Source organism: Sturnira hondurensis, unplaced genomic scaffold (assembly GCF_014824575.4).
Source record: "Sturnira hondurensis isolate 20B ecotype Veracruz unplaced genomic scaffold, ASM1482457v3 Scaffold0005563, whole genome shotgun sequence".
Taxonomy (NCBI): Eukaryota; Metazoa; Chordata; class Mammalia; order Chiroptera; family Phyllostomidae; genus Sturnira; species Sturnira hondurensis.
Genome location: NW_028078194.1, coordinates 3,984,328 through 4,106,926, shown reverse-complemented (window position 1 = coordinate 4,106,926; position 122,599 = coordinate 3,984,328). Strand labels below are relative to the sequence as shown.

The 122,599-nt window shown below is 40.3% G+C and overlaps 1 protein-coding gene and 1 non-coding gene across 5 annotated transcripts; both read left to right on the top strand.

Annotated features, from left to right (window-relative positions):
* Positions 1 to 13,070: 13,070 nt before the first annotated feature.
* Positions 13,071 to 109,286, top strand: IDE (insulin degrading enzyme). Of its 4 annotated transcripts, none has more exons than XM_037047358.1 (25): positions 13,071 to 13,157; positions 46,805 to 46,989; positions 48,012 to 48,219; positions 52,067 to 52,236; positions 65,334 to 65,456; positions 69,827 to 69,939; positions 71,001 to 71,163; positions 72,078 to 72,170; positions 72,595 to 72,686; positions 73,718 to 73,798; positions 75,285 to 75,388; positions 79,813 to 79,915; positions 82,506 to 82,628; positions 84,398 to 84,480; positions 89,821 to 89,965; positions 91,777 to 91,887; positions 92,002 to 92,122; positions 94,862 to 94,953; positions 95,893 to 96,004; positions 97,871 to 98,038; positions 99,426 to 99,698; positions 101,194 to 101,255; positions 105,467 to 105,539; positions 106,236 to 106,303; positions 106,975 to 109,286. In XM_037047358.1, the coding sequence occupies exons 1-25, from the start codon at positions 13,111 to 13,113 to the stop codon at positions 107,068 to 107,070; spliced, it is 3,009 nt and encodes a 1,002-aa protein (XP_036903253.1). In that variant the 5' UTR covers positions 13,071 to 13,110; the 3' UTR covers positions 107,071 to 109,286. The 4 variants fall into 4 exon arrangements, with proteins under 4 accessions (XP_036903253.1, XP_036903252.1, XP_036903256.1 ...); XM_037047357.1 differs by lacking the exon at positions 89,821 to 89,965 and adding an exon at positions 89,184 to 89,328 and having other exon boundaries at positions 13,072 to 13,157; XM_037047361.1 differs by lacking the exon at positions 13,071 to 13,157 and adding an exon at positions 13,404 to 13,585.
* On the top strand, positions 66,008 to 66,135 carry LOC118988042 (small nucleolar RNA SNORA51). The gene has a single exon (XR_005066704.1). It is a non-coding gene; the product is annotated as a small nucleolar RNA SNORA51 (small nucleolar RNA).
* Positions 109,287 to 122,599: the final 13,313 nt, after the last annotated feature.

The following is a 122,599-nucleotide window of genomic DNA, read 5'->3' as shown; positions in this document are numbered from 1 at the left end:
CATCTCTTAGAAGGCTCATCGGCATCTCAAAAATGGAACTATCCAAAGCGAAATTTTTTATCCCCCTTGCCTCTGTCCTCATCTTTCTCATCTAGACAAATGGCGCTAACTAGACTTTGTCCTCCTTGTCCAGTGTAATCCTGTTGGTTTTATCACATCTGCTGACCCCTCTAGTTAAAGTCCTCTTTATCTCTTCCCTAAACAACAATTAACTTCCTTAATATTGTAGATCTCCCTACTTGCTCTTTTCTTCTCTGCCCACTGCATTCACTCAGCAAAGGGAAAGGATATTTTAAAAAACAACAACAAAAGCGATCATGCCCTTCATCCACTTTTTAACCTTGCAGTTAGCTTCTCATTGTACTTAGAATAAAATCCAAACTCCTTACCATGTCATGTAAGGCCCTCATTTGCCTTTGCCTGTATCAACATCAACTCCAACTACTGTGCACATAGCTTACTACCATGCTCTGGAGTTTTTAACCTCTTTCCTGCAGGCAGACCTTTGTATTCGCTGTGCCCTCTGCCTACAAGTCTCCGGTTTGCCTCTGCATGGATTACCCACCTATCCTTATACTTCAGATGTCAGCTCAAATTTGTCTTTAAAAAGGTCCTTTCTATCCCTGGCTGCTGTGGCTCCAGTGGATTGAGCACGGCCTGTGAACCAAAGGGTCATTGGTTTGATTCCCCATCAGAGCACATGCCTTGGTTGTAGGCCAGGTCCTCAGTAGGGAACGCATGAGAGGCAACCGCACATTGATTGATGATTGTCTCCCTCTCTTTCTCTCTCCCTTCCCCTCTCTAAAAATAAATAAATAAATAAATAAATTTTCAAAAGGTCTTTTTAACCATCCTACCTAAATCGTATTTCTCCTATGATTTTGTTTCATAACTCTGTTTATGTTCTTCTTCATAACACTACAATCTGTAATTACACTGTGTATTGTCTATCTACCTTGTTAGAATGCAAGTTTTTGGAGGTGTTGACAGGGGATACCTGGTTCTTCTTACCAATGCATGTAAAGAATTACAGATCAGCAAATCTGTTAGTGATTTATTAGTGATTCATTTCCATGGAAGAGAACAGGCCTGGCTAAGGTGGGGCGGGAGGTGGAGGGTGAAAGGCATAGGTTCCAGGTAAAGAAGGGTGGCAAAAGTAAGGGTGGCTGAAGGCTGGGGTAGCAAGCCCCCAGGTGTCCAGAGAGCCAAGAGAGCAAGTGCTTTGTTCTGAGGTCTTATATAGCTGGCGGGACAGGAGTCAAAAATTACATATTGATTGCCTGGTAAATGTGGTGCCAGCTTTCCCAGGGGGGGACGTGACTACCCAAACTTAGGTATGTGTGGGGGTCTGTTAGTCCAAATCTTTATCTTGCTCCAGACCCCATTTGTTCATCTTGTTGTAAAACAGCTATGTGACAGGAGGCAGTTAATTAAAGTTGGGGCAGTTACCCAAAGTTATTTATGGGCTCTTTCTGCAAGCATTAGGGACTCCCTCATAAAACAGACAGTGACCAGAGGTAGACAGTTAACCAAAGTTGTTTAATGGGCTTTTTCTTTGGGCTGGACCCTCTCCCTGCATTTCAGACCTTGGAACGAAAGCAGTTTCAAGGCCTTCTTTCCCAGATAGTGGAAACGCTACATAGAATTTCAAGGACTTTCCCCCTTCCTTGCTAACATTGTGTTTCTTGTGATGTTGGAACACCTGGCAATATTATTGGACCAGGCTCAGGACTGCCGAATTAGTGGTTGAGAGATGTTTTCCTCCTCCTACCTGCCTTGGTTTGCTATTCATTCTACCTAAGCAATAAAAGACATTTCTGGCAACCAGGATGCTAGACACTGGTCAGTAACCACAGTGCAGTCTCAGAGTTCTTCCTATGCTGTCTCCTGCTTCAGGGGGACCTGATTATCTGGTTCAGTGTTGTTTTCCTGGTATCTTGAACAACTCTCTGAAGTAGGAACTATTATTTCCCACTATCTTATTAAAATACAGGCCAAGTAAGTATATTGTCTGTAGTGATACCGCTAATAAGTGGCAGGAAAGGAACTCAGAATTTCCTCTGATTTCGAATTCCAGGCTATTAACTGCTATCTCCCTCACCTAATTTTTTCAAGTTCTCAGTGCACCTGTACCCACTTCATCATACACTTATTGAGTGCTTACTATGCGTGGGACAGTGAAGAGAGGCCAAATTATAGTTTCTGCCCTCAGGACTAAATTTCATGGAGATGGCCAGGGTGTTATGGACATTTGTAAAAATTCTGTTACACTGTATGCAGGTGGCTATCTCTGATATGTTATTTTATACTGCCCCATTAGAGCCCAAACTAGTCAACACTTCTCTCTTAAAAGTCTGCCACGGTTAGAAATTATTTTTAGTAATCTAAGAATAGTAATCTGGATTCTACCAATACAGCATCACTGACTGTGTATGTTTAATCTGGCATTTCTCTTTCGAGAGTGTATTATTTCTTGTATGAATTTTTTAAATTGTTTTTTATTTCCCTTAAAGTAAAACAAAAACATAGTTTTAAAAGCTAGATAGTTTTAAAGGGTTTATGATGCCCCAAATGAGGTATTTCCCTGCCTTATTCTGTCCCAATCCCTCCAGACCTGCACTCCAAAACAACTTTCACCTCATTTCACCTGTTTTTTTTTCCAGCATTTACAGATTTCCATTTTTGTAAGGAATTTGTATGTACTGTTACCTTTTGATTAAACAATTTCAGAACTTTTTTATGATTATGGGAGATGCGGATTTAGTTTTCAAACTTTACCATTCCCTCTGCTTTCCCTTACCATACAACCAGTAGTATAATTTTTGTTAAATCAAAAATTTGTATTTAGGTTATTATACCTATTCATAGCTGAGTATTTCAGTCCAGTGAGATTGTTTCCTTTTTTACTTTTTGTCTACCCTGAAATTAATAACTGCTCATTTTAATTTTATTAGTTTTCCCTGTACTTTTCCCAATTTTCCCTATAGCTTCCAGTAGCCTCTTGGTCAATCTCCTCTTGGAGAAAGGGGTTACTTCTGATGGGGTTTCTTTCGTGGTGATTAAAATGTTCTGAAATTTAAAATGGCAAAGTTTATAGCATGCGGATTATTTCTCGTTAAAATACTTCAGTGTGATTTATGATACATTTTTTAAAAACACAAGTACTTTGCAATGATTAATTTTAAATACAAAAGTGCTTGTAACCCTGTCGGGGTACTAAGTTGGTTAGAGCATCAGTCCAAGGTGAGTCTGATTCCTGGTCAGGGCACATACAAGAATCAACCAACAAATGCATAATTAAGTGCAATGACAAAGTGTCTCTCTCCCCTCCCCGCCACCTATAAAATTAATAAATAAAAATTTTAGAGAAAACAGAAAAGAAACAATTTAAAAAGTGTTTCGGTAAAAAATTAAGTCTAGTCACAACCTTAACATACTTTACAAAAACTAACTTGAAATGTATCACAGATGTAAATGCAAAATGCAACACTATAAAACTCTTAAAAGATAACATAGGTGGAAATCAAGGTGATTTTGGATTTGGTGATGACTTTTTAGATCCAACACCAAATACAAAATGATCCAAAAATAAGTAATTGATAAGCTAGATTTTATTAAAGTTGGAATTTTCTGCTCTGTGAAAGACACGGTCAAGAGAATGAAAAGACAAACTATGAACTCAGAGAAAGTATTTACAAAAGATGTATCTGATAAAGGGCTATTATCCAAAATATACAAAGAACATTTAAAACTCAGCAATAAGAAAACAAATAACCCAATTAAAAATAGGTCAAGGACCTTAACAGACCTCACCAAAAAAGATATGCAGATGGCAAGTAAGCATATGAAAAAATGCTCCACATCATATATCATCAGGGAACTGCAAATTAAAACAATGAGATTCCACTACGCACCTATTAAAATGTCCCAAATCTGGAACACGGACAACACCAAATGTTGACAGGGTGTGGAGCAATAGGAACTCTCATTCATTGCTGATGGAAATGCAAAATGGTACAACCACTTTGCAAGAGAGTTTAGCAGTTTCTTACAAAACTAAACATACTCTTACAATGTGCTTTAGTAATTACACTCCTTGGTATATACCCAAAGGAGATGAAAACGCATACCCGCACAAAAAACTATGCCTAGATGTTTATAGCAGGTTTAGTCATAATTTTCCAAACTTCAAAGCTATTAAGGTGTCCTGTCTGTAGGTGAATGGGTAAATAAACTGTGGTACATCCAGAAAATTGAATATTACTCAGCACCAATAAAAAAATGAGTCATTGAGCCATAAAAAGACATGGAGAAAATTTAAATATATACTACTAAATAAAAGAAGCAAATCTGAGAAGGCTACATAGTATATTTTACAACTACACAACATTCTGAAAAGGCAAAACTATAGAGAAAGTAAAAAGATCAGTGGTTGCCAGGGTTTAGAGAGAAAGGAGGGATGAATAAGCAGAGCACAGAGGACTTTTAGGGCAGTGAAAACACTCTGTATTATACTATGCAATGGTGAATACATGTAATTATACATTTGTCCATACTCACAGAATGTACATCAGAAAGAGTGAACCCTAATGTGTACTTTGGACTTTGAGTAGTAGTGATGTTTTGATATAGGTTCATTGATTACAATAAACGTACCACGTCTGTTGTGGGGCATGATGGTGGGGGAGGCTGTGAAAGTGTGGGTGCAGAGAGTATACGGGGTATCTCTGTACCTATCTAAAACTGCTGTTACAGAATAAGCTCTTTAAAACCTTGGGGTTGGGGGGAAGTGATTCCGATCATTTCACAGAGATTTATTTTTACCTTGACAACCAAGAAAAGCATTTTAACAGGCATCCTACTACCCTAGTGCAGAATTACATTTTATTGAAATACAAATTTGTGCTTCATTCTCCCTGTACTTCCATCCAAGCAGGTAGCTAGGCATTTTGATGATTAGTTGAAAGATGGCAAATGCTTGCTACTATATTGGACTTTCTATATGAACCCTTTGGAAATTGTTACTAATATAAAAAACTTAGCACTTACTCTGCCAGCTCACCAGCACTTGATTTTTATGTCATTGAAACTTACCCTGACTAATCAGCTTTACAGCAGATATGATTTTGCAACTGTAATCTTGTGTGGTGTAAGAAATATCACATTATTTTATTTAAATAATATTAAATGTGGCCCCAAGTTCCCCTTCCACCTGGAAACTTCAACTTTGATTGCTATTACAGATCCCCCACACCACATACTCACACTCTGGGATGTGCAAAGGTCCGGAGGTTTCACAGAGAGAACAATATGTGGGGAGAGCCTGTGATGCTGCAAGTAGCCCTCGGAAGCCTCCTGCTTCTATGTCACATTAAGGCAGAGCATCTTTGTGCCACAATTTTGGAGAGTGTTTTTTAGGTTCTACTGCTGCTGAAATGTCCAAAGCCACTCTATTTCTGAGTATTTGTATATGGTCTCTTTTTTTCCTCTCTGGAACTTTAACCAATCTACTCTTTGCCTTCAGTGTGCTGAATTTCTGCAATAATATACCTTGGTGTACATGTATTTTTATGCACTAGGCTAAGCATTTGGTGAAATCTTCCATTGGCAACTCATTTCCTTCAGTTCTGAAAAATATTTTTGAATTATTCAGTGTATGCTTCATTTTTTTTCTGTTCTTTCTGGAGTCCTTATATGTAAATAATAGATTTCTACTATCTAGTCACTACTATTAATATTTTGATGTACTTCTTTCTAATTATTTACATTATATTTTTTTAACTTTATTTATTTATCTTTAGAGAGCGAGGGAAGGAGAGAAGGAGAGAAATATCAATGTATGGTTGCCTCTTGTGAGTCCCCTACTGGGAACTGGCCTGCAGCCCAGGCATGTGCCCTGACTGGGAATCGAACTGCCATCGTTTGGTTCTCAGGCCTGCGCTCAATTCATTGAACTACACCAGCCAGGGCTATATTATATTTTTAACAATTGAAATGATACTTAAATATGTAGTTTTACACCCTGAAATTTTATTTAACATAATTTAAACATTCTTTGAAGTCCTAAAAAGTCTTCATAAACACTTTTATTTGTATAATCTTTTAAGGCTCTTGAACATCTATGCAATTCTTTACTCGATAGTTGAGGAGTATTCAACTTTAGCTATCTATTTTTTTAAAATATATTTTAGTGCCCTGGCTGGTGTGGCTCAGTGGGTTAAGCATAGGCCTGTGAACCAGAAGATGGCAGTTTAGTTCGCGGTCAGGGCACATGCCTGGGTTGCAGGCCAGTTCCCAGCAGGGGACCCTCGAGAGGCAACCATACATTGATATTTCTCTCCTTCTCTTCTTCCCTTCCCCTCTAAAGATAAATAAATTTTAAAAATATTTTTAAAAATGTCCTACATTAATAAAATATTATATATACATATATTATTGATTATGACATTACGGTTGTCCCATACCCCCCTTTATTCCCCTCCGCCCTGCACACCCCTTCCCGCCTAACCCCCCCCTTTAAGTCTTGTCCATGGGTCCTACGTATAAGTTCTTTGCCTTCTACATTTCCTATATTATTCTTAAACTCCCCCTGCCTATTTTCTACCCACCATTTATGCTACTTCTCTGTACGTTTCCCTGCTCTCTCTCCCTCCCACTCCCCCGCTGCTAACCCTCCATGTGATCTCCATTTCTGTGATTCTGTTCCTGTTCTAGTTGTTTGCTTTTGTTTTTGGTTTAGGTGTGGTTGTTAATAGCTATGAGTTTGCTATCATTTTACTGTTAATATTTTTGATGTTCTTTTTCTTAGATAAGTCCCTTTAACATTTCATATAACAAGAGCTGGGTGATGATGAACTCTTTCAACTTGACCCTATCTGGGAAGCACTTTATCTGCTCTTCCATTCTACATGATACCTTTGATGGATAGAGTAATCTTGGATGTAGGTCCTTGTCTTTCATGACTTGGAATACTTCTTTCCAGCCCCTTCTTGCCTGCAAGGTTTCTTTTGAGAAATCAGCTGATAGTCTTATGGGCACTTCTTTGTAAGTAACTGTCTCCTTTTCTCTTGCTGCTTTTAAGATTCTCTCCTTATCTTTAGTCTTGTGTAATGTAATACTAATGTGCCTTGGTGTGTGCTTCTTTGGGTCTAACTTCTTTGGGACTCTGAGCTTCCCGGCCTTCCTGAAAGTCTATTTCCTTCACCAGATTAGGGAAGTTCTCATTCATTATTTTTGCAAATAAGTTTTCAATTTCTTGCTCTTCCTCTACTCCTTCTTGCATCCCTATGATTTGGATGTTGGAACATTTAAAGTTGTCCCAGAGGTTCCAAAGCCTCTCCTCATTTTTATGAATTCTTGTTTCTTCATCCTATTGTGGTTGAACATTTATTTCTCCCTTCTGGTCCAAATCATTGATTTGAGTCCCGGTTTCCTTCCCATACTATGGGATACCTGTACATTTTCTTTTATTTCACTTTCCATAGCCTTAATTTCCTCCTCTATTTTGTGACCATACTCACCATTTCTGTGAGCATCCCAATTACCAGTGTTTTGAACTTTGCATCAATAGGTTGTCTTTCTCCTCATAGCTGAGCTTGTTTTCTGGAGCTTTGATCTGTTCTTTCATTTGGGCCATATTTCTTTGTCTCATTGCACCTGTTACATAGTACCGGGAGGGGCCTTAGGTGTTCCCCGGAGTGGGGCAACTGCATCACTAGTTGTGCTGCTGTATGTGGGGAAGGGGTCACAAAGGGAACAGTGTCGCTTACTTCACTCTCTGCCGGCTTTCAGTCACTTCCCCTGATACCCACAATCAAACTGGGCCCTTCTGGTGCTGATTCCCAGGTGGGTGTGTATGTTCCAGGACCCTGTGGGTCTCTCCAATGAACTCTCCTGTGAGGCTGGGAGTTTTTCCCGCCATCTCAACCCTCACAGGTTTTTTCAATGAGAGGTTTTGAGGCTTTATTTCCCCACACTGGAACCCTGGACTTCTCAGTCTGTCTTGCTCCCCATTTGCTCCTCCTGGTTTATCTGCACGCGAATGTGGAACTTCTCCAAGGTCTGCCAGCTGCCACCTTGACGTGAGTCCTTGCCACGAGGCTGCCTACTGGTCTGGATGAATTTCTTCTTTAACTCCTTGTTTGTCAGACTTCCATACAGTTTGATTTTCTATTAGTTCAGGTTTTTTTTTTGTTTTTAAATTTGTTATTGTCCTTCTTTTGGTCGTGCAAGGAGGCACAATGTGTTTACCCATGCCTCCATCTTAGCCGGAAGTCCCTAGCTATCTATTTTCATAATTGCCAGAATCATGTTAGGCTCTGTTTCTGTATGTCTCTGGCTATGAATGCCAAAGAAAACAAACAGTAAGTATGTCTGCATGTACTTATAAACTGAGGAAAAACATAGTTCATGAACAGTTCATAAACTTGTAAAAAAAAACCCCACCAAAATGCTTAAGGATAATTTCCCCAAATCCAAATTTTGGTTACTATTTTTACTGTACTAATGGAGTCTCTGTATGAAAGGTTACATGGGAGAGAAAGCGAAAGAAGATGTTCTCTGGCCTTGTCAGATCCCAGAATACGCCAGGATCTCTCTGTCCCAGCCCTTGGTGATGGATGTTTCCACTGTCCGGAGTCTTTCCCTCACCAGTCTCCTTTCAAGTCACAACTCAAACGTCCCTTTCTCAGAGTGAGTTTCCCCACCTCTCTCTGAAGTAGCCCCCAAATGCTCTCATAAATCCCATTTATTTATTTTTCCACGTGGCAAAAGATGTTGCAATTTTACTCTTCATGTTTTTCCTTCTTTGCCATGCTTTAAGGCCTCTCCTAGATACTAAAGGTATCCAGGAAAATCAGGGTTCTTACAGCTGGAATGCGAAGAGAAAAATACTTATCATTTGTAACCTTCAAACCAGTTTCTTAAAGGAAGGTCCTAAGAAAAGTCCAAGACAAGACAGTGACAGAAGAAGCAGATGACCTCCCTCCACAACTTTCAAACTCTAGTTGAAAAACTCCTGTCTGGGACATTGGATGGAGAGGAAGGGATGTGGGAGGAAGAAGCTGATGAAAATCAGGGGCCATTGCCAACAAAAATTTTAAAAGATGGAGGGAAGGGAAACCCAGGAGAGGATCTGGCGGAGAGTTAGCCCGTGGGAAGGGCCAAAGAGGCTGGCTCTCCATTGCTAACTGCCTATGCAGCTCCAACATTCACCCCAATGCTCTGAGCTTCCCCCTAAATTGTCCAATGTACACACTCCTGTTGTCAACAGCCCAGGACATGCATGAGTCCCCTTAATACAACTGGCGAGATCTTCGCCATCTTCCCCGACTAGAGGACCAGTACTGACAATGGACAGAAAGTCCCTGGGGTGAAGCTGGACAGCAGAAAAACCCACCCTGGTTACCCTAGTATTATTTTCATTACATTATGTAATCGCTTAAGTATAAGTATTAATTTACTTGTTTCTCTCTTTCTGTGTGGTGTAAACCCCACAAGAACACAAAGCTGGTTGCTCTTTTCTCTGGTGTAGCCTCAACATCTAAAGCAAGGCCTGGGCCCATATTCTTTGAATGAACAAATCAAGAGTAAACTTAACCGTGGAAAATGTTAATTATAGATTTTTACATTAATAGTCCAAGTACTATCCATAAAGTACCTCAAACTTAAAGGACTAGCAGGTATGAGTCATTTAACAATTTATAATTAATTAATCACATAAACATTCTGAAAAATTCATGTTGTTTTTAGGTATTATATTTTATTCCCTAGTGCTATACTTAAAACTAGCAAACATTATAAAACTTTTTATTATGGAAAATTTCAAACATATACAAAAACAGAGAGACTAGAATCATAAACCCCCCAGGCATCCATTATCCAATTTTAATAATTATCAGTTCATGGCCAATATTGTTTTCTCTATACTTTCCCTCTTCTCTCATCTTCCATTGAATTACTCTGAACCAAATCCTAGGAATCATATTATTTCAGCACATATTGAAAGGACTCTTAAAAAAAAAACCCAAAACACAGCCACTAACATACCCCCAAAGTTAACATAAAATATCATCAAATATCTAGTCATTGCTCTTTTCTGATTGACTCATGTTTCTTTTTATTTTTCTAAATATTTGTTTATTTTTAAAGAGGGAAAGGGAAGGAGAAAGAGAAGGAGAGAAGCATCATTGTGAGAGAGAAATGCCTATCGGTTGCTTCTCTCATGGGGCCCAACCAGGGACTGAACCTGCAACCCAGGTCTGTGTCCTGCCTGGGAATCAAACAGGCAAACTTTCACTTCATGAGAAGATGGCCAATCAACTGAGCCACACTCATCAGGGATCTCAACTTTCTTTTTAAAAAAAAAAAATTTTATCTTATTTATTTATTTATTTTAGAGAGAGGGGAAGGGAAGGAGAAAGAGAAACAGCAATGTGTGGTTGCCTCTCACATGGCCCCCACTGGGGACTGGGCCCACAATCCAGGCATATGCCCTGACTGGGAATCGAACCAGGACCCTTTGGTTCATAGCGTGCACTCAATCCACTGGGCTACATCAGCCAGGGCTCAAGTTTCTTTTTCACAATGGGTTTGTTCAAAACAGGTTTCAGACAGGAACTGAACATTTATTTCATTTGGTTAATATGTGTCTATCTTTTGTTGTTTTGCATTTTTGAAGTTTATCTTTATTTGGAAGATTTCATTGAAGTATTACAAATATAGAAATAAGTAAACCATAAGTGTGTAGCTCAATTAATTTTCAAAAACTGAACATGTACACATAAAACATCCTACAAGCTCCCCACTTATCCTCCTTTACAGTCACTGCCACCCCCAGGGTAACCCACTAACCTGACTTCTAATACTATAGATTCATTTTGCCTGGTTTTCAAATATATACAAATGCACTCATACTGTACACATTCCTTAGGGTCTGGCTTTTTCCACCATATTTGTGAGATTAATCCACATTGTGCGTATAATTTTTGTTTGTTCATTTTCATTGTTGTGCAGTATTCTATTGTATGAATGTTCCCCAGATTATTTTTCCTGTGTGTTTTGCTTCTGATAGGCATTTGGATTATTTCCAGTTTGGGACTGTTACTAATTTTGCTGCTGTTAACATCCTAGTTCTGTTGAGTACATAGCTAGAAGTGGGATTGCTGGGTCATAGTGTATGCTTATATGCAACTTTAACAGATACTACCGAACAGTTTAGCATGACCCATTTGTCTGCCCTCAGGCCACGAGGTCCAGGTTCTTCTTCCAGATTGGCTTGGGTCTTGCTGGCCCTCTTCATAAATATAAAATTTTATAAACACCTTGTCAATTCCAAGTCCCCTTTAATCCATAGGCTTCTGATTTCTTTTTTATTTTGCAATTTATTTGTCAAAGAAATAGGGTCATTTGTCCTATAATGTTCCAAACATTCTAGTTTTTACCAATTATATCCTTAAAATATAATTTAACTATTGTTCCCTGTATTTCCTATAAATGGTAGTTACATCTACAGGCTTAATCAGATTTAGTAAACATGTATTTGACAAGCATTAACTAAGCACTCTGCTTGCTTCCAGGTGAGATACAAAAATGACTAAGACATCATTCCTAGTCTACTGCTTCTTACAAGTGTGGAAAGTTAAGACCCAAATAAGCACCTTTTGAGTGACAAACTACTCTTGGCAGTTAAGATCAGAGAGTGGTCACTTCCAATGGGTAATGTGAGGAATGTATGAAATACGGAAAAGTTTTGTAAAGGCACAGCCATTTCAATAGAGCTTTAAAGTTGCAAGAACACTGACAAGTCGCAATTGTTGTAATCATTAATTAACTGTGACAGCTAGTGGACTGGAGTTAGTAGCAGGTTGGGGTAGAGGCTGGAAAGGTGGGGGTAGTTAGTGGGTTGAATGGTGGCTCCCCCCAAATATGTCCAAATTCTAATCCCAAAAGCCTGTGTTACATTATTTGGAAAAAGGGTCTTTGCAGACATAATAAAGAGGGAAATGAGATCATCCTGGATTACCTAGTAGTGCCCTACATCCAATGACAAATATCCTTATAAAAGACAGAAGATATGCAGAAGAGAAGACAATGTGAAGACAGAGACAGAGATTAGTGTGATATGGCCACAAGTCAAGGAAGTTGGCATCTATCAGAAGCAGGAAGAGGTAAAGAAGGGATTCTCCCCAAGACCCTGTGGGGAGTACAGCCCTGTCAACATCTTGGTTTCAGGCTTGTGGCTTCCAAACGGTGAGACAATAAATTTCTGTTGTTTTAAGCCACTATGTTTGTGGTAATTTGTTATGGCAGCCACAAGAAACTAACACAGGGGCTAGAATATAATATGGTGGAATTTTATCTTGTGCTTCATTTCCAGTACCTCACTTTTCCTCCAAGGTTTGACTTTAATTGAAACCCTATTGTGAAAAAGACCCCATCTACCTCTTTGATGAAGCATCCACTTGATTAAGAAATCCTCTCCCTAATTCCCATTTGTAGCAATAATAGGATTCAAAGCACTGTTTTTGGCTCCAGTCTTCTGTCTACAACATCAGAAACCTAAAAGCACTTAAGCCAGGGAATCACCATCCCTAATCGCACTCTTCCATAAAGACCCCCATAAAATAATGTAATAATACAAAGTCAGATCCATAAGTTATTAATTAGGTTGTTCCCGCGTGCAAAATACCATCAGGGGGAAAAGTCTGGTCTTACAAATAATGACTGAAGCACACTGATCATAGTTGTAGTACTACATGCATATGTGGTTTGTTTTCTAATAGGAGTTAAGAGTAGTTTCTACTCTGAATTTAAAGTCCACAAGAGCCTTGTTTTGCCATGGCCTGTCCCTTATCCATCTTGCTCTTTGAAGGGCAGCTAGCTTCCCTAGGAAAGAATCTTCACACAGGGTCCAGGCCTCCCACTGGTGGACCCAGGTGGTTTAGCTCCCCTGCAACCCTCCAACACTGACTCCTCGCCAGCGCTCCACGTTTCCACCGTGCTCTAGAGGGAGCCCACGGGCCTTTTAGAGATGCGATTCCTAGTTCAGAGAGGCAGTCTGGTCTGTGCACTTCGTTCCAACACCTGCACAGCCAGCATCGGTGACAGCCAATGGGGGTGCCTCCACTAACAGGGCCCCTCGTGCCCTCGCAGTACGGGTAAGCCCCCTAGCCCCCACATACACCCAGTCAGATACAAGTCGCTGCCCTCCCGTGCGCTGGTGTAGGTTAAGCCTCCCCACTTGGAAAAGCCTAGTTGCTGGGTTCCCGCACCCGGCCAGACTTTATCCAACCCGCCTGCCAGGCCTGGGACGCTGGCCGTCCCCGCCCAGTCCGGCGCCTGGCAAAACCCGGAGCTGCGGCCACTCGGTAGCTCCCCGGAGGCGGCGCGGCGCGACACCGCGGACTGAGCATGCGCAGTGGGCCAGGCCGGTTCTCGGAGCTAGAAGGAAGCGGTCGTTCGCTGTGATCTGGCGGCTGCGCTGGGGTGTGCGGTACCTGCTAGCGTGGCTGCTGCATCCCGCTTTGCCCAGCACCTTCCGCTCGGTCCTTGGCGCCCGTCCGTCGCCGCTGGAGCGCCTCTGTGGGTAAGCGGAGCACGGCGCCCGGGCCCTTGGGGCCCGCGGGTCACGGTGGATGGGAGCTCGGGTTGCAAAGTGGTGATTCAGCACTTAAAGCCTCCGCCGACGCCCCTCTCGCTGCCAGTCCCGCCGGCCTGTGGCCCAGACGGCCACGTTGAGGTGGCTCCAGGGCTCAGAAGGGCGGCTCGCAACGTGGGGCCTTGCCGGGAGAGGACAGCGTCCGTCGGGCCGGTGAGAGCTGATCGGGGCCGTGACCCTGGAACATGCGGCGTATGGGGGCTCGGGGTGCCGGCATGGGCGCACCCCGGCTGGCTCCTGGGATGCGCGCCACTCTCTGGGGAGCCGGGAACCTCAGTGGACTGCCCCTTACTTTGGGGTCCAGGGACACGACTTTCCTTTAAACCCTGCTTTTTCCAATGGGGACTTAGTTTTCACTACTAAATGGAAATGTCTGCTTTGGGAACCGTAAAAGTTTGCGTGCGTCTGCATTAGCGGGTGGACGGGTGTTGGATTACCTGTCCAGGGGAATTTGGGAAAGGATACCTTGGGATCCGTCACAGCAGCTCCCTTGTTCTGCACCAGCCGATGCCCAGAAAGATTGTGTGATTTCCCCACAGTTGCAGAGATTGTGGCAAAAACCAAGATTGGGACGCGGGTTTTTTGTCATCTGGTGGCGTGCTTGCTGCGCTTTGCTACTCTGTGTATACTAAAAAATTTCAGTCTTGTAGCGAACTCTGAATACTCTTTATTGTGAATAAAGAGTAATTGGCAAAGATGGGCTGTATCGTCTTGGGCTACATCTTTTGAACCCTTCTGGTTTTAACACTATCTAGGACCTACCAGGTGCAGGTGATATAGACCCTCTGTGTATGTGGTCTGCCTCCGAGGAATTTGGTCTTGGGTTGAACAGATTGAGCTGCCAGGAGTGTATAGCTAGGTAAAAAGGATGCTTGAAGAGTCAAAAAGTGGACCGTATGGGCAGTGTGTGCTTTAGGAGCACCGTGCAGGGCAGAGTTAGCGAGGCGGTCTGGGCTGACCTTTGAAGGAAAGGCAGGAGCGGGTGGAGGATGGTCAGGGGTGGTTGTAATCCAGCCCAGGTGTGCAGATTAGACTGTTTGTTGGGGGGACAGTGAACAGATTAATGTAGTTGGAGCCTTAGAGAATTTCTGTGGGGGGATTAAAAGGAAACAATCCTATATTATAAAAATAGGATAATGCACAAGCCTGGGCTTTGGATTTTACTTGGGCTTTCTCCAGTGAATAGAAGGTAGAGTCATTAAGTGTTTTTGAGGTGGGGAGTGATGTAATGAAATGGGTAGTTAAGGAAATTAGCCTGGTGGCTGTGTGCAGGGTGCAAGGGAGTGGAGAGACCTGAGGCGGAGAAAGGGTTGGGATTTAGTCTTTATTGCCTGGATGGGGATGGCAGTAATTGTACTAAGAAGGCTTAATGCAAATGAAGGATCCGTGGGACTTATATTTCCTCCTATATTTCCATGCTACATCTGCTACAACATGCAAAAACATCCATGAGCTTAAAAAATTGGTGGTAAGCCTAGGCAGAGTATGTATGTCCCTGGGCCTCCTTTAGGTCAGAACAATTATTTTGTTCTTAATTTGTTGCTAATAGGCTGTGTTTAGCTTCATATTGACTCCAGTGTACAGAATTTGTGATTTCAAAAAAGCGTCAATTTTAAATTTTACACAACTAAAAAGGTCTGCGTGTTCTACCTACAATTCGATTTTTCTCTATGGTTCTCTCCCACTGCTCTTCACTTTCATTGCTGAGGTCCAGGGCATGGATTGAGCAACCAGAGCTTCAAGACAACGTTGTTCTCAAAGAGAGACGTTCAGGAGATTCAAAGCATAATGAATGATATTAACCATTTAGAATGTTCCACACTAAAAACTAATGGCTGAGGCTATTAAGGAAAGTACAGGTCCAATCAAAAGGATCAGGGTGTAGGGTTTGGGTTTTTTTTTCAATAATTTAGTTATTTATTTTTAGAGAAAGGGGAAGGGAGGGAGAGAAACATCCATGTGTAAGAGAATCATTGATTGTCTCTTTCTCGCCCCCAACAGGGGTCCTGGCCCCCAAGCCAGGCTTGTGCCCTGACAGGGAATCGAACTGTTTCAGTTTTGGGGATGACACCCAATCCACTGAGCCACACCAGTCAGGGCCAGGGTGTAATATTAGGAAAGAAAGTATCTGAAGCTGCCACATATTTATATCTTAAGGAAGGTAATCAACCCTACATGGTCGGAAGAATGTATTGAGGGAGATGAGTGCATAGCTGTTTATGGGAAGAGGTGGGATTTAACCTGCGTCTGTCTGGTGCCAGAGCCCTGAGCTTTTAAACTACCTTTACCAGTGTTACAGCATTCATTTCATCTTACCTTTTGAGAAAGAGATGGTCTTAAAAGCATTTGTATATGATCAATTCACTCACTCGAGAAGCAGCATGATTGTCCTCTGTTCAACCAAATTGGATAAATTTGGGCTGTGTGGGATTAATCCGAATTATTGGAGAATCTGGAGGTAATAGCCCATACTCTGACAATCACTTGAAACTCCTGGGTATCAGTCAGCTCACTTTGCATTCAGCTCTACTATGCATTTCTCTATTCTCCAGGCTTAGGTAACATTGGTGTGAAAAAAAATCAACTAGCTATTAAGATTCAGGCTTTTAAAGTACTTTTAACCAGAAAAATTAATATTTTTAATTAGCATTATTAGCCCAGTCTACACACTGTAAAAAGTTATGTTCTGTCTGTCTGCCTTGAATGGTTGAGGAGCATCTCCCCAGGGAGTAGTGTGGGGATCGGAAAGTCAGTGTATGTTTTCATAAGAATTGATTTTCTTTCTGTGTTTCTGTTGGTACTTTAGATCTCCTAAAATCCTCCTCCCAGAGGATCAGCCTTCTTGTTAGCCAGGATGAGGAGACTAAAGCACTCTCCTTCCGTAGGGATAGATCCTCCAGGTATTTTTGGTTCTGAAGGCTAGGGCTGGGTATTCCTAATTGGCTTATCTTCAGTCTCTCCAGCTCACTCTTATTTGCATATCTATTCTGTAGTGAGCACTCCCTGTGCTCAGCATGGTGGTGGTGCAAAGACAGTCAGTGATAGATTTTGTCCTTAAAGAGCTTTCAGTCCAAAAATGAGTAATTTGCCCTCCTTTACCTCTGATCTTTTACCAAACATCTCTACTTTGTATCCTGTTCCTTCTTTCAATTTATTTTGAAAAGCAACTTAGTATTTTTATCACTACACTTTCTTCTTTTGAAAGTGGAACTTAAAATTCTTACAGAGTCAAAAACTATAAAAGCTTTTATTCCTCCCACTCCTAAAGAACTGTATAAGGGAATTTCAGGGGAAATAAGGGAGGGATTTAGAGGAACCTATATAAAGGATACATGGACAACAACTGAGAAGGGTAGAAATGGGAGGGAGGGGGGAGCATGGGGGGTGGGATGGGATGGGAGTAACAGACAGAAAACTGTACTTGAAAAATAATTAAATAAAAGAATTGGAGGAAAAAAAAGAACTGTATAGTTTCTCTTTGCCAATTAAAACTACATAACTGTTTAAAAAACAAAAGTGGGACTCACAAGTTGCTCCCTGAGGGGAAGATGTTACAGTCTTCCTGACAGATATATGTTGAATGAATGTCTTCCTTCAAAATCAGCCATTTATTGGTTTCCCTAACTTTGCATATGTTATGTTATCATTTTCTTAGTTTAGCTCAAAAATTGATATAATCTTTTAATCTCTCTCTTTTTCTCTCTTTGCCTGTCCCAGGACCAGACTCTCGGAGTCTTTCATCCTAAAGTTTCTTGGGGTAAACTTGATCTTTTATCACTGTCCTAGTTTAGGCCATGATCATTTTCTCTGATATCTCACATCTGTAAGTTTTATAACTGATTTTTCCAGCTTTCTGTCTTCCTACTGTTTAATCCAATTATCAGATTACTCCTACTAATATACCACTTTCCCCATGCCATTTTGTTGCTTAGATATCACCAGTGGTTCGTACTGTTTCTAGATCAAGTCCAAACATCTTGACCCAGTATTTAAGCAACTTGGGGGCTGACCCTCACCTGACTTCTCAACCTAACTTTCTTCTTTTCCAGTCAGGCTCACTAATTTACTGTCTCTTATACGTGACCTGTTTATTCCCAATTCTGGAATGTCCTTCCCTCCTTTCTTAATATGGCAAGATCTGTCTTTTTAGACCTTATACAAGCCATACAGTTATCTTTCCCTTTTTGACATAATGATTTGAAGAGATTTTGAAACATCCATTTGAAATTTAACCATGTACTGCCTTGTATATATATTTTTCTATCTTAGTTATTTAATATTATACATGCCAGAGTCTGTAGGACAAAGGGGAATAACAAAGTGGATACCTGTATACCCACCATCTAGTTTAGAAATTAGAACATTTCCGGTAACTTTGAAGCCCTCTGTGCTCACCTCCTAATTGCAACCTCCCTCCTCTGGAGAGGTGATATTATCCTGTATTTGGATAATAATTCCCTTGATTTTTTATAGCTTTATCAATTTGAATATATCCTTAAACATTATATTGCTTAGTTTTGTCTGCTTTTGATAGTTATGATTTTCTTCACTAAGTTACTTTTTTCATTTAGCGCTATTTTTGAGATTCATTCACAGAGGTGAATGAATAGGTGAATGCATTCAAAACTGACTGACTGTCTTATGTGAATGTGCCACATAAGACATTGTGGCTGTTGTTGATGGAGTTGCTGTTGTTTTGGTGTTGTTGGTGGAATTTTGGGTTGTTTATTTTTTGTTTCCCTATCACAAATAACCTATGTTGTTGGTGTGCCCCAATGCCCAATCTTTGGACATCTTCTCTGCCTACATTCACTCGTTTAGGGTTCTCATCCACTCACATTGCTTTAAGTACTATCTGTGTATGCTTTGCTCAATATGTAGCCATGAGCCACATGCGCTTATTTAAATGTAAGTTAACTAGTATTAACAATTCAGTTTCTCAGTAAGCCTAGTCACAGTTTAGTCTCATGTAGCTGGTGGCTACCATATAGGGCAGTGCCCATATAGAACATAGCCACTATCACAGAAGTTTTATGAAACCAGTCTGATCTATGTTATGACAATTCCCAAATGTATATCTCTAGCCAGAACCTCTTCCCTGAATTTCAGACTTAGGTAATAAACTTCCTCCTCAACATTTTCTCTTGAGTGTCCAGTGTATGCCTTGAACTCATCATGTCCAAAACCTGTATCCAGATTACTTCCCTCAAAACCTCCTCCCACAGCCTTCTTCCTATCTCCGATAATGACATCTGTTCTTCTACTTGTTTAGGCTAATAACCTGGACTCATCCTTAGCTCCTGTCATGTTCTCATGTCCCTCTTCCAGTCAGCATATGCCTCCTGGTCCAGACCACTTCTCACTGCCCCCACCCTGGTTCTAATTGCACCCTTTACTATAAGAAACTTAACCAGTTTCCTTGCTTCTGCACTTGCCTCTCTACACATGGCCTGTTCTTGTCCTTACAGGCAGCATGCTCTTTTTGAAATCCAAGTCATAGATCTTTGCTAGAGAATGCTTAAAACCTTGCAGTTTACCCCCAATTTGTTCAGATTTAAAGACAAAGTCCTTATAATGACCAAGCATGTTTTAGCAGGGGTGTCCAACCTTTTGGTGTCTCTGGGCCACACTGGAAGAAGAAGAGTTGTCTTGGGGCACACATTAAATACATTGTAAGATGTAATCACACAAAAAAACCCTCATAATGTTTTAAGCAAATTTCCAACTTTGTGTTGGGCCACATTCATAGACAGGGCTCGTGGGCCACAGATTGGACACCGCTGCGTAGGGTCTGGCCTCACACTACCTCTCTGATCTCGTTTCCAAAATAATCACTCTCACCCCACTCCCACCACACTGATCTCCTTGACTGGCTCACTCTAGCTCAGATTGTTTGTACTGTTTTTCCTTGGCTCAAAATGCTCTTCTACCAGGGGATCAGTGAAAGTTTCACAGAGAACATAGGATTGGAGCAAATGTCTTTGAAAGAATTTTTTTTTAAAAAAAGGATGAACAGAGAAGGGGAAGAGAGAGACTATTTGGATGGAAGGAGGACAGTTTGGTCACATGCAGTAGTGGGGCACAGTGGTGCTATCTTGTAGGTACCTCAGAGCTGGCTGTTAACCATCAGGAAGTTGGATGTCTTGGGGCCCCTCTGGGCAGCGGACAAGACTGAGCAGTCCTTAAATACTCAGAAAGCAAAACAAAATGATCCAGTTTGTGGACTGGTAGCTCAGGGGAGACTTCAATTAAAAGATTAGAACCGGGTTGGTGGGTCCCAAACTACTTACGGGATTTCTTAAATTTCTTCTGCTTCAAGATAGGAAATGGGTCCAGAGCCTAGGCCAAGACTGAGCAGCGGTGGAGGCTAAGTAGACTCAGCTGTGAGGCTCTCGCTACTGCTGATATTAACCGTAAAAAGTTTAGTAGCTAGTATTTATTGAATGCCTGTTGTGTTTTTTGCATTGTATTAGCTTTCCGTATGGTGTCTTGATTAATGGCCACAAAAATTCTGTGAGAGTGGTACTGTGGTTATTTCCTTTTTTTTTTTTCAGATAAGGAGATTGAGGCTCAAAGATGTTAACTTGTTCCAAGATACACAGCTAGTAAATGGCTTTGCCAGGTAAATTCAGGTGGGCTCACTCAAGAACCCCAGGGGTTGGCCATCATATTACCTCCCTTGCTAGAGGCAGCTTGGTGTCTATAGTAGAGAAGAAGAACGAAGAGATAGTTCTGGAAGGGAAAAATGTAGTAGATGGTTGTGGGGGAGCTCCATCCCGCAGAGCCCTCCCGGCTGCCACGGATGAGAATAAATCTCATCCAAGACATGACCAAGACCCGATCTACTTGGGGAGAAAAGGCTGACCAATCTCTCAAAGGAGAAGAACCTTGAGCACCTTTCCCCCTGGGCTTTTATTGGGTTTAGTCTGCATAGGAATATAGGGTATATACGTAAAGTGCATCAATCATTGTCAGGGAGTAGATAACATTCAAAGAACTATAAGGGCTTATTCTGAGCCTGGGTCAGATAGATAGAGTGATGCCAAAGGGCCATAAGGGCTGCACCTACCTTTGACATTGTTTCAGGCCTGAATCAGGTTGGGGATGTGGGCAGCCAAGAGATCAGGAGACTTGTTACAGATAGAATGAGGACTCAGGCTGTGACAAAGCGGAGGAGTGAGGGTCTTTTGTCCCTCCTCCACAATCCCCTAAATCCTTCCCTGATAGCCCCTTCAAGACTATGCCTGTCTTAGGTTGCTCCTTCCTTGAGGAATTTTACCCATCATTGACTATTCAGCCATCTTCCAGGGGCCAAGCAGGGTGAAGTAAAGGCTGAGGCTGCACCCCTCTGGAAGGATAAGTTTTTTTGTTTTTTTTTTAAATTTTTTTATATTTTATTTATTTATCTTTTAGAGGGGAAGGGAAGGAGAGAGGAAGAGAAACATCAATGTATGGTTGCTTCTCGTGCATCCCCTGCTGGGAACTGGCCCCTGCCGGGAACTGGCCTGCAACCCAGGAATGTGCCCTGACTGGGAATCGAACCGCGATCGTCTGGTTCCCAGGCCCAAGCTCAATCCACTGAGCTACACCAGCCAGGGTGGAAGGATAAGTTTTGTCTCCTTAGTGGCTTACGGTCCCAAGGTCTTTTTACTCAGCCTTAGCCATGGAAGGTTACAGCTTCTGAAATCAGCAGGGCAGTTTCCAACAGATGGTGATGGTGGTATTGAGCCTGAAGGGACTGCTGGATTGTCAAGGGGAGATTTGCAGGTTGCATTTAAAATATGAGTGGAATTTGATAAAAAGATTGGAACTGATCTCCTACATCTGAAAACTTAGTGTAGAGATGAGGGTTGAAGACATAGATGTGTATGTGGGCAATATCTTTGTGGACATGCAGAGGGCCCGAGTTGAACCTTAAGGAGTGCTGACATTAGGGATAAAAATAAGACAGAGTTGGAGAGCTTTGGGGTGTAAAGAGGCAAAAGATGATGTCAGAAACAGGAAAGGTCAGAAGTATCCAGCCAAAGAGGTTTTGAGGAGGGTGGTGCCTTGGGAAAAGGTCAAAGACTATTTTATTGGTGACCTGCCAATAAAGGGGAGGGGACAGAAGCTAAATTTCATGGGTGACTACAGAGTGATTTTGAAAAAACGAGATATTGAATTTGGAGCAGTTAGACAGAGCTGGGGAAGAGCAGGCCTGAGCAAAAGCGTGGTGGGGGAAATAGGAAAGCTGGCAGTGGTGGCTGAAAGGCAGAAACTGGTGAAAGAGAACAAAGCCTAAGAGAGGACCTGGAAACAGTGGATGTGAAGGTGCAGGTGAAGAGGGCAGTGATGGAAAAATAAATATTTGTTCAAGATAGGGCTTGATTTAGGAGAGCAGTTTCTTATAAATCTTTTAAAAATTCAAAAAAACAAACTGAGGCCCTTACAAATCTTGGCCTTAGTTCTTCATTTGAAGAAAGGATCCTTCTAGTTCTGAGTTCTGCCAGTTCTCGCTGTGTAGAGGAGGGTCCAGTAGCGAGGATGGGTTCCACTTCAGTTAGTGTGATGATCCTTTGTCCAGCTTTGCAGGCTACTTTACTTTAGGGTGTGTAGAGTTAGGTTGGGGCCAGGAGCTCTGAAGGAGCAAGGGCCCCTATTACAGTATTCCTGGTACCTAGCACCATGTCTGGCACATATAGGAGTCAGTATCTTTTGGATAAATTTGTCCAGGGACATGGGTTCCTGAAAGCATGAACCCTAGTCATAAACACAATTCAATTTCTGCTCACAATTTGCCATTTTTATATTCTAAATGTCAATGTAATCAGTAACTAGTATTTATGTGTGTACTCCTTAATATAAAGAAATTAGCCCTGGCTGGTGTGGCTCAGTGGATTGAGTGCCAGCCTGTGAACTGAAAGGTTGCCGGTCAGGACATGTGCCTGGCATTGGTTGCCTTCAATTCCTGGTCAGGACATGTGCCTGGCTTGCTGACTGGGTCCCCAGCTGGGGGCAGATAGCAGGCAACCAATTAATGTATCTTTCACACACTGCTGTATCTCCCACATATTGATATTTCTCTCTCCTTCTCCCTTTCCCTCTCTCTGAAAATCTTTAAAATAAATAAAATCTAAATAAAACAAATTAGAGGTTGGAGTATATTTCCAAGATTTCTTGCAGTTCTGAGTTACTCATAGGAACCGAGTTGGTTTGAGAGGGGATGGAATGTAAGGAATAGGACAGGGTGGTGGAAAAGAGCTCCATGTAAAAGGCTCCATTGCACTGGATTCTCGCCTTGGTTTCACCATTAGCTTGGCTGTGTGGTTGTGAGTACTGGGCCAGATCAACTTTAAAGTTGAATAGAAGTGGCCAGAGTGGACATCCTTGTCTTGTTCTTGATCTGGGGGTAAAAACATTCAGTCTGTCACTATTAATTATGATGCTAGCTGCGGCTTTTTCATAGATGCCTGTTATCAGGTTGAAGAAGTTCCCTTATATTCCTAGTTTGTTGAGTGTCTTTCTTTCTTTCTTTCTTTCTTTCTTTCTTTCTTTCTTTCTTTCTTTCTTTTATGAATGGGTATGGAGGGATGTATTTTTGAAATAGTCTGTCTCATATTGAAAAGTTGCTAGTACAAATAATTTTTTCTTCAACTATTTGACAGTAAGTTGCCAATTTGATGCCCTGTCACCCCTATTTCTTCTATAAATGAGGACATTCTCCTATATAACCATAATACAACTATCAACATCAGGAAATCAACATTGTGACATTACTACCATTTAAACCTCAGATCCCATTTAAATTTCACCAGCTGTCCAGCTATGGTATATCCTTTACTGAAGGATACTTTAATGAAAGGGTTCATTTTGGAATTAGTGTTGTCTTTAGTCGCTGTGTCTCTTTATTCCCCTCATATTAGAGCAGTTCCATCATTAAAGCCTTTCAAGACATTTACAGACCAGTCACTTTGCAGAATGTCCCTAATTTGGGTTTTTCTTATTATTCCGCATGATTAAATATTCAGCTTTGGCAGGAATATCACAAAAGTGATGCTGTCTGTCTTCATTGCATCTCCTTGAGGCAGTCCGTGCACTCCATGTTGATTTGTCCTTTATTGATTACACTTTGGTTTCTGTGAGATAGGTCCTGCCAGCCTCCTCCATTATTAAGTTAATCTTTCCCCTTTGTTACAAGTATCTTCAGGGGAGATATGTTACAACTATGTGTATTTAATGTTTCTTATCATACTTTCAGTTTACTTATGTGTTTGTATCAGTGTGGACTTAGGATGCCCTGTTTTATTTAAAGGTATTTAATCTATTGCTATCATCATTTAATCCCATGCTTAAATGGTTCCAGATATGGTCAATGAGGGGCCCTTTTAAGGTGGCTCCCGTATCCATTCGATATCCATCATTCTTTGAGTACTTTCTTATTTTTTTGGCACAACAAGGTGTTCCTAGATTCTTTTTGTATGTCCCCTGTCCCAGTACTGGAGTCAAGCATTTCTCTAAGGAGCCTTGGTTCCTTTTAGTGGTGAGTAAAATTTAGAAACCAAGGTCTTAGTGCTCCATGTACTCGTCACTCTTTGGGGGGAGGAGGAAAATCGCTGTTCCCAGGCCCTCTTAGTAGACAGCTGGAAGTGTATGTATACAAATAAGTAGACATTCTCTGTATGTATATATGTGTGAATATTCTGTGCACGGAGACACGTTTACATCTCTGTATATTTATCTGTCTTATATATTGGAAGCAATGAATCACACAGATAACTTCCAGTTCCAATCTAAAAACGCAAGGTTCATTTTAGCTTTTTCTTTTTTTTTAAAATTTATTTATTTACCTTTAGAGGGGAAGGGGAGAGGGAGAGAAACATCAATGTATGGTTGCCTTTTGTGTGTCCCCTGCTGGGAGCTGGCCTGCAGGGAACCGGCCTGCAACCCAGGCATGTGCCATGACTGGGAATCGAACCGCGATCCTTTGGTTCGCAGGCCTGTGCTCAATCCACTGAGCTACACCAGCCAGGGCTCTTTTCCCTATTTCTAATTCCTAGCCTGGATAGTGAAGACCCTGGTTCTCATTATCCTTAATAAATACACTTATTTCATCCATCACTATTTGTAACTAGTATCTCATCACAGCTGCGGCCCCCTTCCCTTTGAGGTGCTTCATGAGCATTGTCACTCTGTGTCAGGCTGCCCCCTAAGAGGTTACTCTTTTTAGTCTGTTTAAGCTTTGACACCTCCTCGGGGCTGTTCCCTCAGAAATATGCCTCCTTATCCTGCTTGGGCTTCAACTGCCATGCTGGGCCAGAGGGGCAAGACTGTTCTCACCCCACTCAGGAATCAGGGATATTTTAAAACTTGCATTAGCTTTTGTTTTAAATGCCCTGAAGTTTGTAAATAAAGCCAAGTACAAGGCCTGACTTCATTTGTTGGCTACAGAAAGTGGTGGAAAAGTGGATGGTTAACTGTATACTGCAAAACATCACTGTCTTGCCTTTTTCCTCGAGAGTCTGGTTGGTAGCTATAAAATTGTTGTGATGAATAAGGAGTTTTAAGTACAGAGTGGGTTGTTGGGCTTAAATTTGTAACTGTTTATATGGGAAAAGTATGTAAGGACATTTTCTTGAAGAAGATACCTTAAGAACATGTATATCTTTAGATGGTGGAATTTAGGTCATTTATAATTCCTTATACTTAAAAAACAGTTTACAACTAGCATACATAATTTTTTCTTTATTATAGGAATAACTGTAAAATAAAAATAAAGCAAGTGCTTTAAGTGCCCACGACTGAGAACTTTTGCTTGATGGTCTTAGGAAAAAGGAAAACTAAAAAATTACGTGCTTGTATTCTTAGGAAAACCCTTGATAAACATTTAGCTCTTTTCTACCTTTTCTAGGAGCACAGATTTCTGGCTCCGGCATTTTTTCAAATTTATTGTAGAAATCCCTCTGCATTAACTTCTTTTTTTGTGGGTGCAGAGGGTACAGGTATATTTTTAATTTTGAAAATTCCTTTTTTTGACTAATTTTAGGCTTACAGAAAAGTTACAAAAATAATATACTTCCTCTATGCATAATCACAATATAATGTTTATTGATTTTAGAAAGAGATAGAAAGGGAGAGGCAGAAGGAGAGGGAGGGCAGGATGGAGAGGGAGGAAGGAAAACGTCAGTGAGTTGCCTCCTGTACATGTTCTGACTGGGAACTGAACCCTCAACCTAGGTCTTAGCCAGGGATCAAACCTGCAACATTTTGGTCTATGGGATGACGCTCCAATCAATTTAGCCACCCTATCAGGGCTCTTTTTTAAAAAAGAAACTTTTTATTGTATTTCCCCATTATCATTTAACCTCTTTATACCCCCTTACTCCTGCAATCACCACACTGTAGTCCATGAATCCTTTTTCCTTTTTGTTCAATCCCTCCACTCTCTAACCTCCCTCCCACCCTGCCAATAGCTGTCATCCTGCCCTCTACTTATGAGTCTGTCTTTATTTTGCTTGTTAGTTCAGTTTGTTTGTTAGATTCCACCTATAAGTGAAATCATATGGTATTTGCCTTTCTCAGATGACCTTGTTTCACTTAGCACAATGTTCTCCAGGTCCATCCATGCTCTCACAAAGGGTAGTATTTTCTTCTTTTATGTGGCTGAGCAGTATTCCATTGTGTAAATGTCCCACAGTCCACTCATCTACTGATGGCCCCTTGGGCTGCTTCCATATCTTGGCAATACTAAATAATGCTGCAGTGAACACAGGGGTGCTTATGTTCTGTTAAATTAGTGTTTTGCTTTTCTTCAGATATATTCCCAGAAGTGGGGTCACTGGGTCAGAAGGCAGATCTGTTTTTAATTTTTTGAGGTATCTCCACATTGCTTTCCACAGTGGTTGCACCAGTCTGCATTCCCACCAATAGTGCAAAAGAGTTCCCTTTCTTCCACATCCTCTCCAGCACTTGTTTGTTGAGTTACTGATGATAGCCATTCTGACAGGTGTGAGATGATATCTCATTGTGATTTTAATTTGCATTTCTTTGATGATTAGCGACATTGAACATCTTTTCATATGTCTATCAGCCATCTGTATATCCTCTTTGGTGAAGTGTCCATTCAGGTCCTTTACCTAATTTTTAATTGGATTGTTTGTTTTTTTGGTATTGATTTTTATAAGTTTATAAATTTTGGGTACTAATCCCTTATCAGATGTATTGGTGAATATGTTCTTCCAATCAGTAGGTTGTCTTTTTGTTTTGTTGATTGTCTCCTTTGCTCTGCAAAAATTTTTTAGTTTGGTATAATCCTATTTGTTTATTTTTTCTTTTGTTTCCCTTCCCTGGGGACACATATAAGATAAAATATTGCTATGAGAGGGTTCGGGGGGTGAAGGGAGAGATAGAGAAAAACATTAGTCCGTTGCCCTTTGTCCCCAGTGGAAATCCAGCCCAAAACTGGGGATCTGTTGCCCTTTGTCCCCAACTGGGGATCCAGCCCACAACCCAGGCATGTAGCCTGACTGGGAATTGAACCTGTGACCTTTAGGTTTGCAGAGCAGCACTCCACCCACTGAGCCACACCAGCAGGGCACTTTTTTTTTCCTTTTGGTACTTGCGCTTTTGGTGTCGTATGTAAAAAAAATTACTGCCAAATTTAATGTTATGAAGCTTTTTTTTCTATGTTGTCTTATAAGAGTTTTATAGTTCTAACTCTGAGATCTTTAGTTTAGATCTCTAATCCATAGCCCTGGATTTTTTGAGCCAAAGTTAAAAAGTCTTTCCCTCTACAAGGTTAAAGAGTAAGTCCACAATCTTTTCTCCTGGTACTTGTATAGTTTCTTTTTTTTTTTTTTTTTTTTTTTTACATTTACAGTCATGTGGCACTTATCAACTGGGTTATGTTCTGAAAAATGCATCATAAGGTGATTTCATCATTGTATGAATATCATAGTATGCACTCACACAAACTTATAAGGTATGGCCTACTACACACCTTCACTGTGTGGTAGGGACTATATCATTGCTCTTAGGCTACAAGTTCGTACAGCATGTTACTACTGTACAAAACAACATGAGATTAAATCAAGCACGAGAGAAAACAATGCAGTCAGGGACTGGTAAACATGAGGTGTATGAAGCTGCTGCTGGTATAGCAAATTTTTTATATAAAAATAAGTCCAAGCCCTGGCTGGTGTTGCTCAGTGGATTGAGCACGGGCCTGCGAACCAGAGGATCGCGGTTCGATTCCCAGTCAGGGCACATGCCTGGGTTGCAAGCCAGTTCCCGGCAGGGGACACATGATACATTGTGTGTCCTCGGCAGAGGCAACCATACATTGATATTTCTCTCCCTCTCTCCTTCCCTTCCCCTCTAAAGATAAATAAATAAAATATTAAAAAAATAATAAGTCCAAAGACTACACTCCAAAATCATGATATAAAGTATAATATAGTAAATGCATAAAGCAGTAACAGTTGTTTATTATCATTATCATATATTATATACTGCATATAAATGTGTGTGCTATATTTTTATATGGCCAGCTGTGCAGTAAGTTTGTTTACACCAGTTGTTTTCTGATGTTATAATGGTTGTGTCATCACTAGGTGATAGAAATGTTTCATCTCCATTGTAATCTTATGATACCACCGTCATTTAAGCAAGCCCATTGTTGATCAAAATGTCCTTGTGTGATGAATGATTATAGTGACAATATCCATTGGGAGTTTAATTTTATGAATGGTATTACATATGGATTTAATTTTATCTTTTCCCCAAAGACTACTTAGTTGTCCAAAGACCATTTATTTAAGTTTGTCTTTTACCCAGTGAGTTTAAATGCCATTTTTGTCAAATACTAATCCATAAGTATTTGGGCCTAATTCCGATCTTTCTAGTCCTTTTTTTTTTTTTGGTAAGTACTGATCTGTTTTTGTTTTTTTTTTTTAATGTGGCAATGTCATACTCTTTTTATTACAGAGACTTTATAGTGTGTTTAATGTCTGGTAAGACTAGTCACCATGTAAAGTTTTTATCACTCAGTATTTTTCTTGTTAGGTATTTTCTATATAAATTTTAATATCAGTTTGTCTAATTTCATAATACATCATTTTGGTGTTGGGATTCTATATTATTTTTATTTTAAATTATGTTTTATTGATTATGCTATTACAGTTGTCCTGATTTTTCTCTATTTTCCCCCCTCCACCCATCACCCCTCACCCCTCACTCCCTCAGGCAATCCCCACACCATTGTTCATGTCCATGGGTCATGTGTATAAGTTCTTTGGCCAATCCATTTCCTATATTGTACTTTGTATCTCCATGGCTATTCTGTAACTACCTATTTGTGCTTCTCAATCCCTTCACCTCTTCACCTGTTCCCCTTCCCTCCTGGCAACCATCAGAACTCTCTCCATAGCTGTGATTCTGTCTCTGTTCTTCTTGCTCTTCCTCTGTTCTTCTTCTTCTTCTTGGTTTGTATTTTAGATTCAATTGTTGATAGATAATATTTTTGCCAATTTATTGTTCATAGGTTTGATTGTCTTCTTTTTCTTAAGTCCCTTTAACATTTCATATAATGATAGTTTGGTGATGATGAACTCCTTTAGTTTCTTCTTGTCTGGGAAGCTCTGTATCTGTACTTCGATTCTAAATGACATCTTTGCGGAGTAGAGATCTTGGCTGTAGGTCCCTGCTTTTCATCACTGTGAATATTTCTTGCTGGTCTCTTCTAGCCCACAAAATGTCTTTTGAGAAATCAGCTGACAGTCTAATGGGAACTCTCCTATCGGTAATTATCTGCTTTTCTCTTGCTGCTTTTAAGATTCTCTCTTTATCTTTAACCTTTGGAATTTTAATTATGATGTGCCTTAGAGTGGGCCTCTTTGCATTCATCTTGTTTGGGACTCTGTATGCTTCCTGGACTTGCATGTCTATTTTCTTTACTAAATTAGGGAAGTTTTCTTTCATTATATTTTCAAATACATTTCCAATTTATTGCTCTTTTTCTTCTCCTCTGGCTCCCCTATGGTGCAAGTGTTGGAGCTCTTGAAGTTTTCCCAGAGGCTGCTTATAATATCGTCATTTTTTTGGATTCTTGTTTTCTTCTTGTTGTTCTCATTGGTTGTTTTTTTTGTGTGTGTTCCAAACCATTGATTTGATTCTCAGCTTTACCCTCCCTACTGTTGTTTCCATGTAAATTTTTCTTTATTTCAATTAGTGTATCCTTCATTTCTGTTAGGATCTTTTTTATGCTGCTGAGGTCCTCACTAAGGAGGTTGGTGGTAACTGGTCACAGCCAAACCTTGCAGCTGACTGGCCTGGGTAGATTCCTCTCATTGATCTGCCAACAGCAACCAAGGCTCAGCTACAAGAGGAGGGTATAGTCAGCCCACATGAAGTGCACACCTCGAGTATTCAGCTTGGGTGGTAGAGGAGACTGTACCACTGGTCCCTACAGAATGCCTCCTACATTAGGCCACACAGAGTCATAGCTACTCTACCTAATACATAGAAACAAATGCAGGGATGCTGCCAAAATGAGGAGATAAAGAAACGTGGCCCAAATGAAAGAATAGATCAGACAAGATTGGGCATGTTCAAGGTGGTATGGCCATAGTGAAAGAATAGATCAAAACTCCAGAGAAAGAACTAAATGAAATGGAGATAAGCGGTCTATCAGATGCACAGCTCAAAACACTGGTTATAATGATGCTCAAGGAACTTAGGGATTCTATGTTAGTTTTTAAACTATTATTGCAAGAGACTAGGGTGTTCTTGACAATACACTGCCACCTAGGAGCTCTTAGATGGTGGAGTCAGGTATCTGACTTGTCCTGCTCTCGAAACAGAGTAGTTTAGTTTTTTGCTTCTGTAAGAATTCAGTGCAAGAAAGCATATATATCTTCCTTTTCAATCCTCACCTAAAGATACATTTATTGATTTTAGAGAGAGAGGGAGAGAAACATCAATTCGAGAGAGAAACATTGATAAGCTGCTTCTTGTTTGCACCCTGACTGGGGATTGAACCCACAACCTCCCCATGTGCTCTGACCAGGAATCCTTTTCTTGACCTTTTGGTTTTTATGGGATGGTGCTCCAGCCAACTGAACCACACTGGCCAGGGCAAAAGCATATGTTCTTTAAAAAATAGTTTGAAAACCACGTCATGAATAGTATTCAAGCCTCTGCTTGACTACTCAGTGTAACTCTATAGTGTTTCTGATACTAACCAGTGATGATTGTTCTAGTTGTTTGTTCATTGGCTACATAAGCATCAGTTACTTTGCTTGTACCTCCCACCATTAAATTTAGTTTTTGCCTGCTGAAGGCAAAAGTTCACAAAGTAGGTTCACTCTTTTACCTAATAGTCTTGAATATTTAAACATTGTTTTTATGGATTGGTTATAGTATTGTGTGGAATAGTCCGTTCTGATACAGATCCTTTCGGGGTTGGATGAGAATGCTGATAATTACTATTCTTTGGCTTGTATTGCTATAGGGATTCCTGAGCCACAGTGCCTGGACTCTGCCATTTCCTTCTGTGTGATCTGATACTCACTCATTACTTCCCTCTTCAAGCATGTTTCCTCAACAGCAAAATGGGGACAAAAATAGTATCTACCTCACAGGTTTGTAGTGAGAGTTAAATGAGGAAATGCATGTAATGTGTATGTCTCCATCATATAGTTAAGTATTTAGTAAATGTGAACTAATAACAATAACAATGCTACCATTGCTATGAAGAAAAGAAGAAAGTGTTATGTATTTTTTTCTGGACACAAGAGCGCAAATATAATTTCATAGTTGTAGGCAGCCTGCTAATTGGGGGATGGGGGTAAATCAAAGTGTATATCTAAATAGAGAAATGGAATAGCATCTGTGGTTTAAGAAAAGTCAGTCTAGCCTGTTAACTTTCTAAACTACCTGAAGTTCTCATCCTGTGTGTAGAAAGAAATGAAATGGAGCCTAAAATTGACAGCAACATTGAACCCAACCACACTAAGTCAGCACTTAAATGGGGAAGTAGGTTCTGGAATTAGGCTGTGGATTTTCTTTCACTGTCTGTGTAAAGCTTTCACCTCACATCACAAACTGTTTTAAAAACTCTTTTGGAGCCCTGGCTGGTGTGGCTCAGTGGATTGAGTGCTAGCCTGCAAACCAAAGGGTCACTGGTTTGATTCCCAGTCAAGGCACATGCCTGGGTTGCTGGCAAGGTCCCCAGTAGGGGGCGTGCAAGAGGCAACCACATGTTGGTGTTTCTCTTCTGTTTCTCCCTCCTTTTCCTTCTCTCTAAAAATAAATAAGTAAAATTCTTAAAGAAAATAAAAATAAAAATTCTTTTGGAAATTGTCACAGTCATGAGCCAACAAACTACTTGCTTAAGGGAACCAAGTGGTCAGCAATAACAGTAAATGGAAATGAAGCCCAGATTTTTATTAATTAGCCCTGTTATATTGTGATGTAGCTGATCCAAGTTATATGAAAACAAAGTAAAAGTTCACTTTGGGCTTTACAAACTTAGTAAGCAAAACCTAGTGAATTTAAGTCCATTAAGTTTTATCTTTTTGAAGATTCTTTCTGCACTTTTCTGAAAAATACAAAGAATAAAGATCACCTAATATCAGTTACCTATAGGTGACCATACTCAAAATTTCTGTGAAGTTGCTTCCAAAGATTTAGTCTCTGTACATAAAATAAACTTTTTAACTTGGTGGAGTGGTTAAGAGCATGGTGCTTTGGTGTCTAAAGATTTATATTTGAGTGCTAGTTCTTTTATTTAATGCCTGTGTGGTCCTAAACAAATACTTTTATTAGGTTTAATTTCCCCATGTAGGAGAAATGGGAATACTGCAGGAGAAATGGGAATCTATCAAAGGAGTACATTGAAGGTATAGTTCCTATAAAGAGTTTGTGCTATGCAAGATACTGACTGTGCATTCAGGAATGGCCTGTCCCTGTGCCCTGGCAGTTCCCTTTGCTAGTGCACTGGGTTGCTCACTCAAGGACAAGGTTTCTGCAAATCTCTCTTTCTCCTTCATTATCAGTTTTACTCCTCTTTTCATTTAAGCCTTTTTTGGTTTAGACCCTTATAAATACATGCATACATACATAAATGGAAGTTTAATGCAGATAGCTTTGCGTGTTTTGATTAAGCTACCTCATGGCTTTATTTTAAGTGTATTGAATTGGTTGTAGTGATTCTCATACATTATTGTTGGATAATAAAGTCAGAACTATAAACTAGAGTCTTTCATCCTTGGCACTGCTGACCTTTTGGCCGAATAATTCTTCATGGTAGAGGGTATTGGGTGCAATGCAGGGTGCTTAGCAGCATTTCTGTTCTCTGCTCATAAGTTGCCAGTTACACGCTTCAGTTTTGACAGTTCAGTTGTGACACATTGCCACATGTCCCTTTGATGAGCAAAATTGTCACCTATTGAGAACAGTAAACTATGAACAGTGGCTTATCTATAGCAGTTATTAAAGGGATAGTTATTTACCTGTTTTTCTGATTGTCTTATGAAGTACCATCCTATTACTAGTCTGTCCACTGAGTGTTTTTGACTTTTGGAGATGACAATATGCAAGTGGAATTTGCATGAGTGTATGTTCAGAATGCTAGTAATAGTATGGTGGTTCCTGAGGTTATCTATTTGCATCTCACCTCTCCCCTCCACGACCATAATTATGAGGATGACTATAGTATAAGGTTACCATTTATGGGATCCTACTATGTGCCAGACACAATGCCTTGGGTTGGGGCAGGCAGGGAGAATCATATTAAGGCAGTGCACAGGTCAAGCTTCCTGAACCAGCATTAGCTGAAGAGGACAGGATTCTCTTTCTACCAGAAGTAGAGGGTGCATATGGTTGGAACTCAGCCCTCAAGAGGAGATACACAAGAATATAGAATATGGGTATTTATGGTTTGCTTTCCTTGGAGGGCTGTCTTCAAAGAATTAGTTATAGGTTGATAATGCTTCCTACCTGTGATTGAAATGAATTTTTAGACACTGTGACAGGGATCTTTGAGCTGTCCTTGCTAGTCTTGGATCATGGAGTATCTATGAGGAAGATAACCCATATATAAAATTAATTCTGATTTTGAAGAAATACTTTATATATTATTTGTTTTGTTTAAGATTAAAAAACCTATCTAATTCAAATCATGAATCATTGTTTGATATACATGTTGAAAATTGCTGAGGGGGAGAGTCTTCTGATCAAGATGGCAAAATAGGTGAACACAGCTTGCCTCCTTGCACAACCACGTTAAAAATTACAACTGCAGCCCTGGCTGGTGTAGCTCAGTGGATTGAGCACAGGCCTGCGAACCAGAGGATCACGGTTCGATTACCAGTCAGGGCACATGCATGGGTTGCAGGCAGGTTCCCTGCAGGCCAGTTCCCAGCAGGGGACTCACGAAAGGCAACCGTACATTGATGTTTCCCTCCCTCTCTCCTTCCCTTCTAAAGATAAATAAATAAAATCTTAAAAAAATTACAACTGCATTATAGACCAACCATCACTCGGAGCTGTCAGAAATCAAGCTGAATGGAAATCTGACAACTATGGAATTAAAGAAACCACATCCATCCAGACTAGTAGGAGGGGTTGAGAATGGAATGAATGAGCTGGTTCCACATTCATGTGTGGTGGTGGTTGATAAAAATTCAGGAGGAGTATCTCAGGATGAGGAGTCTCAGCCCTACACCAAGCCCACCAGCCCAGGGTTCCAGTGCCAGAAAGATAAGTCTCCACAACTTCTGGCTGCAAAAACAAGTGAGGATTGACTCAGCAGAAGAAACTGCTGGAGCCCCAGTCAGTTTCACTGAGCCACAATCAGTTAAAGAACCCTTGCATGGACTCACCTATTTAGACTCACTCCCTCTGAGCTCAGCACTGGGATAGCAGCTTGAAAGGCACCAGTGGCATACAGGAGAAACAGAAATGTCTGGCATCAAGGTGAGCAGAGGCCATTGTCCTTTTTTTAAACACTCCCCACACAGAACCACACAGCTGACAAGCTGGTGTCATATCTGAAACTCCATCATCCTAGCTAACACTGTTTGCCCAGCTTTGGTGATCTCCTGAGACTCTGTCCCATCCAACTTAAGGCTCTACCCAAGATGTTAACAGAGACATTTCGATATGAATGGCTTGTCTTGGCTCATACTTCATAACTTCCTAAATCCTTTCAAACAAGCAACAGCCAGCCTCAGTGAGTCCTCGGCCCCCATACCGCTTCCTAAGTGGTCCCTGGCCCAGCACTACCAGCAGCCAGCCCAGATTCACAGCTTGGGTTCTCCTGGGAAACTCTAAGCCCAGCACAAGCACCAGCCATGACAGATTGCTTTATAGCTCAGTCAGGGTGGTCCCACAGATGTGACCCAAATGAAAGAACAGATCAGAATTCCATAAAAGGAACTAAACAAAAGGGAGATAATCAATCTCTCAGTGCAGAGTTCAAAATACTGTTTATAAGGATGCTGAAGAAACTTAGGGAGGACCTCAACAGCATAAAAATGATCCCATCAAAAAAGAAGGATACACTAATTGAAATAAAGAACAATTTACAAGGAAACAACAGTACAGTGAATGAAGCCGAGAATAAAATCAATGATCTGGGACATAAGAAAGAAAAAAAAACAACCAATGAGAACAACAAGAAGAAAAAAAATGAGGATAGTGTTAGCAGCCGCTGGGACAACTTCAAGAGGTCCAATATTCATATCAGAGGGTGCCAGAAGGAGAAGAGAAAGAGCAAGAAATTGGAAATCTATTTGAAAATATAGTGAAAGAAAAATTCCCTAATTTGGTGAAGGAAATAGACATGCAAGTCTAGGAAGCACAGAGAATCCCAAAAAAGACGGACAGAAAAAGGCCCACTCCAAGACACATCATAATTAAAATGCCAAAAGATAAAGAGAAAATCTTAAAAGCAACCAGAAAAAAGCAGTTAGTTACCTATGGGGGAATTCCCATCTTTCTAGCTGATTTCTCAAAAGAAATGTTGTAGGCTAGACGGGATTGGCAGGAAGTATTCAAAATCGTGAAATGCAGGGACTTACAGCCAAGATTGCTCTACCCAGCAGAGGTGTCATTTAGATTGAAGGGCAGATAAAGAGCTTCCCAGACAAGAAACAACTAAAGGAGTTCATCATCATGAAACTCTTATCATATGAAATGTTAATGTGACTTACTTAAGAAAAAGAGGATCAAAGCTATGAACAATAAAATGGCATAAATACATATCTATCAACAATTGAATCTAGGGCTTCCGGCCAAGGTGGAGGCATAGGTAGATACACTTTGCCTCCTCACAGAACCAAAAGAAGGACAGCAAAAATTTTAAAACAAAAAATAATCAGAACTGCCAGAAAATCGAACAGTACCGAACTCTGACAACCAAGAAGTTAAAGTAGAAATATTCATCCACACTGGTAAGAGGGGTGGAGATGGGCAGTGGGCTTGGAGAGGATGAGCAGCAAGGCAGCAGCTGGAGGACTAGGCAGGAAGGCAGCGACTGGCAGAACAGTGTTCCCACGTGTGCATGCAGATAAGTCAGGAGGAACAAATGGGGAGTCAGACAGATGGGGTAGGAAAAGAAAGCCTCAAAAATCTCTGGCTATAAAAATCTGTGGGGGTTGCATGGCAGGAGAAACTCTGTGCCTCATAGGAGGTTCGTTGGAGAGATCCACAGGGTCCTAGAATGTACACAAACCCACCCACATGGGGATAAGCACCAGAAGGGCCCAATTTGCTTGTCAGTAGTAGAAGTGACTGAAAGCCAGCTGAGAGCCAGGCAAGTGGCACTGTTCTCTCTGTGACCCCTTCCCCACATACAGTGCCGTAATGCAGCCAAGTGGATTACACTGCCTTGGCAAATCCTTAAGACTCCATCCCTTACTATGTAACAGGCATGCTGAGACAAAGAAATATGGCCCAAATGAAAGACCAGATCAAAGCTCCAAAAATAGAACTAAGCTATGAAGAGAGAGCCAACCTATCAGAAGCAGAGTTCGAAACGCTGGTAATCAGGTTACTGACAGAAATGGTTGACTATGGTCACAAAATGCAGGAAGGTGTGAAGATCATGCAAAGTGAAATAAAGGAAAATGTACAGGGAACCAACAGTGAAGGAAAGGAAACCAGGACTCAAATCAATGATTTGGACCAGAAGGGAGAAATAAACGTTCAACCAGAACAGAATGAAGATACAAGAATTCAAAAAATGAGGAGAGGCTTAGGAACCTGAAGGACAACTTTAAACGTTCCAACATCCGAATCAGAGGGCTGCCAGAAGGAGTAGAGGAAGAGCAAGAAACTGAAAACCTATTTGAAAAGATAATGAGGGAGAACTTCCTATATCTGGCAAAGGAAATAGACTTCCAGAAAGTCTGGGAGGCTCAGAGAGTCCCAAAGAAATTGGACCCAAGGAAGCACACACCAAGGCACATCATTATTACATTACCCAAGATTAAAGATAAGGAGAGGATCTTAAAAGCAGCAAGAGAAAAGGAGACAGGTAACTACAAAGGAGTGTCCATAAGCCTATCAGCTGATTTCTCAAAAGAAACCTTCCAGGCAAGAAGGGGCTGGAAAGAAGTATTCCAAGTCATGAAAGGCAATGACATACATCCAAGATTACTCTATCCAGCAAAGCTCTCATTTAAAATGGAAGAGCAGATAAAGTGCTTCCCAGATAAGGTCAAGTTAAAGGAGTTCATCATCACCAAACTCTTATTATATGAAATATTAAAGGGACTTAGAAAAAGAAGATCAAAACTATGAAGAGTAAAATGACAACAAACTCACAACTATCAACAACAAAAACTAAAAAAAAAGGAAGACAAAAACAAACTAAGCAAACAACTTCGACAGGAACAGAACCACAGAAATGGAAATCACATGGAGGAGAGGGAAAGGGGAGAATGGGGTAAAAGGTACAGGGAGTAAGAAGCATAAATGGTAGGTTCAAAACAGATAGGGGGAGGTTGAGAATAGTATAGGAAATGAAGAAGCCAGAGAACTTATGTATATGACCCATGGACATAAACTAAGTGGGTGGGGGGTGGGGAATGCTGGTGGGAGGGGGTGTGCACAGCAGAGGGGAATAAAGAGGAGAAAAAGATGGGACAACTATAGTAGCAGAATCAATCAAATATATTTAAAAATAAAATTTTGACATAAAGACAATCAAATCTAAAAAACAAACTAAGCAAATGGGAAGAACAGAGGCAGTATTGTGGAAATGGAGAGCATTTTGATGGTTGCCAGGTGAGAGGGGTGTGTGAGGAAATGGGTGAAGTGGTGAGGGGATTAAGAAGTACAAAAGGTAGTTACAGCATAGCCATGAGGATATAAAGTACAGTATAGGAAACAGAGTAGCCTGAGCACTTATATGCATGACCCATGGGCATGAACAATGGTGTGGGGATTGCCTGAGCGAGTCGGGGTGCTGGGCGAAGGGGGGCAACAGGAGAAATATTGGAACAACCATAATGGCATAATCAATAAAATATAATTTGAAATTTTTGATGGAAGAATTTACTTAAAGTTTAATCATTTTCGTTTTATTTGGACTACATTTATTGCTTGTCACTTTTATTTGCTGGGAATATTTTATTTTTAAAATTAACTATAGTCTAATGTAAATAATCACTAAGAGCTAGTTTTCAAATCTTAACATGATAAGTAAAGACAATTAAAGTCTTTAACATACTTTGTTAGTGACTTAGTTATGTTGACTCATGCCTTACTTAATGGTCTCCTTATTTCTTGTTGCCAGACTGACATCAATAAAATTATCTCAGAGCACACCTGAGAAGGTTTAGATAATTATCGCATTACTGGGACTATTATTTCCTAGGGAGCCTTCTCTGCTCAGCACCCATTTGATATGGATAAGTCCTCTTCAGTATCTAAGTGGTACTATTTCCAGGGTGACTTTTGGTGAATGATATTTATAGCCTGAGTTATTAATGTATCTCCCTCCCCCCCTTTTTACTGTTTCGTGATATTTAAAAAATCTTTTAATTGCAATATATATCATAAGTGTTCAGTTTGATGAATTTCACAAACTGAGCACACCTTTATAGCCAGCAATTGGCCGGTGCCCCAGAAGCTTCCCTCGTGCTTCCTTCTAATCACCATCCCTTCGTTTTACTTGTCCTTATGCTTCACATGCATGACAGGATACAGTATTCATTCCTTTGCCTCTAGCTTCTTTCATTCAACCTTGTTAGTGAGATTCATCCTTATTGTTATGCTCTGTTGCACATTATTTTCTGTGTTGTATACCGTTCCAGTGTAGGAACGTGTCACAGGTTATCTTTTCACTGTTGATGGACATTCGATCATAGTTAGTTTTAGTTATTATAAATAGTATTGCTATAAATATACAAGTGCATTAATTTGGGGTAAATTGTTAGGTCTTATTGTCAGTTTTATGTGTGCTTTTAGTATATACTAGCATTTTAAAATAATGATTATACTAATATACATTCCCACCAGCAGTGGTTGAGAGTGCGGGTGTCCTCATACCTTCTCTATCACTTGGTATTTTTCCAACTTTTTCATTGTAGTCATTCTGGTAGGTACATAGTGGTATCTCAGAAAGTCTCCTGTGGCTAAAATAAGCTGAATTGAGGGCATCATGGGGCCGTGATCTGTCACATCACACTGTTGCGCCTGCCGAAGCCTCACTTGTTTCTCTTCCCTGAGTACAGTCCTTTCTTGTGCTTGGGCCAGGCATGATCTTCAGGCTACGCCCAGAATTGGCAAATACCCCCCAAGAAGAACACAGGTGATGATCATCAGCTCACCTTGGGGCCCGCCTCTCTGTGGAATTCCAGTTCCTGCAATCCTCATTGCTTATACAGCTCTCCAACTTTTCAAATGTGGTTCTTGTGCCCTGGCCATTGTGGCTCAGTGCGTTGGAGCATTGGCCCATAAACCTAAAGGTTTGATTCCTAGTCAGGGCACTTTTGTAGGTTGAGAGTTCAGTGCCCATTTGGGGCATGTAGGAGAGGCAACCAAACGATGTTTGTCTCTCTCTAAAAATCAGTAAGCATGTCCTTGGGTAAAGATTAAAAAAAATATTTTTGTAATTTGTGGTGGCTTTTTCTAGTTTCCAACCTAAATCAGGTTGCCATGACCTACACAGAAATGGAAGTTGTCAGTAGATTCTTGGGATTTTTATACAGTCGTGTTACCTGTGAATAATGTTAGTTTTTTCCCCTCTTCTATCTGATGTATGTGTGTTTTCTTTTTCTTTTGTTATTGAACTGGTCAGAACTACGAGTACAGTGTTGACTAGAAGAGATGATAGTGGTTTCCTATTTGTGGGGATGAAGGAATACTCTCCCTTTTATTTCTAGTTTGCTGACTTTTATAAAAAAGATGAATGATTGTTGAATTTAGCAAAGTGCTTTTTCTACAACTACCAAGATGATTACATGATTTTTCTTTTTTTCTCTTCCTATGGCTTAATGGGTGCATCACAAAATAAATTACCGATAACCCTACCATATCTACTGTAATAATTATTTTCATATTCCTTTTCATGCATGAGATAATTCTATACACTCTTCTCTCTCTTTAAACCTCCTACCCATTTAATCCTGCCATACATTTTCCTATTTATTTTTTATTAGCAAAGTGTAGTGAGATAAGATTGTTCTCAGCCCAGGGACTTGTTTGGTAGAGAAGCATTCTTCCAGGATCCTTCCACTATTTATCTCTTTTATATGGGGAGGAAGAAGAGGAAAACAAAAACGTTTCTCCCACTATTTATTTTGACATATTTAAATTTTATTTCCTCATTTTTGTTTTTGGGGATTGTTAGGGAGGAGAATGGGGTCAGGGAGGACTGTGGGGGTGGTAATTGGGAGCCCAGGAAGAAAGCCATGCATAATTTCCTTAAGCACCTTCTTCTCCTCCCCTTCCAGTGCCTCCTCTTTCTTTATAGGTCCTGGCTTTGTCACAGATCAAGTGTGTGAATGCCTCTGGGCAAATCACTAATCACTGAGCTTTTGTTTGTTTACGTGGGGTTAGGGAGAATGGAAAGATTAAATTAGCAGTTTGTAAAGCATACGACACTTGAAAAATGGAGTGATTGTTAGGATTAGTTTTGTACAGTGGCATCTACCTCACATTTTCTTTTTAAATTTAATCAGTAAATTTTATATTTTTAAATTTAATCTTTGTTGTATTTTTTTCCATTACCATTTAGTTCCCTTATACACCCCACCCCGCAAATATCACACTGGTGTCCATGAGTCCTTTTTCCTTTTTGCTCAGTCCCTCCACCCTGGAGCCTTCTGCCTTTTCCCCACTGGCTGTCATCCTGCTCTCCATCTATGAGTCTGTCCCTCGCATTTTCTAACAGCCCAAAGATTACCTGTGGAGGAAGGATACTTGTGAAGCACCCTTGGTTCCCAAACTACAACTATAAGAAACCTTCATGTGATTAACTGTGCTTAAACCTTCATAAGGTCCGTAAAATGTTCCATGTTAAGTGAAGGCGTTCAGAACAGCCTGCCAAGATGCGCTGCTTTGGCCTGTGGATTGTTTTAAGCCGAAGACAGTCAAGACCCTGTGGGCTGGAGAGAAACTTTTACCTCTCCCTCAAAGGATTTGAATTTGAGGCCTTGCCCCTGATACGAATGATCACCCAAAGTAACTTTATAATCTATTTATAGGGCAAATAATTACAAATCTATTTGTTTTTGTTTTTTTCTTTTTTCTGTTTTTTTTTTTTTTAAGATTTTATTTATCTTTAGAGGGGAAGGGAAGGAGAGAGGGAGAGAAACATCAGTGTGTGGTTGCCTTTTGTGTGTCCCCTGCTGGGAACTGGCCTGCAACCCAGGCATGTGCCCTGACTGGGAATCGAACCTCGACCGTCTGGTTCACAGGCCTGCACTCAATCCACTGAGCCACACCAGCCAGGGCAATTACAAATCTATTTGTAATTATTATCTGCTCTTATTCTACAAATGACCTTCTTCCACTCTGAAGCCCCAAGCCACTGTGCCTTATCCTTAGCTTAGAATGTCTTACATACCATTTTTTACCTTTCTCTCTCTGAACCTCTTGTGCACGTTGGGGTCCCTCTCTCATGTATTTGGGGTTCCTATACATACCTAATTAAATTTAGTTATTTCTCTTGTTAATCTCTCTCATGTCAATTCAGTTTTGAGCCCACCCTAAGGAATCTAGAAGGTAAAGCATCTTCCTCCCCTATATAATCTTGTCACTTGGAGTAAACAGCCCCTTGATTTATAGCACCAAGACTAGAACAAAATTTGTGAAAACAGGTATCTCTAAAATGATGCTGCTGTAGGAGTCCTTTAAATTGCAACCATCCTTATTCATTTAAGTGTTTGTTTATTTTTTTCTTGTAAACTCCTTTCCAGGAGGCACAGAGTTAGAGCAGCTGACATTTTGCCTGGAACAAAGGCAAAGCCTCTCATTGGGGGAAAATGAGTTTAATTGACCGGATTTTAGATTGTACCTGCCTTTATGAGGCAGCTGGTGTACGAGGTGTTGGTGTGCTATAACTAAAGAGCAATGGGTAGACGGTTCTCTGAGAAATGTAATTTTTTTAGCTCATGTAATGTAAATAGCATTTGGGAATATGGAGTCTTACAGCGAGGCATGCTGGGGCTCATACCATCACTACCTTCATATTCTCTTACTTACCTTTGCTTTCTATGGGGAAGACATGTTTGTGGTGTGGTTCCTTTTTCAGGCATTTTCTCCTTGGACACTTCCCTCCCTCGGGAGTGCCACAGCTGAGTGCTCAGCTTCCACCTGTGGTTTGGGAGTGGGGGCATAGATTCCGCAGAAGGGAGGTTTTGATATAATTGATTATTAGCATGATCATTTGCCTGTTTGGGTTTATAGGTCATTTATTTAGAATTAGAAATGGTTAGGTCTAACTTTGTGTCTAGGACTGTGGTGTGGGTAGGGAACAAAGGGCAAAATAAAGTTTCTCTCTATTCAGTACACTGCAAAACACTTAAAGAGAAATGAGAAAAAAAGATCGTAAAAGGTCATCTGAAGAAAGGACTATTTGCAGAGAAAAATTTGTTCTTGGTATGAGAATTTGAAAATGACCTACTTGGGAATTTGCTTTTGCAAACCTGAAATTTAGGCCTTTACATGTCAAGATAAAAGTCTAGGATCTCTCAGTGGAAGTTTGGTTGTAGTTCTGTTAATACCAAGCTCTTGTGTTTCTGCTTTCTGCCTTGTGTTTTTTCTCACCACCAGTCCTTTGCTCCAGTATTCTCTTCCTTTTATTTGGCATGCTTTTATTCATTCTCTTTCCTCTCTCCCCTCTTGGGAAGTTTGGTGTGCCCCTCCCTCTCATGACTCCTCTAGTGCCCGGGGGATAACTGTGTCACCACAGTTAAAAGATGACTTGTTTTCGTATCTGTCACTAGACTGGGTTCCTTCAGAGTAAGGGCTGTGGCATATTCATTTTTATAGACAGCATGCATGGTGTAGTGTCTGGATCTTAATAAACCTCCTTAAATATTTGTGTCCATATGAGGGTGCTGGGTGGGCACAGTTAAGAACTGAGTTTTAATTGTAACTCTTTGCTGTATGATCCCAGACAAGTGATTTAAGGTCCCTGAGCTTCAGTTTCCTTCTAAGTAAGATAAAGGCCTAACATCTGGGGATCTTGTTAAAATGCAGATTCTGGCTAAGTAGGTCTCTGGTAGCTTCTGATGCTTTACATTTTGACAAGCTCCCAAGGAAGAGTCCGAATTGCTAGTCCACAAACTGCAAAGAAGTGGATAACATCTAATGTCTCTTCCAGGTTTTACCTTCTGTGTTTTTAGTCATTGTTTTAAATTCTAAACAGAATTACAAAATTGTGCTGTAATTACCAAATCGCTCCAATTTTATCAGGATGCTAAACACTGACAATTCTGTGTCTTAAGATGAAGTTTCCAATGTAGGATAATGTCCCTGAAGTTGAAAGTAATTTTATTGCTTCTAAGATTTTGACTTTGACAGGTTAAAAATATCAAGTAAATGTCTGGTAAAGCATCTGATTTAGCACTAGCTTGTCATCTAAAAGTCAGAATGCTTGCTTGCTTGCTCTTTGTTTGGTGCATATTGAGGAACATTTGCAATAAATAAAATTACTTTTGAAGGCTTTATGCTAATGAGGTGAGATGGATAGACATGTGATCTCGTGAGTATAAATACAGAGGCAGGCAAGCTGTTGATGAATTCATCATCATTGCAGGAGGAGTTCCAGATCATTTCCGTCAATTCCCCAGGTGAGAATCACATTGTCGTAGGATGTGTTGATAGATACGCTACAGGTAAAGCCAGCCTGTGCCTGTCGAATACGGATTGCTGGGGAGGGTCTTGTTTGAAAATGTTGCTGTTATTCCTTTTGGCTTTTGCTTCCTCAGGTAGTCATGATATTTGATTTGGGAGCATTGCCAGCTAGGAAATTTTTAGTTGTCCTTGATCTTGTATACAAATGTCTGAAAGTAGTTGGACTAGTTTTTATGTTTGATTTATAGAATATTTCTATCTCTTTATTCTTAGCCACACTAGGGATATGGATCAGACATAGCTTCAGTGCCCAAATGAGTTACATAAGACTTCTAATCATATTTTTTCCTTTATGAAAATGAAAATATGGACAAGAAAAATTGAACCCTGAAAAAAGTACAAAATGTAGCCTATAGTTGAGGGTGGTTATCTTATTTGTAATGAATGTTTCACCTCCCACAGAATAAGATGGTTTGTCCTACCAAAGAGAACTGTATTTCATCTCCTCAGCGCAGTTGTGGATTAGAGCTCCATCGTCAGCATCAGCACCAGCACCGTCATTACATTTTAATCACTTGTAACTTTTGGTTCCCTTAATCAGACCAGCTGGGCAAGCACAGTAAAGGGCTTTGGGTGTGAATAGTGGCAATGGAGCCGAAACAGCCTTTAGTTTTTGCTCCCACTCAGTGGAATTCATCACCAGGATTCAACCCCGTCCCTTCCTCTAGTAGAGCCTTGCAGGGAGAAGCGTAGGCATCTCTGTGGTGCTCACTGAGATTGCTTTCTTTAAAAAAATGTTTAAAAAATTGATTTCAGACAGAGAGGGAAAGGGAGAGAAGAAGAGTGAGAAAGAGAGAAAGATTGATTTGTTGTTCCCCTTACTTATGCTTTCATTGATTGATTCCTGTGTGTGCCCTGATAGGGATAGAAGTTGCAACCTTGCACATGGCGGTGATGATCTGTCTGAGCTGCCTGCTTTAATGCTGCTGTTCTGGCTGTGGGGTCTTAATGGAGGCTTATTTAATCTTAATGTTGCTGCTAGGTTAGAGCTCATTTGTTTTAAGTAATTTACATTGAACCCAAATTAAGGTTTTGAAAACCAGGTATTTGGACTGAAGGCATTTGCTGCAGTCCCAACAGATCATCCATGGGGAAATACCTTAACCTGTCTTTGGAGGCTTGGAGAGACCATTTTCTGTTACCCTGGGATTTTTTAAAAAACTACAAAACAGCATTTTTTAAGACACTCAGATGTTTCCATCTGCCTTTGACATTGGTCTTAAAAGTGATTTATGGCTTATGAAGTAGAAAGGGGTGCTTTATGATGCCTTTTTACTTATAAATTGCTTTTGAATTTTCCAACAGCAGGCTTATATTCCAAAAATGTTAGTACCATATTTTATATTGTTTTTCAATAAATTTTTACTATAAATAGTAAAGGCTATTTACTATAAGTAGGGCAAGAGTATTAGCAGTACCTCTGTAAAGTACTATCTGGTTTTAGAAAACCAGTGTTGTACCCGTTGTATGACCTATACTACTGATCTTTAATATTCCAAATATTCTTTTCAAAAGAAGATACCAGGGTCAGTCTTAATAGAAGCAAACAAACCTCTTTAGTCTCTCACTTCTTACTCAGAAGAATAGTTACAGATGATTTCAAAAAGGAAGCTTTTATGATAAAAGCAAACTGGACTTTTCCCTCCATTAACCTCCAGAGATTTTAACACAAAAAATAAAGCTTTTATCTAATATAATTGTATGTCTGTTTATGTGCACTCTGATTTACTTTTAAGTCCGATGTCTGTCATGCTTTAAGGAGCAGTCAGATCCAATTCTTTTGTCTTCCGGATGAGAAGCACATGTGTTAGCACAGGGTCCTTTTCCTCTGTAGTTTCAAATATGTCTTTGGCTTTACTTGATTAGTGTATCAATCTACTAATAGCAGCCTTAGTTTTTGTCTCTTAGGCAATTCCCAACATAGACAAAACTATCATCCACGCTTAGTCTCAAAAACATACGTAGCCCAGGCTCTGGAGATCCCTCACTACACAGTAATCCCCGCATAGGAGTCCTCAGGACTTTGTGCTGGGAGTCCCTTTCCATCACTGTAACTCTAGCTGTCCCAGAGAAGAAAGGAGAGGACTGTGAGAGGAAGGGAAGACGTCCTGTGTAAGACAATTTAACATCTCTGCTAAGACCCCTGGCCTTGTTCCTGCCCTGGCACTCACCTCTGTGCCCGACCACAAAAATTACTTGGGGTCCTTCCAACTTTGTTTGTACGTTTCCTACTCTGTTGCCATGACTCATAGGGCAGCCCAGACCTCTTATTTTGCATTAGGACTTTGCAGGTTGTTCCTCATTGGAGGTTGTTCCCTGTGTTCCGGGCATGTGCATACCAGACTGATAGGTTGTAGGTTTGCGCTCTCTTTGAGTATCATCAGGTTGAGCAATGTCTTTGATGACCCAATAATAATTCTTACACATCTCACCTTATTTACTCTAGGAGATGCCACTGAAATATGTGGAAAGCAGTTATTGGTAATTGAAAACTATTCTAGGTCAGCCCATTGACCAATTCATGGCCCAACCCATTCTGTCTCAAATCCCCATTCATGTGCTGTCCTAAATACGGCTCTATGAAAACAGTATTGTTAACATCTCTCTGAAAGAATGTTGGGTAAGAGGGAGGGAGGGGTGGAATGATTGTACCCAGTAGATAGGCGGTAAAAAGTTTCCTGCAGGTATACATTTTTTAATTTGGCAGTGCAATGTATGTGTTTGCCTGGTGTTACTTCGTTCTTTAAAAACAAAAACAAAAAAAAGCCACATTCTAACAGTTAATTTTTTTCTTTAAAGTTTGCAAAAAAAGACCTACAGCAAAATGAATAATCCAGCTATCAAGAAACTAGAAAATCACATTGTCAAGTCTCCAGAAGATAAGCGAGAATACCGTGGGCTGGAGCTGGCCAATGGCATCAAAGTACTTCTCATCAGTGATCCCACCACAGATAAGTCATCAGCAGCGCTCGATGTACACATAGGTACAATTTAAAATTGTGAATAAAGCTCTGTTCAGTTTCGTTGACCTAATACTGACATTTATTAGAACTTTCCATATTTGTGCAAATAAGGACCCACCTAACAGTTGCCAATTTAATGTACCTGACTTTGTGCAGGAGCCCTGTATATATATTTGTACAGGTACTGGTAACCTACAGTTGTCTAAATTAAACAATCTTACATTTATCAGGAGTGTCTTATTAGGTTCCCGGCTGAGGTGACCTAGCAGCAAGGACATTCATTCCCATCCTTTACTGACACAATTCTAATGCGTTTACTTTTGTAAACTTGGTACACTGGGAAACACTGTATTTCCTAGATTTTTCCTTGCACATTTCTTCCATATTTAATGCTGCTTTATACTCAGATTTATACTCACCATTTCTTCCATATTTAATGCTGCTTCTTATCTGTATGTGCATTTAGTGAGGCATGTTTTTCTTTTTTATCTCTCTGAAAAGCTTTTGTTTAACTCAGTGACATTTTAAAATTGAGAAAGTAGTAGTCACCATATGTCGAACAAATAATTATTGCTGAGCACCATGTAGTATGCTTTGCAAATATCATCTCATTTTTATTCACGCAGCTCTAAGTTACATATATATAGAAAAGGGACTGAGGCAAGATGGATAAAGTATCAAAGTTTCAAGCTAGCAGAGCTGCTAACCCCCAAACCAGTACTCTATGCTATATTGTCTCCTGAAAAAAATAAAATAAAAATAAAAATAAAACCAGTAAATCCAATTCTTTCCCTCCAGTGTGTTGTGTGAGGAACCTAATGTCCAAAGAGGTTAAAATCTGCCCAAGGTCACCAACTAATTAATGTCAAAAGATGGGGCTAGAACTAAACAATATCAGTTAGAGTAGCTTAACTTTCTGTGACTGTGTGGTTGGAGATGTCGTGCTAACAGAAGTTTCATATCATCTGTAACTTGCCCGTACTTGGTGTCTTTCAACATAAAAAAATGATTTATTGTATATATATGTTTTTCTGTTTTTTCAGGTTCGTTGTCAGATCCTGCAAATATTCCTGGCCTGAGTCATTTTTGTGAACATATGCTATTTTTGGGAACAAAGAAATACCCTAAAGAAAATGAATATAGCCAGTTTCTCAGTGAGCATGCGGGAAGTTCAAATGCTTTTACTAGTGGAGAGCATACCAACTACTATTTTGATGTTTCCCATGAACACCTAGAAGGTGCCCTAGACAGGTAATGCTGAGTACTCTATGAATTATCCAGCTTTGTGCACTTATCACATTAATACTAGCAACAGTAACAATTCCTATTTTTACAAAAGTGTCTTCATAGCTTTATAGTTTAACAAAAGTTATTTTACTCAGTATCTTTTCCCCTGGGTTTTGTGAATTAGAAAAATGATAATAAATGATCTCAAATATTTACTTTTTTGTAGAGAAAAATAATGGTATGACTTCTATTTAGGCCTGCAGGCCTAATAGAATATTTTATTGACTTATACAATTCTCACTAGTCCTTCCCATTCTAACTGGTATTACAAATGAAGCAGATGATGAAGAATAAACTGTAAAAATGCGGTGCATCTCTTTTCAAACATATTCCTGTTCCAGAATGCTGGAATGTCAAAGCTCTGTTCTCAAGAATACTTAGTAGAGACAGAATGTTTTGACCTGCAGTTTTAACCCTGGGGACACTTTGTGAGAGTATTTTCTATGGCAAGTTCCCTTAGGCCAATTAATTTCTTGGTTAATTTTCTATAGAGCTAACAATTAAAATTTTTTTGTTATATCAGTGATTTGATTCATTACTAAAAATGAAATTTTTCCTGGCAAATTTCTATGGTTTTCTGTGTTAGCAGGGTGTAATCTGAACCTCTTTAGCAGGTCTGTAATGAGTTTGACTTTGCAGTGTGACCAGTTGTCAACTTTCTTTGCTTATTTATATTAATAATAGTCATTGCATTTTTTGAGAAACCTAATAGTTTGAATTTTTTCCTTAGCTCAGAGAATATTAACAGGATAAAGGCATGGGTTCAGGATACATGACTGGGTCAGAGTAGCCTGTTTCTTACTTATTCTAGCTTATGGTTCAATCTTTAGGCAGCAGCTTTGAGGTATAGTCATCTTTTATATGTATTCCCAGAAGACTAACATTAATGAGTTCCCTGGGATCATACACTGAATTCAATTTCCTGCCTTACAAATGGTACTGCAGATGTTCATATAATAGATCTCTGTATGATGGAGGATGTATGTTTCTTGGCTCAGAGTGAAAAAGCCACTTGTATAAGGGCATCTTTTTTAAAAAATTGTTTATACAGTACTGTGTCATGATTGTGACCCTTATGTGGGCCTATCCAGCTACGGTATGTGGCTGTTAGGCAGTTTTCCTGGCCTGAATATATTGAGGTAGGTAAAAGAGGTTACATGTCCGGAAATAGCTCTGTTTCAATATATCTTTGATTACAGACTACAGATTGATGGATATCTCTTTGGATTGGTATATGTAGAGTACTTAGCATAGTATTATATCCACTATATACCTAAAATAAATGTCAAATAGTAGTAGCCTCTTTGACAACTGGACTGTGTGAGGTGCAGTCGTGCAGTTGTTACAGTCTCAGGAGTCTCTCAGGCCCGCTGAATAGTAGTGCTGTTCAGACAGACCCTCTCCTCTTGACTTGGTCTGAAATCTGAATCTTGTTTCTATAAGATGGGGGCCAAAGTTTCTTAAGAAGAATCACTATAAAATCATGATGTAAATTGCAACCTGATATAGGAAAGTTAATGTATTAACTAAAAGTATTGTACTTAAACTTTAGTACTACTATTAAAGAATAGCCTCAAGAAAAGCATATTGGTTACTTATGTTAGAGTTCCATGCCATGTTATTCGTTGAATCACTGCTTATTAAAATTTTAAAATGCTCAGTGTTTCATAGGAATCCGTAGTTATGTTAGTGAGACTACTATGTCATAGGCTTTTTGCTCCATTTTTTTCACTAATGAAAGTAGGTTTGTTTGTTATTCTCCAAAAGGAAAAATTTCAAAGAGCCTTTTAAAAGTAGGTCACTTAGTTTGTCCCAAAATATCTGAGTCTTAGTGATATTGCACCTAAAACTGTAAATTTAAGATTTATTTGCCTAAGAATGATCACCTACCTTTTTCTTTTTTTGAGAATTAGCCATATATAACCAGGATTTCCATAGATATGCCAAATTGCAGATCCTAAATTGACTGCTGCTGTCTCCATAAGTCTGCCTTCATTTTACTTTTGTGACATTGGGATTTATAATAAGAAATATATATTTGGTCTTCTTTTTCTAGTCCTGACTCATAACTCCTAAAACCCTTGCAAATTCCTAAGTGATAAGAGCTGTAAGGCTGTCATTTAGTATGTTTTTGAGGATTTTCAGGGAGCTTCTAGGTAACCTGAGAGAGGGAGCGTGTGATTAGGGAGTTGGAACTTGTAGCCCCACCTCTGGACCTCCATGGAGGGAAGTGGCGGGGCTGGAGATGAGCTTCAGTCATCAGTGGTCAATGATTTAATCAGCCATGCCAATGTAATGAGGCTCCCTAAAACCTCAAAGGAATGGAATTTGGAGAGTTCCAAGGTTTGACCACATGGAGATTTGGTGAGAGAGGTGTGCCCAGAGGGCATGGAAGCTCCTCTGAGCATGTGTTTTGCCCTATGCATCTCTTTTATTGGGCTATTCCTGGGTTATATCCTTTTATAATAAAGCAGTAATGCAGTAAGTTGTGGGGGAACTCCATACTGCAGAGCTCTCCCAGCTGCCTTGGATGAGAATAAGACTACCAAAACGTGGTCTGCTTGGGGAGAAAAGGCTGGCTAATCTCACAGAGGAGAAGAGCCCCTAGTACCCTTTTCCTTGGGCTTTTATTGAGTTTAGCTTGCATAGGAATACCTATCAAAGAAAGGAGATATGGCTTACAGATAACATTTCTGGGATCACAAGGGTCCTTTTGAGTCAGGGTCTGGTAGACAGAGTGACACCAATTGGCCATAAAACCTGGGGAAACAAACTCATTTTGTGTTTGGACCCTAAACATTTAGTATACATGAACTTGCGGACATTCTTAGTAAAGCAGGTTCACAGGATTTAATGCATTCTCTCTCAGGACTGATTGCCCCCAGAAACCGCCCATTCCAGCACAGGGTTGCACTCTCCTCCAGCATTGTTTCAGGCCTGAGTCAGCATGGGGAAGCAAGGCAGCCAAGAGATTAGGAGACTTTTTACAGATAGAATGAGGACAAGTTCTTCCCTGATGGCCCCTTCATGACTGTGCCTGTTGCAGGTTATTCTTTCCTTGAGGAATCTTACCCATCATTTGCTATCCAGCCATCCTCCAGGGGCCAAGCAGGGTGAAGTGAAGGGGGCAGAGGCTGCACCCTTGCCAGGAAGATAAGTTTTGTCTCTTTAGTGGCTTGTGGTCCCACAATCTCTTTGCTTAGCCCTAGCCATGGGACCTTTTCACTCATCGGTGAGGTTACAGCTTCTGAAACCAGGCAGGATGGTTCCCCACATAAGTAAAAGTTTCTCTGAGCTCTGTGAGCTGCTCTGGTAAATTAATTGGACCGAGGAGGAAGTTGTAGAATCCTCCAATCTGTTCAGAGGGTTGGTCAGAAGTCTAGGTGACAAGCAGACTTTCGATTTGTGTGTGAAGAGGGTAGGTAGCCTTGTAGAACTGAGCATCTGATTTTTAGGTAGAGAGTATCGTAATTGAGCTGAATGGTGGTGTACCCAGTTGGTGGCAGAGAATTGTTTGGTGGTGCTGAAAAAACAGGTGGGAACTGGTTTCTGAAACAAAGGTGTTAATCTTTTTATATTTTCACTAATTACATAACATTTCCAGAGTAGGTTGACTTCTGAATTTATGTATGTCCAGTATTATGGTTTTCTTCTATTACTTAGAATATATTTTGTATTCCTTTTTTTCTTAGTAGCAATGGTAATTTTTCCTGGTTCTGTAGATTTCATATTTCCTATCTGTTAATTTTTAAACATTTTTAAGGCCACTTTTTGAAAATAATAGCTTTCAAATTATGTTTCACACCCTTAGGTTTGCACAGTTTTTTCTGTGCCCCTTGTTTGATGAGAGTTGCAAAGACAGAGAGGTGAATGCAGTTGATTCAGAACATGAGAAGAATGTGATGAACGATGCTTGGAGACTCTTTCAGTTGGAAAAAGCTACGGGGAATCCCAAACACCCCTTCAGCAAGTTTGGAACAGGTTTGTCAACAGCAGCTTTCATGCATTAGTTCTCCTTGACCTCATTTAAACCCATGGCCTTTTTGCATAGCATTGTATTTTGCAGTTCAGAACTCATTTTTACCTATATGATTTTTTATAAACTCCCAGTCTGGCACTGAGAAGTGGTTGTTATGTCATCATTATTTCTTAAACCATGCCCCTGTACTTAAAGTATCTGCCTAGTACCAGTGTAGGCACCTGTATTTGTGACTCATGACTTCATGCAGCTAAAGCTTAAGTGTTTGGACTCCATGGAGAAAGTGATAGGTTATTGAGAATAGTGACCAAATATGAAGTGAGTTTGTTGGGTAGGAAGGTATAGAATTGAATTCAGAGATTAGAAACAATAATAATGAAGTTCTAAAAGAAGAATGTCAAATTGGAGTTAGGTCCTTGTGTTAGACTTTGTACATCGCAAAAGGTAGTATTCTCAAAATTGTGGTAATGGTGACCTAAGCATTTGCTCTGTAAAGGACTACTCTGGCCATTCCATTCAAATAGAGGCCTAAATGTTTAAGAAGCAGAGTGAATAGAGTTGTGAATAGATATTAAGCAGAATTTCAAAGGGAGAACATAGTGGATCTTGTTATTCTAAAGTCTGCTTTCTAATGGAGATTAAAAACATAACACTTTTTCTCCCACCTTCTAAGTTCTTCCAGATGGGCTTATAATCAAATTAACAGAAACAGCTTAACAGGAGAAAAACAAATTTTAATAAATGCATGCGGGAAACTCACATAAGCATGAAAATTTCAAAAACAATGAGGCAACATTGGGTATATAAGAAAATTTGGACAAAAGAGAAAAAGTGAGGGGAATGGGGTGTTAGATTTCAGAAACAAGGCGATTTATAGGTACTTGAGGAAGAGGGGAACACCCGTGGCAGGAAGGTTCTTGCTAGGCAGGCACAGTGGGACACGACCCCTAGCTAACAGGCCCCTGCCTGAAGCCCTCCTATTTACCATACTTAATTAATCTAAATTAAGCTAAAACAAAATTCCCTTCTTGGAGTAGGCCTTTCCGTCTAACATAGGCAAGAAGGAGAAGGGTCAGAGGTTCTTTTTGTGTCTTGTTTCTTAATAAACAGCTTAATATCAACATCCCAAAAAGTGGCTTCAGGGTGGCAAAACTTTGATCCCGGCACTTCTAAATAGAAGTGCTAGTTTTAATGCTCACTTCAGGCCTTGATGAATCCTCCTATTCCCACTGCCTTCACCTCTGAACATCTGCTTTCATGGCAGTCAGCTATGAGGACGGCTCTGTGAGATACAATGCCATAGAAGACACGCAAGGCCTCTGCTCTCAAAGTGCCCAGTCTGGAAGGAGATTAGAGGTGGGGGTGACAGAGTGTAAAAAACAAAAAATAGTGTGGAGAGTCCTGATTTTATACTTGTACCCTTTTTTTAAATTTAGGGTGATTTTTTTTTAACTAAAATTGTTTAAATATTTAATCAGTACTAAAGTATTTAGAGTAAAAAATAAAAAGTCTCCCTCTTCGTCTGTTCCTGCCAGTCCCACTTAACAGATGTAATTGTTGTTAACAGGTTGCTTTGATTTTAAAAATACTGCTTTGGGATTATAAAGTTACGTATAATGAATAGATTGTTTAGTGTACTTTCAAATTTATGCTTACCATCAAACCTTGGTTCTCAGGCATCTCCCACCTTGAATAATCTGGTTCTTGACCAAGTTGTTTGTGGAAAAAAATGTCTTAGTTGTCAAACAAAACTTTGGTTTTTGATAAACTTTTCATACTGATACTGTATTTCTAATGGGAAAAATGATTTGGTTTTTGAACAAATTGCTTCTTGAGCAGCCTTCTGGAATGAATTAAGTTTGAGAACTAAGGTTCCATGTATTATGTAAGTTATCTTAAAAGACTTTTAAAAAGATTATAAAGAAAGCTTTCTGAGGAGTTCCCACCAAGATGGAGGTGTAGGTAGAAACCCTTCGCTTCCGCGCACAACCAAAAGGATAACAACCAATCTAAAATCAATAAATTACCAGAAGTGCCAGAAAATCAAACTACATGGAACTCTGACAACCAAGGAATTAAAGAAACAGTCCAACAGACCAACCAGACTGATAAGATGGGCGCACAGTCCAACAGAACCTGTGGCAAGGTAGCAGACGGTATGGGTGGGGCTGGCTGAAGGTGAAACTGAGACTCAGAGCTGACTGTGGACTACGGGGGTTCTGCAGTGGGAGAAACCCTCAGTCTCACACGAGAGTCCACTGGAAAGTGCGCTAGAGGCGAGTAGGCAAGCCGCACTGTCTCCTCTCTGGCCGCTCCCCCACAAGCAGCACAGCAAGGACAGTTGCCCTGCCCTGGAGAATACCTAAGGCCCAGCCCCCTTACAACTTATCAGGTGCCCTGAGACAAAGAACTAGGCCCAAATAAAAGAACAGAGCAAAACTTTAGGAAAAAAGCTAAGCAGTAAGGAGATAGCCAACTTATCTGATAGAGAGTTCAAAGACCTGATCATCAAAATGCTTATGGAACTCATTGAGCTTTATCACATAATGAAAGAGCAAATGAAAGATACCCAAAGTGAAATAAAGCAAAATATTCAGACAACCAATAGTGACAGGAAGGAAACCAGGACTCAAATCAACAATTTGGAACAAAAGGAAGGAATAATCATTCAACCGGAACAGAATGAAGAAACAAGAATTCAAAAAAATGAAGAGATGCTTAGGAACCTCTGGGACAACCAGAAACATTCCAATGTCTGAATTATAGGTGTGCCAGAAGAAGAAGAACAATAGCAAGAAATTGAAAACTTATTTGAACAAATGATAAAGGAGAGCTTCCCCAATCTGGCAAAGGAAACAGACTCCCAGGAAGCCCAGCGAGTCCTAAGGAAGTCGAACCCAAAAAGGAACACACCAAGGCACATCATCATTAAATTACCCAAGATTAAAGATAAAGAGAGAATCTTAAAAGCAGCAAGAGGAAAGGAGAAAGTTACCTGCAAAGAAGTTCCCTCAAGGCTATCAGCTTATCTCTCTAAAGAAACCTTGCAGGCAAGAAGGGGCTGGAAAGAAGTATTTGAAGTCATGAAAGGCAAGGACTTCCATCCAAGATTACTTACGCTATCCAGCAAAGCTTTCATTTAGAATGGAAGGGCAGATAAAGTGCTTCCCAGATAAGGTAAAGTTAAAGGAGTTCATTGTCACCGAGCCCTTATTATACGAAATGTTAAAGGGACTTATCTAAGAAATTGAAGATCAAAAACTATGAACAGTAAAATGACAACAAATTCACAACTATCAACAAATGAACCTAAAAAAAAAAAAGAACTAAGCAAACAATTAGAACAGGAACAGAATCAGAAGAATGGACATGGAGGTTGTTCAGTGGGGAGGGGAGAAATGGGGGGGGAGGTACATGGGATAAGAAGCAAAATTAGTAGGCGTAAAATAGATGGGGAGAGGTCAAAAATGGTATAGGAAAGAGAAAATTCAAAGAACTTATATGTACGACCCATGGACATAAACTAAGTGGGAGAAAGCTGGAAGGTTGTGGGGTGCAAGGCAGAGGGGGAATAAAGGGGGAAAAAATTGGGAAACCGTAGTAGCGTAATCACTAAAATATACTTTTAAAAAAAAGAAAGCTTTCTTTCAGTTTGGATACTGTATTCTTATATGCCCAATAACAGCCAGGGAATTAGCACACCTTTACAGAATTAGAAGAAGTTTTAAAAATTGAGATTAGAAGCAGTAAGTATATTCTTTAGACTTATATACTTGGCACTCAGTATCAATGTCATTGCTAAGGTGAATACTCTGGTCCCTTATATGTCTGTGTAATGCTGATTTGTTTGAAAGGTGGCTTTGCTAGAGAATGTCAGCATACAAAGGATATGAAGAAGGGAATGTGCGTTAAAAAAACTTGTTTTCAAAATTATTATACCCAAGTGATTGTTGTCCTTTAAGCAGTCTGTTTGGTAGGTTAGATTCTTACACCAACAATGCTGCTATTGCGCAGAACACGTTGGAGCTCCTCATTGGGAGTTGCCTTCTTTCAGAAAGCCTCACTGGTGACAAGTCATAACCAGCATAATCAAGAAGCAGCCACAAATCTTCCAGAAATAAATGTAGTGAATAAGGTGAGTAGTATTACTTTTTGTCCCAAGCAAAGAAAAATCTTGAAATGTCCTAAGGAACAGTTTCAGTAGTAATTGGCAAAGAGAAACATTGAATGGCCATTCATGTATGAGTGGGGTTTCAGGGCATATTGGCTTTTGTAACCACTAATAAAACCAGGCGGTTAGTCAGCAAAGGATGAAGTAATGTAAACAGCTAAGAGATGAATAAGTCAGTCTCAATACAATGGGACAGAAAATGTGGTTTAAGTAGTGCCAATGCCATGTTACCTTCTTTCTGATTTTACAAATCAAAACTAACATCGAATTTTTTGGAGTAGAGGTTCTGTCATTTTTAAAGTCAGAAACATTTGAAAATATAATGAAAGCTTTAGCCTTAGAAATTACACATACTGAAAATTTTGTAAAAGTGATCCTTTGAGGAGAGTCTTTATCAGAAATTCATGCTTAATTTATTTCTGTTACTTTTGAGTGAATTTAGATATTTATGTGAATGTGGGCTGTTTTGCCCACCAAGGGATTATGACTTACTATTTTAATATTACCAATATTTAAATATAAAAGTTTTAAAGAATGTTTAAATAATATGTACATAAAAATATCAGGGAAACCTGGGTATTTTTAAATGAACAAAATCCAAGTATTGTGTTATTTATTTTTAAGAAAACCTTATATTGTCTTTCATGCTTCAGAAATAGCATGTAGATCAGTAGCTTTAAAACTTTTTAAACAACCCACAGTAAGAAGGACGTTTTACGTAGCAACACAGAGCACACAGATGTGTGTTTGTGAAAGCAGCTAAAACAAAAGTTTTACCGAACAATAGCTATCTTACGTCATGGGGTATAGTCTGATACCCTCTGTTATATTGTTTCTTTTTAAAAAATTCTGGTCTGCCAATTCATTAAACTTATTTCCTTACTATTGAGTGGGTCCCAGTCCACAGCTTAAGTAAACAAACACCATAGGCAGTCATTTCAGTAAACAGAAAATAATTTGATAAAACTCAGCACTCATTCATGAACAACAAGAAAACAAAAACCCAAAACTCTTGCTCTGATAAAAATCTATGTCAAGCATCATGATAAATGAAGTTTCAAAAGGATTTCCATTGAAAGTCAAAAACAAAACAAGAATATCCTCTACTCATTTTTTTTGTTCAACTATACTACAGGTACTAATTATTGCAGTAAGTTAAGGGGGAAATGTGATACTTAAAAGGTGGAAAGGAAGCAAAAGAAAACTTTGCTTTTTTTCCCTACGATATACTTGTCTGCCTAAGAATATTTAGGAAAACCTTCAGATCAACCATTAAACACAAGATAATTCACCAGATAATTTAAAAGAAGAGAAACACACTAAAATTGTGTTCTTCATAGATGCCAAAATACTCAACAAAATACTAGCAAACCGAATTCAACAGTACATTAAAAAGGATCATATACCATAAGCAAGTGGGATTCGTGCTAGGGATACAAGGGTGGTTCAACATCCTCAGAACAATGTGATTCATCACAACAACAGAACCAAGAATGAAAAATCATATGATTATCCTAATGGGTACAGAAAAGCATTTGATAAAATTCTATTTCTGTTTATGATAAAAACTCAACAAAGTAGGTATAGAAGGAACTCAGCCTCAACTTGATTAAGGCTATTTGTGACAAGCCCACAGCTAACATCATTCTCAATGGTGAAAAGCTGAAAGCTTTTCATTTAAGATCAGGAACAAGACAAGGATGTTGACTCACCACTGTTATTCAACATGGCACTTGGCCATACCGCTGAGGCAGGAAAAAAAAGGCATCTAAACAGGAATGGAAGAAGTAAAACTGTCACTGTTTGAAAATTACATACTGTATATAGGAAACCCTAAAGAATCCACCAAAAGATGATAGAATTTAGTAAAGTAGCAGGGTACAAAATTAATTTACAGAAATCTATTGTGTTTCTGTACACTCAGTGAACAATCAATCAGAAGGAGAAATGAAGAAGACAGTTTACAATTATATCAAGAAGAATGAAGTACTAAGAATAAACTTAAGCAAGGAAGTGAAAAACCTGTTCTCTGAAAACTGTGTGACTTTGAAAAAAGAAATTGAAGAGGACACAAATAAATGGAAAGATATACAGACTCATGGACTGGGAGGATTAATATTGTTAGAATGACCGTACTACACAGATTCAGTGCAATTCCTATCAAAATACTCATGTCATTCTTCTCAGAGCTAGAACAAATAATCCTAAAACTTAATACAGAATCACAAAATACCACAACTAGCCAGAGCAATCTTGAGAAAGAATAGAGTTGAAGTGTCAAACTTCCTGATCTCAAACTGTGCTACAAAGTTACAGTATTCAACACGCATATAAAGCAATATGGTATCGGCACAAAAACATGCATAGATTAATGGAACAAAATAGGGTCCAGAAATAAACCCTTACTTAATATGGTCAATTTATTTATGACAAAAGAGGTAAAAGTACACATTGGAATAACAACAGTCTCTTCAACAAGTATTGTTGGCACAGGTACATGCAAAAAAAAAAAAAGAAAAAGAAAGCAAGTGGACCGCAGTCTTAAAGAATAGGAAAAACTTATACAGAACGTGCCTACAGGGTCCAGAGGGGAGAGAATCACAGGGGAAAAGGGGAAGGACTCGCATGAACAAGTATAAAGGACACATGGACAATAACTAAGGTGGGGGGCGGAAATGGGAGGAAGGTAGGGAGCACTGTGGGGGCAGGGCTGGGAATACAAGACAAAACTACTTGAACAAGAATTAAATTAAAAAAATAAATAAAAAGAATAAGAAAAACTCAAAATGGGTTAAATTGAAATTCCTCTTGGTTGGTACATGGGAAATAGGGGGTATAATCCCAGGTGCTGGCCATGCCTCACAAAATTGAGGAAATCAAGGACTCACAGCCAGGTAAAAGGATGCCACATCTGTTAAGATCAAGAAAAATAAGAACAATGTGAAGTTTAAAGTCTGATGCAGCAGATGCTTTTATACCTGGCTCGTCACAAAGAGAAGGCCAGGAAACTGAAGCAGTCCCTGCCCCCAGGGGTGGCAGTGAAGGAGCTGAAGTGAACCAGGCATGCTGATGTCTATTAAAATGCTTTAAAATTTTTTAAATGGGTTAAAGACTTAAATGTAAGGCCTAAAACCATAAAATTCCTAGAAGAAAACAAAGGAAGGAACTATTTGACATCGGTCTGAGTAATATCTTTGGGATACATCTATTTCAGCAAGAGAAAAAAAGCAAAACTAAACACATAGGGCTACATCAAACCAAAGAGCTTCTGCACAGTGAAGGAAACCTTCAACAGCAAAAAAACAACAACCTGCTGAATGGGAGAATATATTCACAAGTGATACACCAATAAGGGGCTGATATCCAAAATGTATAAGAAACTCATCAACTCGACCAAAAAAATAAACAAGTTGATTGGAGAAATGGGTGGAGGACATGAAAAGACATTTATCCAAAGACATACAGATGGCCAACAGACATAGTAAAAGATGCTCAACTTTGCTAATCATCAGGGAAATGCAAATTAAAACCATTACGAGATACCATCCCACACCAGTCAGACTGTCTATCATCAATAAATCAATAAATAATAAGTGCTGATGAGGATGTGAAGAAAAGGGAATCCTTGTACACTGTGGAGGGACTGAAAACTGGGGCAGCCCCTACGGAAAACAGCATGGAAATTCCCCTAACTAAAATAAATATACCATACGACCCTGGCAGTTCACGTCTGTGTGTCTAGCCAATAAACAAAACTACTGATTTAAAAAGACACATGCACCCCTCTGTTCACTGCAGCATTATTTACAATAGCCGAGATATGGAAGCAGCCTAGTTGTTCATTGGGAGATGAATGGGTAAAGAAAATGTGATACATATATTTATTCCATATATAATAATTTCAAGTAACTAACTATAGATATGTTAATCTAAACCTTCAGAATCCTGGGTTTTTAGAGAACCTGTGAGATTTTCGTGATTATAACTATCATAACTATTATAACTTGATCGTTTCCTGAGAACTTCGTAAGAAATACAGTTAAGATAGCTATAATTTCTCAAACAGATTTTTAAAACTTCAAACTTAGTCTTTCCCGCAGAATATAAGAAATATATGGCTGACTTCAGGAAGATAAATTCTATTTCCATGAAAATCAGTATATATTTTAATACCTGAGTTTATGAACTTTAAAAAAAATAGAAATTGTTACCATGAAAGTATAAAGTAGCATTTACTGAGCTTTACATTTTATAAAACCCCATTCTTATCCATTATCACTTTTTGTAAGAGGCACAGTCAAAGTTCAAATGCTATACTGAGCCTTAACATTGATTATTCACAGCAGTCCTGTGACATTGGTTCTGTTATTCTTATTTATAAATAAGGAAACGGGTTTATAGAGGTTAAGAAACTTGCCTGTGTCCAGTAACTAGGAAACCAATGAGTGATTGAGCCCTTACTCTTAACAATTAGGCAGGTATCCACATTACCACTATTTTACAGGTAAAATAAATGAGCCCTTGGAGATATTTGGAGACTTTTCCAAGGTTGCTTAATTAGTATGTGATGGAGCCAGGACGAGAAACCCTGAGAGTCCCATGCATCCAGCCAGTGCCCCCTCCCAGCAGGCTCAGAGTGGCGGTCTCAGTGGGTCTCAGCCCTGATACTCTGAGTCCACTGTGGGAGCTCACTGTAATGATGACAGAGCCAGTGAGGTAGGAATCAGGATTTTGGTAGCAGCATTTTAATTTGATACAAATGACCCAGCTGAGTTAGCACTAAATGAGGACAGTGTGTGTCTAGAGACTGAACTGGGATTTGTTATCCTGGCCACATTCACATTGTTCTCTACACATACATTCCTAGGGGGAGGAAAGCCATCTGGACCTTCTACTGAGCTTTCTTCCCCACTGTACTGCCACGGTTTCTATGACACACCCAGAAGCCCAGAGTCCCTGCTACAATTCAGATCATAGCTGTAGTAGCTGCTGTTTATTGTGTTTATTTTCTGATGCATCAAGTATAATGTTAAATACTTTCAACATTTTTACAGATCTATTGTTGGTCCTAAAAGAGATGGGTACCAACACACTTGCCAGACTATTCTCTACACTACTTAAACATAAACATTACAAATACAGTGTGAGCGCCTGATGTGTACTTTTCCGATTGCATTCGCCTCCCTGCTCCTGGCAGATAACCACTGTCTTAAGTTTGGTGATTATTGTTCCCATGCTTTTATTATAAAAGTATTGCTAGACATGTATTTGTCTCTAAGCAAAATGTTGTGTAGTTTTTTAAACTTTGTAAAAATGGTATTTTATTATGAGTAATCTATGCTACTTGTATTTTTTTCTTTAATGTTACATTTTCAAGAGTTATCTGCATTGGGGAGTGTGCTTTTGATCAGTTTTTTACTTCCATTTTTGCTGCTATTTGAATAATTAATTGAACCGTGTACCACTATTCGTCATTTTCCTGTTAATGGAACAGTGCTGCTGTGAGCAATCCTCGTACACATTTCCTAGTACACAGAGGTTTCTAGGGTACTAGGAGTGGAATTACTGTAGAGTAGGACATGTACATCTTCAGATTTAACAGATACTGTCTAATTGTTTCCTATAGAGGATGATTCCGTTTGCATTCCCTCATGCAGTGTCTGAGTTCTTGTTTCTCTATGTCCCTGAATAGCACTCGGTATCATCAGACTTTCTGTTCTCCTTATTGAATATTAAATAGTGCCTTATGCTTTTTTACCTATATTTTTTCCTAATTCCGTGCAAGCCTGCCGATGTCAGGATAAGAGATTGAGCCACAGGGAGAAGTGAGTGACTTGTGCAAGGTTATACAACCAGAAGGGGGCTTATCCTGGATTAGATGATAGCTCCACCCACAGGAAAGCCTGTGCCTAGTCCTCTGCACCTCCCACCTGGGTGGGGAATCACAGTACTGACAGCCGTCCAGTCTACTCAGTAATTCCACCACTGACCAGTGGTGGAATTCTGTGCACCATGTCCTGCTTTTTCATTTCCTCACCTATTTCTTGAGAACTTCCAACGGCTAGCTTTCCAGTTTTTAGAAAACAAAAGAATTATTATAAAAGGGTTAGTAAACACAATAGCAAGCCTGGCTCTGGCCCATTTGTATCTGGTATCCATGTGTCTCTCTCAGTGTATTGAGAGCTGCCTATTCTGACCCCAAGAGAGGCATAGTGGAGAACCTTTTCCTCTGTCTAATTCAGGAGCTTCTAAGGATACAGACCTGCCATTCTGGGATGTGTTTCTAAATGGACCACCATTTTCTTTTTGTCATCATGTATTAGGAAGACCGAAAACATCCAGGCAGCAAACAAATGAGCATGTAGATTTGCAGAATAGTATCTATTTGTGGCTAAAAGCTACTTTTGAGAACAAATGCAATTGTCTCTAGTTAAGTCTTGCCAGAGATCCAGTATCATTAGATTGTGAACCGTAAGTGAGCCAGATAGCTGTTGGCAGTGGCACCTTTGGGTCATTTTTCATTTCACTTTTTATTGAAGTATAATAAATGTATAGAGGAGTATGTTGGTTTAGATAAATTGTTTTTACTTTTGCTGCTATTTGAAGAATCAAATAAATGTACCACTGATATTTATGTATAACTCGTTGAATTTTCAAAACCTGAGCACGGCATGGAATCAGCACCCAATCAAGAAACAGAGTGTTACCAGCTCCTCACCAGCCCTCTTTGTACCCCTTTGTGTCCCCATCCACCCCCAAGGGTACCTCTGTCTGCCTTCACATAGCCCAGATTAGATTTTGTTTTGTGTAAATGAAATGATACGTGCGTATACTCTTTTGTGTCTAGCTTTTCTCGTTCAACATTGAAGTTGTGAAGTTCGTCCATACTGCTGCACATAAATGTTTATTCTCTTTGCTTTATAGTATTCTGCTATGGTGTTTTAGTTCCTTTTATTATAATTGCCAGTGATCCATGTTTTAGTGTGTTTAGAGTATGCTCTTGCTTTATCTCTGTATTTTAAAATCTTTGTACCTTTTTAAAAAGATAAAGAGTGGACATTAGAATGGTAAGATACTCAGATACATTCAAATCAAAGCAGAATGAACTATAGCTGGTTAACCTGAAAGAATACAATTCTAGATGGATGCCATAATCTTGGTCTTCATAGACTTTGATTTGAGATTTCTTTTAAAAATTAGAATATTGGCTAGATTGTGAATAGGCAAATCAGATCACATTTAGACTAATAATCTGATTTCTCTGTTATCACAGTTACAGTCCGTCGAAATGAAACTTAATTTCCCCAGATTTGGGTGTCCCAGTGTGCTGATCTTTGTCCAAATATCGTAGGAATCTGAGCTCGGCAGTGTAAATGGCTAAGAGCTCTAAGCCTAGTCCCTCTGGAACAGAGGCTTTTAGAATCTTCATTTAGCAGAACAGGGAAGCACCATCAATGCTCCGGTTTCACTGTACAATTAGAGAGCTTCAAGCCATTACCCAGCAAAAAGCGTATTTTTTTCCCTGAAGAACTGAGACTTGGGGTACTTATAAGAAATCCGAGTCCTGTAGGAAGAATGAGGGGTTGTCCCAGGACCCCACATAGAGCCTATCGGAAATTGAAGTGGATCTTAATGAGTTAAACTAAGTTAAGACTAGTTAACTTAGAAGACTAGCTAAGAACCTAGAAACTTGACGAGCAGGCTACCGCTAGTAAAGATGATTATCTTTGGTTGCTTTGTAACTAGAAAAAGGTTAATGAGGCCCTGGCTGGTGTAGCTCAGGGAGTTGAGCACGGGCCTGTGAAGCAAGAGGTTGCTGGTTCAATTCCCAGTCAGGGTACATGCCTGGGTTGCAGGCCAGGTCCCCAGGAGGAGACACATGAGAGGCAACCACACATTAATGTTTCTCTCCCACTCTTTCTCCTTCCCTTCCCCCTCTCTAAAAATAAATTAATTAATTTTTCAAAAAAGGGTAATGAGTCCTTGCACACACTCTGTACCAGATGTGTTGATTGGAGCATCCTGGGGCATGAATCTTGGCTCACAGTACTTCGCAGCTAGCTCTCTGGGTCTAAAGACTGGGTTGAGATTGCCATCTGGTGGCCCTCTCTGGATATCCGTGTTAGTGAGAGGGGAACTCCTGATGTCGGTTCATCAACCATTAATGTGACCCAAAGGGGAAAATTATACCAAGAATATGTTCTGGCATAGTTTCATCTCTGCAAATGAAAGACGGTAGCTCACTTAAGCAGGGACAATAATAAAAGTTATACTACATAGGACCTTAGGATATTGCTAGTCAAGATGCCATTTTTAGAGACAACAACCCTTGAAACTCCATCTCTCAGTCTTTGCATTGCAGGATCTTTATTAGAAAAGTAGTACCTAGTTTGGCTGTTTGCTTTGACCTGCATATTTCATCCTAATTTGATTTCATAAGAGATCTCATAGCGGTACATCACTTGAGACTTATAAAAATAGCATTGAATCCTATTTTTACTAGTCTAGATCAAATTCGTAAGAATTTACCTCACAGATTTAATGCTTCAGCCAAGAATAGTACATTTATTTCCACAAGTAACTTGGCAAGTTCCAAAAAGATTCCTTAGTGACTGTTTAATTAGTTATGGAGCACAGAGGGAGTTAAAGGAAGTATGAATGAAGGCCATGTGGATCTCATTTTGTCTTACAAGTGCTCATAGTGTCTACTGTCTCACAGGGGTTTTAAGAAGTATAATTTTTATAAAGGACTTTAAGTTCCCTGGGGGAAAATTCTGTATTGTTTAAAATGTTGCAAGTTTGTACTATATTTTTTTATCCAGCTTGCATTCAAACATATTTGACTAATCATTGTGTGTGTTAGCTTGAACTCTGTCTTTTAAGTCCACATATTTTGCTTTTCTAAGTGATGTTTTTCCTCCCTTTAAGGTAACAAATATACTCTAGAGACTAGACCAAACCAAGAAGGCATTGATGTCAGACAAGAGCTACTGAAATTCCATTCTACTTATTATTCATCCAACTTAATGGCTATTTGTGTTTTAGGTCGAGGTAAGAATTCTTAAAATTTTTTCATTGAATTGGATAATGACATTTTTCATTTTGGCTTTTTCAAAGTATTTGGAAGAAGGATATAATAAGATACTACTTTTTATCTGCTCAAAGGCTTTTGGAAATGATCTCCTTGTAGAAAAAGAGCTTATGCAATTTTAAATGGAGAACTGAAGGAAATGTAAATTAATCATAGGTGTTCTAGGCATATAAAACAAGGAAAGGAAATGTAAAGGAAAAGAGTGACAGAATTGACCCAATAACAACTCAAAAAACTAGAAATAATATTAAAAGACAGATGGTGATAACCAGGGAAAACTTTGAAGTTTAAAAAACAAAGGTTTGATTTTTTAAAATGTAAATTAACTAATGATAACATATTGTTTCCTTCTCTCAAATTACCATGATTTTGTTTTTGGTTTTGTTGTAATACTCATTGTGGAAGAGAGGTATGTTTTTGTATTGGTGGTGGCGTGTACAATTTATACAGTTGTTCCACACTTTCCGGAGGACGGTTTAACAATATGTATCACCTTTAAAAAGAACATGGGGGCCTCCAGGTGCTTACCACAGGCTGTGTTCTTACACTGACCGGACAGACAGAGGAGGCAGAGTGGACCCCACGCACTCCTCAGCCCCGGCCCTTTGCCTGGTCCGCACTGGGAATGGGAGGACGTGGGAGGAAAAATGTACATTTCTACCTTTACAAGAGCAGTCCAAGGCAGTAATCAGAGTTGTCCTAACAGGTGACGTACAAGGATTTTTGTGTGTGTGTGGCGGGGGGGGGGGGGGTCAATATAATACTTATTAGAGAAAAGAAACAGTCTAAATGTTTAAAATAGGAGATTGGCTAAAATAGTGCTGTTATAGCAAAATAATAGAGCATTTTATAGAAAATAGTATTTCGTCTCTCACTTTCCTACTTTCTGCTTTATTTTTCTTTATAACATTTATTACCACCTGAAATATTAAATATTTGTTTATTGTTGTCTACTCTACCAGGATCTTAGTTACTTGAAACTAGAAACCGTTCTGTTCATTGCTTTGTCCCCGATGCCTTGGGTGGTGCTTGGGGACAAAATAGAAAACAGAGCACTCTATAAAAACACTGTGTGCTATGGGATCCCACTTATGTATGTAAAAAATTCTAATAGACGTAAGTGGGAGACACAAGACAAAGTAGAAAGGCGTGTACCAGAAATTTAATAATGTGGGATAGTAGTTAAGCACACATTCCCTAGAGAGGATGTCCGACAGGCTGTGTTTGAGTTCCAAATGAACTCCTCATTCAGTCGTGTGGCTGTGAGCTAGCAAAGTTACTCCGATTCTCTGCACTTCATTTGTTGCATTTGTAAAGTGGAGGTGGGACCTCATGCCTGTTGTGAGGTTTAATTGAGATAGTGTGGAAAAAGTATTCAATGTAGTGCTGGACACACAGCAAATGCTCCGTGAGTGGTGGCTTCTCATAGCACCCAGTAATCATGTGACTATGGATGGCTTTTGTTTTTCTACGTTTTCTGCTATTAGCAAATGTTACTTTTATAGTTAGAAAATAAATTGCATATGTATATATATTTTTAAATTTGACAGTAGCAGTCAAGATATAAAATGGGTCCAAGAAGAGATTGCTAATAAGAAAAGTGTAATCCTTGTGTGTTTTCTAAGTGGAGGTGGCTCTAGAGTGTTAAATATCGGAATTTAGAGCCTAGTCCTGGGGGTAGATGCTTAAGCTGCGTTTTTGTCTCTGTCATATTGAGAAAAAATGTGATTTCGATGAGCACTTATTGGACGGGTTAATGTAGCAGATGAATCAGACATGAGCGCTGCCCTCAGTGTTCTTGTTTTAGTGGCAGTGACAGAGTAGTGTCCAAAAGAAATGAAATGTTTCCGGTCCCTCGTCGTATACACATCGCTCTCCTAGTGTGACCGACCTCCGTGCTAACGGGCCTGGGAGAGGCGTGCGAACAGTGCAGAGCTGTGAAGAGGAAGCAGGGTCTCTTGGAGGATTGATAGATAATCTGTTCCCCCTTCCAGGAGGAGGGGAGAAGAAGAGTTACCATGTGGAAGGTTCTTTGTTCTCCTCAGGGCCATCCCTCTAGTTGTGTCCACAGTAATTACATGGACACTTGGCATTAGGTACCTCTCAAGGAGAGACACTGGGATGCCAAGTCCTGCTGATGTGAAAGTGGATGAGACCCAGTTCTCTGATCACTGATAGCCCACCGCTTAGTGGTGAAGGCAGACTATACAGCGTTGTGCAGCTGCTCTACCTTTAAAAAACTGTATTGTGACTTTATGCTTTTAGGCTAGAAATACTCAAAAGGCATGCCTGTTAGATAGAACCTTGCTATATAAAAGGCTTTGCCGTCATCATCAGCACTTAGGTCAACAAACCTTTGTTGGCCGCACACCTTGTTTCATGGCGCGTGACCCATCTGTGTCTATGTCAGAGATGTCACTGACATCGCTCACTCCAAATGTGACTGGCCAATTCCCAAATTCACTTGTCATGTAACACGTAGCCACTGGTCTGCGTTTTAGTTGGCTCTGAACATTTTGGAGTCCTTTATACATGTCAAAAAATCAAAGTAAAAATAATGTATGTTTTGTAAATAAACTTCAAATGTTCATGTTTATAGGCTAGGAGAGAATTTCATACATATAAAGGCAGTTCTCAGTGATTAAGTGCTCTCTAAAAAGTTCATGGAAAAGTTCAAAATGGGTCATAGAGTATCAAGGGAAATTTCTTATTTGATCCAAATGCTTCTTGACAGTGACAAGTGATGAATGTTTATACCATTTATAAGTAACCTATTTTTAAGGAGACAGAATCAAGGAGAATGGTTATCTTGTTTATAAAAGGATAACCTTTTTTCACTTTTTCCCTTTTGGACTAATAGTGATGTCTGTACATGGGAAAATTTTTATCTGACACTGAAAGGTTTAAGGTGGAAATCAACTTGTTCTTCCTCTTCCCCTCCTTTGACATCTGTACCTTCCCCGCAAAGATAGTCAGTCACCTGCTTGAATAAAAGAAAGAAAGAAAAAAGAGAGTCACTTATGGTATTTTTTATACTTCTAAAGTAGAATTTTGTTAATATAGTTACCTATATGTATGTTTGCTAAGAAATTAAATGAACCTGGCCAGTGTGGCTCAGTAGGTTGGAGCATTGTCCCGTAACCAAAAGGTTGCATATTTGATTGCTGGTCAGGGCACATGCCTGGTTCATGGGTTCGATCCCTTGTCTAGGTGCATACAGGAGGCAACCAGTCAGTACTTCTCTCTCACATCAATGTTTCTCTCCCTTCCTTTCTCTAAAAGCAATGAAAAAATGTCATTAGGTGAGGATGAAAAAAATTAAATGAGATTCTATCACATGGCATTGTTTTATAGCCTGAAGTTTTCACTTAATAGATCTTTGAGATATTTTTATATTAGCATATGCAGGTCTGTTCCTTGTTAATGACTATTTAAAATTCTAATGTGCAGATATTTCATAGCATCCGCACATTGGTAGAGGTTTAGGTCCGTTCCTGTTTTTGTTGTCATAAGCAGTGCTGCAGAAGTTTTTGCAAGTACAACTCTATAAAAAATACAGATAAATAATAGGATAGGAAGACTTGATTTAAGTGACCACATAATTTTATCAATTATTAAAAGTCTTTGAGTGAGTTTAGCATATCACAGTAAAGAGTAATTTAATGTTAGAACTTGGAAGAGACTTGTGATCATCCCACCCAACCTTCTTTTCCTACAGAATCAGGAGTAGTTAACCAGTTGTCCAGGTAGTCAGTTGACATGGTTGCTTGGTAAAGCTGGGGTTAGGATCCAGGTCTCCTGGATTGATCCCCAGCCACCCAGCATCCTTTTCACGTTTTGTACTATTTCCTCATAAAAGCAATCACTTGCAAACTCTTAACATTTGACTTTTAACAATGGCTGTAGACTGTGTCAGTTTATAAAGTGAATATCCCATCTGTCAGCTGATGGTTTAGTATGGGAAACATAGATAAAGTAGTCAGTTTCCAGATATGTGAGGTATAATCATTATTAATATTATTTAACAGATTTAGAAATTACATAGGCACTGGTAAAACTTAACTGAGTGCTTCAATTTTATCTGGAGCAGGGTTTCTGTTTTTTCTTTAATTCTATGTTTTCATTTTAATAGTCCTATTGTTTTTAGGAGATCCTAAGTTTCCTCACCCCCACCCCAGCTTACTGAGATGGAACTGACATACAACACGTGCAAGTTTAAGGTGTATGATGTGATTTTATATATGTATATATATGATCCTAAAGTCTTAAACACTACTTGTCATGTGTTATGATTAGATTAAAGTCTATTTTCCTTTCTCTTTTCTTGTAGAATCTTTAGATGAGTTGACTAATCTGGTGGTAAAGTTATTTTCTGAAGTAGAGAACAAAAATGTGCCATTGCCAGAATTCCCTGAGCACCCTTTCCAAGAGGAACATCTTAAAGTAAGTGCGTGTGTTTCTGGTTTTGTTGTGTTTTTGAATTCATGGACTTGTATGAGTGGGGACGCCCCAAAATTGAACTTATAAAAAATTGTGTATTTATCTTACATGTGTAAACTTCAGTTACCTTCAGAGTACTCTCCATTTGATGCAATACACCTGTTGAGACGTTTTTCCCACTGCTGATAACAGTTTTTGAACTCCTCAATTTTGATGCCTTGTAGTTGCTTCTGCCATTATTTGTTTCCCTTTGAGGACTTTTTTCATCCAGGGAAACAAAAAAATAAGTCTCTCAGGGTGAGATTGGGGAATAGGGAGGGTGGGGCTCAGGGGCCATGCTGGTTTGGGTCCAGAACTGCTGCACACTCAGTGCAGTGTGGGCAGGTGCACTTGTAAGCCACCCAGCATGAATGGGCAAATGCGCTGAAACAACCTTCAGAAAAATTCACTGAAGCTGAACGCAGCCTCTCACAACAATGCCGCTGATACACTGATACAGATGGGTTCCTAAAAGTGTCCCAGCAGGGGGAAGCCTGTACCACAAGGGGCCCTCCTCCAGAAGATAATCCTGAGTATTTCTGGGTCCCTCTCCAATATACCTAGTTTACCAAAGAGTACATGGAAATTTTTGGAGGTTTCATTATTTATATAGTTTCTAATATTTATCTGAAAAAGCAAATCAATTTCATATTATTAGGGATATGTATCACCAAAAAGATATCAATATAATCGGATCTTTGCACAGTAAAGGTAGTTTTGATAGCTATAACCTTGGTGGACTGTAAAAGCTAGAATCTAGTGCCAGAAGGAAGCATCTGGAAGGATTAAGCTACGTGGTCTGGGGGACAAAACATGAGCTTTCTACCAACTCTAATAACATCCCACCAAAAAAGAAGCCAGGTGGCTATTTCTTTATGGTCAGTGTGATTTTCTTCGGCAATAGAGTCCCTCTTGAATTTGGAATTCTTCCATGAAAATAAGTATTCTTTATAGTTTATAAATATTTTATTCAGTAGGAGTTGTATACAGCTAATCTTTTGTGATTTGTTTTTTTTCCCCTCCAGAAAATATATAAAATAGTACCTATTAAAGATATTAGGAATCTTTACGTGACATTTCCCATACCTGACCTTCAGAAATACTACAAATCAAACCCCGGTCATTATCTTGGTCATCTCATTGGACATGAAGGTCCTGGAAGTCTGTTATCAGAACTTAAATCAAAGGGTAAGTCACTAGGGCGGCAGCTTCTGAGTATAGTACCACACGGTATCTTTTTACTCTGGCTCTCATTTTCTCTTAAATAGTTCTTTCCTGGGAAAGAACATTTTTGAATTAGAGTTTGTTTGGGGATTATGGGAGAGAGAGAGGTGGTGGTTGTTAAGTGTGCTTAGTTTTTTGCTTTGGGCTTTTTTTTTTTTTTTTTTAGAGAAAGAGAGGGAGAGAAATATCGATATGTGGTTGCCTCTTACATGCCCAGTACTGGGGACCTGGCCAGCAATCTAGGCATGTGCCCTGACTGGGAACTGAACTTACAACCATTTGATTCACAGTCTGGCGCTTAATCCACTGAGCCATGCCAGCCAGGGCTTTGCTTTGGATTTTTAAAAAAATTTTCATAAGTTATTTTACCCTTCAGCATTGAGCAGTAAAGGTTAGGCATTTCATAAGATATTTTGGTACTTTTTAAAAATGTATCAAGAGGTTGAAAAGTATAAACTCACATTGGATATTTTTTCCCATTTCTGTGAAATGTCAGTACCCATTATTTATTTGCCTGCTCATAACCTTCACAACAGAGGATGTAGTAGGATCCAGTCAGTTAATGATTTCCAAGGCCCCTCTCAGTTCAGCCTTTGCTTTACATAAAACACTTACATGTAGTATTCTACTCTTGCCTTGGGAGCTGACTTGAGGAGTCCTAAAAAAAGCTTCCAACCCCGCAAAAACCCCTTGAGTCTTCCGCAGTATCTGAAATGGCTTTTATGGACTTTTTCTGTGTGTGTTTTTTTCCCCCAGTCTTTTCTGCAAGAGGTCCATTCTAATCTTTTGGGAACATACAATATGAAAATTTTTTTAAAAATTCCCTGTCCTAAAAGAGGCCATACCTGCAATCATGTTATTTCTGTTGAATGTTATAGGCTGGGTAAATACTCTCGTTGGTGGGCAGAAGGAAGGAGCCCGAGGTTTCATGTTTTTTATCATTAATGTGGATTTGACCGAGGAAGGATTATGTAAGTATTGACTTTTTTTGTTTTTGAATGAAAACTGACTTAGTATGATTTACTTTTTTTAACTCCTTTATGCTGTGAATCTGTTTTATGTTGTAAAGCTATAAAATGTGTACACTTTCTCCACTGTATTTTCCATTTGTGATGTGCCCTTTGTTTCATGGATGATTTTCCCACCTAACATCTGAGCATTGTGTTGCACTTGTACATGTACGCTTGGCTCACACACTACTCCCGAGCCCATTCCGTCGCATCCTGGAACCTGGACGGCCTTGTGTTCAGGACCCTAAATCCAGTCTCAGGGAGGGAGAACTTCGGGTCGTAGAGGGGGCCATCTTCCATTTACCCGGCTTTACCTTAGGAGGGAGTTCACTGCTTTAAAGAATTTGAGGGCTGGATGGTTTTTAAGTATGCCCCTTTTTTCCAGTACATGTTGAAGATATAATTTTGCACATGTTTGAATACATTCAGAAGTTACGCGCAGAAGGACCTCAAGAATGGGTTTTCCAAGAGTGCAAGGTACTTTTGTTTCACCAAAATTCTTCTTAAGGAAAATTTTCAGAACATGTATATGAGTATGTGAATTAATTTAAATTTAGGGCCCTGTGAAACTTTTGAAGTATTTTTTTCCTAATCTAAATAAAACTTTATAATGCATAGTAGCTTTAGTGGAGGCTTAGTTGGACTCGTCTGATTGGCTGCCTGGGGCCCAACTAAGGGTGAAGGCATCATATAACCTTTGTCAGGAGGGAAAAGGGAAGGAATTGGGTTGCTTTTCTGTCCCTCAGAAGAATGCCAGCAGTTTATTGAGCTGGTATCTGGGTTTATTTTACTCTGTTTGAAGCTGCATGAGCTCTTTCATTTTCAGATCTGACCATGAAAATCTGCAGCAAACTTCAAATAAATAGTGAATTACCTCATATATGATTGTGGTCTTAATGATTGTGGTCTTAAGAGTGATTTTATTGTATATATGGATGGAAAAGCCTAGCTATCTCCTTTTCTTTCTTCTTTCCCCCCTCCCTCCCTCCCTCCTTTCCTCCCTCCCTCCCTCCCTCCCTCCCTCTCTCCCTCCCTCCTTCCTTTCTTCATAAGAAAAAACATTATTTGTCTTCTAAATTTTTAAAGGCTTCTTTTTAAAGGGCTTTGAAAGATATGTATTTTATATTTAAGGCCTATCAATATTCTGAAATGTGTTTAAGGGACAGAGACATCTTGTTTATCTTGGTAAAAGTTTCGAGGTATAATCTCTGTGGAGTTCAGGACAGGAGTGCTAATCTGGGTGCACTTCTCAGAATGGGTCAGAAAAATGACCATCTATGCAACTAACTCTTGGATCTCATGAGGTTCTTGCACACAGTTTTCCCAATTACTTGTTATTTTTATTCATGCTCTATACATTTTTAAATCAAGCATAGTCATTTTTTCCTGAAAGTGTAATGAAGTTAAGTATAGAGTAGAAAATCTGTAGTGCAAACCAATCACACACACAGTCGGTATTTGTAAATAATAGTTGACTTGGGTCTAATTGGATTAACTTTTCATTTTAGGACTTGAATGCTGTTGCTTTTAGGTTTAAAGATAAAGAGAGGCCACGGGGCTACACCTCTAAGATCGCAGGGATATTGCATGTAAGTGCAGTTATTTTACTGTATGTGTTGGTGTGTAGAGTGTTTCGGTGATCCTGCATGTATTACTTTCAATACTACACAACTGATAGAAATTGAAGCTGCAGTATAAAATTTTAGACTTTGTAGCAACCTGGCAAACTTTGATGTCAAGACATGCTTAATCTTAATTTTCATCATCTGTAATATTTTTCATTGCATAGGCATTTTACTTACTGGCTTTAAATAGTTTTCAATTCTACGATCTGTTAATAGCTGATTACGGGAAAGCTATAGATCATGTAGTCACTTTTCTTCATTTCCATTCCTACCACTCCAGTCTGAACTACCATCAGTCTCTTCCCTGGGTTCCCTGGGTTCTTCCTGTCCCCACTTAGTTTATGTTTCCAGCCTTAGTGATCTTTTGAAAACCAGAATTAGATTGTTTTGCTCCTCTGTGTCAAGTCCTTCAGTAGTTTCCCATCAAAGTTGGAATAAAGTACACAATTTTACCTTGACATTCAAGGTGATCTGGCCCCAGCCTGTCTCTCTGACCGTATTCCATATCCCCCCAACTACTCCTCCCATTCCCATTTAATTCCGGTGATACTCTTTGCCTTATCTTCAAGCACTAAGTTCATTCCTCCACTCAGGGCCCTTATATTTGACGTCTTCTCTACCTGGTACACTCTCTAACCTTTGCATGGCTATGTGAGGGAAGACCCTTATGCTTTGGGTCCTTGCTCACGTGTCTCCTCCTCTCAGAGACCTCTGACCTCCCCATCACACCCCTGCCCCTTTTTAATTTTCTTCATAGCACCTATACATACAATGACAGTATTTATTTATTGTCTCCCTCCTTCCCAATTACAGTATAGCTCCTTTGAGAACAGGGACAGCATCTGTCTCATCTATTGCTGCTGCTGTACCCACAGCAGCCCCTAGAACACTGGTACAGAGTGGGTGTTCATTAAATACTTGTTGAATGAGTGGGTCAGTCTGTCTCGGTATATTGGAAGATGTTCTTACTAAAAAACATCTTGTACCTTATTTTTCCTCATTAGCCAAAAATATAAGCCATTTTCCCCCACAACAACTTCATAAATGTTTATCTGATTATGTTCATAGAAATTTGAGAAGTTTGGTTCATAAAAATGTATTTACTTTATAGTAAGAATCCTACGGATGTCAGCATTTAACCATCAAATTTTCTTCATTAACAATTACTCAGTTTTTAGGCAGAAATACTACATTTTTACCTGGAAAAAATGTGATTTTGCTCTCTATAATATAAGTGTATTGGGAGATTAAATATAAGAGCATTCCATAATATAAAACTGCTTAAAAGTGTGGTAGGAAAGAGAAAAAAATTGAGAAAATTTTCTAGTGGATTAAAATTGAATTGAAGGAAAGAGAGGGGTATAAAATAATGGATTTCATGTATTAGAGATTTGATTGCTTTTTAATAAGTTAGCCTTATACATTTGTTTATTTACTTATTTATTTACAGTATTATCCCCTAGAAGAAGTGCTCACAGCTGAATATTTACTGGAAGAATTTAGACCTGATTTAATAGAGATGGTTCTTGATAAACTCAGACCAGAAAATGTCCGGTGAGTCACTCAGCAGATTTTACAGTTACATACTAATTTTTCAGTAATGTTCAGAACTGGAAAACTTGAAGTTGTGAATAAAATGCTTTAAAAATTTTTATCAAGCATGATTACAAAGTAGAGGGACTAGTGTGATGTACCAATACCAAACCTCAACAGTCAGTACATGGCTTTGTTATCGTTACCCACCCATCTTCATTTATCCTCCCTCCACTGGAAGTATTTTGAGGCAATATCTCTGAAATGTGAAGACTCTATCATGAATAAAATGTGATAATAGATTGCCTTAACCTGGCTTTACCCTAACTCAAATGCCCAAGGTTTCATCTCACCTCCCGGTTTTATGAGCAAGTGAGGACACTGTATTTTTTCTAGTGGAAGTAAGGATTGCGACCTCAGAGTTCTTCTGACCAACCCATGGGCAACCAGGAGGTGCAAAGTCGGAGACGCTCTTACAGTGACGGAGATGTGGCTGTTACCGGAGGGTCAGCCCCAAAGAGAGTATGAGCTACCGCGTGATGTTTCTGCCTTAAAATGGAATCTCCTCTGTATTTTTCTCAAGTCAAATAATAGAAGGAATACATTTGATCACTTATTTTGCATTTTTAATTTTTCTCCTTTGTCAAGGGCATATCTCCAAAATTCTCCTGAGAATATGACAATTGAGTAAATTTGCTTTTGACACAATCATTTTATGAATAAAATCAACCATCTGGTAGAACTTTTTGAAGGAAAAAAATCCTTCTAACAGAACTATTCTATCAAAGTCTTTTTTCCTAGTTACCTTTGTTCAAACTTTTCCAGGCATATACTAGCAACAAACAATGGGAAAATTAAATTTTTAAAAAGTGACATAGAACTATAATATATAGACACATTGTACCAATACCAGTTTCCTCACTCTGATACTGCACCATAATTAAGAAGATGTGACCATTGAGAGAAACTGGATGAAGAGTACACAGGACTCTTTGTACTATTTTTGTAACATCCTACAAATTTACAATTATTTCTAAATAGAAATATTTTTAAAATTAAAACAATTATTTACAATTAGCAACAAAATCATAAAATACTTAGGAATGACTTTAACCTCTACACAAAAAATATATACAAAGGTGCCGAGAGAAACTAAAGACCTTGTGCAAAGAGTCAGAAGCTTGATATTGTTAAGATTTCATTTCTCTCTAATCTGATTCATAGACTCAGTTTAATCACAATTAGAATCTTAGTAGGCTTTTTTTTCTTGCAGAAGTTGGTAGGCTGATTCCAGAATTCATATGGATATACAAAGGACCTAGATTAGCCAGACCATTCTTGCACCCGCACAAAAAAATTAGAGGACTTAAATTTGAAGACTTAATATTTATAAAGCTACAGTAATTAAGACATTGTAGTATTGTCATAAAGATAGACAAAGAAATCATTATTAATAGAACAGTGTCCAGAAGTAGGCCCACACATATATGGTCAATTGATTTCTTTTTTTATTGTGGTAAAAAACATACAATACAAAATTAACCATCTTAATCATGTTTAAGTGTATGATTCAGTAATGATAAGTACATTTGTATTGTTGTGAAACAGATCTCCAGAACTTTTTCATCTTGCAGAACTAAAAATATACCCATTAAACAACTTTTTCCCCTCCTTCTATCCCCAGTTATCACCATTCTACTTTGTTTCTACTTTGTTAGATACCTATTATAAGTAGAATAATACGTGTTTTAATTTCACTTAACATAATGTTAAGATTTCCTTCCTTTTTAATGCTGCATAATATTCCATTGTGTATATATATCACATTTTATTTATCCATTCATCACTAGTCAATTTATTTTTCAGCAGAGGCACCAAGATAATTAAGTTGGGAAAGGAAAGTCTTCTCAACAAATGGTACTTTTCCATTATCCATCATCCATACAGAAAAAGTGAAACTTGACCTTTTCCTTATACCATTCACAAAAATTAATTTGAAATAGATTATAGACCTTAGTATAAATGCTAAAACTGTATACTTCTAGGAGAAAACAAAAGAAAGTACCTTTAAAACCTTGAGATAGGCAAAGATTTTTTAGAACATAAAAAGCAGTAACCATTAAATAAAAAAACATTGATAAATTAGACTTCATCGAGATAAAAACTTCTGCTCACAGAGTGATTTATGCATTTGCTTACATGATTAAAATATATTGAAGAAAAATACTCAGAATACGTACTAAATCATTTCAGTCAAGAAAAACAGTGTAGCTATACATTCTTCAAAAAAAAATCAAACTAAGTCCTCCTGAATTTTGTAACCGAACTTTTCAAAACAAAACCTATTATCAGCACAAGGAGAAAGAGCTTCAAACTTCATAATAGAACTTACCAGACAGTTGTAAAGGTTCCTGTTAGTGACATTTATGTGTGGTTTTGCCACCTACTAGTCATGAGATCTTAGATAGATCACTTTTCTCATCAACCTCCTTCGTGTTTATCGAGTAACTAATGTGAAGCCTCAGAGTTCATCACCCTGTAGAGGAGTCACGTGAAAAGTTAACTTTATATAATGTCATGAACACTGGTTCCCATTTAATTTCCTTGAAACCTGCCCATCTGCAAAATAGCAATAGTATATCTTTCTATCTGATGCAAAATAATTCAGCAAAGTTGAAAAGTATTATACAAATACAAGATAGTGCTGTCAAGATTATATGACAAGGATGTGCTTTTTTTGCAAGAAAAATTACTTAAATTATGTTCATATAGCCCTGGGCAGTGTGGATCAGTTGGAGCATCATCCCACACACCAAAAGGTGGGGGGTTCATTCCAAGGGGGGGGGTCAGTCCCTGTTTCAGGTGTGTGTAAGAGATAACCAGTCGATGTTTCTCTCCCTTTCTCTCAAAAATCAGTAAATACGTTTAATTTTTTAAAATTATGTTCATATAATTCTTGCTGCCCTGCAGCCAATAACTTGACCCAGCAATACTTTATAGGAGTGAATTTGCAAGAGCATACATTTTACTTTTGTTTAAATTGCCTCTTTCTAAATTTGATATCATATGCAATTAGAATTGAGAACCTTTCTTCCTCTCTACACTCACATTTAGGGGGGGAAAATGTTCCTTCTACATAGGATTGACCTTGGTGGCTCTGCCAATGGTAACTGCAGCAGGTCAGTGACAGAGTGCATGACGGCCTGGATAACAGTGCTCCCATCAGACTACTCTGCTGATGGGAGCATAGTGATTCCAGCTTTGATAACTAAAACGTGCAGGGGCGAGAAGTGTTCCTGATAATCCTCCACGGGGCAGGCGTTCCACTGGGACAGAGCTTCTTTTGCTCCTCTGTGTGTAATCTTTGTTCCCTAACTTCTCGACATCGTTTCCCCTCTGACTTCCCTCCCTGAACTTTCTTTTTCCTTCTGACTTCTGAGCTGTTTCTACTTTCCCATTAGGGAAGCTTTTTTTTTTTTAAGATTTTTATTTATTTATTTATTTATCTTTAGAGGGGAAGGAGAGAGGGAGAGAAACATCAATGTATGGTTGCCTCTTGTGCGTCCCCTGCTGGTAGTTGGCCTGCAGGGAACCGACCTGCAACCCAGGCATGTGCCCTGACTGGGAATCGAACCGCGATTGTCTGGTTCGCAGGCCCGCGCTCAATCCACTGAGCTATGCCAGCCAGGGCCCCATTAGGGAAGCTTTTAATAAATAAGATAGAGAGGCACTTTTCGGTCTGTCCCCCTCTGTCTTAGCAGCAGGAAGGCTAAGGTGCCTGCGTGTAGTAGACATAGTGGATGGTAGTCTCTGCAGAAAAAACAAACATAAAGCACAAATTTAGAAAGTAATAATAAAAGTGTGTTTTTGGCTTTTGTATCTATGTGTGAGCCAATGGATTTACACTTTTATTAACCCCAGGCCTGAGCTGTTCCTGGGAAGAAGTTTACTTTTTAAGGACTATTTTTCAACTGATGTTGTTTTGTTTTTTTCCCCTAACTACTACTCTTTTAGTCAATAGCATACCCATAAGAACCTTTCCTGGAAGTACTTTTTCCCAATAAAAATGCTAGGCTATAACTGGAGGATACAGAGACTGTGATTGGAGACCTCTATACACACATTGCCTGTTTCAGCTAAGCCTTATTGGATTTTCTGGGTCTTAAAGGCCCAACACATTCTTGGATATTATTTACATTTTCATGCGTGAGGTTCTATAACTTTGTATATACAACATGAATTTACAGATTCTTTAAAAAATTTTTAAATATTGATTTTACAGAAAGAGAAATACCGATTTTATTGTTCCACTTATTTGTGCACTCATTGGTTTCTTCTTGTATGTGCCCTGACCTTGGTGTATTGGGATGATGCTCCAACCAAGTGAGCTACCCAACCACAGCATAAAGGTTTTTTTCTTTTTGCTTTTTCCCCTCTGTCTCTAGGGTTGCAATAGTTTCCAAATCTTTTGAAGGACAAACTGATCGCACAGAAGAATGGTATGGAACCCACTACAAACAAGAAGCTATAGCAGATGAAGTCATTAAGGTAAGATTAACTCAACTGTGAGAAGTCTTTGTGTGAAGGGCACACACCAACATGAACTCCCTAGGTCAACCAGCTCATGGCCCGGGGTGTGGACAGTGACAGCCCGGTGCCATCTGTACCATCCTGCGAGGAGTAAAGAGGGAGATGGAGAGCTGGACCTCAGGTTTGGCCTGAAGAAATGGCAGTATGGCCGCCTCCTTCTGTGTCTGTCAGACCAGCAGGGCTGTCAGGCAAACTTCCAGCTTCAATGCAGTCAGAGATCATTGAAATCCAAAGTACACAGAGAAGCAAAGACACCAAGACAGACGGGCAGGAAGAGATGGGAGTTGGAAGCATGAAAAACAGATGCAAGGGCTCCAGAGAGTTCATGATCTTGCTGGGNTCAGCTCACAGCCCGGGGTGTGGACAGTGACGGCCCGGTGCTGTCTGTACCATCCTGCGAGGAGTAAAGAGGGAGATGGAGAGCTGGACCTCAGGTTTGGCCTGAAGAAATGGCAGTATGGCCACCTCCTTCTGTGTCTGTCAGACCAGCAGGGCTGTCAGGCAAACTTCCAGCTTCAATGCAGTCAGAGATCATTGAAATCCAAAGTACACAGAGAAGCAAAGACACCAAGACAGACGGGCAGGAAGAGATGGGAGTTGGAAGCATGAAAAACAGATGCAAGGGCTCCAGAGAGTTCATGATCTTGCTGGGAATACAGGCAGGGAACAGTCTTGAGGAGGTGCTGTGTGTTATGCCTCATGTTGCATCATTGATCTTTTTGTCAACATAGGGAGGAGGATTGGCTTTTCACAACAGGGATATTTAGGTAGTGTATTGTCCCATTCAACAGTAGGCAAGATTCTGTTTGGGAGTCCTATCTACTTGTCTAGTTACGTTTTCTTTTACAGTTCTCATTGTGTAGCGCTAAGATTGTGTCCTTTATTCATGGGACATTTCTTAAACGTACCTGAGTAATGATGATACAGAAAAAAGAAGAAAAGTTTAAAAAAGAAAATCATTACTGGCACTTCTGACATATCCACAGCATAGAAGGAGTTCACTGGAGCCCAACTTGCTAAACTGTGAGGAAAACTGATATCCCATGAGTTAGTGCTAGGTCTGAACTAATCCTAAAACAAGAGAGAACCCCTATTTGCCAAATTCAGACCAGGACAGCTCTGCCCTGCATGGGAGTTTTCTAAAAAACAAATTTATCTGGGAGCTTAGCAGTGAAATTACTAAGTGCTTACCGGTTGCTGCTGTTCAGCCATTCCTAAAGACTTAAGTTGCCACTTACAAACAGTATGGCCAACATCCCCATGACCCCAGTGCCAAAAGACACAAATGCAGGGACCAGAATAGAATTGCTGAAGCTCACAGGCCCTGCCACATCATCTGGAGACCAAATCATCGAACCCAGAATTACTGGCAGTCGGTTGCTTTTTATTTCTTTTTTGAGTAATGAAAAGCCTTATAAATTAGAGTTCAGCGATCGATGGCTTCAGATCTGTCCCACTTAGCTTTTGGCACCAGCCCGTGGAAGAGATCCAACCCGCAGGTAGTATCAGTCCTGTCCCACAATCCAGACTTAAATCTTAAGTTTGTCCTTAACCTTGTGCTTGAATTCCTGCTCCACTTGAAAGTTCACATGGTCATCCGTGACAGGTGTGGGCCTGGTATTAAGAAGTACTGAAGTGAAAGAAGCCCCATTTAGCCTTGTTTTCAGATCACACATGCAAGTAACTTAGAGTAGCTAAAATTTTAACTCTTATATAAATGACCTATTACCACCCAGCCAGTATGGCTCAGTTGGTTGGAGCATCATCTCATAAACCAAAAAGGCCATGGTTTTGATCCTCAATCAGGGCACATGCCTAGGTTGTGGGTTCTATCCTTGGTTAGGGTGCCTCCAAGAGGCAACTGATCAGTGTTTATCTCTTACATCCATGTTTCCCTTTCTTTCTCCCTCCCTTCCCTTCTCTCTAAAATCAATAAGCATGTCCTCAGGTAAGGATAAAAAATAAATGACCTATTTCCTAGCCATTGCAGGAAATAGTCCTGTACATATTATTCCTTATTTTTTAATGAACTGAAGCAAACATGATCTTCATACAGACCAATCAGCCTCTCAGTGTTCCACAATCTCAGATTATTTCTTTTTTTAAAATTTTTTATTTATTTTCAGAGAGAGGGGAAGGGAAGGAGAGAGGGAGAGAAATACCAATGTGTGGTTGCCTGTCATGTGTCCCCCACTGGGAACTGGCCTGCAACCCAGGCATGTGCCCTGACTGGGAGTCGAACCAAGATCGTGTGGTTTGCAGGCCTGTGCTCAATCCACTGAGCTACACCAGCCAGGGCTCAGATTATTTCTTAACCCTATTTGGTCATTTTGGAGATGTGGAAAGAGGAAGAGAGGTCAGTGTAAAACCTTGGTTAGTACTTGAGAGTCCAACTCAAGTTTTATAAAAAGTCATCAATAGATCTTAGGAGTAGCTTCTTTATTTTTGATGGAAAAGAATGCTACGTGACATCTATCCCCTTAATATTTGCCTGGATATTAAGTGAAATGACTGTTTTTAAACTCTTATGTTTTCATCATCCATCCAGAAATGGCAAAATGCTGAACTGAATGGGAAATTTAAACTTCCAATGAAGAATGAGTTTATTCCTACGAATTTTGAGATTTTACCATTAGAAAAAGAAGCAACACCATGTCCTTCTCTTATCAAGGTAACACGTTAGATTCAGTGATTTTAAATTCAGGGGACAGACCTATTACATGGAAGGGACTTAGAGAGACGACTTCTTGCATTTGGTACTTTGTTGATTTGGGGGGCTCACATCCAAAGAGACAACAGAAAAAGTGCAGAAAGAACACTATAAGAAACACAAAAAGATTCAAAATGTTAAAGCAAACAAAACTACTAGACAGAATCTAGGGAATTGTTCTCTCTGCAGGGAAAAAAGTAAGTCTAGACTATAACAAGTCTATTGAAAGTGCCTTCCTTTTCGTATTCACCGAAGACCCAGTAAGGAAGTAGATTTCATGCTGCATCGTGAAAGTTGGAGATAAGAATCTACAGCCTGGAAGAGAGCGTCCGCATCCAAGGGGCGCTGTTGTGTTTCCCTGCCTTGGAAGAGAGCTCTCTTTTGGACAGAGTAGTGCGGACCCAGATAGGAAGGATGTTTGACCTGTGGGTTTTCTTTTTCTTTTTCAGAATGTTATTGTCATGTCATTCATACCTTGAGTAAAAATTGTATAGAAAAAAGATCAAATTATTCTAGCACATTTTTCCCCCAAACTAACTTTTTCTAAATTCACCACCATCAACACTCATTTTTCTTAATTTTCATTTTCTTGAAATGACCTAGCATTCAATTAACTCAGTGAGATAAGAATTAGTATTTAGGAATATGAAATTGAGTTTATCTGAAGCAATTACATAGTTATTAAGACAACCATTTTTCTTTAGAAATGACATTTTAATGAGTTATATAGGTTAGGCTACTGAGAGACAAAACTTGTTTATCTCTTAAGTTTTAATTGTTATTTATTTAAATAGGACTTTTCAGAGTAAACTAATGAGAACATTAGACCATTTCGATCTCGTCAGAGTTTCAAGTGAACACCTGAGGCCATTTTTAATCCAGTGCAAGAGAAACAGTCAAGGTGGTGGCTCGTTTGTACATCCCCGGCTGTGTTGCACACGGCTCTGCTGGGTAACACATGACTCCAAAATTTAGCAGCTGGAAATCACAAATGCTTACTTTATTTCATGCAGTTGGGATAAAATTTGGGGGTAGTTCTGGCTGAGGGTCTCTCACGAAGTTATAGTCAAGCTGTTGGCTGCAGCTTCGTCCATCCGAAGGTTCAAATAGAGCCCGAGGGTTCAACTGGAGCTGAAGTGCCGTGGCTTCTGGCAGATCTCATTTTTTCCCCACATGGGCGTCTCCCTAAAGTCGCCTGACATGTCATCTGGCTTCCCCCAAAGTGAGTGATCAGCAGGGAGGCTGCAGTGTCTTACATAACGCCGTCTCAGAGGTGTCATGCCATCACTTCTGTCACATTCTGTTGGTCAGACAGACCAGACCAACTGTGGTTCAGTGTGGGAGAGGACGTCACAAAGGTGTGGGTGGGTTCTAGTAGGCAGGGATCCTTGTGGCCCCCCTCGGAAGCTGGCTGCCACGCCCCACCTAGGGACTCCTGCACTGCCTCCCAGGGTCCTGAACGACAGGGACGGGACAGTCGATATTGGCTTCCCCAGTCTGAATCTTCTTCCACGGTGTCCCCATCTCATTAATCCAAGGGAGATAAAATGGTGATTTCTCTCTGCTGCTGGCATCACCAGTCCCCTCCTTTCACTCCCTGCTTGCTGGCCCTCTGAGTGCGCTTCAAGGCCAGGAGACAGCAGCCTCTCCAGAACTCTTCTCTTGAAGGGTGGTGAACATTTTTGCCGAGTATGCCCATATTTCCATAACCAATTTTTTCCCCATCACAGGATACAGCTATGAGCAAACTCTGGTTCAAACAAGACGACAAGTTTTTCTTGCCGAAGGCTTGTCTCAACTTTGAATTTTTCAGGTAGGTAAAATGAATCAAGCTATAAAGCTTCTTATAAAAATTAATAATTATTTTCTAAAAGGTTTCTTTGGTTCCTTGAGGACCCATGTCTAAAACAAAAGGAGTTAAAGTTACTTAGCCTTTAAGAGTTTGCTTTTCTGAGTTGTGCCCTAGGCAAGAGAAAGCTGCTGCCGCAAAGTCTTATTGTAAGAACCAAGGTTGTCTGTGCTTCCCTCTCCACTGAGGAGTACACCCTTTAGCTGAGATGATTTGGGTGAGTTATTAGGAGGATGACCTTCCTAACCATTAGGATTTTGGAATCTGGAAAGGCTATTGACTCACCCAGAAGTTTCATTAAAGAAAGGTTAAATCATTTGGGCATTTTTGTTGTGGTTTTGGCTTTGTATTCCTGGCACATGTCCTGCAGAAGAATGTGGTGGTAGTTACTAAATGATCTGGAGTCTCTTCCAGCCCATTACTTTTCTGGAGGCAGTAGATATTGCTGTCTCTACTCCTGGCTTGCTTAGAAGCACACCTCAGAGATAGTGCAGGTTGGGTTCCAGGCCACCGCAATAAGACGAGTATCATAATAAAACAAGCCATAATTTTTTTGCTGGTGGAGGGTCTTGCTTTCAGTTTATAAAAAAATCAACATCTGTGAAGCACAATAAAGCAGGGTATGCCTGTATTTTCCCATTTGGTTTCAGAACACCTAGTGAGAGACCATTTGATATTTTTACATATGCTAAACCACCCAGCGTAGTTCTTAGAATTAAAAATGTCTGTCTCCAACCAATCCTCTCTGTGTTGTGTTCTCCCTAGAGGTATATACACTGTTAGCTTTCTTGTAGATTCCTGTGGAAATTTTTTGTGTATGGATATATCCTTTTAGTCTTTACAGAAATAGGATTATATTACGCATTCTGAGTTATAGTTTTTAAAACTCTGTGATCCATATTTAAACATATAGCATCTAATTACAAAATCATGTTTTTCAGCCCTGGCTGGTGTAGCTCAGTGGGTTGAGCGCCGGCCTGCGAACCACATGATCTCGGTTCGATTCCCAGTCAGGGCACATGCGTGGGTTGCAGGCCAGTTCCCGGCAGGGGACGCATGAGAGGCAACCATACATTGATATTTCTCTCTCTCTCTCTCTCTCTCCTTCCTTTCCCCTCTAAGATAAATAAATAAAATCTTTTTAAAAATCATGTTTTTCAAATTGAGAAATGAATCAGAATTTAAGCATTTCAATTGAATCATGTTATCTTTTAAAAGTTGGTGTAGGACCCTTTTCAATTCACCGGCATGGCTGCCATAGACACAGCATTTTAGGACATTTCCCGGAGCTGCATTCTGAACTCGTGCCACAGGGCTGTGAGCTCCCAGACCTGGCTTGTTCCGGCTTTTCCCTCCCACCTAAGAAAGGTGCACAGTGGGTGCATGTAGGCTGAGCCCTTTCCTGGACTCTTTTCTTTTGACGAGTTTGCTTTTCTGAGTTGTGCCCTAAATTTCTGAGCTGCGGTTTGCCTAAAAAAGGACATCTGTCGCCATGTGTAATACTTTAAAAAATTCATTGAGACTTCCGCCAAGGTGGAGGCATAGGTGGAAACACTGTGCCTTCTCCCACAACCAAGTTTGAATACAACAAAGGTTTGGAGAACAAAGACACAGCCAAAGAACCGAAAATTGAATTATACGGAAGTCCGACAACAACAACAATGAACCGTTCAACTGGGACGGTAAGAGGGGTGGAGCCAGTAGCGGAGCAGGGTCGGGCAGGAAAGATCCCCAGACCTAGGTGAGCAAGTAGCCTGGAACCAGTCAGGGTGTGGGGCAGACTGACCGCAGTTGCACATTCGTGCACAGTGGGACGGACCACACAGGCCCCAGGGGGCGAACCCAGTGGTGGAGGGCTGATGGCCGTGGTACACTCGCGTGCAGTGGGATGAAACTCGCGGACCCCGGCGATGGTGGCAGCTCTGGCACCTGTGGGGGCCACGGCGGGAGGCGGCAGACAGGACGCCATTGCTCGTCTTTGACCCCACCCCCACATACAACATCACAACCCAGCGACTTAGTTGCCCTGCCCTGGTGAAAACCTAGGGCTCCGTTCCTGCGACTTAACAGGCACGAACAGCCCAAAAGATGGCGCCAGAAGAACTCAAAGTCCCAAGCCGATAACTCTAAGCGACCAACAGATTGCCAGCCTCTCAGAAGCCCAATTTAAGACACTATTTATCAGGATGCTCACAGAACTGGTTGATTATAGTCACAAATTAGAGGAACATATTAAGGCTAAACTAATTGAAATGAAGGGAGATGCACAGGAAACCAATAGTTATGGAAAGGAAACTGGGACTCAAATCAATGGAGTGGACCAGAAGGAAGAACAAAACATCCCACCAGAAAGGAATGAAGAAATGAGAATTCAAAAAAATGAGGAGAGGCTTAGGAACCTCCAGGACATCTTTAAACGTTCCAACATCCGGATTATAGGGGTACCAGAAGGGGGAAAGAAACAGCCATGAGTGGAAAACTTATTTGAACAAATGATAAAGGAGAACTTCCCCAGTCTGGCAAAGGAAATAGACTTCCAGGAAATCCAGGAAGCTCAGAGAGTCCCAGAGAAGTTGGGCCCAAGAAGGAACACACCAAAGCACATCATAATTACATTAGCCAAGACTAAAATGACGGAGAGAATCCTAGAAGCATCAAGAGATAAGGGGACAGTCACCGACAAAGGAGTACCCATCAGACTGTCTGTCAGCAGATTTCTCAAAAGAGACCTTACAGGCAAGAAGGGGCTGGAAAGAAGTATTCCAAGTCATGAAATCCAAAGACCTACAGCCAAGATTGCTTTATCCAGCAAAACTTTCATTTAGAATGGAAGGACAGATAAAGTGCTTCTCAGATAAGGTCAAGTTCAAGGAGTTCATCATCACCAAGCCCTTATTATATGAAATGCTAAAGGGACTTATATAAGAAAAAGAAGATGAAAAATATTAACAGGGAAAGGACAGCAAACACACAGTTATGAACAACCACACGTAAAACAAAAGCAAACCAAGAGGACAGCTAGATCAGGAGTGGAGCCATAGAAATGAAGAACACCTGGAGGGTTAGCAACAGGGGAGTGGGAGGGGTAGAAGGCACAGAAAATAGCATAGATGGTAGGTAGAAAATAGATAGGGGGAGGGGGAGAATAGGGAGAAATATAGAATCTAAAGAACTTGAGAGATGTGGTTATAAACTAAGGGGGGGAGAATGGTGGGGGAGGGAGTGTGCGGGTGGAGGGAAATGAAGGGGGGGAATAGAACAACTGTAATGGTATAATCAATAAAATATATTTTTTTAAAATTCATTGACACAGCATTCACTTAGATTTTCCAGATGGAAGACGTTGTTATAGCTGTAGAGTTTTTTCTTTGAGCATTAATGGCTGAGCATTTTACCCCTATTTTTGCTGCATTATCAGTTTTTGATAAAATTGTTGGCTTTGCTCTCAGTGTATTAGTTTTATTTGTTGTTCTATGGAGTGAAACTGAATTTGCTGCCGAACAAGCCAGGAGAGCACCTGCCTCAGGTTCTTTGTACTAGCTGTTTTCTCTGCCTGGAGAGCTCTCCACCTACCCGACACCCCTAGGCCTTGCTCCTTCGCTTCCTTCAGGTCTGGGCCTCATTAACCATCTCAGCAATCTCCTCCTGTCACCACAACACAGCACTCCATGCACCTCCCCCTGTTTACTTTTCCTCCATAGCACTGTCAGCACCGAGCGTGTATTTACACTATGTGTCCCCTCCAACTGGATTACAAACTCTGGTCAGTGACTTTACCTGATCTGCCCCTTCTGTGTTCCCAGTAGCTAGAGAAGAGCCTAGCATCGTGTTTAATTATGCATGTAACACATATTTGTAGAATGACTGAGTCTTTTACTTACTTCTCATAAAGGTAAGCAGTGTCATATAGTCAAATGTGTAGATCATTTACTGAAATTTGAGTCTTAACTCCGCTGCTACCAACCCAGGTGACAAGGAAAATTATATTTATTAATTAGGAAATTAAATTTTAAAATAGGTGATCTCTGTGGTCCTATTTAGCCCTTGTGCTCCATAGTTGTTCTCTTTCGTTGCCCTTTCTCACTTAAATATTTCTCTATCTTGATATTTTTTTCTAGTTCTGGCTGCAGTTATATGGTGGAAATCATTAATTATTTTACTGACAGTGCTTTAGCTTTATTGGTTTGGGGGAAGCTCAGAGATAAGCGAACATTTTCACAGGTCTCAATTTTTCTCTGTTAAGTGCATGTAATTGTAGCACACAAACCTCTCAGTCTCATGGTCCAGTGCACCAAGGTATGCTTGCTTGGAAGGACAGAGGAGACATGCCAGTGCTGAGTCAGATCTTTCAGCCTTACCTCCCCCTACTAGTCCCAACGTAGGTATGTGTTTGGGCCGGTTCCACTCCTTCTAACTTGTCAGTTCTGTCACACCATCTGGGACAAGCAGCTCCTTCTTCCTCTTCACCTCCACCAGCACACATGGCATATTTCAGACTTCTTTTTTAGGCGTCTGTTTTTCCTCATAAAAGACAGACTCAAGAATTCAAACCGTGTCTTCAGGAAATTGTATGAATTGATGTTCAGTTTCTTGATCCATCTCGAAAGGCCACATGTCACATTGAGAAGTAATAAATCAGCTATTTTACTGTCAACATTTTCTTCCAGCCCATTTGCTTATGTGGACCCCTTGCACTGTAACATGGCCTATTTGTACCTTGAGCTCCTCAAAGACTCACTCAACGAGTATGCATATGCAGCAGAACTAGCAGGCTTGAGCTATGACCTCCAAAATACCATCTATGGGATGTATGTAAGTACCCATGCCTTAGAGCCTTCCACTCATCAACATTTTTTTACATTGATTTGATGGAAGCGTTTTTGATTGAGGGTATGAGTTGAATTTCTTCTTTTTTTTAATCTTTATGGTTAATCATATTTCCTCATCATTTAATTTTTAAGTTAGCTTTTATTTTAAGTATTCAGCAATATACTGTTCATATTATGCCAATTTTCCTTGATTTCTTTTTTTTAAAACATCTTTCATCAAATTATCATATTTTTCTCCTCAAGAAAATTGGACCCTGATTTAGGTTTAGATCTAACCCCTTCTGTGTCTGAAGTCTTGGTCTTTGACAACAGAGAATGACATCTTGCTGCCACTGTAGACATAAGGTCGGCCTATACTACTTCCCTAGCGATTCAGATCATGAGGCTGCATATCCATACTCTTCGGTCATGTTTCTTCATTACCATGCCACTGCTTGAGGTATCAAAGCATTTCTTTTGTTTTTCTTTTTGTTAGTCGCTACATTTATGCTGATCCTCTCCATTGCAACATGACATACCTGTTTATCAGGTTATTGAAGGATGATTTAAAAGAGTATACATATGCAGCACGCCTCTCAGGTTTGAGCTATGGCATTGCATCAGGAATGAATGCAATACTTGTAAGTAAAATGAAAACCAAAGAAAGGGCACCACACCGTTTTAAGCATTATGTTGAGCTTGGGAAAACTATTAACTTCTGCATTTTTAAACAAGAAGATTGATGTTTTTTTCCTGGCATCTTTTTAATGATTGAAGAACTCAAATTGGTTTTAGCTACACTAATGAATGATTTAGTAGAGTTTTAGTGCATCTTGTGAACATGTATGTGTGCTGCACTTACATGCATGTTCCTCTGCTTGAAATGCTTAACATGGTAATCCTGAAAGCATGTTGTTCTTTTCATGTATTTGAGCATATTTACCTCTGTAAGTGGAAGATGTCCATAGTTACTGTTGTGGTGCTTGAATTTTATTTACGTATAAGCTTTCTTTATGTCTATTGACAGTAGTAGAAAGTTCCTGTATTCAGATATTTGTGGCATTTTCATTTAATTTTTTGTAGCATGCATCATTAACTACTTTTGAGTGTGTTGTAAAATAAGCATTATTAAATATACTCTAAGAGATAACTAGATCCTTTCTCTTAACACTGTTTGTGATGTTTATAAACTTATATCTCATTTCCAAATTAACATCCCTTTATGGCACACATTCTTCACTTTTCTTGAAAATATATTGTATGTTTTAGTAACAACTAAAATAAGAGCATGTGCTGGGTACTCCTCTTATAAATTCTTATGCAAAAGGTTTTAGGGATTTTAAATTTTACTTATTTGCAGTGACTTTTTTTTCTTCATACAAGTAAATTTTTTGGTAGCTTTCATGTATCACATATATATAACCTAACCATTCTCAGAATCCAGGGAAATTTGAAGCTCAGAGTCCAAATAAACTCCAAATGGAAAAGTGATGATCCATTGTTTATTGTTCACTATTGAGTTTTAGGAGCTTGTCACCATTTACATAAATAATTTATTTGTGACAAAATGAGCTTTCAGCCAATTGTCAGTCTGGTTTGCACAGTATGTAATGTGCTTTCCATGACCGAGAGCCTTCACTTTTGCTGAGGTTTTTGCCTCTTATTTCTCATTCCATAGGTCTTCTAGATGCATTGTATCCTCTGCCGCAGTGGGTGCCGCCATGTGCAAATAGAATCATAGGGAATATGACTGTAGGAACCCCCCACTTTTTAAAATGTTATGTTTTCAGAGACTATTAAATGTTCCTAAGGCAAAACCCAGTGTATCCTCACCACACATCTGTTTTGCCATTAGCTTTTGGCTCACCAGCAAAACTCCACCCAGCACGTGGTAAGACACGGACCCTTACTGGCCAGCACTGAAGGGTAAACGTGGCCAAGTGCCACAAGAAAAATCGGGGCTGCCTAATTTCTCCCAATATGTTTTACAAAAATATTTGAATATAAAAAATGTGGGGACATGTCCAATAGTGTGTAGATAACACTCCCCTGTGATTTTTACCTTCTTACCACCAAGGAAACCTCAGGCCATCCATTCCTTAGACATTTTTTGAAGATTAAACTTAAAAAACACATTCTGTATTTACTTTTGACTTTACAAGAACTTAAATTTTGATGACGTGTGTACTGCCACAGTTGGGCCTCAGATGAGTTTTCCTACTGTTGATTTTATTTAGGAAAAGCAAGATTATGCTATTGGGTATTAGTCAATACCAACGGTTAATGTCATCTAAGTGTTAAACTATATTTATTAGAAGTTAAATTAATTTAATTTCTTGTTTCATTTTTATTTTAAAGCACTTGGTTTGGGGATTTTCTGAATGTTTGCAAATCAAACTTAAGGTATTGCATGATATTTTTAGACCTTTAACACCCTGAACTTTTTCTGTAGCTCTCGGTGAAAGGTTACAATGACAAGCAGCCAATTTTGCTAAAGAAGATCATTGAGAAAATGGCTACCTTTGAGATTGATGAAAAAAGATTTGAAATTATCAAAGAGGCAGTAAGTTTTCTGAACTTATTTTCGTAATGTGTTGTGCTTTTTTGTTCATAAGTTAATATGGAGTGATTTTTAAAGGGTTTGTAAAATGAATGACCCCATGTCTCCATTCACTAGTATATGCGATCTCTTAACAACTTCCGGGCTGAACAGCCTCACCAGCACGCCATGTACTACCTCCGCTTGCTGATGACCGAAGTGGCCTGGACTAAAGACGAGTTAAAAGAAGCCCTGGATGGTGGGTCTCTTTTCTGTTGGTAGCCTAATCCTTTATTTTTCTTTTATCTTCATATCTAGTGTTTATGCTTTCTAATAACTTACAGTTCTCTTAAAGCCAGATTGCTTACTTTTTTATAAAAGCAGTGGTGGCCTTTGGTATTCATGCAGTTTACCCACATCTGCTGCTTTCAACCTGGACCAACAGCAGTTAATTAGTTCTGTTTGTGGATTTCTGCAGATGACTAAACGTTTTGACCAAAGCACTTACCTTGTTAATATTGTTTTCAGAAGAGGAAAAAAGGGCTAGGTTTGAGAGTCTCATCCCACAGAAGGTGCTCAGGCATCTGGTTCTGTTTAAGTTCAGGTAAAAACTAGGAACTATGTAAAGACTGAAGTTTCATCTTTTTCTTTTTTCCTAAAAGTTTAAATCTAGTTTTCATAGGGTTTGTTTGAAAGTTGTAAAATCCTTGAGGACCATGATTATGCCTTCCTTTTACTATCTTTATTTAATATCTAGTATAATATCGTATCTTCTGTGTGCGTGTCTAATGAATGAATGCCTATGGAATGGAATGAAATTACTTTTAGGGCCACTTCATTGCAAAGAGTGTAGACTGCTATCATCCTCTGTTATTTTATCTTTTTCATTTCCCAGCATTACTTTACCAATTAATCTTCTTTTTGCATGCTCAGCAATAAGGAAAAAGAATACAGTTGAATTTCTAATCCTCTTTTATGCTAAGTCCTTACACTTACTATGTAACACTCTACTTTTGCTGTCTTCAGTGACAAACCAAGAGCACAAAGTATTGAAAAATCATTATTTTATTGGTTGCCTCAGGCACTGGGAAGGTGTATAGATTATAAAATTAATTAACTAGAACAGATATATTTTTAACCTTAATAGTTAATACACCTTTCTTTGGAAAATGGTTATGAGTAGCATTCAGTTAATAGTAAAATTTTTTCTTTTAAAAAATACTGCTTAATTGATTTTAAATACATTTTTCAAGAAACTGAACCTGTATTCAGCATGATCAATAAGCAGAGACTTTTGAATTCCTCAACCCCTTTTTTTAGTTTCTGGGTCAGATGTTATATGAATAAGCTCTAAAGTGTCTCAGGCATATGAAGCCTTCCTAAAATGTAATTTACAATGAGAAAGCACTTTCTTAGTTGAAATTCTTTGCTCTGATAAGCAATCATTCTGTTTTGTTATACGTATTTATGTAGCAATCAGTAATGCCACTGTGGCTTAATCTAGAGACAACTCATTGTGAGAAGCTGGCTCTCCCATGACTCTAAGCCAATCAGCTACCCAGGTGCTGGGGTAGCAAGAACCTCAGAGTTCAATATGGTCCAGCAGCACTTATTGACTGCATGCTGTGCACCAGGCCTTAGCCTCCAGTTACTTGAGATTTAAAAAAAAAAGATTATTTAGATGGGGCTTCTTTGATCGGGGAGCTCCAGTCTAGTGGCAAAGAATGAATGTAAACAGACCATTTCAGTAGAGGCAGAGAGAGCAGCTGTTGTGATGGAGGTCTGCAGAGGGGGCTCCGAAGGCAGGGCAGTGGAGAAGGACAGCGTGCACTCCAGAACCAGGACGACCAAGGATCACATGCGACCTACTAACTTGATGATTTTGGTCAAGAAATTTACATTTTCTTAACTTAAGTTCTCACCTTTAAAATGGGGATAATAGCACACATACTTTATAAAATCTTGTAAGATACTGGACAATAGCAAGCACTTGTTAATTCCTTTCCCGTGTCTCTCTTTAAATTTCAGCCACTAATTTTAACATCCATTGCAGCAATTACTAGTATGGTATCCTAATAGAGAAGGCACAACTCTTTCCTTATTGAAGAATCAATACATGTGAAAGGAAAGTGAGTTGTAGAAAACTCACTATTAGGATTCTGTAATAATAATAATAATAATAATAATAATAATAATCATTGATACAGCAATATACAGCAGGGTTGCTAAAATTTGTGGGTAAAGTTAAGGAAAAACAGGATATTTGTATAGTTTCCAAGTATTTCCCTCAGAATAAATATTTACTAATTACAGTGGGAAAGGTAAGCATTGATGAGCAGGTGGCTTTTCCTAATTGCTTAATTACTTGTGGAGCATATGCAAGTTACTCAATTATAACCAAAAGAATAAAATAGTGTACTTACAGTACAGACACCTGGCAGACGCCACCCTTCCCAAGTGGTCAGTGTTGACATCACCAGCACCACAACATGCCAGCACCACGCACCTCTGATGTGCCGCACTGGGGAGCATGCTCCCCCTGTGGTGCTCTTCCTCCATAAGCTCAATTTAATCATGACAAACTGAAGCAAAAGGCATTCTGTAAAACCGCTTCAAAAATCTGTACTCTTCAGAAATCTGAAGGTCCTCAAAGATAAGGGAAGACGAAGGAACTGTCACAGATTGGAGGACACACCACAACTAAATGTAAGGTGGCAATGTGGGTTAGATCCTAGGACAGAAAAGATATTAGTGGAAAAATTGAAATCCAAATAAAAGTTTGTATTTTAGTTAATGGTATTGTACTAGTGTTAATTTCTTAGTTTTGATCATTGTACTGTGGTTATGAAAGATGTTAACATTAGGGAAAACCAGGCGAAGGGTGTACAGGAACTCTCTCTACTGGTTTTGAACTCGGAACTCTTCCATAAGTCTTAAATTGTTTCAAAGCTGTTTACAAAACCTCGCAAATAGAGCTCTTTTTCTTACCCCTTTCCAGACGTCACCCTTCCTCGCCTTAAGGCCTTCATACCTCAGCTCCTGTCACGGCTGCACATTGAAGCCCTTCTTCATGGAAACATAACTAAGCAGGTGGGTGGTCAAAGTGTTAGCAATCTTTTATGGATCAGTGCAAGAGCTTTTTTCCCTAGTCTGTCTGAGGCTATTCACCCCCACAGTGGGATTATAAGCACATCCAGACTCACTGAACCTTCTCTGCTCTCTGGAGGAAGGAAGGAGGAGGAGGCATAGGGGGAGGGGCACGAGTGTGGACCTACTGTCATGGCCCCCGCTTCTGCTGTCCCCTGCCTTGTGCAGTCACAGAAGGAAGTGGGAAAAATGATCCCTACTCTGTGTAGGACAGCAGGACTGTAGTGGGTAAGAGCACATGGCGTGGAATCAGACAGCCTGGGTCAAACCCTGACTGTGACACACACTATATACGTAATCCTCTGAAAATGACTCGACCTCTCCATGCTCAGTTTCCCTGTTTGTAAAAGTAGAGTTATTAGGGTTAAATTAAATGGTGAAGGTCGTGTTCAGAGTGCATGGACAGCACTCTGGAATTCCCATGTCAGCCTGTCTCAGATGCTCACACACTCTACCACTCTGCTATACTGCCTCCAAAACACTGAGCCCCATGGCAGGCACAAGGTTCTTAGCAAGGTCATTTTTATTCAAATGAAAGCCATATGCTCGCCTCCTTTTCTTTGCTGTAGCCCCAGCTGTCATTCATCTGGGGATGCCTTTCCATCACCGGTGCCTCTCCAGCTTCAGCAATGCCTTCCCCCAGCATCGAGATGGTCTGCATCCCTGCTTCTCTTCATTACTGTCATAGCGACTAATGCAAATTGACAAATTTAATTTTTATCCACTTGAATAGGGTGAAATGTATTTAAGATTTAAGGTTTATTTCACAGATGTGTAGTTTTCATATTGCATGGGATATCATTCCATATACTGTTTTTTTATTTTCACAGACAAGATACATTTGTGTTCTTGTAATGCAGTGTGGCCTTTCTTTTTCCACAGGCTGCATTAGGTATTATGCAGATGGTTGAAGACACTCTCATTGAACATGCTCATACAAAACCTCTCCTTCCAAGTCAGCTGGTTCGGTATAGAGAAGTTCAGCTCCCAGACAGTAAGTTGAAATGTTAAAACTTTGGTAATGGACAACTTTGACGTAGTATTGTGGGTGATCACAGGTACATCAAATTCACTTGGGTGACAATGTATTGTTGTATAGTAAAGAACTACGGGATCCTCTACTGTTTCTAGAAGTATGTTGAAAGACAGATAATTCTGCCAGGAAGTTCTCAGTAGGTAGACCAAAGATGTGAAATTCAAGGTAGCAATTATTTTGAAGGGAATGATACTGGAATTGACTGGGAATTGAGTATAGAAAAGTTAGTAAGTAAAAATATCACAAAGCTAAAGAAAAGTTGATTACGAATTATGAGATAAAATTTATTTATAAAAAAAAATGAAAACTAGCCGTGGCTGGTGTAGCTCAGTGGATTGAGCACAGGCCTGTGAAGCAAAGGGTCGCCGGTTTGATTCCTAGTCAGGGCACATATCTGGGTTGCAGGCCAGGTCCCCAATAAGGGACATATGAGAGGCAACCACACATTGATGTTTCTCTCCACTCTTTCTCCTTCTCTTTCCCCTCACTAAAAATTAATTAATTAATTAATTAATTAATTTAAAAAAGTGAAAACTAGAATTATAGTATCTAATTGGAAGCCCATAGTGTCTTTGGCAGAAATTGTTTTAGGAAAGCCACAGGTGAACATAACAACATGTATTTATTATATGCATATTTTATGAGGAATTTTAATATAAAAAACAGATAATGTATTAGAGTTTGCAGTTTTGGATTTCTTTTACATTAATGGTGGTGTCTCTTGATACAATAACTCATTAAGCATATTTTCAATATTGTTCAAAATTGTCTAGTGGGAAGTTTATTAGACCGGGATGAGAAGCATTGATTTTCTTTTTAGCCACACTTGATTGTTGGCTGTTTCCCATATATACTTGGTCTGTGCTTTTTTCCCCAGCTATTTTATCCTCCGGAAATATTGCTCCTTCCTGCCCCCAACCCTCCTTTCCCTCATGGACCTGTGTGTATACCTCTTCATCCTTCCTCGCCCATGTCATAAGCTCCCTATTCCACTAAACTTTTCTAAAACTCCCAGCTGGAAGTAATCCCCCACTCCTCTGACTTTGCAGCCTTTCCGTGTTTCCCGAACCTTTCCCTATGTAAGCTACTCAGCACTTCTTCTCTTGCACTGGGATTGGGCTGCATCTCCATATCCCTTGTTAGCTTCTCTATTTCTTAAGACCAGCGTCCTGGTCTTACTGGAGTAGCTACAAAACCAACTGGAACAGAGTACTGCCTCAGGGCATTGTTACCTGTGGCGTGGCTCAGTTGGTGGGAGCATCGTCCCTTAACCGGGAGGCTGAAGGTTTGATTCCTGGTCGGGGCACATGCCTGAGTTGCAGATTTGATCCCTGGTGGAGTACAGATGATCCCTGGTCCGGGCATGTGCAGGAGGCAACCAAACGATGTTTCTCTCTCATATCGGTATTTCTCTCTCTCCCTTCCTCTCTAAAAGCAGTGAAAAAATGTTCTTGGGTGAGGATGAAAAAAACCAAACTTCGTCATCAGGCAAAGTGATGCCAGTCTAGAAACAAAATTTCAAAGTGAAATCTTTCATACCTCTTTTTACTACGCCCCTGTCTTTTCTCTCCTCTCCTATGGCACCTGTCTCTTTGGTCTCTCAAATGCCCTTGCGGATTTCCTTATGGTCAACAATAGCTCAGTTCACACCCCAGTCTCAAAATACCAGGTGTTAAGAATCATTCTAATACATTAATTACAGGTTGGAATTGCCAAACAACACCAGTCAAATTGAACAACTTTTAAAAGCCAAACAAAACATTAACTTTATTAAACTCTAAATAAGTTTTTTAATGGGCTGCTCTCTTTTTTGAAACTTCTTAGGAGGATGGTTTGTTTATCAGCAGAGGAATGAAGTTCACAACAACTGTGGCATCGAGATATACTACCAGACAGATATGCAGAACACCTCGGAGAACATGTTTCTGGAGCTCTTCTGCCAGATCATCTCTGAGCCTTGCTTCAACACCCTGCGCACCAAGGAGCAGTTGGGTGAGAGGGAAGTGGGGGATAGCAGGTACCACAGACCTTGAGGAACACCCGTTGTCCTTAGAGAAAGTTCGCCATGTGGAAGGTCCCCGGCATGTTGTGTCAGGCATGCGCTCTCTGTACAGAAGGACTTACGGAAAACCTTGTTTATGGGGAATCCACTTCTAAAAGATTAGCAGTTAATATCTTATGGACATTAAAGCAGTTCTTAAGGAGATGACACTGTGTTTACATTACGTACATGTCAATAAAGAGGGCCTTTTGGGTAGCGGGGCGGGCTGTTATGGGTGGCTATGTGGGAAGCAAGCCGTCCAGAGAAGCTTAGATTCAGTAAAGTTTGGTTCCCTGGGGGTGCAGGCACTTTCTCTTCCTCATCTTTGTATCCCAGGCTTGAGGCCCGCAGGAGGTACTCACTGTTCGCTGAGGGAATGTTTCAGGCAGAGTTTTAGGCACCATTAAAAGTCTTAAAGATCCTAGCAGTTTTGTTCAATGAGAAAAAGAAGAAGAAGAAGAGTAAGAAGAAGAAGCAGGTCCAGTAATGACTGGGAAGAACTGGTGAAAAGGGATTTGGGTGAATCTCTCCCAAGTACCAATCTTTTTTAAAACAACCACTGTGGTAGATGCTGCACCATGAAAGCAGAGGTTATGGCTGGTCCTTTCAGGGAGCTCACGACCTAATCAGAAATCAGACCAGTAAAGGAATAACTATAGTTATAGTGCAGGGTGATTTAAACTTTCAGGCTATACTGTAAAGAGTTTCTTTCTCAGAAGTGGGACCCAGAGACACCACCGATGTCAGAGGTGTGGTCCAGGGTGGAGCAGCTGAAGGAGGCAGGCCGAGAGCTTGGCTTAGAAAAGGTGTTGAGCTCACACAGTGTCAGTGGAAATATGACCTTCAATTACTTGGTCTCTAGAGATTTATAGTCAGTGTGGAGTTGGTCCAGGGATGGGTTACCTTGCGGGAAGTGCGACAGTAGAGGCAAGTCCACGTAAGGAACTTGGCTGTGAGAGGAAACAGTGCTAGGACCAGGTTAGGGGTGAAAATGAGCCCAGCATTTCTTAGGGATGGGAATAACTTTAACACGGATGGAAGGGGAGTAACTAGCAGATAATTAGGAGCAATGGCACGTTGAGTTTGACTGATGAATAGCCTTTGTTTGGGTTTTTTTAAGAAGAAAGTTATCTCCAACTTTCTGACTATTCTTTAAAGAGCTCCTTTGCTCTGTCCTTAGGACTGGAGGATATCCTAATTGCTCGTATTTCTTCAGAGGTCAATAACAGAAAGCCCTAAAGTAGACTTTATTTGCTCTGACAAAGTAACTTTGTAAAGATGAAAAGGGGCGGGAGTCTCCAATGCCGGGGCCCTGACTGGCTGCTATTCGTGTTTCAGGCTATATCGTCTTCAGCGGCCCACGTCGTGCCAACGGCATTCAGGGCTTACGGTTCATCATCCAGTCGGAAAAGCCTCCTCACTACCTAGAAAGCAGAGTGGAAGCCTTCTTAATCACCATGGAAAAGTCCATAGAGGACATGACGGAAGAGGCCTTCCAAAAACACATTCAAGCATTAGCAATTCGCCGACTAGACAAACCAAAGAAACTGTCTGCAGAGTGTGCTAAATACTGGGGGGAGATCATCTCCCAGCAATACAATTTTGACAGAGGTAAGGCAAAATTAGAGCCCCAGCATGCATGGCATATAAGTGGGACATTTGAGGACATCGAGGCCATTCTGCAACATGGCATTCATTTTGTAGATGACAGTCTAGTGCTAATTTGGGAGGGGGCTGCGAGCACAGCACTTCTAAAGAAGCATTATTTAACATGACTTTTCTATCAGAAAAACTCTATCTTTCATTTTTTTCTTCTCTAGAACTAGAGCTAGACCTACATGTATCTCATAATAATGCACTAATGATGAATCTTATTTTACTTTTTGTGTTCAATTGCTGTGCCCCCGAGGCTCTGTGCATAGAAATGTAGGTGTCTATTTGCCATAACACTAAAAAAAAGGAAAAATTTTCAGGTTGAACTCTCTTGACACAAGTGCTGCCCTGGAGGGACAGGGGTTCAAACATGTGCCTTTAGAGCTCTCCCAAAATTTGTCAGTGCTTTTCGATTTGGGAGCGCTCTGCTCCCCGAAGCCTCCTGCGTGCCCACTTCCTTTCGCTGCTCTTCCGGAGCGGAGATGAGCAGTGCGCCGCGCTAAGTGGCACTAGAAGTTGGAGTTGGATCGTGTTCTTACTCTGATGCTGATAAGCTGAGGATCTTGGCCAACTCGCCTTTTCTGGGCCTCTTTCTTGTAGTTTTTCTTTCTTTCTTTTTTTAAAAGATTTTATTTACTTATTTTTAGAGAGAGGGAAAGGGTGGGAGAAAGAGAGGGAGAGAAACATCAACATGCGGTTGCCTCTCATGCTCCCCCTACTGGGGACCTGGCCCACAACCCAGGCATCTGCGCGACTGGGAATCAAACAAGTGACGCTTTGTTTTGCAGGCTGGCACTCAGTCCACTGAGCCACACCTACCAGGGCTCCTGTGATTTTCCTGGCAGTTGTGTTCACTACTAATATAGTACATACCACTTACTGAGCATTTGACATGTGCCCTAGCTATGTGTAATTGTTATTTATCATTTTTCTTAGTACTCAGGACAGCCCCATGATGTAGTTATTATACCCTAATTCTGGATGAGGAAACTGAGGCTCAGAAAACTGGAAGTGAGTGGCCCAAGGTCCAACAGCTCATTTGTAGAGAGACAGGATATACTCTTAACTTTTTGCTTGAAATTTATTTCCTTACTACTTGGAGGAGTATATATTCACTTAAAAATATGAATACTTAGCCCTGGCTGGTGTGGTGCAGTGGATTGAGTGCCGGCTTGCAAGCTAAAGGATTACTGGTTCAATTCCCAGTCAGGGCACATGCCTGGGTTGTGGTCCAGGTCCCCAGGAGGAGGCATGTAAGAGGCAACCACACATTGATGCTTCTTTCCCTCTCGTTCTCTCTCCATTCCCCTCTCTAAAAATAAATAAATAAAATTTTTAAAATATATACATGAATACTTAGGAGTGTTGAAGTGAAGTATATGGTCATTTAGTGTAGCATTCTGGGCTACTAAAATGGGATTATTAGTAAATTACTGTATGATTACTTTTTCAGATAATATAGAAGTTGCATATTTAAAGACACTTACCAAGGAAGATATCATGAAATTCTACAAGGTAAATTCAATTCATATATTTAGATTGTGACTGATAGGGAAATATTATATGTGCTGTGATATGTTTAGTTGCTTCTTTGAACCGTTCAGACAGGATTTATGGAGGAATTTTTATTGATGTATTTTTGATACATATTACCGTTAGAAAACAGACAGTTCATATTGAACCCATACTGTTTTCTTCTCCCTCTGGACCAGGGGCTGGGATGGCCCTTCCTGGCTCCTGGATCTGTCTGTTTACGCTGCCTTTTGGTTTCTTCTTTCTGTTCCCCACCCCTGCCCACAAATACCATTGCTGAGTTTGTTCAGTGAAAACAAATAGAACTTGAGAACTATTGTCTAATCTCTGACGACTGTGAATTGTCTTCACCCATTTAGGTGCCACGGTGGCTGCTTCTTTACATAAATGGTTGCTTGCCTCTGAACTGTCTTTAGGGATCTTAGGAGTTTTGAATGCCTGTGCTCATAGAGAAAGTTTATCCAGAGGAAAGAGAGGCACCACCACCGTGCAAGTTTTCCCAGTACAGCCTTAAGAGGTTAGCACATCTAAATTTCCCCACCTGTAACAAAATTCTAAGAAGGGTAGCAAAAATTTTGTTAGGTGGGTATGTAATGTGTGAGAAGCATGCTAAGTGCAGAAGTTGAAAGTTTTTACTGCAATAGAGTTGTATTGTAAGTGTTACATATGCTTTTTGTAATATATTAGGACCTCTTAGTAAAATACTTTTATGTCTACTTTGCAGGATAAGGAGCAAAGTTACAGACTGTAATTAGCATAGAACCTTACAAATATATCCCAGCTAGGGTTCTAGCTACTTCTCTGGGTTCGCATCTGATGTATTATGTGCTGGTAGTTTAGTCAGGAGCTCAGTCCCTGCCCTTTGCCAATGTCTCTTGGGGAGAGAGAGCATCTAATTTACAAGGTCGTTTTTCAGGGATCTATTGTAACTAACAACACGAGAGTCAGTGCACACAGTTCTTGTGAGAATGACTTTGTGACATTAGTTGTACAGTGAAGGCTAATCACTTTTTCTCCTGTGTCGGAGTTTGCCACACCTGCGTTCTCACCGGTGTTGGTGCTGTGAGGAGAGTGAGGCAAGGGAAGTGTCCCAACCCAAAGGTGCTGTTTCCTAGAGGAAAACGGTGACCTCACACTGCCTGCTGGTCACTTGCACTTGCCCCCTGACCCCCTGCGAAACCGCACGGCTGCTGTTCTCTGTCTGTGCAAACGAGTATTAATATGGCTGGTAGTGTCTGAACAATATGAAAAGGGAGATGTTACAATTTTAGGTTCAAAATTTGACAGTAAAAGCCAGTGTTATGAATGTTGCTTTTTGTAGCAGTGAGATTTAAGCTTTTTGGCCGTGGAAGTTGCTAAGCAAGTTATTTTCTTTACCTCATAATTCCCTTTGCATTGTGTAAAGGAAGACAAGAGTGCCATCCAAACTGCTCTTGCTCTTTTGCTGTAACAGTCTTTAAAATAATTACTATATTTTGATAAGGGGCAGGCTATATATATATGTGGGGGGGTCAGTAGATGTACAGGAAATCTGCCTTCCACCCAATTTTGCTGTGGACCTGAAACTGCTTTTAAAAATAAAATTATTAATATAACATATTAATAATTAATATTATATATTAATTATTAATATAATATATCCACAAAATATATATGTAAAAGTTTATATATTTTTGTTCATAAAAATATGTAAAGCAAAATTTTGATATGAAATATAACCCCAGGTAATCTCTGTGTAGAATGGGGTTCCAACCTACAGCCCAACACAAAATCGTAATTCACTTAACACATTATGAGATTTTTTTGGTGATTACATGTCACAATATATTTAAGGTATGGACCAGGAGTGCAAAACAGTTGGACAGGCCTTGTAGAGGAAGAAAGAGCTACACAATCGGACCGCTGGGGGCAGGGTTAGGTGTAGCAGCAGAGTACGCAGGTCCACTGACTGCTCTTTGCTTGCCTGGAGGACCCTGCTGAGAGCGGCCAGCCTCACTCGCTGGTCTCAGCTCCTCCAGAGGTCCTTTCACCTGTGGGAGCAGCAGCAGGAACGTACACACAGCCTGGGGGCTCAGCGCCCTCGGCCAAGTTACTTAAACTTGTAAGCCTCCGTTTCCTTATTTACAAAATAGGACGTCATTGGAATATTGGTTGAAATGAGTTGTGATTGGCACTTAGTGCTATTAATAAATAGTCTCTATTGTTCTCTTTATTAGTAATACTGAGTCCTTGGGTTTTGTAATGTTTTAATCAGAATGGGTTAAATCAGAATATATTCTCTTCCTTGATGTTCTAAGTTTTTGCTGTGTTTGTTTGCTACTTTAGACTGTTAAGCTCTGTGATCTGTTCTCAGTTGCCTACAGATGATCGCGTTCACCACTCTTGGGTTTCTAAGACATTTATTTTAAGGCATAACTTCTTATGTGTGTTCAAAAGAATAAAGTCCTAAGATAATGTACCGTAATGTTTCCAAAAGAAATGAAGATTTGTCTTCCTTCCACTAATTTTATTATTCATTTAAAATCATAAGTAGTATCTGAGTATTGAATCTGTGAAAACAGCAGTTAGACTGAATATTTCTTGTCTTAAAAATGTGGGTATTTATTACCGAGCTTAAGCTAAATCTTAAACAACGTTTCCCTAGCTATGTTCCACAGTGCACTGGTGTCCTACGAGGTATTAAGAGGGGAACCTAGAAAAAGCTTCATGACCATGTAACTTTGGAAATGACTACACTCCTTATTCCCGTTCTCAGAGGATCACAGACTGCCTTAGCGTTTTGGAAGTTCTCAGAAGCCCCGCAGTAAAGACTTCTGTAGCCCAGTGCTTGTTCAGTTTTGACTGGCAATTCATTTCCTGAACCAATTTCACCATTGATCCTTTATTTTTTAACTGAATATCTATAAGTATCTCCTGAGACTCATGATCCTTAAAATTCGTTTTGCAAGAAAATGCAGTTGGTTGGTGGTTGGTTTTTAAAAAAATGGGGATTGTCCAAAGTTGGTCAGGAAGTTGAGAACAGCCTGCGACTGAAGAGGGTATTCTGTCTACTGATACAGGTCGGTAAGAAGGCTATGCAGGTTTCGGTGAACAGTGGTCAAGAATAGGTCTTTGGAAGTGAACTTTTACCCCATAATTGGAGTAAGAGGCTCTCAAATGAGGCGCTCCACGTTACTAGAGGCAGGCCTGGGCTGAACTCCTGAAGGAACCTGGGGAGGCCAGAGCACACCCCGGGGGAGAATCTGGGCTGGTCCTCCCGCTGCAGGGAGCCGAGGTCGAGTGTGTGTGCACAATCAGCAGGGTTTCTGTTGCAACTGCACAGGACCAGGCTCACAGTAACTGCCCCACAAATAACTGTTGGGTCGATTTGGCTTCACTGGTGATCTCTTCCTCTGAGGATAGGAAACATTACTTCCCCTGGCTGAGGCATCAGGGGAAGCTTTATCACAACTTGTGTTTTCCCTTCACAAAAGGCAGATAAAGATCCAGTGTTAAGGAAAAGGTGAAGGGACACTCCCCACGGGATCTGTCTGCCAACCGACCACGCCTGGTGTTGGTGGAAGGAGCCAAGGGGAGTCCCTCAAAACCAGGTGGTGGAATGGAGAGAGCCAGCAGGCCTCCCTCTGACACCATCCCTGACAAGCTGTGGGATGCCAGCAAGTCCTTGCACCTCTCGCTGTTTTAGAGTTTGTGTGTCTCAAATAGCAGCCATCTAGGTGCTTAGCTTACAGAGACTCAAGTGAGCTGACATAGGGAGCACTTGATACAAGGCAGAGCCCAGTACATGCTGGCTTCCTTCTCTCTTGGTGGATGAGGAACCACAGCAGTGACCTGGTGCAGAGTCTGAGAAGGGTCTTAGGGGAGCCGGCCTGTGGCCATCCCCTGACCGCGCCCGGGCCACTGTCTCAGCACTGCGCCCCAGCGAGTGCTGGGCTGGGTTTGTCACCCCAGCCCTGCACTCACTGAGCACAGGGCTCAGTCTCCTTAGACTCATTCTTCGCCTTTGTAACATGGGGTGAAGAATAATTCTTGCTTAATCTTCATAAAGTTTGAATGAAATTCTGTAAGTGTTGGGAAAGAAAAGGAAGCATCTTTTCTGTTTCTGGTGAGAGCTGATTCCTCATAGTTAACAGAGAGCAGCTTTTTGTTTCTTAATGGGGCAGAAGGGTGACTTTGCTATTCTTTCTACCTAGGAAATGTTGGCAGTAGATGCCCCGAGGAGACATAAGGTATCCGTCCATGTTCTTGCCAGAGAAATGGATTCTTGTAAGTATTGAACACTGGCTTTTTTAAAAAATGTATATTTTTAGACACATGATAGTTGTCCTTGGCCATAGCCGCAGCCCTTACAAAGCACCAGGAAGTGAGAAGGTGCAGAAGGGGAGCTGACTGGAGGCAGGGCCTGCTCCAACGAAGTACAAATAAGGGGAAGGGCAACGAGGCAGCGAAGGAGAGAGCCACGCCAGGTGGCGTGTGCCAGGCCGGCCGCGGTTTGTGGGAAAACGTGGCTACTGCTGGTGGGGCATGCCCAGCGAAGCTGTGTGGGGCACTGGGCCTGCAGAGGAGGGCGAGGAGTCTGCCTGTTCAGTCCCTCCTGTCTCTCACTGCCAAGGTCTGCCCCACAACCATTCACTCGTGGCCTTCTGCATTGTGGTGGTGGCCAGAGCTTCAGGGTCCAGTGAGGTCAGGCCTGGGCACTGAAATTGCTGCTGCCAAGGCTTTAGTGACCATGGTAACAGCATGAGCCACCACTGGCGACACTCCAGATAGGAGGCAGGACTAGCGGTCAGGGCCGTGGGGGGCAGGCCTCCTGAGGGGATATGAGAAGTACGTGCACCAGGTCTGCTACTCATTTTAACTAATGAGTTGAGTCTGGTTTCAGTTTTGTTTTTGTTTTTGAAAGTTGCTCTTGTGTGCTAGTATCGATAAATGCAAAGCATTGACCCCTTCATTTTCTTATAGGTCCTGTGGTTGGAGAGTTCCCATGTCAAAATGATATAAATTTGTCACAAGCACCAGCCTTGCCACACGTAAGAAATGTAAACGTTTCGTTAGCTTGCACTGTTAAAGGACTTACTACTTAGGAGGAGCTTGTTCACCAGAACATGTAAGACCGAGAGGCTTCAGGTCACCAGGTTTCCAGCCTCTACTGAGGGTCTCTCTAAAGGCCGGGCCCCCATTCTTTCTGACAGCTCCCAGGACTCAGACCTTCTCAGTGGCACAGAGACTGAACCTGTGACCTTGTGTGTCTTTGTCTCTAGCTTGAACAGTGTGTTACTCTGCCCCGAGCCCTCTCCAGCCACTAATGTCCTCAGCCCTTTCCACAATGCCTGCACATTTTAATCATCTGGAAGGGTGCCATTTAATTGAAGGAGGAGGAAAGCTGACCATGTAACCAGGCCATTGTCAGGTGGGCACACCGACTCTGGTGCCCTGCAGAAGCCATGGTGCTGAGCCCTTAGTGTGCAGCCTGTGCGCCCAGAGGAGAGCTGAGTCTTCCTCTGGCCCACAGTCCCATCAGGGACTTTACTGTAGGTCTGAGTGAACTCCGGCCCTGCTGATCCAGGGGGAAAGGTCAGCAGATCATAATATATGGGGTAGAAACTAGTGCCTATGAAAAACAAAGAAAAGAAAAATGTCTATGTCCCATTCAGTCCGCTTTTTAGGTTAAATACACTAAGAGGAAACCTTTTCTTTGCAGCCTGAAGTGATTCAGAACATGACCGAGTTCAAGCGTGGTTTGCCACTGTTTCCTCTCGTGAAGCCACATATTAACTTCATGGCTGCCAAACTCTGAAGACCCCCCACGGGCAGCGACGAGCAGGAGGACGCGTTCCTGACCCTTCCAGGGGCTCGGAAACCACCGTGGCCACTTTCACAGTTGCTGGTTCACTAGTAGAGACCCAAACAGAAAAAGAGATGTTGTCCGATGTTATTATGTAGAAATATTAAAATCCAAAGTAATTAAATTGCAAAATCTAATAGATGTAGAATATTTTTAAAATACATGCCTCTTAAATATTTTAAAATTTTTTTCATTACTATGAAGAATTTTCCTTATATAACAATACTTAAAATGATGAATGATATTCCTATAGACTCTTCCTTCCCTATTCTGTAAAATAGTTACTTGTTAGAAGAAAATGTTACCTTTTTTAAAAAGCCTCCTAGGTTGACAGGAAAGGCTTCCACGCATCTAGAAAGACAGGCTTCACACAAGGAAGCCTGTCTTTTTAAAAACCGATCCTCACATTTGCTTTCTACTGGATGGTTTCATGTAAATCAATAGAGAACATACGTTTGGCACATAAAGAACAAAGTAATGTAGTTTTCTTTTATTAGTGAAATTGCTGATTATAAGGCATGGTTTTAACCTTTTTATAAAATTTGAACATGTTTTTTATTCAAACTAGTTCTGGAAAGCCCTAGAACACCCTAGTTATTTGTAGTACTAGAAACACACACTTACCTTACGTCGGTTTTGTCCCAAATTGAATTTCTCAGGATTACTATGATTCGTTTCTTTCTGATTGAATTCTGTCCACATTCCCACTGTTGTTAGTTGGTTTGCAGTGGTTTCCATCGTTCTCACTTCCCCATCGGCATGTCACTGTGGGCGGCGAGCATGGGCCGGCGGACTTTGGCCCCGCCACGCGTGTGGCGTGCTCTCCCAGCGTCAGCTACCACAGACGCCCGCAGCGCCTTCTTGCTGTGCGGTGCAGTGAGTCTGTGAGCCAAGATATTGGCCCCGTGGTGAATTCAAAAGGCAACAAGTAAAAAAACACTTTTTGGAGATATAAAAAAATAAAGCCTTGGATTTTCAAATAGCATGATCTCCATAAGACTTTAAAATCCATTTTTACTACCAGTCTAATAGTGCTGTTAAAGTATTGAGTTATTTTTTTTAATATATAATGATAAACATGCACACAATGACTGGAGTGGACTTTTAAAAAATATTTTTTCCCATGAGATACTATTTTAGATGAAATTGTTCCTATAGATTTAACAGCTGTTTTGAAGTATTGACTGCTATTGAACTTCAAGAGAAACTGGGACTCGACTCCCACATACGGGCACATACAGGCACTGGTAACAGTAAGTGGCCCCGCTGCCCACCAACTCAGGCAAAGGAAAGAGTGGCGTTCTCAAGTGACATTTTACCTCCACGTGGGTTGATTTGCTAGGATTTCTCTCTGTAGAGTCATGTCTTTTCACATCGTAAGTTTTCGCATTTGCCATTTTCCACCTAATCTAAATTTGGGGCAAGAACGATAGAATCCCAGCTGCGGAGGCTGCTTTTGAAAGCGGGGCTCCATTTCTATCGCATAAACGTGGTGCTGTGACCGTCTCCTTACCCCTGCCTCGGAGAGCTTCCGCGTGTGAAGCCCGTCCCCGACCCCCAGAAGGTGCGTGAGCCGTCACCCCCTTCTGCTCTTATGCATCTGTAGGACTATGCATCTTTTCGTCAAACTGCAAATATTTACAAGGTGGATCTAAAATTAGTCATGGGTGTTCAAGTCAGCCCTGTACGAGTAAACAATCCACTCACCTTTTCTGTGGAAAATTATGTGCTATTGAGTAACTTTTAGCTCTTTAAAAAAAATGAGTGAAATTTAACAGTTATTTTTTTGAGGAAGTCACACGAAGAAATCTGAAAGGAATTGCACGTACTCTTCCAGGGACTTGGGATTGTTCGCTGTGCTCAGCATCGGCCGGCATCCAGGCCGGACGCAGAGCTGCTGGTGGGTCACTCAGGCATCCAACGGACTCCTTCCCACGGGTCCGAGCTGCAGTCCATGAGCAATAACAGACTACTCCGGGTACGGCTACTTACTCAGTGCTGAGGAGAGGAGATTTGTGAAACCGACTGAGTTGTTAGTGCCCTGTGACATTCGGAAAAGTCTTCTTCTCGACTAGATGATTTGGAAGAGAGAGCGTGTGACACAGCCAGTGTGGTGGAGTGCTAGGGTAATCCTGTTTACAATAAATCGCCTGAATTTAACCTTTGGAGTTTGCTTTTGTGTTATTTTTAAGTTTCGGTGGTCAATCATCAGCCCTACTTCCCAGCATCGTACTTCTCAACATCCTGATTCGACCATGTTTCTTGCTTTCATCGTCCCTAATACAGAAAGCAATGAATTTTTAGTTTTAAGTGTATCTGGGCAGCAATAATTTAGTCAGACAAATGGGTCCGTTTCACATTCTTAAGAGTAGATTGCTTTTGTAAAACAGGAACTTTGGTGTGAGAGGCTGAACTCTTTGCTGTGAGTATTGCCACTGACACCAAACCCGGGAAGATTTGTCCCTGGCATTACACAGAAAAAAATTAAAAGGGCAGAAAAAGAAAAATTTCTCTACAGCTAGTCTTTGCATCTTCTTCCCACACCCCCGGCAGCAGGTCACACAGGTGTCCTGTCCGTTCCTGGCCTCTGGCTTCCTGCCAAGATGATCTTTCCACTCCTGTGATTGCTGGCTGGCTGGCAGGCATTTCAGGAGCACATCCTCTTGGGCCTCAGTTCCCAGCCTGGGGCAGGGGTGCAGCCCACGCAGCATTGTCTGCTGGGTGGTACAGCAGCCCCAGCCGGAGGCCCAGAACAACCTAAGTTTTATGGCCCCAGGGCAGTTTCCCCCTCTCACCTGGGTGGCAATAATCACCTGGTGAATTCTTGAATTCTTGACCCCTTCTTGAATTCTTTAGTGCTGCTGCTGGGAATGTTTATGTTTATCGTGAAAATCAAAGACTCTCATGGACTTATCTCCCTTTTGTGAGGGTGGTTCCTGCTCTCCTCACCCTCCCCTGGCAGGGCCTCTGCCCAGGTGGGGCTAGGTCCCTATTCTGTGCTGCCTACCGAAGGAAATTCACTTATTGTCCTTGTCATCATGAGCATTGTACACTCCATAGTTTCCTGTGGCAACACTTCGGGTGATACTACATTGCTACTTTCTCATCCAAGTCCAATTCTTCAAAGATATTACAGCATTTTGCACAGCTCATACCCTGAATTAACCTGAATGTTATGAAGTGCTTTGTAGATTACAGACCTTCCATAATAATCTTTTGATGTGGGAGGACTGTGGTTAAAATTATTATCCTCCCAGGCTCTTGGAAGTGAAAATAGGCTGAGAGAGGCTAACCCAGTTGTCCAGGATTGTGCAAGAAGCACAGACTCGCACCTCTGCTCAGATCTTTAAACTCCACATTTTATTGGTCCGTGTGAATTTCCTGCAATAATAAAGTACCAAGTCCATTAATGCACTTTCAGGACAGAGTACAAAGGCCGGTGCTTTTACATTTGTTTGAAACTTTGTCTTTTACATCTACCTTTTTGCACCACATTGATCTCCCAACCTTTGCTTGTTTTGGAAGGAGTGGGCCTGGATTTCAGAGTCCATGTGCCTCTTCTCAGGTCCGCTGTCGTTTCTACTCTGCTGGGCTGCCCTGTGGCCAGTTATCACCAGTGCCCAGTGGCTCTCCCTCTCTGGCAAGGCTAATCCAGACCCCCCTGGTCTGCTAATCCCTAAACCAACGCAAGCTCTCCCTGGAGTGGTGAGAATAACTGGAACCCTTCAAGAAATTTGAAGGAATGTGAAGAGTCACGTTAACCCTTGACCCCACCACTCGGAGACGATGCCATCTGCGTGATGTTTCTGTGCAGTCTCTTTCCTGTGCACGTACAGTGGGGCCCTGTGTTCAGTACTGCAACTTTGCTCTTCAGGATTCTACCTGTAATGAGGATTCTCCGCATGAATACTCTTGGAAAAAATGTGATTTGTTGGTGTTTGAGGGTGTTAAGTGTCAATTATACTGTAGCTTGTGTATCGAATCTTTGTGGGACGTTTAGGGTGTTTTCAAACTTTGTTCTGTGATAAAACTTGTGCAGAGCATGTGTGTGATCTTCTGATTATTTTGTTAAATCGTTGGGTTCTGGAATATGAATATATCATTTGATTTTTTATTTTGAATTTTAATCTACAGAGTTCTGAAAGTAGTACAATGAATTCCCATACAACCTTCACCCAGTATTCACCTTGCTCCCTCTCTTTTTGTTAAATCCTCACATGAGGAATGCTTCCCAACCGGGTATTGAACCTACAACCTAGGTATGTGCCCTGACTGAATATCGAACCCTCAGCCTTTTGGTGTACAGGACGACACTCAACCAACTGAGCCACCCGGCAAGGGCTCTCCCTCTCTCTCTTAAGTAGGTGGCAGACCTCACGACTCCTTACCTCTAAAATAGCATCAAGCTTCTCCCAGTAACAAGGTCAGTGTGTAGTAAGGGATTTGTACTCACCCGAAGGGAGGTCCAGCCTTTGTCCCCTTTGTCTTTGTTCAGACACTATACCAGTTAATTTGACAACATAGGTGAAATAGATAAATTTCTTGAAAAATACAAATTACCAAAGTAGACATTCAAAGAAACAGAAGGTTTAAATATTCCCTTAGCTACAGGGTCCAGCGCAAATATAATGCCCCTGTTTTTTATTATAAAATATTTTATTGGCGATTCCCAGTCAGGGCACATGCCTGGGTTGCAGGCCAGTTCCCGGCAGGGGCCGGTTCCCAGCAGGGGACGCACGAGAAGCAACCATACATTGATGTTTCTCTTCCTCTCTCCTTCCCTTACTCTCTAAAGATAAATAAATAAAAAATATTCTAAAAAATATTTTATTGGAAAATCATAAGCACGTAGTTATGTAACATAACAATATCACACTCAAGCACAACATGTGACATTTTAGGTGAAATGTTCAAATTAAGACTATAAATCATTACACCCCTATTACCCTAGCAACCACATTCAGCCAGGCATTACTTCTGCCATATTTAGGAAGTTGAATTCTACCCAGAAAATTCCAAGCCCAGATGGTTTCAGCGGTAAGTTCTATCAAATGTTTAAAGATAAAATGATGCCAATCTTGCCAACATTTTAGAAAATCAGAAGAGAACCCTATTTATGAGGCCAGCATTACCCTTATACCAAAATCAGACAAAGCTATTTCCAGGAAAGCACCAAACCAATTAGCCTTTTAAAAGCCCCCAAAGTCTTCAACAAAATATTAGCAATTTGAATCCAGTAATGTATAAAAAAATCATATATAGTTGATTTTCAAAGAGTACACCAACCTTACATGATGACAAAATGGGGTGTTCTCAGGAATGCAAGGTTGGTATAATATTTGAAACTTGATTAGTGTTATTTACCATAGTAGCAGAACTAATGAGAAGAAAACATGATTATTTCAACAGATGCAGTAAAAGCATTTACAAAGTTCATAAAAGCTTTCAGCAAACGAATAGAAGGGAAGCTCCTCAACCCATTGATAACATGATATGGGAGCTGGGGGTCGGCCAGGTGGAGGAGGGCAAAATAGGGAAAATTGGGACAACTGTAGTAGAATACATAAGAATTAAGACATGATAAAATAGTAAACATATTTCTCCTAAAATCTGCACCAAGATGAGGATGTATGCTCTCACTGTTCAAACTTGAACTTGAGGTCCTAGTTAATGCAGTAAAGATTGGAAAGGATGAAGTAAACTGTAGTCACAGATGACATGAGCACATACAAAACATTTCCCAAGGACTGGGACAATGCCCTACTACTAACTGAATTAACAAGATGGCAGGAAATAAGTCAATATTAACAAATTTATTGTATGTCACTGTACTGTCAACGAAGTTTAAGTGTAATCTTCAATAGCACTGCAAAAATATTTAGGGGTACATTTTTTTAAATGTGAGAAACCTGTACACTGAAAACATAGAAACATTACTGAAAGACATTTTTAAAAGACCTAAACAAAAGGGAATATGCATCACGTGTTCATGGATCAGAAGACAGTATTTTTAAAATATCTGTTCTCCCCTGTTCTGTAGATTTGAAACAGTGCTTATCAAAATACCAGCAGATTTTGGGGGTAAATATTTACAGACTGATTTAAAGTTATACATAGTCATGCAAATCTTGAGTAGCTAAAATAATTCTGAAAAAGTAAAACAAAGTGATCCTTCCTGATAGCAAGACTTATATAAAACTACAGTAATCAGGGTAGTTTGGTTTTGACATAAGAGTAGACATACAGGTCAATGGATGAGAATAGTCCAGATAGAGCACCAAGTTGGTTTCAATTGATTTTTCACTTAAGTGCCATATAATTTGATGGGAGAAAACTAGCCTTTTCAACAATTATTCCAGAACACCTGAATATCCTTATGGAAAAAGAAAACCTGAACCCTTACTTCACAGTGTATACAAAATTAACTCAACAAAGACTACAGATCTAAACATAAAAGCGAACTATAAAACTTCTGTGAGGAAACAAAAGAAAATTTTCTTAAAGTTTAGTAGGCAAAAATTTCTTAGCACGCAAAAGTCACTAACTGATGTAGATCCTGGCTCCTGGGCTCTGCAGCGTTATGGATGAGACGAGACAAATTCACACCAACTACCAAGTCCTGTGGAGGGAAAGGGATGGCATGGCCACTCCTTCAAGAGGAGAGCGCCTTGACTCTTGCCTTGAGAAGCTTTTATTGGGTTCAGTTAATACGTAAAGCTCATCAATCATTGTCAGGCAGAAATGATTAAACAATAGATAGCATTAAAACCTTGAGGGCTTATTCTGAGTCTGATAGTTAAAGGGCCAGGAAACGTTGGGGAACAAACTCACTTCCTGCTTGGACCCTTATTGTTTAAATTGAAGGTATTAGCAAAGTAGGTTTCATAGGATTTTATGCATTCTTTCTTAGGCTTGATCACCCTAGGGATGCACCTGGGTGCCACCCTTTCCAGCACAGGGCCACACCCACCACCAGCATTGTTTCAGGCTTAAGGCATTGTTTCAGGCTTAAGTCAGGCAGGGGAAGTAAGGCAGCCAAGAGATTAGGAGACTTCTTGCAGACAGAATGAGGACTCAGGCTATGTCAAAGCAGAGGGGCAAGGGTCCATCATCCCCTTTTTCTATAGCCAACCAAGTCCTTTCTTGAGGGCCCTTTGCAACCTGGCCTGTCTTAGGTCATCCCTCTTTTGAGAAATCTTACCCATCATTGGCTAACCAGTCATTTGCTTAGCACCAAACAGGGTGAAGAGAAAGGAGGCAGACATAATGCCCCTACAAGGAAGATAATCTTTGTCTCCTAAGTGGCTTATGGTCCCAAGGTCCTTTACTCAGTCTTAGCCACAGGGGATTACAGCTTCTGGAACCAGGTAGGGCAGTTTCCAACAACTAACCATCAAAAAAAAAAATAGACAAATTAAAGCTTTTCAAGTTTATAAATGTCTTCTCTTCAAAGGTACCATTAAGAAAAAATGCTAACTGGGAGGAAATAGTTAATCAGATAAAGGACATATATAAGAATATATAGAAAACTTAATATCATAAGACAAAACTGTGGTAAAGGAGTTGAATAAATGCCTCACTAAAAGATATATATATTTATAAGCAGTGCGCTGTATGTCCATGAAAAGATACCATTGTTAGCCAATAGGGAAACAGAAATTAAACATGAGAGGCTATGGGCAGGAGACAGGACCAAAGGACACTGGAAAACTTTAAAGAAATTAAAATATTTTATATCAATAAAAATCTGGAAAAATATTTTTTAAACAACCAAAATGAGTGATATTCAATGTACACAAGGATAGCTAAAATTAGAAATACAATTCCAAGTGAAAGCAGCCAGCTTCTAGCATAAAAAGTCTAACCATTGTTAATATAATAAGAATGGTTTGTGCAACATCGATGTAACCTAGCAGCCAAGGAGAGTGGACTGGAGCGTGCACCTGTGTGAACTATGACAACTTCACTGTACTGGTCAGTGGGGGCAGTAGACACTGTTGAGTGAGCATGTGTACTGTGTGGCTGTTTCATTCAAAACAACTGAGCAAGTAGAGCAACGAATCTGCATCAGATTTTGTATTAAGCTTAAACATTCCTCCATGGAAACTATTCAAATGATTCAGAAGGCCGCAGCTATGAGCAGCTAGTGATTGGCAGCTTCATCATGACAACGCTCCTGCTCATGCATCATGTCTCGTGCAGAGATTTTTGGTGAAATATCAAATTACCCAGGTGACTCAGCTCCTTACAGCCCAGATTTGGTGCCCTGTGACTTTTGGCTTTTCCCCAAACTAAAACCACCTTTGAAGGAAAGAGATTTCAGACAGTTGATGAGATTCAGGAAAATACAACAGGGCAGCTGATGGCAATTGGGAGAACTGTGTGAGGTCCCAAGGTGCCTAATTTGAAGGGGACGGGGGTGTCATTGTCCTGCGTACAGTGTTTCTTTTATTTTCTATCTTCTTCAATAAATGTGTCTATTTTTCATATTACATGGTTGGATACTTTCTGGACAGACCATATCTCATATACATATAATGTTCTTTTTTCTTGCTATATAGTAGATAATCTTTATTGAAGCCAAAGATCGTATTTTGGAGAATATTTTGGAGACAACCTTTGACAACTCTGAGGCACAGTAAGTTTGAAATATAGAATTAATAATGGAAGTACTTTGTTAAAGTTCGCTTTATTATTTATCTATTTTTTTATTGTTGTTCAAGTAAAGTTGTCTCCATTTTCACCACCCCCAGCCCCCTGCCCAACACATCCCAGCCTCCCATCCTTGATCCTACTGCCTTTGGCTTTTTCCCCATGTCTTTTATACATATTCCTTGATGGACAGTCCCCTATTTTCCTTCATTAGCTCTCTCTCTCCCTCCCCTCTGGTTACTGTCAGTTTGTTCTTTATGTTCATGTCTCTGGTTATATTTTGCTTGCTTATTTGTTTTGTTGATTAGGTTTCACTTGTGAGATCATAAGGTATTTGTCTTTCACCACCTGGCTTATTTCACTCAGCATAATGCTCTCCAGCTCCATCCATGCTGTCGCAAAGGGAAGAAGCTCCTTCTTTCTTTCTGCTGCATAGTATTCCACTGTGTCAACGTACCATTGCTTTTTTATCCATGCACTTTAGAATACAAGTGTTAATAGTTTCACTTGATGAAGTGGTTAATAGAAACAGATTTGGAGGAGAGCTTGAAATTCTGTAACTAGTTCTCAAAATGGTTTGTATAAATTAAAAGGCAAGTATAAATTACATTAATTCTAAATGTCCAAGGCAAGATTATTAGCCAAAAGAATCCTTTTATGAAGGGTATAGTATGTTTTAATACTTAGAAAATGACTTTCTAATCTGTGTTTTACAAGTTTAAAATTTTATTTTTTATTATAGAAAGGTACACCTGTATATGATAGAAGTGAGTTAGCAAGTACTTATGAAAACTTGTTGATAAGAAACACTATTTAAAAACACAAGAGAAGAAAGCCAAGTACAGTATATCTAAAAACAAGAAGAGGATATGCTACTGAGTTTCCTTTTTTTCTTTTGAAGGTTTTATTTATTCTCATTCAAGAGAGGGGAAAGGAGAGAGAGAGAGAAACATCAATCTGTTGCCACCGCACCCTCCCTGACTGGGGGTCCAATCAGTGGCCTTTCCGTTCTGTGATGACGCTGCAACCCACTGAGCCACACCGACCAGGGCTGCCGAGCTCCCTTTGATTATAATGTTCTTGATCTTCAGTAGCATTCAAGAGAAACTAAGAATGTTATAATCAAGACAACAGCTTCAAAGAAATTCAGAATATTCTTGGTGGGCATGTTGAGCCTGTTTTGTTTGGTTCCTGTGGCTTTTGGGAGGTTTGTTCATCCCTTGGCTCAATTGTACCCCTTTCTGGAAAGCTACAGTTTAATATGCTAAACGTTCTTACTGACCCAAGTCTCCTTTAATCTCTAAATTAAATCCTGCCAGAAGAAGGAGCTGGTGAATGGAATTTTCTGGTTTCTTTAATCTACCCATCAAATTATACTTCCCTTCTGGAGTGTCTGGCTCCCCTAACCCTGATCTTTCCTCCTTTGCTCTTGGGAGCAAGAGGAAAGCACTTCAGCTGCTTGAACTCTGTTTACAGCCATCACTGCTGCTGTAATAGCCACGTCGGCAGTTTGATTGAAGTGGGTATTTTCCGTCCCCTCCACCTATTTTGTGAAGCGTAGAGTCTGTCGATATATTTGCTTTGGCAAAATCCAAAACGGTGACCGGACTGGGCCCTGGACGGAAGTTTTACTGCCTGGTTAGATTCGTCAAAGCCCTTCCCCTGTTATAGGTGACTAGCATCTTTGAACCAATGTCTGAACTGTCCCAGAGTTTCTCAGACACAATAAAGTCCCTGGTTTCCCAAAACACAGAACTCACTCGGCAACTTTAGGCTTTGCCTAGACCTGTTTCATGGCCAAGTGAGTTAAACTTCCACCAACAGGAGCTTTCATTTCAGCTTGCTGAACCTAAGGCTTGAGTTAGCACAGCCTCGTCTAATTAATTTTTTTAAATTGATTTATTTATTTTAGACGGGGGAATATGATGCAAACCCTAGCTCGTGGGGTCAACCACATTGTGGATGAGACACGAGAAATTCACATGGACCACTGAGTCCTGTGGAGGAAAAGGGAAGCTTCTCTCTCAAGGGGAGAAAAAGCCGCAGCTTCTGCCACGACAGGCCTTTATTTCTCTTCTGGGCACATTACATGCTGGTCCTCATTTACTATGCACAGGTTGGCTTTAGGTGGTTACCTTTTACAGAAAACAAAGGAGCCATTACCGCTAATCCCATCACAGAAGGAGGATATTTGCAAATGAAAAGGGAAAATGGTTGAACTGGTTACACTCCTAACTGGGGAGGTTTAGCACAGATTTTAGGAAGTTACAGTAAGCACTTTCTGCCTCAGTTCAGGGTGAGGGACTTTTAGCAAAAGTAAGTCTCAAAGCAGCTTAGGTACATTGCAGGCCTGATTCCCCATGGGAGAACCTATCCATGGACATCGGTCTTGTGCATTTCCGAGTGGGAGCTGGGCCCATGCCATGCAGAATGGTCTCCTACAGGAAGAAAGAGAGGGAGAGAAACATCAATGTGAGATAGAAACACCAACTGGGTTGCCCTTCACACATACCCTCAGGTTGCCCTAGGCTTGTGCCCTGACTGGGAATCCAGCCCAAGACCTTTCTGTTTGTGATGACACCCAACCAACTGAGATACACCAGCCAGGGCACCTTGTCTAATCAATAATTAACTAAAAGTTTGGTCTCCATGTTCTAGAACTTTTTCTCTCTGGTTTTACCTTCCATGAGCACCAAAACCACAAAACTATGCACAATTACATTCTCAAGTGGGGCTTGAGAATGGCAAAAGCTCAGCACGAATACTGTTCAAACCTCTGCGGCAATGAACGTGGCTTCTGGCAGCCAGACGCGCAGGCCCAGGGACAACAGCAGCCCCCTCCCGAGTTTGTGTCGGGGGAGCTCAAAGCTGTCAAAGAAGGTACTGTTCGTTCTCACAGGTCTGGTATCTGACCACAGGCCCTCGGCCTCCCTTTCCTAGAGCACTGACTCAGAGGGTTTACAGTCGTGAGTCCTGTCTTGGTCCCTTCGAGATGTCTGTGTATCTCCTACAAACTGAGGAGCTCTTTCTCAAGGACCTAAAAGCCATTCCTTGGAAATGTTGTTATTGGGAAGGACAAGGCCTCTGTCTCTAAGTCTCTGTAGGAAGGTCAAGTCTCGCCTTGGCTCTTGGCCAGCAGCAGACACAGCTGGCCAGATCTCTCCCACACAGCCCGGCCAGCCCTTTGGATTTTTCACTTGAGTCCTGGCTGCTCCTCCTCCATTAGCCCTCATCCTGCCTTTGAAATGCCCAGTCAGGGCTTCACAGATTGAAATGGAGCTTAGTGTCTCCTTACGGCCAGCAGTTACTGAGCAAAGTCTATTCTCATCACTTAGTGAAGGTCCGGCTGTGTACCTTTGACAGCCTCAAGGTACGGACGCAGCATGATCAGGTTCTGCTGGAGCCTAAATTCAAATACGTTATTTCTATGCAGTGTGTACACCAACTTAACAGTATGATGGGTACTGGGCCCGAGACGCTGGTGTGGTTAGGCCAGTGGCCAGGCAAGCATGTGGTTCAAGAACGCAACTCACAGGCTAACACTGAGCCCCTCGGTGCTGTCGCTCTGTGTAACACGTAACCTGGGGACCCTTTTTGTCCTCAGATGACCATTCTTAAACTTATTTGACCATACATGACCATTCGCAACACCAAAAAGTCCTTCTTGAGATACAATATGCACGTAGACTATTTGGTTTTTGAAAATATAAACTCAGTTTTAAAATTTGAGCAAAAAACAAATTGAAGCCTTAACAATATTTTCTAAGATAATAAACCACGTGGAAATTGCAAGACGGATTACACAAACAGACCAGAGGCTGCACAGCCTGCCAGCAGTTTTGTCAATAAAGTTTTGGGTACCAGAGTCCTGCCTGTTCATCTGAGTGAAGTAATTAGGGCAGAGACCCTCTGGTCCGCAAAGCCCCCCTGGCTTTCCGCCGCAGTTTGCCAGCCTCCGCAGCAGGCAGAGCAACACAGAAGTGCCAGGTGCTGAGTGCGACTCATCCAGCGAGATGCCAAGCATGTGTGTTCAGGGTCAGGCCAGGTTTCCTGATTCTGAAGACGAAGGTGAAGAGGAAGGCTAGATTTCCACAAAATTGTTTTGGAATGTCCTGTTTTATTTTTTGGCTTTTAAAAATCAAGTGCACAAAATGGTTGACAGCCCATTTAGTTTTCACAAAGGGAATGTGTCTATGTAAGAGCAACTGAGGGCAAGAAACACCCTTCCCCCTTCCCCTTTGTAGAAACCACCTCCTCCTGCTACCCACGGGTAACCACCATGTCCTCTAACTGCATAGGTTACTTTGGCCTGCTTTAAACTTTATATGAATGAAAAACCTAAAATATGCATTGTTTGGGTCTGACTTTGTTTGTGGAAAATTACATTTGTCAGATTTACCCATTTATTGTGTGTAGCTATGTTGTTTTCTCATTTTTATGGTTACAGAGTCCTCCACTGTATGAGTAGATCACAATATATTCATCCTACTATTGGAAAACATAGTTTTTGGTTTTAGTTATGTGTAAATAATGCAGCTATAAACATTCTTAAACATGTCCTTGGGTACCCACTCACGTGCATTTTGGTGAAATTGCTAGGAGTGAAATTGCTGTGTCATAAGACACGTGTGTGTGTGTTTGAGGTTAGGAGATACCACCAAGCAGTTTTCCAAAGGGGTTGCACCAATTTGCACTCCCATTGCCGACTTGCAGTTAGTTGCTCACCATCACTGGGTAGCCCTAGTCTTTTCAATTTGGGCCATTCTGATGCATGTGGTTTTAGATTTAGATGTAAGTCCCTTATATTCTTAGCAAGTCCTTGATGATTTCCTCTCTGGCAGCTGTGAAAGAGCCTCTATTAAGATGACGGAACTGACCCCGGCGGACAGCTCTGTCCATTGGGGCAGAGGAGGAAGGATCCTACCGCCTTCCTCAGGTACTTAGAGCTTCTTCTAACTCGGTGCTCCTTAACCCTAACTGCCCGTTAACATTACCTACAGATCTTTAAAAACAAACAAACAAAACAAAACAAAACAAAACAAAACAAAAACCACGACTGCCTGATCCTATCCCAGACCTGACGGAATTAGGCTGGGGAGGGACCTGGGCACTGGGGTTGTTTACAAGCACCGCTGGTGATTCTAAAGGGCAGCCAGTGCCGGAACCGCGGCTGGCGTTGCAAAGATAAGTTTGTCCACCAGATGGACACAAAGCACTTCTCCCTGAAAAAGCTACACAGAACCCGATCTCTGACTTGATAGCTGCAGTAACTTCAATTTATGTAATGTGCCAAGCAGGGCAAACATGTAGGAAGACCGGTAGAATTATCTATGGTACAGTTGCTTGCCAAGATATTCTTGCCACCACTGGGGAAAATTTCAGTAATTTACTCAAAAAATAACGTGGATAAAAATATGTCTTACCCAATTACTTAAACTAGCATCTAGAAATATTTTCTTTTTAAAAATATACTTTATTGATTATGCTATTACAGTTGTCACATTCCCTCCTTCATTCCCCTCCATGCTGCACACCTCTCCCCCACCCTTCCCCCTTTCATTTATGTTCATGTGTCACAAGTTCTTTAGATTCTCTATTTCCCCTACTATTCTTGCCCTCCTCCTATTTTCTGCCTACCGTTTATGCTACTTATTCTCTGTACCTTCTCCCCACTTCTCCTCCCACTCCTTTGTTGCTAACCCTCCATGTGTTCTTCATTTCTATGGTTCCACTCCTGATCTAGCTGTCCTCTAGGTTTGCTTTTGTTTTAGGTGTGGTTGTTAATAACTGTGAGTTTGCTGTCCTTTCACTATTCATATTTTTATCTTCTTTTTCTTAGATAAGTCCCTTTAACATTTCATAGAATAAGGGCTTAGTGATGATGAACTCCTTGAACTTGACCTTATCTGAGAAGCACTTTATCTGTCCTTCCATTCTAAATGAAAGCTTTGCTGAATAGAGCAATCTTGGACGTAGGTTCTTGCATTTCATGACTTGGAATACTTCTTCCCAGCCCCTTCTTGCCTATAAGGTCTCTTTTGAGAAATCCACTGACAGTCTGATGGGAACTCCTTTGTAGGTGACTGTCCCCTTATCTCTTGCTGCTTCTAGGATTCTCTCCTTTATTTTAATCTTGGGTAATGTAATTATGATGTACCTTGGTGTGTTCCTCCTTGGGTCTAATTTCTTTGGGAGTCTCTGAGCTTCCTGGACTTTTTGGAAGTCTATTGCCTTTGCCAGATTGGGGAAGTTCTCCTTCGTTATTTGTTCAAATAAGGTTTCCACTTGTTGCTCTTCCTCTTCCCCTTCTGGTACCCCTATAATTCAAATGTTGGAATGTTTAAAGATGTCCTGGAGGTTCCTAAGTCTTTCCTCATTTTTTGAATTCTTGTTTCCTCCTTCTCTTCTGTTTGGTTGTTTTTTTTTCTTCCTTCTGGTCCACTCCATTGATTTGAGTCCCAGTTTTCTTCCCATCACTATTGGTTCCCTGTGCATTTTCCTTCATTTCACTTAGTGTAGCCTTCATTTTTTCATCTAATTTGTGAACAAATTCAACCAGTTCTGTGAGCATCCTGATCACCAGTATTTTGAACTGTGCATCTGATAGGTTGGCTATCTCTTCATCACTTAGTTGTATTTGCTGCAGAGCTTTGATCTGTTCTTCCATTTGGGCCAATTTTTTTTTTGTCTTGACATGCCTGTTACGTATGAGCAGTAGAGCCTTAGGTGTTCACCAGGGCGGGGCAACCCACCTTGCTGGGTTGTGACACTATATGTGGGGGCAGGGTCAGAGAGAGAACAATGGTGCTTGCTCCACTCTGTGAGATTT

Bases quoted from the DNA above. Each gene is read 5' to 3' on its own strand.
- IDE (XM_037047358.1), top strand. From the start codon at position 13,111: ATGGGGGTGCCTCCACTAACAGGGCCCCTCGTGCCCTCGCAGTACGG. The intron at 48,220-52,066 runs GTAATGCTGAGT...TCACACCCTTAG, and splicing joins CTAGAAGGTGCCCTAGACAG to GTTTGCACAGTTTTTTCTGT. The intron at 89,966-91,776 runs GTAAGTAAAATG...CTTTTTCTGTAG, and splicing joins CAGGAATGAATGCAATACTT to CTCTCGGTGAAAGGTTACAA.